General features: G+C 42.0%; 1 protein-coding gene across 7 annotated transcripts; it reads left to right on the top strand.

Annotated features, from left to right (window-relative positions):
- The first annotated feature begins 2,140 nt into the window (after nt 1–2,140).
- Nucleotides 2,141–87,894, top strand: ARNT2 (aryl hydrocarbon receptor nuclear translocator 2). Of its 7 annotated transcripts, XM_015873076.3 has the most exons (21): nt 2,262–2,376; nt 14,887–14,983; nt 18,459–18,570; nt 23,096–23,143; nt 25,999–26,043; nt 28,663–28,876; nt 30,459–30,672; nt 47,188–47,290; nt 49,538–49,603; nt 50,026–50,111; nt 57,947–58,023; nt 59,824–59,958; nt 60,620–60,694; nt 65,051–65,202; nt 72,015–72,087; nt 72,228–72,351; nt 75,751–75,850; nt 76,470–76,608; nt 78,330–78,495; nt 80,756–80,892; nt 83,187–87,686. In XM_015873076.3, the coding sequence occupies exons 3-21, from the start codon at nt 18,461–18,463 to the stop codon at nt 83,283–83,285; spliced, it is 2,163 nt and encodes a 720-aa protein (XP_015728562.1). In that variant the 5' UTR covers nt 2,262–2,376; nt 14,887–14,983; nt 18,459–18,460; the 3' UTR covers nt 83,286–87,686. The 7 variants fall into 7 exon arrangements, with proteins under 7 accessions (XP_015728560.1, XP_015728564.1, XP_085371531.1 ...); XM_015873074.3 differs by lacking the exon at nt 14,887–14,983 and having other exon boundaries at nt 2,141–2,376; nt 83,187–87,894; XM_085515404.1 differs by lacking the exon at nt 14,887–14,983 and having other exon boundaries at nt 2,160–2,376; nt 75,754–75,850.
- Nucleotides 87,895–103,448: the final 15,554 nt, after the last annotated feature.

A 103,448-nucleotide genomic window follows, 5' to 3' on the forward strand; every position in this document is an offset into this window, starting at 1 on the left:
ATGCTGAGCACTAGTATCAGTGATAATAGGCCTCTAAATTGGAAACGATCATTACAAAGACACCAACCAGACTCTTTCTCTAGTACATAATAACAAGACTGAGATAAAAATTGCTTTTCCTAATTCATTCACTTTCCTGTTGCTACACATCCTGTCAACATTTGTTTGTAATTATATTAATATGGTAAATGAAACACCCTGTTGTGCCTCACAAAGAGTAAATCTCTCATATTGCTGTATGTATATCTTTTCACTTGGTACTGATAATGTGTTGTTTAACCTCTCACTGAGTATAAGGGTATATAGATCAGTGCTGTCCTTGCTTTAAGGAACCCCATCCCCTAGGAATTATGCTTCAACCAGCATAACTGGGAATGATCAGGTGCAGTACCTAGTTTATTTCACAATGTACTTCCTACCCATTCTTAGTGTCACAGGGAAAGTAAACACAGACCATGCATTTCCACCATTACTAGAACATACTTTAATGGCAGTGATGATTTCTTTCATCAGTTACCACTGTAACAGATCTCAGCACAGATATGGAAGGGCTCAGGAGGACATAGCAAGGAAATTGTTCATTCCAGATAAGTAGAGGACAGTTCAATTCATTTATGGATTGTTTCTAAAAGACTTTACTAAAACTACCTGTTAAGATAGAGAAGATGGGGAGGAGGGAGAATCAATCTCGTTTCTGAATCTAAGTGAACAAAGAATTGCACGTGAAGCTGAACAGAGTGAGTAACAAAGCTCACACCAAACCCAAAGGAAAAGAAGAAAGAGCCTTATTTTGCATAATTATGTCTGAATTGCACTAAATTTGACAGAACACGTTCCATTATAAGCCCTAAGGTCTTATTTAGGTGGAGCAAAACATCAGATATACTGGCTGCAGCATGCTCTTTCTGGGCTAATCTAAAGCCTCATGGGACAGCACGCGAGGGGATGGCACGCACAGTTGAATAGCTTTGGTTTAAATTCAGTTGTTGTTTGGCTTATTCGATACGTGTGTTGAAAGCCATGCCAGCACTCTGTCAGATCTCTCTATGTTTGTTTCTTCTGGGTTGGCTTTCTTATCTCTAAGATAGAAATGAAATAGAAGATGTTAATGTTACTCTGTTAAGAGAGTGGTAAGGTCTAAAATGACAGTAACAGAGTCCTGTGTGAATGAAAGCGAGTTGTATTTACAGAATTGCTGATACCAACATGGGCTGATATTATCAGCATAAACACCTGAAAACTCAGGAATTAAGAATGCCAGTAGAGCATCCCCAGTTCAACAGCATGAGGAGGCACTAAAGCAGCCAGATGTTAGAAAAACAGCTCAACATCTCATAGGCAAAAAAGAAATGAATTAAAGATAAAGTAAACTCCCTACATAAGCAGGAGCAATTTAATGCCATTCTGATAAAATTAATCTACGAGAAACGAGTGTACAGAGTTTCCATGCTTTCTCCATCTTTCTGTGAATTTACATCCTAATGGCTGCACTGTTTCGGGTTATTTATTGATCAAAGTATGGGAATGATGTGCAATTTTTTTGCCTCGAGTGGTTCCATTAACTTTAGCTGCTTGGGGCCACCAAGCACAGCCAAGCGAAGCCGCTTAACAATTAACAAACCTCACCGTGCTCCAAGGGCGTGAAAGAGCCAAGAGCCATTGCAATACAGGTTTGTTCTTTTAGTAGTATGGCTTATATGCTACATGTGACTGCCGCAGTTGTCACATGGGCTGCTCCCACCAAATCGTGCAGCTTGTTAATTAGAATTATAGAATTGCTTGAGTTGGAAGGGACCCTCAAAGGTCATCTGCATTGAATAGGGGATGACTTGGCACAGCTGTAATTAATAGATATATGGGAGGAGAGTGGTCTGAGTTCCTTGATTGTTTTATTCTATTTAAGAGCCTCAAGCATTGGGAGGTCAGGTTGGATATAGAAGGTTCAGCACCAGCCACAACAGCGCCTGGGCCGCGGGTTCGAACCCCGAGGTGGGCGGCAGCTCCAGCGGCGGATCCCGACTCGCTCACCCCGGGCTTCGTCCGCCCAGCAGCCGGGGGTCCCGCTCTGGTTCCTGCGGGTCCGATCCCAGCGCACATGTGCGGCCGCCCGGCACATGCTCACTGAGCGCGGCGCATGAGCAGAGGCAGCACGGGGCCATCGGACATCTTGGGCCGCCCCGCACCGAGCGGGGAACGCCGCCACCGCCGGGCACCGGGGCGGGAGCAGCCCGGCAGCCTCCGCTCCTCCCGCCTCCCCCGCCCCGGCTGCCGCCCCCGCCTCCCCCGCTCCGCTCAGAGCATCCCTCCTCCCCATTGCGTTTGGCTTAATTCCGCCCAGAGACAAGATGGCAACGCCGGCGGCGGTAAATCCTCCCGGTGAGTAGCGCTGCTGCCGGTTCGTCCCGTGTGTCCCGGCCCCGTCCGCCCGTCGTCCCGTGAGGCTGAGCAGCTCGGGGGGGTCCCTGCTATAAACATCGGCCCCATCCATCCATCCATCCATCCTGGGCTACGGGTGTCGGCACTCGGAGGTGCAGGTGGTTGTGGCTGCGTTTGCCAATAGGTGTAATAACGGTGTTGGGTTTGTTGTTTGTTTGTTAATAACTTAAGAAGGGAAGGAACTTACTCCAGTTTTCTCTATGCTGGGGAAGGCGGTGGGTCTCTGTGCAGTGCCATAGTGGATATTACAGTGATGCACTTTGACCAGCTCAGCGTTGGGTTGCTTGGTGTCCAGTATTAAACACAGTGGGACAGCAGGGCTTGCACTGAGCTCAGCACCAATGAGCGCTTTCATCAGTGGGTCCAGTTTTATGTCTTTAATTTTCATTGTACTTCCTGGTCAGTTTCAGCTCTGATCGCAAATGGTGCGTGTGAGCGAATGCCACCTAACACTGAAATGTTGTCCTTGTAGCTTTCACCTCCAACCTGAACACGGTGACACACACAGCTGGTGTATTTCAACCTGAGACAGTGAAGGAAGCAGGAGCAATCACAATCAGATTGAGTTTTCGTTATTGAGTTGTATGTATTAAATGAAAGTCAGTATTTAATAATGGGTAATTAAATGAGTTTTATTTAGCTTCCAGGTTGCCATGTTGGGCACAATAACAGAAATACGCGTGGACGTGGTACCAGTCAGCAAGTGGTTTGGAGTAGCTGAAGCTTGGTTTCTTCCTATCTGCTCCTGCTAAGCTGTGCACAATAACAGCCCCAGCCATGTGGAGGTCTGTGCTCAAACCACTGGGTTTGGTAAATCTGGCAGCTCTTTGGCACCAGCCTCTTTCCCCTGTTCCTGCCCACCTGCAGCTTTAGGCTCCAGAGCTGTGGTTGTATAAGGGGTATATGTGCACCTTGAAGAGCAGCCTCCGAGTGGGGCTTTGGGGTCGTTCCTCTGTGACCCAGGGAATGCTCATGTTGTGAATTTAGGGATAGGAAATAGGAGCACCTGGTGTGTTGGCAATATGTATTGCGTTCCTCAGGCTCTTTCTTCAGCATAGATTCTGGACTAGCTGTGAAGCAGTACAGAGCAGCAGAATCAAAAGCTTTGCTGAGAGAATTTGAAGGCTGCCGTTTTCTTCCTGGGCCAGATCCTCAGTTGGAGTCAGATGAAAGCAGCCCTATTAGTATTGGTGAAGCTACGCTGCCTTATGCCAGCTGACTTCCTGATCCACGATGTTAGGGGAGCACAATAGAGAGATTAACTTGTTAAGCATCTTTAATGATGATTAGAAATTACAATATGATTAAATTTTTATTAAGCAATTGTCTGGGGTTCTAATAACATTTGGTAATTTAGGCAGGACATTAACCTACAGCTACCACAATACAAATACGTGTGGCATTAGTCATATCCTAAGTAGTGGAATGGGGATTATCAGATGCAGAAAGCTGGGTGTTCTGTGCTTCTGAGCATGAAAGTCCTTCCATGTGGTACCTCCTGATGCAGTGTGCTGTTATGCACAGCAGATTTGTCCATTTTTTCCCCTGATTTTCTTGCATGAAAGGGTTTGAGTAGCAAAAACTCATGGAAGTTGGAGAAACTTGCAACCAATCCTTGTTAGGGCTTATGGGAATTGCAGTGATAGGAATGGGATGGTGACAGAGATATGGCCACCCCTGCTAATGGGTGTTTGGTGAAGGGGCTCATCCAGTGCTGCAGTGGGACATTGCACTGATCAAAGTGAGGGGCTCTGAATGATCTCCTGTGTAGCTCTTGTATGCTTGACCTTAGGAGTAGGATCTGCTTGGAAGTACTTGGTTCATTTGTCATAATTCATGTGACTAACAGAACACAATACAGGTGTGTGGGAAGCTCATCTGCATTGGCACAAAGCATCAGAGTTAATTTATTTCCTCTTGAAATAAGATTGGCATATTAAGTGGTTTTTAAGAACAAAAAAAATTGTGGGGGTGTAACAAGCATTTCATAAATTACTGCTTGCGGCAGAGAAACTTAATGCCACATCTGTTTGAAATACATGTATTTTTGGGATGCAAACTTGTCTGTTAACTGTTGTTACTTTGAGGTCAAATTCTGCTTAACTTGCAGTGAAGTAGATGATGTGGTGATTCTTGTATTAGTTTGTTTGGGATGAAAACATGGAACTCATAATGAAAGCAATGTTTTATTTTCCGTATTTGTTGGTCTTGGGTGAAAAGTTCCTTTTCGTTCTCAGAATATCCAACTGGAATGGGAAACAGAGTGTGGTTTGTCTCCACCTGTAACTCAGGTATTCAACGCAGAGCCTGGAAGCTGTAGCATTTTACTGCAACAGTAGTAGCAGCTTTGCCCTTCATTTACTGTATAGACTATGCAATAAACTCCAAAATCAATTCTGCAGCATCCAATGTGTTCTACTGATGGTGATTATTACAGGCTTTAATGTTTCTGGGATGCAGAAAAGTAGTCTTATTTCTAGGATAATGCTAAAACAAAGATCTCAGCTCAACGCTCATTAAATAGTGGGATCCATAAACTACTGATCCTTTCCTTCTCTTATTTTCATATCTTTCCGTCAGCAGAATTTGCCCCTCTTTCATTCAAAGTGTATTGTGAGATTATAGTTCCTATTGAGTTGTACCATGAGAGTATCCTGACCTTCAGGACTGTGTGCAGAGCAGCAAGTTGTATCGAAGAAATGCAATTTCTTGATACTTCTTATCATCTACAAGATAAGAAGCATTTCATTTCAAAGTATCTCTTCTATCACAGAGTATTTATTTAAAATTTGCCTGTGCAGCTTATGGTGAGCTTCAAATATTTTTTTCCAAATAGAATAATGTTTGTCCATGCCTCTTAATAAAAATGCACAACAAAACAGGCAGTGCTGGTGCCTGTAATACCATATGGTTTTGCTCTTTTTTTTTTTCCTTTCCAGTATGAAAAATTGCTGTAGAGATTATGTAGGAAAGGCAAAAAGCAGCCATTTCAAAACAATCAAGGCAAATAACACCTTTGAGTTAGTGATTATTGTTATTAAGAGGACAGAAATGGGGCTGTCATTATGAAGATGAATGCAGAGATTATGCTTAAATGGCTTGTGAAGATCAGATGTGTGTGTAGTTTAGGGTAATTTTTTTAGACTTACTGCTTCATAACTGACAAATAAGAATGGGAGTGCGTTAATTCAGTGCTAACTGAAGAAAGTGTAGTGCTATTAAAACTTGCAATAGAAAATGGAAAGTGGGGGGCCTTGAGTTTAAGACCCCAGGGGGGATTTAGATCTGCCTGTAGCAAGGTCTCATTGGGTGGCCAGAAGAGAGAGATTTGGAAAGCAAATATAGAGGTATGTCCTCAGCCATTCAGTAGGGCAGGCTGTGCAAAAGAAGAGATTTGTTGGCCCAAACAGGCTGTAATTCTGAAATTCCTGAAATCTTGGGTCACTATACAAACAGTTGGCACTTGTTTGTTCTTGCCAACAATGCTGCTTTTGTGCCAGTGTAAAGCTTTTCTTCTCACTCCATGTGTATCGAGCACTCTGTTTAAGGAAGAAGAGAAAGTTGTGTAAGGCTGCTTTTGTACATTTTAGCTTCTAATTCAAAGTGGATGCATACTGTAGGCAAACTTTAAAAATAAGGAATAATAATAATAATAAGATAATAATTCACCATCTACTACTAGAAAAACCAAAGCCATAAAGCAAATTGATCTTGGTAGGCAGGTGTCTAAATTAATCTTTGAGTACAGAGGGTGTACTTTTGGTCAATGGAATGAAAAGCATTGCCATGTTTAGTTAGCGTGTTCTTGGAAGATCTTCAGGCGTCAACTTGATATTCTTATACCTGCTTGAGTTTTCTTGCTTTTCAAGTCTGCTGTTGTCCATTGGTGAAGTAAATTCCCATGGACCGGATTTGTGCTTCGTGGCTACTCCTAAGAGTCACAAAACATCATTGGGTATCAGCCAGCGTTGGCCTTGCAGATGATGAGTTACAAGCTTCGTAACTCAAAAGCCAAGCACAGAATGCCGTTTTTTTCAGAAGAGTTGTTTGAAACTTTCAGTGCTCACCATTTCTAATGGGTTTGTGCAGAACAATTGTGAAATTAATAAAGTATCTTTTGTATGTCCTGGTATTACTGTTTACATGGGTTAATGGCCATGGTCCTGAAGCGGGTAATGGATCAGAAGCCTCAGCTGTAATTTCCCTTTTTGTACCCAAAGCCATCTGAACACGGAGAACTCTTTTGTTTTGGATGCTCTACATTTTGAGCAGTGTTTCTTGATTTTCTGTTTCTTCTCCTTGTCAGCTGATATTTCCATTTACCACGTTTCTATCCTCTGGTTTCCATTCAGTGTCTCACTTCGCATTGGCTCCTCAAAGGCTGTTGTTAAGATGTATAAGCATCCTGCAATTGTACTGCTGCTTCCCTCTAGTCTATCAACAACTTATGAGTTCAGCCTTTACAATCTATAGGTAGCACCTGAGCTCCGTAAGGAAAAGCTGTTCTTTTTCTAAGTAGCAGTTGCATTGCCTTTCACATAATGGAGCAGATATTTTAAGGTATAATCAATTGGCTCAAATTAGGACCGTCTGTTGGTTTACTGCTTCCCTACGTGTCTATATGTTGCTGTTTTGTTCAGGGACAGTTCCTAACATTAATTTTAAATGTTTGCATTTGGGGCTGCTGCTGTTTTTTCTCATCTGAATGTCAGTTGCATTTGACAAATAGAATAACAAAGTAAGCAATTTTTTTTTTCTCTAATCAACGAAAAATGGTGTTGAATTGCTTAATTACTGGCTTTGCGAGCGTACAGATGGGAAGGCTTTTCAGGTAAGTTGCTGGTACAAAATGCCTGAAATGGGTAGTAATTAACAACTGGCTCTTCATTGGTATGTTAATTATGCTGCCATTTGTCCTGGTGCCTGTCCTTGCGTTCTCTTCCTGGCAAACACAGAATGTATCAGAACAGTTTGACTCTCAGATATATGCAAATATTTTATGGGAAGCTACGTGCCAGTAAATCACTGAGGTGCGAGGAACAAAAACACTGCAGGATTGTATTCCTCAGAGGTAAAAGAAATGTTCTTCGTTACGTTTCCAGTAATAATCCAGAACTCAGTTCTTATACTGTATGTGCTCTGTGCTTTCTGTAATGAGTGGTGATTTGACTGGAAGAAAACAGGGCTGCCTAATGAAAACTTCCCTGTATTGTTAATGGGATTTTCAGCAGCCTTTGCAATGTGATGGCCAGACATTGGAGGTATCTAAAGGTTTTTGTGTTCCCGAGATAAATATTCTTTTGCTAATTTGTCTTGTGGATGTTTTCATATAAAAAAGGGTGACGTTTAATTTGCTGGGCAGTCGGCTTTGTGGGAATAGGAATTGCTGCATTGAACATTTGGAGTGTGCATTTACATTGTTGAATTTAAAGTAAATGAGCCATCGCTAGGAAAAATACAGGAGCATTTTCAAGCTCTTATATAAAGACTGGAAAACAAGAATGCTTTCTGAATATGTGGGTACAGTCAAAAGGTGTACTGCAAGTGCAAATAATTACTCTTCAGCCTGCATTGACTATGAGGCACAGCTTGGATGGAAGAGGTCTGACTGTGTCCACCTCCGCTGTACCAGTGCCCAGCGTAGGGCTGGGTTTGGCTATGTCTGACAATAACCATTAGCATTTGAGGTGCTGAGGGCAGGTTACCCTCTCAGTCATCGTGGTGGTGATTTCCTACCTAGAAAGCAGTGGGCTGTAGCATTAAAAATGAATATAGTAGTCTCCAGAAGTCTCCTGTTAAAGAATAAAATTGCAGCAGAGAATTTTCTTCCTTCATTGTAGCTGATGGCATTGTAAGTTATGTAGTTTTATGGCAGTCTTTTGTTGTTCTTGTAGGTTAGTCAAGCTTGAGAGCTGGTTCTTGAATGAGAGCAGTTTTTGCTTTTATTTTTTCTAAATGAGATGGAGTGGTTTTGTACTCGCTGTGAAGCTGCGCTCTCTGAGATGTAGTAGTAGATTAAATATGTTTTGTTGGCCTTTAGCTCAACAAACGAGCAAACATCAGAAAAAGTGCTTGCTGACTCCAGACTTAATTCTTACTCTTTTTTCTCTGTCCTGCTACATCCACTTCAGCCCTTTAGTTCTGAACTGGGAATGGAACTGAGGCTTAGGATTTTAACATCATAGTGAAAGGTGCCAATCTGAATTCCTTTTACAATGTTCCTGTGGCCCTGAGATAAACATTCAAGCCATCATATACTCTAAACATACAAAGTTGCTTTCTCCAAAGTTTTTCTTGTTAATTTGTATTTCTCACTTCGGTTTCCATTCATGTTTTAAAGAAGGAGGCCACGTAAATATACCGAGGCAGCTTTTGAGGTTAGGCAGCTGTAGGTTGACACTGTAAAAGGAAACCTTAATTCTGTGGTACAGTAATCCAATTAGAAGTAGATAGGTGGTTTTACTGTTGGCATTTTGGTTGGATAGAATCAGTTGGAGATCTGTGGGTGGGAAGAAGATTTACATGAAGTTCATGCTGAATTATGTTTTGCTTGAGGAAAACTATTCATTACTTGCAGAGCTGGCATGTGCTTTTTTTAATTCCTTCTCCTAAGTGTTATCTGATGACTGCGATGAAAAGGTTGATATATCACTGAGGAATTGGTTCTGCCTCATCTATTGATGACGTGCAAAACCTCTCCTGCCTTTGGCCTAATACAACAAGATACATGAAGAACACCAGACGTTGCCTTACCCTGGGAGGGCCATGCCTATGGGAAGTGCTTTGGGATGTGCAGGGTGATGGCCCCATCTTGGGATGGGATGCTTGGAGGTCAGTAACATCTCAGTGTTAGACTCTGCATCTCCACCTGTACCCCCTGATGGGATTGTTTTTTCAAGATGGTCTTCAGGACAAAATGTTCTTTCATCCTTGTTCAATTTAAATGTCTGTGGCGATTATGAATAAGAATTTCAAAGGCCAATAAATTCTTACCATGCAGGGAAGTTCTTGGCTGTTAGAAGCTGCCTGCATTTTTCAGTTTTATTGCTGGCTGGCTGCCTCCTGTCTGAGAGCTGACTGAGAGAAGGCAGACATGTCTGCAAGCTCTAGGCAGGGGTCAGGTCTACTCCAGCTTTCCTGCTTAGCCTCCGATAAGTCCTTTGACATCCCTGTGCCTGCTAATAGCCATCTGACTTCTTCCTGTTATCCTGGGTACCATTTGCCTGTCTTGCTTATAGGATCGTGCATTCTGGGGTGCTTTCTTCATTGCATTACAAGATCATTATGAAATAATGTGTTAGTGTAAGAGGGTGGAGTGCCCATCCTGCATCAAGTTTTTCCCCTGTAGTTATGCACTAATTGATAATGTTTTAATAGCAGACTTCTACTGCAAACATGTTTATGTTGGTCAAGCAAAGAATTTATCTCCTTTTGGGAAGAAAGGAGGTAAAAAGCCATTTGTGTGTGTGTTTATATGTATGTATATAAGTGTGTGTATGTTTTGCTCCTTGGAAATGGCAGATATTATTTATTTTAAGCACATAAATAATTATTAACTGGTGTTTTTAGCATATTGTGGGTATGGTGTTGGGATAATTTTTCTGTAGTGTCTTAGAAAATTAAAGACATGAGCATTGACATACAAGCATAGACATGACATTGCTAAACTACCAGTGATCCACCTGACTGTACAATCTTAATATAGGCTGTACAGTTTATTTCTTGCTCTCTTAACTGATGATCGCTTAGTCTGCCTTTGAAAATGTATTGGTTTGTTCCCAGCCAGATATAATTTCAGTTAAGACTGAGAGAAAAATATTGATTGGCTCATGAGCGCAAAGATATAAAACCATGTGAAAAAGGCAGTTTCACTGTGAAAATTATGCGTCATTTTTCAGGTGTTCGGTGTTTGCTTGGGAGCTGAATTTAAAACACAGGAAAATGCATTATAGAGGGGCATGTGGTTAGTAGGTTAACTTATCATAGTCTTTAAATCAAGTTAATGAGCTCTCTCTGGAAGTAAATATGCTTTCAGAAATCATGATTCTTCCTGGCATTGCAGCGTAATGATAAGCTGTTTGAGGTGGGTTTTTCTTTTGGTGGAAGCACTGGGCTGTTAGCAGTTGTTTGCTTTCTTCCGTAGAGCTCCTCATGCAGTTGGAACATGACTGCCAAGTTTGGCATGCAGAGTAATTGTATATGTCCTTTGTACTTGTCTGTGCTGCTCTTCTGTCAGCAAATATGGAAGTTAAAATTTAGTTTGGTCAATATTTGTAGACAAATACTCAGCTTGTTTTTTGACAAACATCCAGTTTGTTTGTACTGAGACTTTTTTTCTTTCCAGTGTCATTCTTCAGTTCCGTGTTTGATGTATCCACAGAACTGTCTGTATGCTTTTGGGAGCAAGTGGCTTGTAATGGATGTCAAATCATGTTTAATATAAATAAGAGGACATGGGGGGGGAGGGAGGGGGGGGGTTTATTGTTATATATTTTCATTTGTATTGTATTTTGTAATGGTGAAAAGCAATAAGGCCACAGCCTTCAGAGCTGGTTGCTTCCCAAAGCAGAGCTAATGTGACTGAAGCAAAGTATAAGGTTCAGTATTATGAAAGCTGTTCAATAAATAGCTCTTTGTGAAGAAGTTAAGCAGATACAAGTGTTCCAAAAGTTATGACAAATTCTTGGTGTGTGGTAAAAGTAAATGGACACTAAGGAATCTTAAGCAGCCAAACATAGCAGTGTTTTGTATTGACTACATGCCTATCAAGATTGCCCTTATGCCATATTGTCGGTGTGTTCTATCTGGAGCATGCGTGGGAATGAAAAATTACAGAATATAAAACAAAAATTGCAAACACAGCTACTCTTGAGTTTCCCAAAGCCTGTGGGCTTGTATTGTTTTTGGTTTCTTTTGTTGTTGCTGTTTGCGGATGTGAAAGATATAATGCTTGAAATTGCCTAAAAGGCAGAATGTTCTAAACAGTGTAATTAACGATCCTGGGGCAGTGAAGAGCAGGAAAATCATTAAGACCCTTATTTGTAATTTACTTGACATTTCTCTTTTATGGAACTAATCTTCAAAGACAAGAGTAGCTGCTGCTGCAGGTTGGTATGTCAGAGAATGGAAGATTCAGATGTTCTCAAGGCTGTCCTCTGCTGTCGTCTTCTGTTTCTAGATGGAAAAAGATAGGAGGCGATAAACAGAAAACCTCACTTGAATAGAATCATAGAATAGTTTGGGTTGGAAGGGATCTTTAACATTTTTACCTATTGGAGGTTTAGTAAGGAGTAAAATAAATTTAATATTTTAATATGCCGGGTTCAGGCTGTGTTTTTATAATGGGGTTTGCTTCAAGAAGGCAAGCAATGCCTTAGAAATTGTGAGGAAGAGGAGGAATGGGAAGCCACACTATTCTTAGTTGTGATGCAGTGGTGTTCCTTTTAAAGTATTTCACATGAATGTTCTTCTTCTTGCTAATAAACTGGGATGTGGAAATACCTGGAAGACCAATTAATTATCGTAACATCAAATAAGCATCGTTTGCTTGTTGATCAAGCAGAACTGAAGTCATTAGTGCTATCAATAAAATATTGTTTAATGAAAACAAGAGAATTCTGATTACCCAACAGTGCCCAAGGACACTGTAAATATACTGATAATTAAGTGCTTGCTAACACGAGTTGTTGTTCTGAATAAAATGTAGAATTAACATACCCTTTTGAGTCACACATCAGAAAAATCTTTGTAATAAATAATAAAGGCATTTGAAGGACACGAGTAACTAATATGGAGTAATTTAAATCAGAGTGGGCTACATTTTGGTTTTTTAGTTGGACTGTGTTGTTCCGAGGCTTTCCACACTTATCACACTGGGTGTTTGTGCAGGCTGGTCTGCATCCCAAAGGCCTCAATACCTAAAGGTCTTGCCAAAGTTCTTTCAGCTTCAATCAAAAGTTGTAGGCATAAATACTGCCTTGATTGCTCAAGAAATTGGGCAGTTGACTTTAACTGCAGATAATTTAATAGATGATATGGACAGGAATCAAGTAAAGTTGACTCTGAAATCACACAAAATGGATTTCCTTGAAATTCTGTTTTCTTGCCTATACCATTAGAATTGTTTGAGTGGTAATTTCAAAACCGCTTCTTCAAACTGAAGTTGAGCTTTTACATGAATTAAATTGATTTGAGTTCAAATTCTAAACCAACTAATGCTGGAAGACAAATGGCTGGATAGGCAGTAAGAAGCCAGTCTTTCTATTAGGAGAGAATTAGTTTTTAAGTAATCTGAGGCTGATTGAATAAAAATGAAATCTCAGATGATAACATAGCAACTGCTCAATACTTTACCTCTGCATGCCTTGTTATTGTTATTTATTTCTCATAAAGCCATTGCATAGGAATTCAATGAAGTACATTGTCTACATATAGCCTTCTGACTTCTTACCAAGCCCTTTTAACTGAATAGTGGGATCTTCTGGGGCAGCACCGTGTGCAGGCGTTTGCTAATTCAGTGTGGTTGTGCCATCAGCTTCTCTTGCAGCTTCCACTTCACCTCCTGGTGTTTCATCAGTTGAAACACAGCAAGTATTTTGTTTGAAAAAGGAGAAAAAAATGTATGTGAATTTCTAATGGAGAGCCAACCAAAACAAGCAACGCGAAACACAGTTGTTAAACAATGAATTAATGGACTGAGCGTGATCTATCTCAGATAAAACTGAAGGGAAGTCATAGCACTTAATTATTTTTTCATCTTGTTTGTTTGCCCAGGCTGGGTGTATGCTTCATCAGTGACTGGGGGTTCACTAGCCGGTTAGCTTTGGCTGCTCTGCTACACAAAATGAGCCATAGGTTGTATTTGCTAGGTCTGACACGGTAAGGAAAAATCCCAGAAAATAACTTTGAACGTTACCTTCTGTTTCTTGCATACAACTTATAACTGTGCAGTTATTTTTGGCAAATACCAAATGTCAGAGAAGGAGGGAGGATCACCATTCATTTTAAATTGAAGTGATGCGTTATGTGGGAGGCCTAATTTTTTTGTAACGCAGAATCGTTTAATTAGCACTTCTGCCACGTGTCACTAACATCAACTGAAATAATATCAATAAAACTGGGGCAGATTAAGGCAGAGTAAAGCGATGAATTGTTTTATTGGTGCATGATTGTTTAGGTAGCGGCCTAAGACCAGTGAGAGTCAGATTCAAACAGCGTGAATGATACTATGGCTGTTGACTGCAGTTGTACTGTGACCCTTCAAGCAAGCTGAGCTTCTGCCTCTTCTGTTTTAATAAGTCTTGAATTCCATCAGCCTCTTTTAATTTATTGGGGGGTGGGTGGGAAGGTGTGGAAGTTTACCAGGATTTGTCAGCAAGGTTGGATTTGCTGGAGCATGAGGAATAGTTCATCTAAGCCAGATATTGGATAGAACAAGGGATAACAAGGAATTATGAGTGAGAAATCGAAAAACAGATAGGGGAAAATACATGGGAATATGTGAGAAGGTGAATTGGTGTCTTGCAGTTTGTCAGGAAGGTGGGAGGAATGAAGAAGGTACCCATCCCCTCTTCCCCCAAACTAGATGAATGCTAAAAGAAACAGAGCCAAATGATTCCCCTGAAGCAGAGCCAGATGTTACTGGTCATGGTCTATTTTTATTTTTCTTGTCTGCATCTTGCCTCCTTTTGCACATCCTCGTGGTGCTGGACTGCAAGGTGTGCAGAAGGGGTCCTTTGTACAGAGAGGTCAGGGCTTCCCCAGTGAATCCCTATGGGCACAGCAACCAAGTGCAGAGGCACCACAAACAATTTCAGCCCTATGGCTTTACCTGCTTCTCCCCCAGTCTACTGGTGGGACATATTAGATGTCTGATAGAATTGCTGCATTGCCCTGATAGCTGTTAATGTCTTTTTTGGGGTCATGGCAAAGATGGTGGTCTTTGATCATTAGTTGGGGCATCTGTTGTATGGTTTCTGACCATCTCTGCTGATCAGCTGGTCCCCCAAAATGATTGGTTTAACTGCATCATTTTTCCCCTTAGTATTCACATGTGATGCAGAAGGATGAGAAATCTCTGATTTAAAACCTTAAAAAAGGAACGTTTCTTTGATAACAACTCACTGTACCCTAATTTTTCCTCAAGATTATGAGGGGTCCTCTCCCTCCCCCCCCCCCCCCCCCCCCCTCAAAATACAGAGCGTCTCACTAGAGGGAAAATTGTTAAATTAAGCAAAATGTATATGTTAATCCTAAAAGCTCTTCCTATGTAAGTAACTGGTTCCAGAACCTAAATGGTTAAAGTAGAAAATGTTAGTAATTTTGCTGCAAATAAATTGATCAGTATGCAAGACGGTTGTCACTGGCTGAATCATGGTCCACAGTTAAGGTAAACAGATCTGTGATGACATTTTCTGAGCAGAATACCAATGCTGCTACATTTCTTCCCAGAGGTTTCTGACACTTCTTATATGCGGATAAAATCCGTCACCAAGAAGGTGTTGCTCGCAGGAAAGAAAGAACATCTTTGAAAGAGTCTTCTCTAAAGGTGGGATTTATTGTATTTCCTGATTTATTTGCTGTGAGAATTGTGTTAAGGAACATAGAAGGGGATATTTTTGCTTTCCTGCTTACTCTCTCAGTGCAGCAGATCTTTTTGATTTGGAATCTATTTTAAGTCACTGGCAGTGAAATGCAATAAAACAGTATTTAGCAGAGTTATCGAGAGGAATGTAAATACTGTAATCTTTATGGTCTCTGAAAGAGATCTCTCATTTTATAATCTCTGTGGTTAGCATGCGAATGTGATGACTAAATATACAGTTAGGTTTTAGCATAGGTGTTTCTGTGAATTTTTTTTGGCTATGTAATGGCTTCATGTGTTCATTGCCATATTCTAAAGAGATACGATTTGGTTTATTCTGGAATGTCTCTCTGCTAGGCAGAAATCTCCCTCTGCAATTGAATGCAATCAGAACCTCTTTGCTGACATGCAGTGAACTCCTGAATGACTTCAGAGTATGGAAAATACAGTATCCGAAGAAGGTTTTGAAATCTGTTCTCTCAGAACATATAAAATGTCTGTGGATGTTGCTATTGAAGGGAGAGGGTACATGCACAATTCTGTATTTAGCCTTAGATCTGTGTTTCTTTTGTGGTAATTGATGTCTCTGTAATTCTATGGATTAGCAGGTGGAAATCTGTTATGTTTATATAAGTAGAATCTCATCAGTTTAATCAGGTACCAATATCTGCCTTTAATCCTGTTTATTACACTAAATACCAGAGGATAGAAGAACCCCGTGAGGAGCAGAGCATGCTCAGTGCTATCTGACATGTCAGAGCAATCTGGAGCTGGTCCTTAAAGTTAATATCAGAGATCCTAAGTCTGCTGAAGTGGGTAGCAGCTCCTTTAGGCTGGGAACTTGAAGTTTGGCTTGAAGAGCCTTGGTTTGATAATCTCAAACTTGAGAGGAAGGTCCAGACGGACCCAGCTGTTATCCCCTCCAGTGCTGTTCATTGTTGAGGTTTGCACTGAGCCACTTCTCGTCTTTTGCTATGTGAGGTGTGTGCTAATTGCTACAGCTCGGTCTCTATGACAGTTTGGGATGAGCTTGGAGTTTCTTGGTGCTATATTTTATCTGCTTATTTTTAACGTACGCTTTCCTTTTTTTGTTTCCCAAGGAAAAAAAATAAATAAATCCATAAATAATTTTGGAGTGGTAAATGTGCAGCACTGGAGAAAAGTGTGATATCAAGGCTTGACGTGTTCTGCAGTGTATTTATCTCTGGAGGGAAAGAGAAGGACTAATGCTGCTTTTACAGTGCATGCTGATGCTGCCTCTAGGTTAGCATGGCTCCTCAAGTCTCTGCAGGGTGGATGTGAGGAGCAGAGCCAGGTACCAGGTAGGGCAGTAATGAAGTGAGGCCTTGTAGGTTGTCTGCTCTGTAGCTGGAATAATATCCACTGAAGTGTGTTCCGGTGAGTTCTATTTTAATAGCATTTCTGTGTTCTTTGGCAGAGCTGTAGATCACTTTCTAACTTTGACATGAAATACTGTGTATATTTCTCAGTGGAAAAGCGATGTTCGTTCAAGTCTAAGAGACATCTTTTAGATGATTTTTTTAGAGTATTGCTGTGACAGTTACTGATGATTTTTCTTGAACATTCAGTGTGATATTATTTTACATTCTCGTTTTAGTTTTGGGTACAGTAGACACTGTTTGTCTTATTCCTGTTGGCAGGAGGAAGGTCCACTTGAGAAGGTCCAATCTCAGAAAGAGAACAGCTTGTTTCCTAATGTCCATTGCTGCTGAAGCAATTCTGTGGGCATCAGAATCAACATCTGTGTGGACTTGGGCCTGGGACATAATCCTTTTATTGATTTATATCTAGTTGTTTATTGATGTGATTATTGTTTATCCTGCATAGAACCTGGTTCTGCAATGCTGGGTCAATCACCTGCCTGAGTAATCAGGGACCTGTGGATAGAGGTTTACTCACCTATTCTGGATGCGTATGCATAGGATGGTGCTTCCTTTCTGTTTTATTGCTTAATGAAGTTACCTTCAACAATATCTCTTACTTCTAGAACTCTAAGAGGAGACAAATCCTGCCTTTCTCTTGGTTTGCGTCAGTTTTGTTTTATGCTTAAGCAAAATGAAGGTACAAGAATTTCTCATCCCAATTACAAATACAGGATTAGTTTCACTCTTAAAATGCCACTCAGTTGATTCTTCTTGGTGATTGATGCCGAAATGTGGTTCTAAGTGACAGGGACACTTTGCAGGTAGATTTATGGCATTTTTACCATCTGTTTTAACAAATGAGTCAGCAGAGTGTTTCAAAACGACCTTCGATTGTATTCGTGAAATTTGAGTTTGAATGCTTCAAGTGAATTATCGACATTAAAATGCTATGGTACTTCTTCCCCGAAAATAGTTTGACCAGTTGTTTAGATGCTCATGCTTTCATTTATATGGAAATATGTTAATGTACGTTAATGCAGTGTTTCCATGTACCAGAAGCCTTAGAGACAGCAGGGCTCTGTGGTATGGTAATGTAAGCAGAGGTCTCTTTGTCCTTGCATGCTTTTTTGAATAACATTGGATGGGTATTTTGCTGTTGTTTTTTTGTTTCAAAAGGAGTTAATAAAAGTAAATGCACCAGAAGAAATTCATGAAATCACTGAACAGATGAAATGTTATTATTTGAAATGCATAATGCTGCATAATGGATTTATATATATAATGTGTGGCAGAAATGAAGTGCTCTCCAAACATAATGAAAGAAACATGGATTCCTGCTTCCATAATTGAAGTTCTGTTGTACTTATCTGTTGGGAAGAATGGCAGGATTTTTGAGCAGCATTGCTTTCCATTAGCAGATATATTTATCTGTAGCTCTGGATGCCCAGCCAAGTTTGGGGTTTTTTTTGTTAAATCAAGTTGGAAGGAAGATGCATTTTCCTTCATGATAATTAAATGTTGTGACTGTAGATTTTTACCTTCAAAATGAGTGTAGTTTATCTGCATTTAAAAAGTTTTAATTGCTGGCATGCTTTGCAAGAGTTGTGCAGAGATAAAATGTGCTTAATCCATGGAACAAGAGAAAAGGATATAAATACGTTATAGTCCATTTATCTTTTTTAAACTGTAATGTGCTGTTACTAATAGGTTGTAAAAATACTCGCTATTAGTGGTCTGATGGTGTCAGGTGTGCTGTTGTTATTTCTCAGGTCAAAGATTTGATGTTGAGGTTCTCATTAAGTTGGGGTTGTATCATGGAGTCATAGAGTGGCTTGGGTTGACCTCAGAGATCATCTGGTTCCAAACCCCAGCGGTGTACAGGGCTGCCAACCACAATATCTGGCACCAGATCAGGCTGCCCATCTCCCAGTGGGAGAGCATTTATTTCTTTTAGAGGAGAAAAGCTTTTCTCCACTTTTATCACCTCCGTTGTCTCCTTGGGGGTGGTGGATTAAATGTTTTTCTCTCTCTCTTTCCCTTCTTCTGTCTTACAGAAATGGCATCTGATATTCCTGGCTCTGTGGCCTTGCCAGTGGCACCGATGGCGAGCGGACAAGTGAGAATGGCAGGATCCATGCCTTCCAGAGGGGGAAAGCGACGCTCTGGGTAAGGCACATCTTCAGGTCTGAAACTGGGAATATCCATCTGTATGCATGTTTGTTATGTAATGTTGGTGTAGGTAACTGTCTTAGGGCATTAGTCACTGGTGTTCTGTTTTTCTCTTCAACGTATCTGCTCTTCCTGCAAGATCAAACTTGCTGATAAGGGCACTGTTTGTTGTTTTGCACACTTCAAAAGATTTTCGGATTTGGCAAAGCATCCAGAAGCAGAATTTGGATCCTGTGGCTGTTTTTCATGTAACGATCGCACGTTGCCTACGTCTGTTTAATCTCAAAAAGAATTTGTCATGTGAATAAAGGTAGCAGGATTTGTTCTTGCTTGTGCATGCCGACTTAATCCAGCTTCATCTGAAAGCTGGACCTGGAATATCTAAAATAGATGCTTTCTGTTGAGAGTGATTTCTTTATAGTTCCTGGTACATGGAAAGCTTAAGCAGCCTCTCTGTACGATGTTTGTGGTCTGTGACATTCTGAGTCTCAATGGAACTGCAGCAGAGTCTCTCCTGCTTGGGGAGAAGGTACCTAAATCAAGTTGAGCTCCTCACATAGATGAGTGTCCTGCTAAAGGAAAATATCTGCTTTTTCCAAACGTAAAAGTTGATGTGATGTAACCAATAGCTTTTCCACATCAGGTTGTTCTGTGGCAACTCATAGAGTCATAGTAATCCATATTAGGAGAAAGGTATCTGAAGAGCTTCCTTTGGACGGGGCAGTTGTTCCCCTTTGAGGGTGGTTCCATGTGCTGAGCCAGTCGTGTAAGATTGCTTGGAAAAATGACCTGAAAGCTGTTTTTGTCAGACATTGCATTTATAATTGAGAAACATTTTAGTGACAAAGCCTGTTCAAACGTGCCCTCAGAAGAAGAAATAGAGCATTAACAACTTTACATTGCTACATAGCATGTATAACCTCTTGTGCTTTTGAGTTGAAGGATACTTGATCTCTTTCTTTTTGATCATAAGCCACAACATGTATGTACACCGGTTTGCAAACTGTGGTTGCCAAGGATTGGTGCTGCTGACTGTGAAATCTTCTGATGATGCTAGGTACTGATTTGATAATTAATTGAAGGCTGTACTTTAAACACTGCATTTTAAATACCATCAATCTATTTGCAAGGAAGGGGAGTGAGGGAGGATGGGAGAGACATAAAATCAAATGACTTGAAAGGTATTTAATATGCAAATTCGGTGAATAAGATAGTATAGATTTGCAGCTACATCCAGTCTGTGCTGTTTCATCTGTGTGCCGTGGCTCTAAACCAGCAGCAGCCCTTTTTCAAGCCTGAGCCAAGGGTGCATTTTCTTTCCTTTGCTGTGCAGTATTCAGGCCTGGAGGGAAAGAATGCCTGCTGTGTCTGGTGCCTTGTAGCGTCTCTTTGAACAAAGTTGCAGCTAACACTTGGTCCTTTCATTACTGCCCTGGTGGTACATCTTTGTGCACCTAAATCCTTGGGCATTTTAGAAACGAGTGCTTTGTGTCGGGCATAAAGGAATATAGCTCTGAACTCAGGAGTCTTTTCTAGCTTCAGTTATCTCTGAAAATTGTTTCTTTTCTCATAATTGCTGAGGCAAGCTGGCAGAATAATTGCTGCATGGACTTGAATGTAGATCAGTTTGAGCTCATTGGCTACCCAGGAGGTGTTTCTGCGGTGCAGCCATTCAGCTTCATTGACAGCTCGGAAAAATATTTTTCCTTTCTACAGATTATACCGAGTGCTTCATAGAAAAAAAGTGAGAGCCTAGTAGTGTGTAAGGTAACACGTCGCTGTGATCAATAACTTCCTCACATAAGGTAGTTTTCCTTTAGGCTTTGCTGTAATGGAGGGCTGGGGGCTTTTTCTGCAGTCAGGGAGGACTGAGGTCTTGTGTTTTTATAGTCACATTGGTTCTGTTCCATTCCATCACACACTCCTGTCTTTAATGCAGAACTGGGAGATATGAGCAGGTCTCCCCCCAACCCCATACTGTGGGAGGGGCTGCACCACCCCCAGCTCTCCTCTCTGCCCCTTCTCATGCTGAACACACTCAGCATTGCTTGGGAAATATATTTTAATACGTACCTCATACATCAGCATCAGTTCCTTTCAGACTGATGTAAACGGTGTGAAAAAGGAAAACGGGATTTATACTCTTCAAAACAATAAGAGTGCAGTGCAGCTCTTTGTTTAAAGCCTCTTTTTAATGGGAATTTTAAATGAATATAAGATACTCTTTCAGTACCTTCTGAAATGATATCATTCCTCTTCTTTGAGGCTGCTAATGTGCAGTATATTCTATCTGAACAGAAGATTTTATATGCCCGGGTAGGGGACTTTGTTGGAATATTATTATGGTGTGTTTTGCTGTGTTCAGCTAAAGGTTGCAGCCGATTCCGTATCTTTCACTTTGCCTTACTATAAAGCAGATGCAGTGATTCAGTTTAGGAGCTGAAATCACTGGATTTAAACCTAAGGTTTATTTCATGTTGCACACCCAAATTTGTTAACAGGAATGGGACAGGGCACACCTCCAGTTTCACAAACATTGACATTTTTATGAACTTGGTGTGGCGACAGAGAAATTCACCTCCCAGCACTCAGCTGAAGTATTTCATTGGAAGCCAAGAAAACACCAAGGCATATGATCCTAGTGCATTGGAGCAGAAGAAAGAGGGAATACAAAATGAATGCATTCCAGTTGAATCTGAGGAAGGGTCCTGGTGTAGCACAGGGCATGTGACTGGCCGCTGGGGGTCGGTGTTGTTCTGCACAACGCTGCTGTGAGGTCACAGTCAAGGGAAGTGATTTACAGGCTGGATTTGGTGATAATTGGGTGAGCAAAAATGCAATTTCTTGTGAAAATGATGATTGCATCAAACTTAACCAAATTAAAGATGTATTTCTTCTTAAGACTCCTTTGGGAAAATGGTTTTCTCTCTGTTTCCTCTAGCAATGAATAACCACTATTGCCATCTGGAAAATATTACTCTGCCTTTTCTCGTACCGTTTCCAATTCCTTTACATATTTGCTGCTTGTGTCCTGATTGAACGTAGGTTGCTGTGAGTCAGATGCATCTATAATAGACCAGTCTGTCTTTGGTATCGAAATAAGGAAGCAAGGCTGTACTGTCTAGCAGCAGCACATACTGCTGTAAGTTCATTTAATTATGGAGAGTTCTTACACCGTTGTTCCCACACTCTGAGCATGCAAATATTAATTTTTAATTTGAAACGTCTTCTTAATATTGAGATAAATATCATTGCTGCTTTGCAGGGTTTTGCCTTTCATATGGCATACCTATTGTTCATGTGAGGTGGTAGAGATGTTGAATTGGTGATTATATCAGATTTATTATATTGAAATGTTAGAAAATGTGGAATGTGAAGAAACCCAACCAAACCCTTTGTAAAACAAAGCTATGATTTCCCATGTACATGAATCACTTTTAAGTGGCTGCTCAAGCCTCCGTCACACTAACATACTTCCTCATTAAGATTAATACACCAATACAATAATTGTATCTGAAAATTTCACGTTGGCTTGATTCTTAGTCTGATGTAATGCCAAAGTCACCTCTGTTATTAATGGGATATCTGTTTGTCTGCCTCTTAGAGGTGTAAAATGCTTGGAAACGTTACTATTTTTACAGAATTGGTAGCAACTTAACATCAACAGGAAGGAGAGAATCACGCTGCCTGACATAGAGTAATATAGTTGGCTAATTTAGGAGGTTAATCTGCCCAGTCTCACTGTGTTATAAGCAAGGAAAGGTTCCTGCTTTTTGTGGCTCCCCAGAGCAGCCCAGCTGGATGGCTGGGATTTGGCCCAAGGAACAGCTCGTCTCTTCTGTTGACTTAAGGAGGTCTTGGATCTGAAGCAGGTAAGTTAGGTAGGCCCACAGGTCACTTCAGTGTGGCCTGGATGAGGAGTACTACAATGTAATCACCGTCTGCATGCAGGCTCGTAATTCATGTGAAATGATTGGCAGTATAGCACAGGGCTAAACAATGCACCACAGTTAAATCAGTAGAGACAAAGTATGTGATCTTCTCAGCAGAGAGGCTGGGAGTTTGTTCTGCTCTACCTCTGATATAATCATCTTTAGAATGGGGCAAAACCAGCCTGCATCTGCAGAGCTTTATATTCTTCAGGCAGAATTTTAGTTCTCTTGCACAGAGTCAGTACAGACTTTTGTTGGCTTCTGTCAGGCCTAAGAAAAAGTTCTTATGACCACTACACGGGAGCTGTGCTTGTCTAACATTTCCTATTATTTGTTCATGTGGGCAGTGCAGGTTTTTGAAGAGCAGAGTGAGGGTTTATTTGTTGTTTGTTTGTTAACCTGTGTTAGTCGTGTTCATGGCTCCATCCCAAGCTACTTTTGGAGGCATCTGGAGAGTGAGACTGGAATCTACTGACATTAACACCTCCAATTAAAATACAAAGTAAACAAGACTGAGAACTGCTGGCTTGAATGTGCACATCACCATTGCCAATTTCATGGTTACATATTTGGAAATCTTCCTTTTACAGAATGGATTTCGATGATGAAGATGGGGAGGGACCCAGCAAATTTTCAAGGTGAGCCTTTATAAAGAGTTGGCCAAATAGTTGACTCTTTCAGTGGAGGAAGACAGCTGTTTCACTACTGCTATTCTAAAGTCTGTTGGTGACTTCTTCAGCCCATAGCCACTCAACTTGTCTTAAATTCTAGTTAGTTTTTTACCTGCTTCCTTTGCGGATTAGGCATACTGGCAGAAATGTGCTTAGTGTAGCTGTTGGCTTGCAAAGCTGACTGTATGTTTGTGTCATAATTTCATCTGCAGCTAAAAACTGCTATTTTTCTTGTTTGGTATAGCTTAGTATTTCAGCTGCTATAAATGAACTTTGGTTATTTGACATTGCTGAAGTTGTCTTTCTGCCACTGAAAATGAGTCTTATTTTGAACTCAGTTCTGATGTTAACTACTTGTTAAGACCATACGACAGATCCTCGAGGCATGGATAGTGTTATAGTTAACGTGGAATATTTTATGCTAGAAATGAAAACAAGCATTAAAGCATCATTGCCATTTTTCACTTTTCCTTTTGTTCTGATCACACTATCTGCATTTTTTTTCATTAGAAACCAAGTGGCTACTCTTGGAATAGGTGCTTTGAGGCCTACAGATAACTACTGATCACTCAAATTGTAATTACAACTAGATAGCCGCAGACATATTCAAACACAGCTGTCACTGTAGGGTTTTAACATTATCATCCTAGCCAGTCTGAAAGAAAAGTGTGCTGAAGATGTGCTGTAGCACCATAACATAACCTTGTAGATGGGGCCAGCAGCAGTCATATTCAGCTGTTATCATTTACTGAATGCATGTTCCAGTCTGTGGTACTAAAACTGATGGTCTGAGGGCTAGTCCTAACACCTTCTGGAGGGTGCCTGCTGATGGTATAAGATTTGTGACTAATTAGGCCTAATTTACGCCTGCAGAATGTCAGGGTTTCTACACACAGCGCTACACACTTTCCTGGCTCCACCGTGGCTTCAGCCTTTGAAAATCTGGGGGGGACAGACAGTATTTCTGTAATTGTTTTTGGAGCAGTACGATGTGCTTTGCTACATCTCTGCTTTTAGATACTAGATCAAAATGTGATTTTTAGATCCGAAACGCTGTAGAAATCCCAGATGGTTCTACTTTTGGAGAGAGTACAGAAGAACAGTGCAGAGGTGGAGTACCATGGGAAGCACACACTCAGAGAGGTCAGATGTGGGGCTGGAAGGGAGAAAAGAGTAGTAAAGACAGCAGCATCTTGAGCATCCAGCCAGATAAGGATGATCAGGCAAACCCCAAGCTAGGGCAGCTCTGTAGATAGCGGTGTTAGCATGGTGCTCCTTGTGGGTTAACACAGCTTGCTTCTCAGAGAGCTCCCAGCCAGCTCAGGTATTTGCATGGCTTGTCACGGGCACATGAAGACGCATGTACTTCTCACCTGATGGCATATGGTGTTTCCTCATTGAATCTGTCTTTTTGTTTAAACTTTGTAGAGCACAGTATGTTCTCTGGGCAGATTTAAGTGGAAGAAAGTGATGTTTTCACTTGAATGTTTTGAGGGTGCTACTGCTGAATGTAGAAAGGAGTGCAGCTCAGGTCTCACTTAAGCTTTTGCATGAGAGCACGAGTGAGTTTTAATGAGGAAGGAAAATAAGTCTCATAGAAGATTTTGAATGTTTTGACTGCTTAAAATTACTTTCAACTCATTTATGAAGAGAAAAGAAAAATTATTAGTATTTTAGAACAGAAAAGATGCTTTCTTACACCATCTTTACTTATCAGGTAATATGTGGAAGCTCCATAGGCTCTCTTTAGTAGTAAGTTACATAGTTTTAGAAAGACTTAATTCTAATACAAAATCTGACTTTGCTGTTGAGCCATAATACTCTCAGTTCTAGAAAAGCTATTTGCTTATTTTGTTTTATTTCTGTTTTTTCAAAAACCGACATTTTCTGTTTTGTAATGAGAGTTTTGACTTCTCCAAAGGTGTTTTTCAAGGTGCAAAAACGTGTCTTTTTGTAACTGCTTTAGCAAAATTGATTTCAAAGGCTTTTATGCTTTTCATAGGTCAGGGAAATGAGGAACATGTTGTTTTTTTTTTAGTGGAAAGTTGCATTGCTGCCTGTCTCCAGGTCAGAAAGAATGAAAGTTTAATCACATGGGGCTGAAGTCCCATGGATCTGGATGTCCTCCATAAAGTTGGCATTGATTTGCTGCAAGTATCTGTTTGGGCATCAGACTTGTGTTAATTGAGAAAGGAATAAGGTGTCTGCTTACTTTTAGGGATCTCAGCCAGTTATAATTTCACTTCTATTTACCCAGCAGTTTCATGCCTGCCCAGCTTTTGCCAGTCTTTCCAACGAGTGGTACAGTGTAGATACCTACCAGAGCTTCTTTTCTGAAGGCATCTCTGTATAATGCGTTGCACTTCAGTGTGTGTCTCTCTGCCCTGCCATGTTATCTGTAGACCATCAGTGCCCTCTGCTGAGTTGTGGTTGCAATCTGGAAAAGATAACGCTCTTCCACTTCCAACATAGCAATGAATATTTCATGGGCTGCTGTTGATAGAAGCTCAGTGGTGCTTTCTGTAATGGTGCTGGTTGTGAAGTTTCCCAGGCAATGAGTGTATGTTAGTGTTTGCATAAATACAATGAAATGTATCTTCAGCTGTTTTTTAAATGTACAAAGGAAGTTTTTGAATTGGCATGGCTTGGAAGTTCCATTAAACTCTGTTGTTTCTTTGCTTTATCATTTTCATGCCCTCATTTTTCTTGCTGGTTTTTTTTTGGTAGTAGTTTGCAGTTGTGAATCTCTTTGCTTTCTGCTGCGTGTTGACTTTATTAAGTGTATAACCCTTGTGAACTTACTTACTGTCTTTTGTTTATAGGTATGATGGTGATCAAATATCTGGTGATAAGGAAAAGTTTGCAAGGTAGGCATGTTCCTGAGGGGTCTCCTGCTGACAGAAAAGAAGGGAATGATCATATCCAAAACATCTCAGTATGTGTCTTAGATTAGAGAGCTGGTTATTTTGTTTCTAGGTGGGAAGATGATCAAAGTACTCCTGACACAGAAAGGATAGCCAGGTACAAAGAAAGAAAATAATTATTTCCTCCCAATTTTGTTTTCTATGATGCCCTTCAGACTGATCAGAAGTAGGAAGGGTTGGCTGGTCTAGACATTCTTGAAGTCAGAAGCACAAACCTCGGACCTAGGTGGGTTTGAATCAGCTCCCACAATCTCTCAGAATGTAATGTTCCTCCAAAACCTCCCTGCAAAAACAAGGTTAGAAGTTGCAGGATTAGGACATCATATTAGGACAACATATGTGCACATGTTTACGAATGCCAGGGTTCCATGGGCAGGCCCTTCTGGAAAAGGAGCACAATCTGTCTTTTAGGAGTTGAAGTTTGAGCTGGTTTCAGGAAACTGTCAGTTTTGTTTGGTTGATCCCTTTCAAAGCCAATTGGTTAACGTGCTGTTGCTTTTTATGATCATAAATAAAATGGACCATTGAATATTCTTATTTTTCTTCTTTTTCTTTTGCTGTGTGTTTACACTTTACAGTAGTTGTGTATAATGATTAAGAGTATCAAGATAATTTAGTGGGAGATTAGGGGAAATACATATGTAAATGTGAAATACGTGTTAAATATTTGTGTTTTTTGTCTCTTTTGTCTCTCAGTTACCATTTCTGTGAAAATGCTGAACTTAGATCAAGCTTTCATTACGTAAAAATGCATTTTTCTTCCTTCTGTCTGTATTTATCTGCATATATATGCTGAGTTGTACACACGTGCTCATATGTACACACACACTGTCACGCTGGATGTTCTGCTTTTGTGTGCAGTCTGGCTCTCACAGGCTCTGTTCTCTCCCACAGATGTACAGACCGTGCAAAGGCTGCATATCAGCCCTTTGGAGTGGAAAGTTTCACTATTAAGTTATAATAAATAGCTCAATCAGTAGTGACCTTATCCAAAGGACTGCATGTAATTTACTAAAACACAGTGGCTTCTCACTGCAGGTGGACGTTCCTTGATTTCATGAGTATGGGTGTAGTAGTATAGGCATCAGTAGGAATAGTAACTGCATGTAGCCCTAACACATAGCATTTCTAGATACACTGCCTCTTGTGTGTAACACCTGTATGTGCAGGAAGGAGGATACATGCGGTGATGTAGGGCAAGCCCATGCACTCCTTTATTTCAGAAAGCAGCATACTACAACTTGGATTTTTCTTCTCATTTTAAGAAAAGGCTTTACTATTAAACCTATTGCAAAATGTGCCAAACCTTTCATGATCTTCATAACATTCGGTTTCAAAACATGCTGGTATTTCTTTTAAAGTTGTGTTGTTATACTGATCAGTACTGGTGGACTCTCCATGTTATCACCTTTCACATCTTGTTGGATCAGCCAGCGATCCCACAAGAAAATGCCAAGCAGAGCTCATTGAAATCAGTGGAAGATGCTGCTTTGACATCTGAAGCATCACATACCTGTTGTATACTTGTATTTAGCTGCCATCTGACAGGTACAGTATATGAAAAATAAGTGCTAGGCACTGGAGTATTCTAGGTCTCTTTAGACCATCTCTCACAGTTATATGTGCTGATGATCAGACAGTGGTGGTTTGCAGTAAGAGAAAACTGAACTCTGAGATCTTCGCTCCTGGCAGGCTTTGGTGACTGTCAGCTTTGAGAATTGTCAGAGTTGGCTCACCAGCTCAGTCATATGTTTTCTATAAAGGATGAGAACATGGAGCTCAGCCCTTAGCGGGGCAGCATTGAGTGCTGTCACTGTTACTTCCCTGCTGTGTTAGTTTGTTCTTGTCATCAATTCTGACCTATGTCTGATGAGCCAGATGTTTACTTGCTGTCTTATGTATTTATTTTATGTATGTACTTATTTATTTAATGTAGTGTTGCACTGTATTTGGTCCCAGTCCTACAGTCTGATCCTGCAATATCTCCCTGCAAGCGCGAGGCCTTGTACTGGGAGGCTGGACTTGGCACATAGCATTAGAGGACATGGAGATCTTTGTCATTAAGTGGGTGTTTTCAGCCAGGACACAGGGTTGTTTTTTTTTCCCTTCATGGTGAGGCACAATACAGTCGCTAGTGAGAGCTTTCCTCTAAAGGAGGCCTCCTATAAGCATAGCCAGCACCTTGAGCAGGGACTGGATGGTGTGTGGTGCATCACTCCTTCAGCAAATTTGGGTCTTTGGCAGGAGTTGGCAAGTGTAGCTCATATCTTTGTACTTCCATTATTTGTCTTCAAGCCAGAAGAAACTAAACATGTTAAGAGATTAAGGCCAGAAACAAGCAGTGTGGAAATTTGAGTTCTTTCCACTGCTATAGGCAAGTCATCCTTCTGTGGCTTGAATTATCTTGCTATAAACTGAGAGATAACAGTGCTCAGCTTTGTAAAGCACTTCACTCTCCTGACTTGATAACTACAAAACAAATGCAAAGTATCTCTTACCTCCATTTGGAAATCTCACGCTGATTATGTCTGCTTTTCTGTTGGTGTTTCTCTGAATGATCAGGGAGAATCATAGTGAAATTGAGAGACGCAGAAGAAATAAGATGACGCAGTACATCACGGAGCTGTCTGACATGGTGCCCACTTGTAGCGCGTTGGCTCGTAAGCCCGACAAGCTGACAATCCTTCGGATGGCTGTTTCACACATGAAATCAATGAGGGGCACTGGGAACAAATCTACTGATGGAGCTTACAAGCCATCGTTTCTTACAGAACAGGTAGATCTTTTCACTAATGTCTGTTCTGGTTTGTGCTTGTTTAGGTTCTAGACAGCTGAACCGGGCTGCAATGAATCCCATCTGTAACATCTGGGGTACTTCACTGGTTGCATTTTTAGTGCAGGAGGGAAGGTGCATCCAGTTCTTGAAGAAAAACTGTGTTTGACTGAATGCACTGGAAATTCCTACCGTCTTCACTGTTTGTGAAGTCCTGTGGGTGTAATGCACATTTTTGTGGTCTGAACAATTTAAGTACTTACACATGTAAGTTATGGCTAGAGGCAAAGCTTTTTTTCTCTTAGAGAAACAGCAGCTGCTGCTGACTTCTCAGTATTCATATCTCTACTTGTTTTGGCTTTCCTAAAGCGTGATTCTGGAGGTGCTGTGCCATTCAGCTGCTTTTTGGTAGGGACACTTTGCTTACTTAACACTGCAGCTTGTTTTTTGAGCCTTGCAGAATGACATAATTTATTTTAAGCTTTGTTAATAATACAGTCAAAGCGGGTCTCATTATCCTCTGTATAGTGCAACAGTGAGTTTTTTACTTAGTAAGATGTTCAGAATTGGTTTGCTTTCTTTCTGGTGAAAAAGTTAAAGCCAGCAGTAATCTTCATTCTGTGAAGTATTTCTTGAGATGGGTTATTCATTCTTTGGGGCCTTAGTAGAATTCATCAGGTTATATATAGGTTATACCTTACCAGGTAGTATCTGCCACTTGCTCTCTGTCTTACCTGAATTGGGGTGTGGATTGTCCAAAGCTCTGTCTCGGTTCCAGATGCAGTAACTGGTTGCTCTGTCTTACCGAGTCCTTTCATTCACTGTAGCCACCAAGCAAGAGCTGTGAAGCTTGTTTTCTGTGAATTGGGGTAATAGTTGTCATCTTGTCACATGAGAAGTTTTCAAGCTCTGTTAACCTAGGGTAGCGTGTCCACATGATGCATGCAAACAGCTGTTGGTATATGCAGTTCAGGCTATTGGGTGTCCAGTCCAAGTAAGTGTCTGAAAGCAAAGTACAGGTTGGAAAAGGAAAGCAAGAAATACTTCCTTGTGCTCAAACATCCTAATGGGAGAGGAGGCTGGGGATTCCCATCCTTGTCCATGTTACAGTTTCTGTCTCTCATCCAGTGACTGTTTAATTTACAAACAGAGCTTATCCTGAGGGGGGGAAAAACTCCACAAAAATGGAGAAAAGGGCTTGTCCATGTCTTTCCAATTAAATTACCCAGGACATGTAATTAAAAGATGAAGTTGCCATATGAGTTACAACTTTTCATTTCCTCAATACTCTTAAATAAATTTTAAATGCTAGATACCAATCATGCAACATACAGCAAGTTTTACTTAATTTTCCTTAAGTGATGAAAGACGATAAAGGAAAACAAAATCTTGTTTGTTACTAAGGTCAATTTATGTCTTGATGCAAACTTGAATGTGCTATTATTACAACACTACAAAGAAAGCTTCTCCCAGTGTTTTGATCATCTACTAAAGTCACTAAAAAATAGTATTCTTTGGCACTGGCAGATGTGTTATTTAATTCTCTTTTCATGCTGTCCTTCTAATCAAATCTCTTCTTTGGAAGGAACTGAAACATCTTATCCTGGAGGCTGCAGATGGGTTCCTGTTTGTGGTTGCAGCTGAGACTGGGAGAGTCATCTACGTCTCGGACTCAGTGACTCCCGTGCTCAACCAGCCGCAGTCCGAATGGTTTGGCAGCACGTTATATGAACAGGTTCACCCAGATGATGTGGAAAAGCTACGGGAGCAGCTGTGTACATCTGAAAACTCTATGACAGGTCAGATATGTCCAAAGTGTGGTTCATTGTATTACGGATCCCTGCTGAGGTTTTCTGGCACTCAAACAACTGTTTTACAAATCTCTTAAAAATTGAGTTCACTGAGATTATAATGCCTTTTTCTTGAAGGCATTGAAGTAATGTAAGTCATCTTTTGTATTACTGCATTTTGTTTGACTTGAGTCAAATCACTTTCGTGTAGCTCTACCTTCAGACTTCTGGCTTGGGTAGGTTTGGAAACTGAATTGTTTACAGGCATCGTCTGGAAATCTAGATTGTTTTCCCTTCATCCTCTGTGAACTTGTGACTTCTTTACAAGTATGTATTTCTTTATGACAGTGTTTATTTTGAAGGCAAAAATCATCCTTGAGACTTTTCCATTTTCATAAAAGCTCCTTGTGGTTTGCTAACGGGAATCCTGGAAAAAAAAATCCGGTGTTTGGCAGCTGAAAATCTGGTGTGGATTTTAAACAAGAGTTGTGCTCCTGTAGCAGTGGCGTAAGTTAGCTGCAGTTGACAATGTGTTATTTAACACAGAAAACTAAATCATGCTTGTAGTATAATTCTGGCTTTTACAGTTATTCATGCTTGAGGCTGCCAATAGTGAACTATCCTGTCTTTAATTGAATATGCATATGTCAGAGCTATCAGAAGTAACTAAATCTATTTTAACTCAAAATTGGGAAGGGGAAAGCTCAGCGTCCCTTTTTATTCTTCCATGTAATGTGTTTATAGCTAAAAAACAAAAGAAAACAACAACTGCAACTAGGAGAACATTACACGTAACCAAATCCTGATCAATATTAAAGGCACATAATTTCTCCTTGCTTTAGTAGTTCAGACTTCTGACCTGGTTTGCTGGAAGTTTTGTTGTGTTTCATAACTCAAAGGACAGTGAACCAGTTTTGAGTGAACCTGCACACTGTTTACAGCTTCCATGTTAAAACAGCGCCAAATTCATGGTTTCCTGTGGTTTGAATATGATGTGGTTTTGGCAGAGCGTTCCTCTATTCATATTGAAAACTCAAAGCAAAATTCTCTGGTAAAAATCCAGATGGATCAAAACCAAAAAAATGATTAGGGGAACCTGTGCAGAACAAAACAGCTGAGTTCTGTACCACCTTAAAATGTGTATGTGAGATTTGCAGAAGAACACAGTCACTGTTTTTACTATGTAGTGTGTAACTCATTATAATGCACGTAGCATTTTCCTAGAGAAGTGCTTACTTAAGAACCTAGTTGAACACTTGCATTTAGACTTCCAGAACTGCTCTGATGGTTATTGGGCTTAACTTGCACGAACTAGAGCAGGGCTAGACAAATGCTGAGCAGTTCTGAAAGTCCAAGTCTGTGTTTCTTTCATTTTTCTTTTCTTTTTACTCTGAGCTCGTCTTCAGCCACTGGAAAGGGAAGTTCAAATAATGGTATTTGTAGGGCTAAATCCTTTTTTTCCTGTCTGAGTCTTTTGGAGTTGTCAGATTGCCACAGAAGTCTCATAAATCAACAGCACAAGGGCAGCAAACGTTTTCCCCAGTGCGAGAGAAAAAGCCAGTTTAGAGCCAGGGTGGCCAGCTTAACTGCAGTCTTAAAGGTGTGAAGTCCAGCTGGGTGTAGAAGAATGCTTTTTAGGGATTGGTATGTGTAACTACAGCAAGTGAGTGAGTAATCCGCAGCATAGTAGAGTCCCAGCAAGCAAGTGCAGGTAAGAACAGTTCACAATTTGTCTTAACTGTACATTGTGCAAGTGTTCCTGTGCAAAGTTACTGTAGTTGCTTGTGCACTGCAATTCTTGACCCTTGGAAGTATCATTAAATAAGAGCAGTGCTTCTCTTTATGGACTGTTAGCTAAGCATCAGTTTTGTTTTAAATAGCATGCAGTAGGATGTTAGGAGCATCACTCACTCCTTGAGATGCCTTTTTGAGAGCGAGGTCATTCCAGAGTCTGTTCAACCAGTTCTGCTTTCCTTCCTGTGACACAAGCCATAACAGCATTGTAACAGATAGGAATAAATTGTAGTGGACAGAAATAATGAGTGCTTTAGTGATTTTTTTAGAAGCAAGTCAAGTAGGCAAATGCACTTCCTCCAAGTCAGTGTTCACCAAACAGCTTGGGCAGCCCGAAGTCTCTCTAGGCTTTCAAAAGTTATGTTTCATGAAGAACAAAGGCCAATGCAGACTTGAAGGAGCTGTAAACTACAAGGCAGAGAGCCATAAGTTTTATTTCTTTCTTTATTTACTTGTTTATTTTCCTTCCCAAAGTGGAGTTCACCACAGGCAGCAGGAAAACCACATTGTTTAGTGGCCTCTGGCAGTTGAATACAGGGGCTACTTAAAAGAAGGGATTTTCAGGTGAAAGAGTAATGAAGTGCTAAGATTTTTAATTTTACTCTCTTCCTCACCTTCTCAGGGTCTGTTTTCTCAACACAGTGTCCTTCCTCCTTGAGCTCTCAGACTGAGGAAGTAACGACAACGTGTTGATGAAGGAGAGCCTTCATTTGCACCGGATCAGAGCAGTGTCCTCTGATTGTATTTGTTATCAGCTCTGATAATTATCAGTGCATTTCTGGAGTTTTCCCAGCACCTCCTAGCAATCATGTCATGCATAAGATGCTCCAGACCCCAAGAACTTGTGAGGCTGCCATTGCCAGAGGGAAGAGAGAGAAAAGCTGATGGAGAAAGCAGTTTTTCTCTCACATTTCTACCCTCGGGAATGAGACTGGGACTGTGGTTGCATGAGCGTCTCTTTGGCAGACGTACCAGCTTATGCAATGCTCACCTCATTTCACCCACTAATATTTTGGTGTTTGCCATGACTCACTGTAGTACCAGATAAAGAGGCCGATCCAGCTGAAAGCTAACCTAAGCAAAAAAAAAACCAACCCCTTGTTTGTAGTTGAGAGCTCTTTGGCTTGCCTTATCATGGGGTTGTTTGAACTCTGTGCTAGCACAAAGGAGAAGCAGGGAATAGTTTTGGATCAGGAGAGGACAGGACTTCAGGAGCAGTAAAAGCCTATGCCAAACTGAAGTGGCTGTTTAACTGTGGAGTTAAAACCATGATGTGTTTGTGGAGTTAATTGCTTTCTCTATTTTTAACGTTCAGGATATGCAGAAGGATGGATAGTTTCTATTCCATTTTATTCCCGTGGAGATTTTATTCCCTGGAAATGGAACAATTGTCTGCTTGTTTATTGTACATTAATTGCTAACACATTGGAGCAATGGGAAAGCTGAACTGTGGTGTGTGTGTATGGTTTGAAATGCTCTAGAAAAGACAGCAGCTGAGACTTGACAGCAACAAATGGTCTTCCCAGGAAGCTTGTTTGTATTATGGATGTGATTAATCAGAATGGTGTAGATATTCCAAGTAATAATGTATTTTCCCTTTTTGTTCCTGGAAACCTGCAGCTGGGAAGAGCAAATCACATTAAATATACACAAGATAAAAACAGCAGTAGGATTCCTTCACAAAGGCATCTTTGTTCTCAGGGTGCACTGATGATGAAACTGATGGATGCTGGGGTAAGGATGCAGGTTCAGGACCAAAGGTTGTGAACTGAGTGAGTAATACATGGCATAGTAGAGTCTCAGTGCAAGCAGGAGCCTCTAAACTGCTCCAAAAACAAGTCTCCGATGGTGTGGAACACAGAACTTAAAGTAGTAAGAAAGACAATTTCTGAAAAATACCTCCATTATATTTATTCCCCCAAAACTGACTGAGGAAATACTGCAGAAGGCCTGCTCGGGATGCTGACGTTCAGCAGTCTTTGCAAACTGCGTAGCAAAAGGGTGCTGAAACTGTGTACCTGTGACAGTGAAAACCAAAACCTCCACAGCTTTCATTTTCAAGTGACTTAAAAGTGAGTAAGTCAGTTCAGTTGCTAATTGAAAAAGATTGAGGTTACTTCTGGGCAGGACTTGTATGCCAAGTTTAGTCTTGGCATGATATTTCATTGCTGTAATTTATAAGTACTAAAAAGTAGAGTTTTACGATGGAAATGGTGAGTGACCACAGAAAAAGTTGAGCTGATAGGTATTATTTTAGAAGAAAAGACCGTTGTGTGACACTTCGCAATGATTCATGAGTACCATGGAAGCATGAGTCCAAATTAGTTGAACAGAGGATTGGATTGAGGGACCTGTCTCTAGAACCTTCAAGTAATGCCTAGTCTCCTAGTGGTGGTTTCAGCAAATGCAGTTTTCTGTCCGGCTGCAGAGCTTGTTACTAAGCCCAGTTTGTATGTAGAGCCACAGAAACCTAATGGTGTAGTTAGGAGTCAAATTGTCTGTAAAAGAAAACAAGAGAAAAACAGTGTTTAACTCAAAAGAGGGCAGTGCCAGAGACCAGTGGAGAAGCAAAGCGAAGAGCACTGAACAGATGGGAAATGCTCAATAAATGGTAAATAACCATATGGGAGACAAGATTAGGGATAACTTCTCTCTACAACAGATGCATTTCCTGAAATTCAGCACAGGATTTTTTGTGCTCTGGGTTGTTTTGTACCTCCATGTCAAGCTTCCTAATCTGATTTCAACTCGGTCTTTCATGAGATTTCTTTCCATGCACACTGGTAGCCTATGAATGCAAACATGGCTTTGATGCATAGACAATATTTGGAACTCCCACTCAAATTAATGAAAATCCAGATGAGACAAAGAAGAGTTGGATGAAATCCTTACTTGGCTTTGCGTGCAAAATTCTTTCAAGGGATTCAAAAATTCACTTGAAGCATGCCCAGAAACTCAGCTCTGGCAGACAGAATGCCATTATGCCTTAAATGTCATTATCAGCAGTGACAGTAAAACTCATGATTAATGAGAAAGTAATGCGTTATCAAAACATATGATGACTGGGATGGCTTCTGCAACGTGTAAGCAAACCAAAGAGCTTCTCCAAATCTGTTTTGGAAAATTAGGTCCACCTGTTAATTTAAAAGTTGTCTATCTATAGAGGGATCAGTGCCCAAAATTGTATACCAAAAAATAAACTCCGTGTTCTGACAGATTTTCCCTGTCATCTTTCTGTGCTTTGTGGAAATTTAGAGACTTGCCAAAAATGGATGTTTTTCCAACCGGAGCTGTTAACACTCCTTGAAAAAGGGAAAAAAAACCCTTTTTGTTCAGATAAGTGTGTCCTCATTGAGACACTTGACAAAAATGAAGAGTGGTAGTAAAACTTGTTTGGGAATTTATTCTTTGGGCTTTGCTTCTGAAGAGATTTATGCATCAGAAGGGCACTCTGTGTGTAGAGGGCTGTTTCAACTGGCAGCATTTTATTTACTTATTTATTTTTACTTCTGTGATTTCTCTTAAGTGCGTGAACTCTAAACAACCATCTGCCTCTGAAACGTGCCCAGCCCAGCAGTTTAGGAAGGCAAAGTACAGAGAATTAAAACCAGATCTCAGTACTTCCAATGTTAACATCTTAGCACAGCATGACTGACCTAGTAAGACCGCAAGCCTCTGGACAGGTAGGGAATGAGCTGTATTATTTTCACGTGTCTCTTATTCTGGGATAAAACAGTGGTTCCACCTTCAGATGTTTTCACTTAATGTCCTTGAAATGTAACAACCAGCAGGGGGAAGAGAAATGGCCATCGAGTAAATAACATACACGACAGCAGATAGGTGGAAGAGGAGAAGTTTCCATGTACATGGCGTGAGATGTCCTGAAGTTGTTTTTCTCTGCAGGGCTGCTTGAACTTTGATGATCCACGTTTTATGGGATTTTCCACCCGCACACCCACACCCCCACACACCCACTTTATTCCATGGAAGGGTGGAAGCCTGAGAGGGCTGTGCCAGAATTACTGCGCCTGCAGGGGTAGGAAACAGAAATTTGGGGGAAAAAATCTCTCATGTTGTCTATCTGCTTTTTCAGTATGTGAGTTCTTGGAATGTACCACCATGGTCATGTATAGAATGTATGACTGATTCACATGAACTGAATATTTTGCATTTGAGACTGGTTTTACTGTAGAAAAGGATAATTCTGGCTACAATTGTGCTCATTGCAGGCAGCTACCAAATTTCCACGTGATACCTGTTTTTCAGTGGAGTTGTGTGGTCCCACCGGCATTGCAGAGAATGAAGAGGATGTTTCAGATGTAAGACTTTCCATCCATGCCAGCCCACTGCTGTGCCATTTTTCCACAGAAAAACATCTGCTCGCAGCTTTGTGGACTGTTTGCTCTGGTAGCAAGAGGGTCAGAGTGCCAGCCAGTGATGGCACTGGAACTTGGTCAGTGTCATGCACAGGAATGAATGGATTTGGGGCTTTAGTCTTTAGTTCATCTGATGTTTGCATATGGGATGAAGGAAATTACTGTTTGCTTCCCCGTTCCCAAACTGATAGCAGGCAAATGACTTAGTATGGTAGATGCTTAGGAGCAGGAAACAAGCACGCTGTGCATGTATGGCATGTACATCTTGAATATTCCATGGATGTGGCTACAAGTGATGCCCAGTGCCTCTTGTATTTCCAGCTTCTCTTCTGTTGATATTTGATTTGATTTACTACAGTTTGCCAGCTTAGTGGGTAAATGAAGTTTGTCTGTACCTGTAAACGTGATGACACCCATAAGGAAGACAAGGAAAGTTTTAAACATCCTGTGCGTAACGGTAGTTGTGTGAAACTTTATGTTTCCTTTCCAATGGATTGCCATGTTCTTTAATTGAAGTGAATGGAACAAATCCTTCCTTCATTTATGGCTGTGAGCAGTGCCTGTGGTCATGTGGTCTTATAGGGGTAAAGCTGGAATTTGTTGGTTTTTTTGTGTGTGTGTGTTGATCATGTAATAAGGAAAGAACTTCAAGGGCCCTTTGTACCCTTTGACACAGTGGACAGTACCACAGCAATGGAAGAACCAAGTCAGCACTCAAAAATAGTTACTTTCATATGATTGTATTTTAAATGTATGGTACATTTAATCTCACGAACTTATTCCAAGAGCATTTTGTTTTGCTTTGGTCTCTGGGGCTGTTTCAGGGGGGAAGAAAAGAAATCCCAAATGCTGGGAGAAGCCAGCTATGCATAGAACAGTTCGTAAAGCAACTCCTACACAAACACAGTGACCCAGTGGTCTCCCTGCTGCTGAGGCACTGAGATTGGATGGATAGTGCTGGAGGAAAGACTGGTAATAGTAAATTGGATTTTTTTAATGACTTTGCTAATTTTAGTGGTCATTTAAAGCAGTCAGTGCCTGTTTCTACTATACAAATAAGGACTAGTATTCCAAGATAGACTTATTACACCTGAATAGCAGTAGGAAATACTTTTAGGGTTGATTTTCAGGTGCTCGGGCATGCATGTCCAAATGGGTTTTGTGGTTTTTATTTCTCTGTAGTCCTCACCATGAGTTTCTCGCTTGAAAACTGCCATGTACTTAGGTCTGTTATCACAGATGTTTGACCGGATCATTTTCAGTTGCTGGGTTTTAAGGTTTTTGGTTTCCTTTTGAATGTTCAAATATTTATTCAGCCTGCTCTGTTTTGTTATGATGAAATACATGGATTTAGCGATATTTCTGCTTTTGAAAAGACAAGTGTTTTACAAGAATCTTGCCAAAACCTTCTTTGGTTAGCACGTTGCCACCAATGCAATCTGAGCATGTCTCTTGCAGCCCACTGTAAGGCTTGGATGCCTCAGTGGACGCTCGCCATGTGCTGGAAGAGTACGGTACTGTCCTTAACATTTGCCCTATGGAGAACCAGCTTTTCCTTCAGTCTAATTTGTCTGCTGTGCTAATGCAATGCACTACAATATTTTATTGTTGTGTGATGAGTCCTAGCTCATCATGTATCTCCTTAATGGACAAATCCATCATATACCGCTGACTTGTGGAACTCCCCATAACCTAAGTTTATGACTAGATGATACTAATTTTTTACTAATACAGCACATATTCCAGTTATTTTACTTTGCTAATGAAGTACAAGTCATTCAGAATGCAAGAAGCTGAAGCTGTTTTGGCAGTGTATTTCAGTAGGGCTTTCTGCTGAGCATTCAAATGAAACAAATTGTTTAATTTAGAAGCTACTTACAAGCTTTATGCATTTATTTATTGTGCAGCTGTGAATGGTAAAATAATAAATTATGTTGTTAGAGTTAGTTTGGATGCCTCTGCTAATGGTTGGAGTAACTGGTTGTGGGGTTTTTGATTCTTTTTCTAGCTGTAGAAAGTCTGCTCTGTCATTTGGGGAGTTTTGTATCTTGGCTCATTGGCAGGCCTAAGCATGATGATTTTCTCCATTTCCTTCAAATATATTTGATAGCTGTCAAAGAAGTGTTGGTGCAGCTGCCCAGCTCATGGAGCTATGAGCTTGGTGATACTTGTCTAAAAGTACCTACAAAGATCAGAGCACAGCTGTTTAAAACCATTCCCAACCCTATAACAACATAAGGACTCTGCTAAGCAAGTTTAAAAAGACAGTACAAGGATGGAAATCGGAGAATCACCATCCCAGTTTACAGGGAAGGTACTGGAAATAGGGATGTTTGAGGGACAGCTCACACATCTGTATGGCCTTGCAGAAGCCATTCTGTTTTGCACACTGAATGTTTCCCATACATAAGTGTTGTCAAGAGTTCCAGATGCACTTAGTCATTAAAATGCTTTTGCACTTCTTATAACTTAACCTTCAACATGTGCTTTGAATTATTAGCTTGTTTTGTTTTGTTTTTCTCCGGTTTTTCCAGGTCCATCAACAGGGAAACTGCATGTGATCTCTAACACTGTCCCTTCAAATAGTCCCTTAAAATTAATTCAACAACGTGGCTTGAAAAGCCCACATAGATTCCTTTTTAATTTGATTAAGAGGATGCATAATTTGTCCAAGACTATGGAGAATTACATGATGCAGACTGCTTAGTCAGGCACAGCAGAGACCTTTTGGCCTTGTGAGCTTTTATAAGAACAAGTTGTATTAGGCAAACAGCTGTGTAATGTGAGGTGTTTCTTATTAAAAAGTGAGGGGTGGGAGGAAACAGGGGGGGCAGGGAGAAGGCTTTTCAAAGTCCCTTGGCCTGGTCAGTGTCTCCAGTTAGTAAGTAGGAGACAGATGGATTTGTAAAAATAGCTACATTTCAATTGCATTACTACTACTACTTATTTTTTTCTTTGACTTTGATTGCTGCTGATTGGATCTGTTCTTCATTCTATTGTAAGAATGTCATAATTTGACTCTAATGCTTATACAACGCCTTTAGCAATTAGATGATGTAAACCTTAATACCGCTAGAGAGGCTCAAATAGCCCTCCTGAGAAGCTGGGCCAGTGAGAAAAATGAGCTTTGATGGTTTATAAATATATGTGGAACATTATCCGTCATTAAGGGGTAGGTAGTTCAGGAATTTTTTCATGAGTGCAGAGGGAAAAATAGAGCAATAGAGAGCATTTCCTGCTTCTAAATAGCATCATGAACATGGAGTATTTGATATAAGTGAAATATACTTTCCTTATTTAGGTAATTCATTTCAAAATGCATACTGCTACACCAAGAGGTTATCTGGATATATCTGGATATAAAACCAGATAAGTCAGCCACCCAGCCTGTAGTCTTCTATTGGAAATGTGGCCATGTACATTTCATGTTTAAGCTGATTTTGCCCTGATCAGCACGTAGTCATTGTGAGATGTTATGGAATTTTGGAGTCGCTGTAGATTATGTAATTGAGAATTACCTACAGCTACAGTGTGTTGAGAACTCATATTGCTTATGTGAGCTCAGGCCCTGCACTTTCTGCTGCTGGCTGACTGCAGGCAAGTGGAAATGTTCTCTTGCACTTCAGTTTTTTTCATCTTTAACAGGAACGAAAGCACAGATGTCCTTTGGAATTCACTTTGTCAGCTAACAAGAAGTACGTGCTCACAGCCAGTTACTCATTCTGTATATTGGTGTATTTATTTGGTGTATTAGTGATGTTTTATAATGTAGTTGGACAAAGAGTGTGATCTGATGCTGCTTCCTGCTGTGCCTGTGAGAGCAGTGAAGCACATGGCTGTGAAAGCTGAAGCAGCCTCCTAATAACTGTGTGGAAGGCACTGTTGTCTTCAGAGCAAGTGCAACAACTGCATTTTATCCTTGCCCATCCCACAAGCTGTTTGGTTGATACAAGTGCAGGATAATGACAGCTGGGAAGCCCTGTGTGGTCCCTGACTTTGATCCAGGCTGTGTAGGGCTGGCTGATTTATCACTTTATGTGGTGTTCTCAAGGGATGCTGGTATATCATCATCCCTGTGGTTCTGTTCTTCTAGATGTCTGTGGTTATTCTGCATGGCATACTGTGCAGGCTTGCCCACACAGCTCTGTTGAGCCTCATTCCAGCTGAATGCCTACACATGATCTCCAAATGTGCCCTATTTTCCATGTTAAATGTCAGATGGGACAAAAGACCTGCAGCTTGTTCCTCTGCATCTCCAACTACAAGACTCCACACGCTCCTTTTCTGTGTACTTGGGGATTTTCAAGAGCTGGAATCACTGCTGTCGTGGTTGTGCCTCATTTGGCTTTGCCCAGTACACTCTTGTTCCACAGTCCTGTCTGCACTATGCTTCCCCGTGCCCTGTTCCACCTCTCTGCCAGTCCTACTGGAGACATGAGTGGAGACTGGAACCAGCACATATTTCCTCCATCCACCTCTGCCTCCTGCTCTCATGTAAAACCTGATGATTAAAGCTGCTTCGCATTGAGCCTGTTGGATGCCTGGAGATCCCAGCAGAAGTTGCACCAGGGCAGGAAGTCCAGTTCAGCAGAAGAGTGAGAAATAGCAGTGCTGGTGTACAGTTGTGCAGGTAGGGTGAAGTCTCCTGTCATCAGTTCCCATCACCTGCACAGTCAGACCAGCTGGGTCCACCCAGACCCTCACCTGCTTTCAATGTGTGAACTTAAACAGTACTTATAATGCATAAATCTGAAGTATGAAAGAGGAGAGCCTCCAGTCTGCTATGAACTCATCTGTTCTGTGTCATTACAATCCTGGCAGCAGTTCCACGTGGCTGTGCTGCATCTGGTTCAGGAGAAAGTGAGTGTGCTGGGGAATGGCTCTGCCTGCAGGCCAGGGTTGTTTGTGGCAGGGCGTTTTGGTGAGTGAGTTAAGCATCACGAGTTAGAAACGTTTTGTAAAAACAACCTCATCAAGCTCTTTATTCTAGAACCGCGCATTCTTTGTGGCTTCTCTGTGTATTTTAAAAGCTGTGAAGAATTCGTGTTTCTGTCACAAGTTTAAAAGGTGATTAAAGCGAATATGAAGTAGTAGCGTTAAAATGAACACCAGGTTAGCAGGCACTGCCTGTGAGATGCCTCTGATGTGAGTGAGAGGAATGCTGTGAGCGTTGTCCCTATCTATGTGTCGAGATGCTGGAGGGATGCTCCCTTCTTGGAGGGTACTTGGGTGACCAGCAGTGAATGTCTGAGCTGTGGCATTTCCTCTCAATCTCTGCATATTGTTTTATTTGTATGTTGTGAGCCTCCTCTGGTTTTTATGAACATGATTTCCTGGAGGGAGAGCCACTTTTGATTCTAACGTATGCTTAGGTCATCTGTGATTTTATTTTTTTATGTTGAGATCCACAGGGTAGAAGCTTATTTATTAAACTTAATAGAGCTTAAAACACTTGCTGAGACGCATTAGATATGAAATACAATTGTATCCCTTACCATTATAATGGTATAAATTCTTAAAGCTTTTCTTCTTTTAATTGTTGAATTAATACAGAATAGTTGGTTTGCTCTGTCATGTGCTTACCGAGAGTAATTTTATATAAATAGCTCAATTTTAGGCTGTCTCAGCTTCTTAATGAAAGCATTTTGTTTAGATTGTTTTCAAGAAGAGTTCTTCCAGCTGGTGCCTCACTTGGTGTAATGCTGAGTGTTGAGCAGTAGTTGGTGAATATGCGCAAACTGCTAACAGAGAGGAGGAGTTGATCTTCTGGACCTTGATTACTTGTCCAAAGCAGTGGCCAGCATCTCGTATCTGTTAATTTGCAAGGTTGGGTTTCTGGTTGGGCTTCAGCAGCTGGTAGATTTAGTCAAGAGCTCATCTCTGCTGCTGCTTTCTGGAATCTTCACGTACTGATAGACAGCATCAACGCAGAATGAATCTTTCATTTTCTGACATTTCAGCTTACATTTGTATCTGTGTTCAGAAGCCTCAATACTTTGACCATCAGTTTTCTTTTGTTTGTAGTAATTTCCTCTTGTTTTCCTGTCTCCCTGTCTTGCTTTTTCCGTTTTCATAGCAAGATAAAGATGTTTTCAGTTTTTGTAAGGATTTTTTTGGTGCAGTATTCCTGTGTTCTGTTTGTCTTCCCTGAGTAGCCTGCGGAGTATTTTTGATGAGCACAAAGGTACCTTTTGTTATTTTGTCCAAACCAAACTTAGTTTATCCTTCATTTTATTTTGCCTGGAATGAAGCGTGCAGACAATCCAGTGGCATAGATTCATTATGAAATGTCTTTGTCCTGCAAAGAGCAAGTTGGATGCTCTTACAGCGTGAGTTTGCTGGCTTGCTGAAGGCTGTTGTGTTGAGGGCAAGGTGAGACTCCTTACATTAGTTCAGATTACTATGAGACTCTATGCAAGACATCAGTCTATGCAAGAGTCTGTCTACTCTCATGAGTTAGAGTAAGATGGAAAATTGTATTGTGAACTTTACCAACTGTTTTCCTTGTGTGCATGATGCCAAAATATTTGAAGGTAAATGCTTGTAGCTTTTTGTTGCAGAAGAGGGATATTTCTTTACTGCAAACTCCAGCCCTGGAGCTGGATACCATACGATCGTTTTTGAGGTAGATGTTTACAAAGCTACTTGTGCAGAACTCATTTGCAGAAGAATACTCTCACATAACAGGCCTTTCTTTCTAATTACAGGCTGTGGGATTCTTAGGAACTAAAAATCCAGCAGGGAAAGCATTTGTGATAGAATTAGGTGTAGATGTTTGTGGAGCTTTGATTCCACCAAAAAAAAAAAGAAGAATTGAAAGACTAATAGAGAACAGACTGTGTTTGATAATCAGGCTATGAAGCCTAGCATGCAGTGCTTATCCATGAAGGAACAAATTTCCAGCAGGCTGGTGCTATTGTATAAAGATGGATTTGAGCCAGACTCCCAGATTTGAAGCCCCATGAACTCCAGTAGGCCCAGACCTGTCCTTGGCTTAGGTTCATCTCAACCACTGCAAGCACAGAAAAGATATTTGAACATTCACAGTAGCAAGTGAAGGTCCAAAAGGAGGAAAATACATCTGTGATCTATTGACTGTTTGCACATATGAGGGCTGTGTTACTACTAATTTGAGCATTGGTCCTCTTGATGGCTTTTAGAGCGTCTTTAGAAACACTGCAACACAACAGAAAGAGAATGTTCCAGGCATGCATCCTCCCTCACTGTTTGCATTGTTTGCTGGCTGTTCTCTCCAGTGGGAGAGCTTAGCTTTATTTGACTTCTCTAATTTTACCCCAATAATTAATCTCTTGCACTGTGTCCTCAGCTATGTTGCCCCCTCTTACAGCCCTTTCCTGTTGTAGCAGAGGACATCAGCTCCTTGGGTTACATTATGTGTTCTTGCTCAGCAGGCAACTGGAGTATTACAGGTTTAAGCAGCACTGCCATCAGTGTGGTCTCTGATGGATAATTTCAATAAATGGTCAATTATATCCAGACTAACTCAATTTACGTGTTGGTTTTATAAGCTTGTGGTCGTTTATTTGCTTTCACTTTTGCAGCAGAGTAAACTGTTTTTCTCTAAAGTGTGCAGCTGCTGTAATAAGATGGCAGTGTCAGACACTCATCTTGCTCTCGCTGTGTCTGAGGGCTGTCACTGAAGCTGGAGAGGGGAGAAGTTTAATGTGGAAGAGAACTACGTGCAATTACCCATTTATGTGGAGCTCGCTGGGGGATTCAGCTGCGGGTGGCAGTGAATTGCATTTCCCTTTTAAAATTGCTCCACTTTAGAAGAAGAAAGGAGGCAAAAAGTGCACATGTGCACTGTTCAGTTAGAGGAAGTTGTCAGAGCATCCTGAAATATTTCTTACAAGACTATAATTACCAACTTTTATATCAGATGTGCATTGTGCAGGTGTCCTGTGGAGAAACTTAAGTGAGTATTTATCACCGAGGAGGCAGCACTTGTGTAGAAGATCAGGAGCACGCAGATAGGACTGTTTCATGGCTCTGTGACAGAGCTATCATTGCAGTGTACCTTGAACCAACCTGCATATGTGGAATGAAGGAATGGAGTGTAGGATCCACTGCGTGAGCAGCTGCCGTGTGTTGTTGGTGATACTAAAGCAGGTAGAAGGTGATTTTCTAACTCTGTGCTGGCAGAAGGGGAGCCCTGTTCACACAGTCAGGTGTGGAGTGGCTGAGGAGCCTTGGGAGAAGACGTGGCTGTGCTTTGAGACCAGGCCTTGTTGTGCTGTTGCAGCTGCAGTCTGAGGTGGTTCCTTTTTCCCAAACCAGCACTTACCTGTGGTACGTAGCCATGCTGGTTACAAACTCATATCAGTCTCATAGCAAGTTGTTGCTCTGTTTCGTCTCCTACATAACGCTCTACACACCTGATGTCCTTGGTATTGATAACTTGAAGCTGTGATGGAGCTGGGAGCTGTGTAACAACATGCTTAGGAGATGCCTCTTCTCCCAGGGATGCAGGCTGCTTTGAGCTGAACCAAAGGCTTTGTTCTTCATCTATTCAGCTACAGTTCTCCATGTTTTTAAGGGAATTTGGGCATTAACTTCTGATGATATATGTCACAAATTGTCTGTTCTTTATGAGTATGTCAGCTGGCTATGTATTGTTACAGAACGCATGGATGGCAGACTATTGAAACAAGCTGCTGAGATAACTGTGTCATACCTATGTACCAAACACTTCTCTGACTCATACCCACACCCCCACCATCCCCTGCAGTGATTTTGTAAGCCAGTGCAAGATTTAGACCACTATTTGTTATCTGGTACATATTTCTAAGACATTGCCAAACGAAGTTGAGTTTTAAAACTATGATAATCTTGTTGGAGGCTGCTCTCTTGCCAGAGCAGTTTCTTGTCAGCAGTTTTAAGCTTAGCAGCCACATAGTTCTGAAATGTATTTACAATACATTCCCATTAGCTGTTTGGGTTGCATTTTCTTTACTGCTTTTTGACTATTAGTATCACATTTAAGAATTTGTTTTAGAATGAAGAGAAAACAAAGTGCACAGAAAACAGCTCTTCTTTGGTTACGTGCATCGCAAATTTAATGTGTTTAATGAGAAAAACACTTTCAGTGGTTTGCCTTGGCTTGCACGCTCACGGACAGCACATATACTGATCTTTAGGCTGCTTTATAGGGACTTGAGTCCCCTTCTTGGGTAGAGGTGAATATTCAGTTAAAGTAATTCTGCTGTGTGTATGGTTGGCAGTAGAGTTATTTCAGAACTGATTTTTTGGACAGAGACTTTTAAGTAAATGGGATAAGGAAGACTTTGACTGTATTCTGTATGATTTCTCCATCTTAGCACAGAGAGGGGTATCTTGCTATAAATTTGCCTATTGTTCTATCTTAGTTAAGGTTTGAAAGCTGGTGGCTGTGATTTAGTTGTCTAGCAGCTGTTTCAGTGCGTTTCTCTTGACCACTGTAATTGTTGTGGCTTTATCCAGCCCTGAAGCATTGTGGAACTGGGACAGTGATTCATTTCTTGTCCATTTCTAGTCCATGTTAGTACCATGTAAGATTATGTGTTCATCTGTTAATAATTGAGCTGTAGCCGCAGAAGTCTGTCAGCTCTGTAGAGACATGCGGTAGGAAACTGGGTGATACTCAGACACTGCTGCTGCTGATCTAAAGCTTTCTGTAATAACCACTGCTTTCTGCGTTGTCAGGAGAGTGCAAAAATTAAGCTATGATACTGCTGCATGTGCTACCTTTGTTTTTATTCTGGTAAGGACCTTCTCTAAGTTAGTAGCATCGACCCAACTTTGCCCCCATCTGTCCTCTTCTTATTGCTATGTCTATCTGTGAGGGGAAATCCTTGATCTTAGCTATTCCTCACTGTCATTATAGCCCTGAATCTCTGAGGTGTTGTTACAATGGGTTCAGGATAGACATGAAAGCACAGTGAAGGAAAAGCAGCAGCCAGGAGATGGTGTATGTTGCTTTATCTGCAGATCTGGGAAGGACTGAAGCGAGCAGCTCAAGTGAAAAAGCTGTTCTTGCTGTCATCATCTTCCCTGTCTCCAGATATTTGACCCTGCCTTAACAGTTGATCTTGGGTTAGTCAGGGGAAAATAAATAAATAATGAAATTATGACTCAGCTTCACTGAGACCATTGGTTAAGCCAGCACGTAACAGATGTGAGACAAGAAATGAGCTTTTTGGTTGGCTTTTTTTTTCCCCTCTATATAGGCTAATGGCATTAAGTTTATGAGTGTATTGTCATCTTCTTTTGTACTAAATGGGTTTAAATCTATTTTAAACATTATAACATTATATTTTAAACATTAAACATCACTTATTTTTGCTGGCTTTTCTAGGACGAATCCTGGACTTGAAGACTGGAACAGTAAAGAAAGAGGGTCAGCAGTCCTCAATGAGAATGTGCATGGGATCAAGGCGCTCTTTCATTTGCAGAATGAGGTATGTATATATACCTGGTATTTCTGTTGTGATATTCTCAGATTACAGACTTTGAGTATTTTGTTACTCTCTTCTGACCTTGTTTGAAGACTGAAGCTGTAGTGACATACTCCCATTAAGCATTTCCAGAATGCTTACTTTTGTAACTCTAGTAAAACTGAAACTTGTTTTCCTTTATGATTAATGGCAAAGCAATACCTCATTTGTGTTGCAGTTATTTTTTTTTCAGTGTGGGATGTTGTATACTATCTCCAGAGACCCTCATGACAACTTCACCCCTGGCATGTAAGCAGTTGTCTCTTCAGGTCAAAGTATTTGAATCAGTACTTTGGGAACAGAGCTTTTGCAAGTGTAATGAAAGCCCAACTCTGTGTGTTTTTCTTCAACAAACCAATAATATTAAAAGAATCTTGAAGACAAACAGGAATTCAGCTGCAAATTTGCCAGCTATGGAAGAATTAACCTAAGCCTGGTATGAATTAACTGGAAGTCGGCTAGTTGATTCTAGATACATGAGTAATTGTTGAAGGGTTTTTATTTTGCAATTTTCCACCTTCTCCTGCGTTGCCTGGGCTTCCTGAGAGGTCTGCCTGCTCAATGGTTCTGACTTCTTCTGTGCAAACAGGATTAGTCTCTGTGGTTAGAGGGGGAGGTCCATGGTTGCATATACAGCCTATATCCGATATATATGCTGGGAACAATTGGTGCACAATTTGTTATGGAGCAAGACATGCAAAACAAAATATTTGACACATTACTACAGATACGTGTGCTTCTGTTAATTGTGGTGGATGTTCTGTCCATCGTGCAAGGAGGCTGAATGTAGGGCATTTGAAAGGGGTTTGTATACTTCATGCCTTCAGGATAAGGTGCTAAAAATGTAGCTCCTCTTATGTTCGCTGTTCTTGAACTGCGCAAAGGATTCCTATGCTTTAGATTTCATAGTGATACATGCAGGCCAATAGCAATAATTTTAAGTCAATAATGAGCGTTGGAGGATGCAGTAAAATTGTGTATTTCAATGGAAGTGTTCATCAGACAAGGAGAATGTGTCAAGATGAAAGGAAAAAGACAATGATCAATAATCTAGAGAGGGATTCTCACACCAGCTTTTCTTAGTTCTATGCAGTGCGTGAGGTTATAATCTGCAGGAATTGCAGCTGTATATGACTTTGAAATTCTGAATCCAGCATCGTGCACATATCCTCACTCATAATGTTAATGGTGAATTTGTTTTTTTATACTATAGCTTGTTAGGAAACAAAATATGGTGGCTTCAGACAAAGATTTCTTTAGAGACGTTAAGCCTTATATATGCTACTCAGTGAGCATCTTTTCTTCTCTAACGAGGAGACAGATATAAAAGTTGGGCCTAATGTCCTATTTACTGCTGTTCCCCAGCTTTTAAAACAACAATTAAAACTGCAGTTATTTCTTCACAGGTCCAGTGCATGAGGGTAATTGTAGACATTCCAGTATCCCCCTTGTTTTTAAATTCTGAATCTTACTTTAATTATTCATTCTTTCTCATTGGCAGTGACTGGTAAACATAAAAACAGAAGTTTAAAAAAGAAACAATGAAAAAAAAGAACTTGTTGGAAGAATGATCGTCAAATAATGTGAACTTTCCTTGTGTTTACTTCTTTTATTGCTATTGTTCATCACGTCAACCGAGAATGAACTGTTTTCATCTTTCAGGCTATTTACTGAGCTTCAAATGGATTGTAAAATTATGCTGTTAGGCATAGTTAGAAATACCACAAAACACACCAGAACAAATGTCCGTTCTGGCAAAGATCAGAGTAATGTCTAAAAATTATAGCTGGTGTGCAGCAGTTGTAATGCTCTGTCCAGGGAAGCTACTGACACACTGAGATCATTTTGTGTGGGTATAATGTGTGGGCCTCACTTGTTTAGTTTTCACCCCTGTTTTCTGGTAACTGGAAGCGTATCTATTTTTTAGCCACTCTTGGAATTCTTATTGCTAATAGCCCTTAGATTTGGAGGGCTGGAAGGGAATCTTTCTCTATTGTTTTTCATAAAATCATGAAAATATTTGTACTGCACCCAAGGAACTCGGGCTGCAAAAGGAGCAAGTTCTGAGAAAACATGTATGTGGGACTTCCAGTCAGAAATAAACATCCATAATTGTATGCTTTCATATACTAATAAAGATCTTTAAATAGTTGAGATGAAAATACATTTTTACTCCTTTTTGAGTTCTTTCAAATACTTTTTTACATTTAGGTGTGGAAATGCTCCTCTGGATCACTTACCTCTGAACAGAATAACCACCATGAGGAAAAGATACAGGTATTTAATTTACTGCAGTGGTCTAAGTACTCTCATTTTTCCACTAGCGTAATGCTTAGAGTACAGCCTGGAAAAACTTGCATTAGCATACAGTGCAAAGTAGCCCAGGATCACAGGGATGAGAACTGAGTACTCACTTGAGCTGTGGTGGTCACTTGGTCTTGCAGAAGTTGTGAGCAAGTGACTCAACTATTTCTCTTAACCTGTTCCATTTCTGAAATAAGCTTCATTATGTTTCAATGAGAAGTACTGTGGAAAGGAGGTGAAACGTGAATAGTGTTGTAATACAGCACTTTAGGGTCATAGTAGGATGTTTCTAACACAGCTAATGGTTATCAGTAAATCACTAATAATAGCATAAAAGCATAAAGCTATTCTGCATGTCAGTTAACATGGTATGTTTGTATTCCCTTTTCATTTAGGAATGGCCTGGGTCCAGTAAAAGAAGGTGAAGCACAGTATGCTGTTGTCCATTGCACTGGCTACATCAAGGCTTGGCCACCAGCAGGTGTGTATCTCGTGGGCAGAGTGTAATGTGCATCTTCAGGGACTTGGGAACCTGGATCAGGATCCCTTTTCTGGTACAGAGCCAGGCTTAATTTCTATAAGGGTACTTTCTATCTGATCTTGATAAGCTTTTGATATCAAGAATTCAGCAGTTGTTCTGCACTCAGAATCCCCCAATTAATTCCCTGCGAACCCCTTCTCAGTTTCATTGCCACAGAGAGAGGTAGAAGAGTTGTCAGTAATGTGGGATTGCAGCAACTGAAGCCGAAAGATTTCAGTCTGATAGCCAACATAAAAATGGTCTCATTTTAAGCAGGTAAACCCAAAGCACTGATACACCCAGAAAAGAACAACTTACAGTTAAGTACCAAGTTGCAAGAACCTGTGTATGAAAATGTGTAATGTCAATTTAGATGCAGAGATCTTCACTTCAAAGTAGTGGTTTTAGTGGAGAACGTTCAGCCATTGTGATAAGTTCTTTTTTGAGGATATTTTTCTGGGAAATGTCTTGATATTTTTCTTTGTACTGGAGTTTACCTATTACTCAATATTGCATATGGGAATATTTGCATTTGAAAAATTCCAAGGGGAAGCAATGGAGCTCATCTAGACATCATCATGAACTGGGCTGGCTGACCTTGGCATTTGCAGAAGTTGAAGAGGACTGTTTCAACATAACAGCACCTGACATGAATCAAACCTTGAGTCGTCCTGCCCTTTTGTGGTTGTATACCACAATCATAAATCACATTTAATGAGAAATTTTGAATGCTAAAAGTGGTTTGTACTGTGTCTGCACGCTGGTGTACAGTTATCAGAATATGGGTGTGAACCTCATGTTTATTTCCTGCTGAATTGTGGTGTTGAGTTATATAATCAGTTAACATTGTTTATAATCTCTCAAACTAGTACACATGTACATACAGACATTTTCAATAGCACAGAGCTGAAGCTTTTGAAATTTTTGGTAACTTTTGCCCTTAAGAATAGGTCTAATTTATATCCCATGTGACTTGTGCTTCTGAAACAGTACAGACAGTGAACACATCCCCTCTTATTACTGATAGGGTTTCACTGTGCTGTAGAAATCAAAATGTTTCAACTTCATTTCAGTTGCAAAAGAGCGAATAGAACAATGTGTGTCAATTGCTCTACAAAAATGAAACTGTTTTCTGTTGATAATTCCAAGGGTGAGAAAATTCAGCGATGATATACGAGATGTGTCTTCAGAAAGGTGTGGGTCAAATTAGATCTCTTGCAGCTCCTCACTTAACGCATGTTAAAACTTGCTGCAGGGTATAAGCTCCTTAGAGACCTGACGCTTCTGGGGTAGGTGGTGTTTTGCTCTACTCCAGCTCATCCAGAGTCAGACTGCTGTCTCATGCCTAGCAAGCTTTTCAATTCTTGGTCTTCATTAATTTATAGGAAGATTAAGGTAGTGTATTCTTCACATAAAATCTTCTTGCCTTGTGTCTCTGTCTCTCCAGTGTTCTGGGACCGGGACAAGGAAGTCGTCTCTTGTTAGCTTTGACTTTGCCCAGATAAACCAGCCTTCCAATCGCTGCTCTCACTGTGCATTTTCTTTTCTTTATCCATCTGTTTTAGCTTCACTTTTCAAGATGTAGGTTATCAGAACTACAGAGACTTGTTCCAGGTGATACTGTAATGATACATCATGAAAATGCTACTTCCTGTCCTGAGAGGCAAAGTATGATATCTTCTGTTTCTCTTCTGTATGGTGGCATCCTAAACCACCTAATATATATATATATATTAGGCTGCCTTCCCCTCAGTTCTTGTCAACTGAGTCTTTGTAACAAAAACAGCTTTGAATCTTTTGATTCAACAGTGTGAAGTTTCATCCCATTACTATTGCTGTAGTTTGTGACAGTTATTAGTCCCAAGTGCACGCTTATGCATTTAGTAATGTTGGGTTTCATCCCATTTTTATTACTGCACTCCTCAAAATCACATGGTGATCCCCATATGATATCCCACTGCTCCTCCACAAAGTCAGTGCCTCCAAACAATCCAAAGGGATGTTTTAGCTTTTAGCCTTACGTGGAATTTCAGTGGTGTTTTCTATTAACATCCAAATTGTTACTCATCATAGTCATGCCTGTGTCTTTTTTCAGGGCATGTAGTACAGAATTGAGACATCTTTCATGAGTGTTTATTTGTCCTCATACCCTCACAAGCCTTCCCCATTTTGTTTTGGTGATTTTCTTATAACCATTGTCTTTCGGAGCTGAATGAGAATATCCAAAGGCTGAATTGGCTTCCAGTATGTTTGGGTAAATCAGTGGCAACATTACTACATTTTGTTCCCATTTCCAGAGGTAATTCAACCATAATGTGCGAAGCAAATGAAATAACTGCACAAGTAATTTAATTTGCTAAAGCTTTTCCTACTCTGTAATAAAATTACTTTTGTTCAAGCCAGGTAGCAAGTAGTAAGCCCCTGGCCTTTGCATCATCTCTGCATTCTTGGGCATAAATGGTTTTGTGCCATGTCTCAGCTGGTTATAAACAGCCATGGAGTGGATAATTTTCATTTATTTTTCAATTGCCAAGTAGATGCTTCAGTGTAAACTCTTTACCTTGTTCTTTCAGAGCATGCAATGTGGCACGTGCATTATGCAACTGATAGACAACATTTATCATATACTTTCGTGAGCACAGTAACAAATATTTTGCAAATACACTTAATCTGCACTTAATTTAACACCTGTTTTTTTTTCCTCTTTCTGGGCTGTATTGCATTGTTCATTGTTGATGTGCCCTATACTCTGTGTATCACAGTGAGTACTGATGCAGAGATACCAAGGCAAGAACTGTCCTGTGGTCACTGTTAGTGTTATTTATCCCACATTTTCCCCTTTTTTCTCACTTTTGTGGAGCAGCAGGACTCATTCACTCATTAGTAAACTGCCTCTTTTTCAGTGTGGGAGAGGTGGGAGAAAAACCATCATGCCTCATCCTCCACCTAGAAGAGAGCAGGGATCATGCAGGACCTATGGGCAGCACCTACTTTAGGCCTTTCCTAGCCAAGCAGACCGAGTGCTCCAGGCTGTGCTTTATCTTTCTGTCTGTTTATCTTTTAGCTGTTCTGAGAGTCTTGCCTCTGGGTGAGTGAGCCACAGAGAGAAGACAGAAATGGTTGGAGCATGGGTCTGTTCGGGCTGGGTGCATTACTGGTTTCATCACTGTCTTTCATTTTGCTTGTGACAGAAGGGTAAAGCAAAGTTCACGTACAAAACCCACCATAAATATTATGTATTTTCTCATAAATTACATCTTGACCTTATGTGGACTCTGCATCAAGTAAGCTTTGTGTGGAAGTAGTCGAATATTCCAGATTCCAACTGATATGTTGTTAATTTATTATGTGTAGTGTGTATTAGAATAAGTAATGACAGTGCAGTGTTGGATTATTTTGAAGGAGCTTAAAAGACCTCTTGTTTGAAACTGGCTGCATCCCAACTCCAGCCTTTGTCCCTCTGTTTCCCATGCTAGAAGGCTGTGTGATTCTTAGCCCAGGGAGTGCTTCAAGCTCCTGACCAGTCATAAAGCTGAGAAATGCTGACCTTTTCCTGATCATTCAGTTTTAAACTTAAGCAAGCACTAACTTCATTTTTTCCCCCAGAGCGTCTTATTCCTGAAGGGAAATGAACCTTATGTGGTCTATATGATATTTTCCTAATAGTTTGTTTTCATGCTGTAACAATTGATGGAAAATATTTGGTGGAGAGAGAAGATACAGTCTGTTGAGTTGTCGCTCCTTTTCTGTAAATCAAAAACAGGACCCGCAGGAAGAAAACATTGTGAAGAAAAGGCTTAGATAGATCCTTGGTTCAAAAACTTCAAATAAAAAGTCCCAGAATAGTGTTGAATTCAAATAATGTTGAAATCTTCTTTTTTTTCTTCATTCGTTTTTTATCTTAAAAAAAGAAACATTTTGGTCTTCCAAGTCAGACTTACGGTAACGTCTAAACCACAGCATGCCAAAGCTGTTAGGTTATTCGAAAGTTTTGGCAGAATCTGGACGTTTATGCAGAAGTGCTCCCTCCTCCAATGCAAAAACAAAATACTTGCTTGAGTATTCTTTGCACTTCTGTCATTTCTAAAGCTCTGTTTAAAGAAAGAAAACAACTCAGCCTTCGTTGGGATTTTTCATAAAATCCATCTTTGGTATACAGTAAGTATTCACAGTCTCCAGTGAAAACAGCAGTGCTGTTCTGTGCATGGATGTATAACTGCAGCTGTAATGATGGAGATGGGCATTTACAGGGGACTGGTAGTGATCATGGAACACTTATTTACGTCCTTCTAAATACTCAGAAATAGTTTATTTTTTACTGTAGTAAAGTGAAACCACAAATCCACTAACACAGTTCTGTGTCTCAAAGAAAGTGTGGGGCAGAAGGATGGAGAAAGAAGGCAGAAAATGAAGCTGTTCTATCATTAGAGCCAATTGGAAGCTCAATGGGAAAACTAAAAAGTTCCTTATTTCCATGCAAACACACGCCATTACCCTGTGGGAAACTGCTGGCATACAGGACACTTAGAAATTAAATAGAACCTCTAACGGCACAGTGTTCTATTTGTGATGCTCAATTGCAGGCTTAGCTTTGCAAAATGTTGATATTAATTTGAGCAAGCGTAGCACTCTATTTATTATTCAAGAGAAGCATATATTTGGTGTTGAGAAATAAAGCCTCTGTCAGAGTTGCGTATAAAGAACGTGAATAACTGATGTATGTTTATTTTGTTGATACCTCCAAAAGGTCAGTGTTGTGGCTGTTCTCCTGCAGGCTTTTGAAATGGTTTTTGGAGATTCTGATGGTGCTTGGTGAACCTAAGGAGCAACATTATGTTGTGTTAAAAGATAGAGAAACTGGTATTAAGTGCAAAGCACGTGTATTTGACTGTCCTCATTGGAGTATGCTCGGTAGGAGGTGCACTAAAGCAAATGTGAATCTCTTCTAGAAAGCATCGCTGTACAGAAGCACACACATAGTTGAATCTTCGTGGTTATCTGCAACAGAGTAAAGAAAGTAATTTTCATCTATAGAGCGCTATCAATAATGGCATCTGCACTTCAAACAAGTGAATAATCTTTTTGGCATATCTTTGCCATAGGCAATTTTAGGGCAGGAATAGTAATTCACTGGGTCATGTATCAATAAATTCCAGGCAGATTGTTTGTTGTTTTTTTTTTTTTGGCATAGTGTGTATTGTTGGATAAAGCAAATAAACCTTCCAGTGTGCTGTATGGACCAAATGTAATCTAATATTGTAAAAAATAATAATAAAAACACAACAAAAGGTAAAATTTAGATCAACCATTTCCTTTGCCAATGCTGGAGTTCCATCAGAAGTGGCGTTGCTTAGCTAGGTTTAATTTTGGAGATTGTTTATGTTGCTTTCAGTTTATTTGGGCAGTGGTGAGCCTGTCCAGAGTTCCTAAAAAGGAAAGTGTTGTTGAGAGCTGCAGAAAAATGATTATGCAAAGTGGAAGCCATCCAGCTGAGTATCTTTGCTGTCCTTCGCAATAAATACACTGTGTGCAGCTAAAGAAATGATTGAAAAAAAAAACCAAGTCAGGAAAACAGTTCAAAATTGTCCTCTCCAAATGGAAAACTCCACTTAAGGGAAGGTCTTTGGGTTAAGATTGTCCAACCAGAATGCCTAAAATTGTTTCCTTAAGAGCTCTTGTAGGGTCCTGTGTTGAAGAAGCCTACTTGTCAGTAAGCAGCCACCCAGAAAACCCTCTGAAAGGGGAGAGCCTGGAGGCTGTCTGTGCTACCTGTGAAGCCAGGGCATGAGTCTGTGCTTGCTTCAGGCACTGGCTTTTAGGTTATTTCATGGGGCTGGCCATTGGGTCTTCACGTTTGCCCTGGTGCAGGGTTTAGGCCCAAGGCACCTCCCAGAGGGATGCAGTCCCTGCTGCAGGCATCCAGCCAGTGTCTGGCCTTCCCCGGTTTGCTTTCTTTGTGCGGGTTGTTTTTGTACTCTGCTGCAGCCCTTACACATCAAAGTCAGTGTCCTCATGCTGCTGCCTAAACCACTGTATCATTTCATTCGTCCTGCTCTTGGTTCACCCCTTTGTTCGCAGCTTTTTAAGATGAAACACGACTGCGTTCTCAGTTGTCCATTTTATACCTATTTAAAATGAAAATTGGTCATGTGGAGGAGTTTGCTTTGAGGTTCAGTAGCTCAGCCCTCCCTACCCACCACATGTGTGTGAGCAGATAGCCACTTGTCTGCCAGAATTTTGTCTGAAGTAGACACAGTTCTTAGTTGATGTTCCGTGCTGCTTTTTCAGGGTAATCTTCCCTCTTTTCCTTAAGACGCTGCCAAGTTTAATTCCTTTGCAGAGTTGAGCTGTCACTAGCTAATTACTGGGCCTTTTTGTTGAAGAAATAACTCTGTAAGCACAGCAAGGAAGAAAAGCAAAATACTTCTGCAATATATCTCCGAACTGCAGCTTTATGTCAGTGGTCTTTGCTCTCAGATACATAAACGACTGTCTCAGAGCGTGGGACTTGTCTGTGTTTGGAGTCTTTTCTGTAGTTTGCCTAATGTGTAAAGAAAAGAGAAGGAACATGGAGCTGTATGATACATTGAAATGTTGCTTTGGGATTTAACTGATGGAAGTGCTTGAAACTGCAGATTGCCCTGATTTCAAGGGTGTTCTGCATCCAGATGAGGTAAAAGGCTTCAAGTGGAAGGTGTGGTTCCATAGAGTGGCCTGTATCCTATACCACAATGGGAACTGAGAAATACTAGTAGATAAGGCTGAATTACTTTGGTACAAAATCCTTAATTCAGTGACTACTTCAGTTCATTTACCAGCAGTTACAGACATTTTTCAGAGGTATCACATTAAAAAGTTCCATCCTTTTCATAGTCCAGAGGTTGAACCTATGTGAGGAACCTATATATCTTGAGAATAAAGTGGTGCTTGTTTCATAATTGGCTTTGCAATTAATTCCATTGATGCCTAAAGTGCATCTTAAATGATTCACTGCCTGTTGTGACTGAATTCCTTGAAAAGCCTTGTGAAAGAGCTCACAAAATAAGTCAGCAGTGTCACCATTGGAAGATGTTTTGCAAATCCTCCATAGCAAACTGGTATCTCAAAACTTAAGTTGGGAAATAGCCTTACAAAGGCTTAGCCAGCTTGTGAGTAAACAGAGCTAGTCTCAGTGTTCCCATTTGTGAAACACCGAGATGGAAAACAGCACACATGCATGTTCTGAAGTTTTTCCTGTGTTTATAGTAGTTACTCCTGTTACACAACTGAAACATGCACTGTTAGCAATGCATCCGCATTTTTTCGGTCTTTCTACGTAATGACCCAGATTTAGTCTATTATAGAGAAAAGTAAAACCGTGTGTTAAATGTTAGCATGAAGCTTGTGTGCCTTGTTTTTAAGGCTGATGATAATAGATTATTCACCAAGAAAACTGAGCGTAGTGTGCAGTGACTGAGCATATTAAGGGACAGCATGATTCCAGTAATGTGCTGTAGAGCAGTTCTTATGGAAATGTTGTTGCCTATCTCATGTCATGGAGTTTTGGTCTCTGTTTTGTCTTCAGCATACAAAATTGCTTCAGTACTTGCTATGCGTGCATATGAAGTGTGTAGGATCAAGCACAGCTTTGAGGGAACATCTGTTCTGAACCAAGTGATAATGCCTGAATCCTAGAGAAGACAATCACATTGTTTTGTATGATGTAGAACAGCTAAAATAGTATGGAACCAGGCCAGCAGCTTCTCTGCTCATCCTCATTTCTTAATTGTAACAGTATTTGTTGTTGTTTGCTTTAGGAATGACTATACCAGAAGAAGATGCTGATGTGGGACAAGGTAGTAAATACTGCCTCGTGGCAATAGGAAGGCTTCAGGTAATGCTGGTCTTTTTTTATGTGAAGTACTTCAGAAAACATAATCAGTGTTGTGGTTTGGTACCTCCAAAACATAACGTGCCTTGATGTCTGTGTGTGCAGTCAGTGGTTTGCTTAGAACGCGCTGACTGAACAAGCTGAACATTTGAATTTGGTATATTTGTGTGTCTCACCCAACAACTGCAAGAAAGATGCTCCTGGAATGTGAGTCCATCTTGACCTGAGTGCATGGGGATGGGATATTTTAGATGGTAAAGAGCATGGGAGCACATGCTGTAATGACTAAAGTGGCTCCCAAAGACAGTGGTGTGCTCCGTGCTGTTCTTTGGGCTGTTCTCTCTCTCTGGCTAATCGATTACTTGAAGAGAGATGATTGCAGGAGTTGGTTTGAGAGTGATAAAGCAGTAGAGAGGCACTTCATGGATATTAGATTTTTTTTCTCAGCTTGTGTCATTTTGTGCATTCATATGCATTCATGATCCCAGCCAAGAGAACTGAGAATAAAATTTTACCTCTTTTTATTCAGACTGTTGCAATTGATGTATTATGTTTTCTTCTTTAGTCTGTTGCTATAAGAGTTCTGAGCTGGAGATGGAGTAGTTGCAGTGAATCTCTTTCACCACAGCAGGAAAGCAAGCTTTTATCTTAGCAGTACAGGGATTGTGCCGTGAGTGTATATGTTTGGGCTTCTTATGTGATCTCTTGTAGGCCTGCACTCATTGCCATCTGCTACGATGGCATCACTCCTTCTTAGAAGGTAGAATGACCCTTCCATAGAGCACAGGTACCAAACCTGTCTTATTTGGGCTGACCAGCCTGCAGACTGCTGGAAGTGTTAGCACTTCTTCAGTATGTCTCCATTGTGATGGCAGACCTATGAAATTATTGCATGAAGTTAATCATACTTTTATAATCAGGGGTAATATAGGACACTAATGAAGTGGAGTAAGTTATGGGGATTTGTATGTTAGAGCTGCCTAGAAAATTGTATTAGTAACGTTGAGTGTCAAAACATCTGTTATGTTAGAGAAACCAGTGGGAATATGTGAGGGAGGGGAGGAGGAGGTTCTGGAGATGGCTTTAATTGCAGAGAAGTCAAGGTGCAGAAATTATAAACTCTGCTCTGTAAGAGTAAATAGAAATCTTGCATACAGTTGAATGGCAAAGCTGCTTCAAGACAGTAAAAAAAAAAAGGTTTTTTCTTCCTTTGGTTTTGGGGCCTTGTTAGTCCTGTTGACTTTAAAAGTTCTAAGAAAAACAGCGGTCTTATCTGTAGTCCCAGCACAAAAAATAAGGTATAAAGAGGCCTGGTTTCTGGTGAGGTTTGTTTCACCTGACTGTAAGTTGAGTGTTTGGTCTGAGCTGGTCCTGCTGGATGCATTTACAGGTGATGAGTTGGCCTCTTCTATGGAGTGGCCTTCCTATCCTAAAATGGCAGGCTCAAATTGTCCTCTGGGAGGTTCTCATTTTTCATTGACAAGGGCAGGAACCAAGAAGCCTGACTTCAGGGTGGTCCTACAAAGCGATCTGAATTCAATCTTACTTTTGTCCTCCCTTATTGGGAACTTCTGATGTATCTGTTTTCCTGCTGTGCTGTTGAGCCTAGCAAAGCGCCATGGGATGAGGTAACTGCACTGCAAACTAGCATTAACGGCAGGTCTCTGTCATGTATCCGTGCTGTCGTTTTATTTACAGCTTTCCACAGTAGTCAGTAATCTGCCAACAGATTTTGTTCTTCAGCAGAAGAAATGTGAGGTAGGTCTTTGGTGGACTAAATGTTGTGGACTTGGTTGGTCGTAGGTAACCAGCTCTCCGGTGTGCATGGACATGAATGGCATGTCGGTCCCAACTGAGTTCTTGTCAAGGCACAACTCTGATGGAGTCATCACCTTTGTCGACCCCAGATGCATCAGCGTCATTGGCTACCAGCCCCAGGTCAGTGAGCCCTGTCATTGCTGAGATGCATTAGAGCTAATGAGGAGAATCCTGTTTGCACATTAAAATCGACATTAGCAAAACATGGAACATTTGTAGCTAACAACCTGTATGCCATGAACTAAATGCTCTTCATTTTTCTATGCTGACCGTGCTTCACTAAAATCTAGTTTTCCCCTTTGTTCAGAGGGTTGTCTTTTCATTCGTTTGAGATCCAATTAAAATCCTAACAGCAAGATGCTTTAAATCTTGCAGGGCAAATACATTCTGTGACAGAAAGTTAACAGAGCTTGGAGGGAGTTTTAGTCCTGTAATTCTTCTGCCCATTTCTTGAATCGGAAGGAGAGATCATTTATGGCATTATTTTCCTTTAGACTGACATCTGCTCCTCTCAGTTGGAGTCTGTTCATGGAACTGAGCAGAATAACAAATGAATTTCTGACTACTGTGACCCTCCCTCAGATAACTCTCTGTGCTTCTACTTTGTGTTGCTACAAACCTTCCTCTATGTTCATCTTTGATTAGCTGAGTAGTCCTGTTGAGGATGATGGATCCAGTGTCTGCCGGGGTTACTTACAGATCCGTGCATGGGGTTGTGTTGCAGTTCGGGTGTTTTACACAATTTTGTTCTATTTTTTACACCGTTTTTGTTTTATTCTAGGATCTTCTGGGGAAAGACATCTTAGAATTCTGCCATCCTGAAGATCAAAGTCATTTGAGAGAGAGTTTCCAGCAGGTACTGCATCCTCTTCCTTCTCTTCTGCCATTTATTTTCTAACCACTGTGTTATTCAGAGAAATAGCTTTTATTTTACATTCTGAGGTATTTTTTTCCATTATCCGGGAGGAGGAGTGACAAAATAGAAGACAATCTGTTGATAAACAGTTAGCTGAGTAAACAGTAGTTCAAGCTGCAGCATCTGTAGGCTCTGTTTTCAGAAACAAATCACCCGCCCTGCCTTCCTGTGGGTGTGATGGTGCAGCTAAACCTACATGGCTGCTTGCTGCCATCAGGAGTCAGGTCCCACTCCTTGTTTCTGCCATCCCTGACCTCCCCACCCTTCCTACTGTGCTGATGCTATCACAGATGGACTTGCCTGGTGATGTAGCGAAAGGGCTGCTTGATTTTGCATAGGGTGAGCTTTCAGATGGCTCAGCTCCCTGAGCTCGTTGCCTGATGGCACCAGTGGCAGAAGAAAAGCAGCGAAAACACATACACTGTGATTCAGTAAAACCCAGATGATTGATTCCACTAATTCATCCAAGAGACAGTGACAGAACACTGCTAGATAATAACATGTCCAACATCCGTCTGTGATTGTCTGAGTGCAGCCTGGGGCTCAGGAAGGCTGAATAATGTTCTGGTTAAAGGCTCAGTCCTCACTGTGCTTGCTGAGAATGCACCAGGCCACAAGGGCTGCTGCTGTATCCTGAAGTCAGTTCCTGGGGACGTTGCTGTCACAGCTCAGCGTTAGGCATGTGCGTAAGTAGTGACTTGCTGCATCAGGGATTTGTGTGATTTTCAAGGTCATGCAGTAAGGCAGCAGGAAAAAAAAACACAAATTAGAAGTGAAAGTTCCTCTTCACTCAACCCTTGTCCAATCTGTGAAAATACCATAGTGTTTCTTTAGCAGGCCATTCCTCTTTCTGTATATTTTTGTTCAGTACGGTAGCGGTGTGATCAGGGCTGTTATTTCAATCGTAGAATAAAAGACTGATGTAAACAGTTCAGCTATGCACCAGGTGGTTTTTATTTCTAAAGAATGTAAAAAAAAGTGATGGTTAAACATTAGCTTGGAATCTCTTTTGTGCTATTTTATTTGTGTGCACTGTTGGAAGACAGTTCATGATTTTCCCACCAGCGATCTCAATGCTTTATATATTATTACAGAATTAATGTTTGCTTTATTCATACTTCAGGACAATAGATCACTGCAGTTTATTTTATTATTGTTAGTTTGGCCTTAGAAGTCTTTTCATTAAAAAGGTAACTGATTTCCAATAAACCGTTCTTTGTTTTTTTCCTCCCCCAAACCCTCTAAAACTTGATATTTTTAATTTGCTGGCAGTGCCAGAACCAGGTCGGTGCTTAACAGAGGTGGGGAGGAGGGAGGGATGGGTATGCAGGTTTTGGTCAATTGCCAGCGTCCATCTCAAACGCTTTACTTCCTTGGGAAGATAAGTTCATTCATCAGGGTGGGAAAATCAGGCCAGAATGAGATATTCTCAAGGCCAAGATCAACAAATAGAGTTCAGTATCAAAGGATCCAGAATACAGCTATTTGATATCCAGTAGGATGCTATTCAGATTGGACGCTTACACAAGGTCTGTTGTGTTTTCTATTACCACACCCAGGGTAAAAAAAAATGTCTTGATTAAGGAATGTTGCACACTGAACTCCAACTATTTAATGCCTTATGAGTCATTATTGTGAATTTTTTTGCCTTATGAGTCATTATTCTGAATTTTTCTGGGCAATACTAATAGTTTTTGCACCTTTTTTTCCTTTTTTCTGTATTCTTTCCATTGAGTCCTGTAGCCAATCGATCAGCGTGAAATGACAAAAACAGAATTGCAGCACATTTCCTAACCTAATTGCTTGTTGGTGGAGACACAGCGTAAATACCGGGTTTCTTCTAAGATAATTACTTGTAGGAAATACAGTGAGAATCCACAAGACGTGGCATTTATTTGCATCAGGCCTCTTTTCTCCTTGGCTGAGACCTGGTAGAGGTAGCTTGGTGGAAAGGTAATAAAGAACAAACAGAGAGATCCCAGGTTAGAACCAGCCAAATTGTTTTAAACCATATAAGCTTTCTTCTCACCTATAGCCAGGATTATTTGATAACTAACCTACACAGTGTAGTTATAGTGCCGGTGTGCAGGCTTTGTTTCAAGCACGCTTCTTCAGCTGGATGCTCAGCACAGAGAAAGAGCAGTCCAGGCCTCAGAGTCTGGAGCTGGAACATTTGTTTCTAGGGTTGCCAGGGCCTTGGACCTCATTGCTCTTGTTGAGACAAGCTGCTATTGCATCATTTTCACTGCCACCGGTGCCTTTGGTTTTATCCATCAGACTGGGAGACTGATGGTGAAATTTTGCACCTGATTCCCAACTTTTGACTTCAGTGAAACTTCATCTACCAAAGGCAGAGCTGGAAACGATCAGTGCCAGATATCCGACTTCAGACTTCTTATAAGCAAGTATGCTGTCCAAACAAAGAATTAGCTGTTCATTTTTATTCATTAATGCTTTTTAAATGGGCAGTGGCTTATTGCTCGCTCCATTCAAATGCGAGCTCATCATTTCTTCTTGTGAAAACAAGAAGCAATTGTTTCTTGTTAGTAGTTTGCCATCCTATTTTTATTCTGTTTTGGTGTATACACATGGATGCTTTTCTCCTGATTCATTATGTGGCCTGTTTCTTTTCAAATTCAGATTTTGGATTTCCTCAAGAACTGTCTTTGTGATGTGTGAGATCTGACTAACTGTATAATTATTAAAACTATTTCTAGTGGATATTCTTGTTTATTGATCAGCTTTAATTTACTTCTTTTGGAATGGTCTGTTTTAACTTCAGGTATCACAGACGTAATCTTCAAGGCTCATTTCACCAAAGCACCGCAACATGTACTTAACCATAAGTATGTGGTAAATTCACTTATATTCAATTATGCCCTGAAGAGCAGTTTAATTTAGCACATGCTTAATTCCCACTACATCTGAAGCTCATCACACTGCTGAGTGTTTTGCTGAATTAGAGACAAACCTCTTTTGTCTTTTTCTCATCTGTGGTTATATCTTTATTTACCTGTTTCTGTCCAACATAATTGCTGGCTTCTGTGCATCCTTTGCAAGTTCTCATTCCCTGCTGTTCAACACTCCTGCAAGATCTTGCTGGGTCTGTTCTGCACTGAAAAATTCATCTACACATCAAAAAGGTCATGAGTATCTCCACTTCTTATTTTTTTTGCCTTTCTCATCAATTTTTCTCTAATTAGTTATCTTTCTCCATTCAATTATTTCCCTATTCTTTTTCTTCTGTCCTTCTAATTACCCTTCTCTAACAGTTTTTCTTCATTCAGGTTTATCACTTCTTGACAAAACGTAGTCAAGTTCTTCATCCTTTCTCCTATCTTCGTTTGCCTTATCTTGGGCAATTTAAAAATTGTTTTTAAATACTGCTGTTTCATTTGTTGGGAAAAATAAGGCGTAAAGGGAACTTGTCAGCATTTGGGCAGGAAAGCTTATTATAAGGAAACAAGTGTACAAGATAACGATGATTTTTTTTTAAGGCATTTGCTATCGTTAGGAAGAGGCAGTGAGCAGAAGCGATAAGGGAACAGATGCTTAGCAGAGCCATAGCTAGGCTGAAAGGGAAGTTCTATAGGCTTTCTTTGGATAGTCTTTCTTAAAAATAGCTTATGGCTCCTGCTAGCTCTGTGTCTTCGAGTCTGCATAATGCATCTGTTCTTGTGCTTCATGGGCAGGGCATATCTTAAAACTTCTTCTGCCATGGAGTTAACAAGTGGTTGCTTTGACTGGGAGTTTATTTTCTGAGTAATCCTGTTACTTAGTGCAACAGTGAAATACACATGAAATCCACAGGGAAATACAAATCAGAATCCCTATGGACAGACTTTGATAGGTAGAGGTGCTCTCTATGTAATATTCAGAGTGTTTCGGGATTGGGTATTAATCATCTGAAGACAGATTTGTGCTTGTAATGTGTTTGGGGAAGGAAAAAAAAAACCTAAGATAGTCACATACAGTGTCTATAAATAGAAAAAAGAAAATATTACTTAAGTATTTTCCTAATGTAGTGCGATTTATTATGTCACACGTATGAATTGATAGTCAAGCAGAAAAGCAGACAGGCAACCTCATAAAATGTGTTTTCTTCTGGACTTCTGTTTCAGGTATGGTTTTTATTCATGGCATACATATATATTTAAAATGTACCTCAGAATTGTCCTACTGTGTCCATAGCTTTCTGTAATTTAAGTTCAGGACACTCTGGTTTCTGCTGCTTACTATTCATTTGCACAGCAGATAGCTATTTCCTTTTATTAACCTTTCCAAATGGTTTTGCAGGTTGTGAAACTGAAAGGTCAGGTCCTGTCTGTGATGTACCGTTTTCGTACCAAAAACCGGGAGTGGATGCTGATCAGAACCAGCAGCTTCACCTTTCAGAATCCTTACTCCGACGAGATTGAATACATCATCTGCACCAACACTAATGTAAAGTATGTGCCTTTCCAGGTGCTCATGTATGTACTTCGGAAAGAAGTGAAGCTTTGCTTTTTGCTGTTAGCAGTGTGTAAATGCATGTTCGGGTTTTTATGTTACTAGCCACGTTTTGTTTCTCTGTAGCAATCTGTAACAGAGCTTTTCTGCATTGCCAGATCCTGCAGCCTGGCTGCTTCTCTCGTTATCCTGCAGTGCTTCCAAGGCCTGGCTGCACTGGGAGAATCCTCACTTATCTGTGATGTCATTAGACAGGCCCCTTGATCTCAGGCCAGGCTGCTCTAAGCTAGCACAGAGCTTCCAGCAGCAGACTAGCTGTCATGAATGATGTTGGAGAAAGGTTAGCCTGATTGCTAAGCCAAAGAGAAAATTATATGTGTGTGTTAATAAGTGTCACACAAGAAAACAAGACTTCTGCTTCTCGTTCATTGTGATCATACTATTACATCTTCCTGGGTATCTTCTTGAGCTCTGCTTGCTCTTGCAGCCTACAAAAGCTGGCAGCATCATTTCCTAGTAGGCCAGAGTGGGAAGGGCTACTCCTCTACTGTTAAGATCTGGTGGAATATCCCCAAGTATGGGGATAGATCCGACCCCTTGTATAAAAAGGGGAATGTAATCATCATGTTTTTGAAGAAATACTTTCAAAAATCAGTCATTGGACTGTTCAGGAGGAGGTTGGCTTAGTGGGCGTCTCATTCTGTAGCTGATAGAACTGCTTCTAAGGAAGAGTCTTGCTAGGAGTATAGCAGGGGTTTGTCATTGTTTAACTGAGCAGAGCAGAGTTTGAAGCCTCCTGAGTTCTGAGCCAGTAACTGCAGAAGCTAATCTGGACTTGATAGAGCTGTCGCTTTTGTAGTTGTTTTGTGTTGTTTTTTCTTTTTTTTTTTTGTCTTTTTATAAATATTTCCTCTTTCCAATGTAAATGTAATCTGTTTCTAAAACAAAATCTACTTCTGGTCTGACCAGAGGGTTTTTTGGGGGGGCGTGTGTGTTTTTCTTTTTTTGCCAAGTGTTTTAACGTATTGAGGAAATTATTAGCTTTAAAATCTCAACCTGTTAGACTGTATAATGGAAATGCTGAATGAGCAGTCTACTAGTGGAGATGCATGCTGAGAATTCTACTTGGAAAACCAAAGCCCTGGGGCACTGGCATTTGATCTTAGAAATCTCATAAGTGTCTCTGCGTGCTGCTGAAGAAAGGTATTTGGATGTGACACATACCTGGCCTAGAAGAGCTGTCCTTTCAGCATCTTGAAACCCATCATTAGAATCAGTTCGCTTAGATCTTTTGTGCTTTAATAGTTGGATTTTAAACAACCAAATAGTTCATTAAAAACAAGTGTCCTGAAATGAGGGCTTTTCATCTCCCTGTCTGCACTGATATTTCTATGTCTGTCTTGCCCCATATTTCTTTTCAAAATTATCTGTGTTTGCAAAACAGGCTGGCAAAGTACCTTCTAGTAACTGCTGCAGTCTGTCCTAGGATGGCTTAATTGTACTTTGTTCCCAGGAGTCCACAGCTCAAAACATGTAACTGCAGACTGCATTGTGTTTACTCTGGGAATGCCTTTTTCTGAGAGTCCTCTATACTGTTCAGCTTGGCATTGCAGCACTTGCTGAGATGAATAGGGTTGTGCCAGATTTTGGCTCCTGTTATATTTCTTTTGCTGGGTCTGAATAACAACCCAGCAATGCTGCCCTAATATGGAAGTTGCCTGCTGCTACTTTGACAGTGGATGTTCCTTCTTTTCTGTCGTGTTGAAAATGTTCTGGTCCTATGGCAAGATACAGCCCATTATATGTCTGCTTTTGAATGGTAGAAGGGAATGCATTATTCAAACTGTTTTCTGTTTTTCTCCCTGTGCTCTCACACTGCTCAGACAGTTGTCCAAAGAGAACTCACTGTATTGAGGTGCAGTTCCAGCCCATTTGGGGATATATTTGTGCTTTTGCACATTTGGGGTCGTGTTTTGACTTTCGATTTCCTAGATGCCTTCAGGAATTATGTGGTGTAGTAACTGCTGCTTTTTACCTCCTTGTTCAGCTCTTTCTCAGGCTGGTGATTCAGTGGTTTGTAGCCATCCAGACATGTCAGTGGCTGCAGCCATTGCAACAGATCCAGCAAAATGCTTCACCTGGAGACCAGGCGCTGCTGCCTTCCACTGCACAGCTGTAAGCAGCTACACATGGAGGCATTTTATCTCACTGTGATAATGTAGCCAGCTCCACAAAATACAGATTTAAGGGAGCAAAAATTCAACAAGCAATTTAAAAAAAGGCGATGTACACAGCAAATCTAGGTTTAAATAGCTTTTTAACTGAAGATAATTAAAGCCACAGTGCATACATCTCGCTTTCTCTCCATTCATGGCATAGCTCTCATTTTCTGTTGGTCAGTGAGCCGTGTTTTCCCAACAGACTGCAGAGGGCAGTGGTGGTTCCAGTTGTGGAGGGATCTGTTGATTATTGTTTGTTTGGTTTGGTTTTGCTTTTTCTCTTTATTCCCTTTTTCTACTCTAAGGGTTTTCCTGTGGAGCTTCAAACGCTCAGCTTTCCAAATCTGCTTTTGGTGCAGAGAATTTTGGGAGATGAGGTTCAAATGTTCACTTCGTTCCTTGCAGGAAAAAAAAAGAGACAAAAAACTTCTCTCAGTTTCACTTGGGTACAGTCATCCAAGAGAAACTTCCTGGAGAAATGAAGCATTTAATGTTTAGCATTTGTGCTGCATTGGGCTGAAAAGAAGAGTCACCCATCCAACCACATCTTCCTGCGCATTTGGGGCTGTTTGATTCCCAGAAAGAAATAACAGTTGGGATTCATGTTTATCTAACAGAAAGTACATAGAACAGCGTTTGAATGAAAGAATCCGTCGTGGTGACAATAGAAGTCTTCAAAAAAACACAGAAATCAGATATTTTTCTGACCTTTATGGAAGTACTGATGTTCTAATTTTTGCCAGCCCTGGAGCCCCGTGTTCCTTTGCATGCATTTATGAATCCTCCAGATGCCCTGAGTCTCCAGGTTTTCATCTCAAAGCCAGCTGGCTCAGGTCGCCTCTGGAGGCAGCCTGCAGGATGAATCAGCTGTGCCTGGGGAGAGCTGCTCCCTGGTTCTGATTTTCCTGGGCCAAAATGCTGATGAGATCAGTTCTGTCTTTGGTAGGGGTGGTGAAGGCTTCCCCTGATCCATGTGCTGTCTGTGGGCTGCCTGATCCATCATAACGTGTAAGATGGGCCCTTTCACAGCAGTGACTTTGAAACTAGAGAGACACAGAGAAAAGAGTTTGAAGAGTTTCTGGAGGAAGACTATATGAGGGCAGTTGCAAGACTTGTATTACTGCCTTTTTGTCCAAAGCAGGGAAATGTATGTGCCTATATTATATAAAAATGGCGTGGTAAGGATACTGTATTGTATCTATATAGATAGTATTAAATTTAAAGTCCTAATCCTTTCTATTACTTTGATGCCTGAGAAAGGAACAGATATGTTCCATGTTTATATGGAGAAATTAATTCAGCTGAAATCCTCTCCAGTGTCCAAAGGAACTATTTCAGAATATTTTCTTCTCCTACAAATCGAAACAAAATTGAGTTAATTGTCAAAAAGCTTCAGCTTTGCAGAGAGATTTCTTGCTCAAGCCACTCACTGCCCTGGTTTCATACTGGACAAAGGGGTGAGCCTGGAATTCTGCAGTGTGGGCTGTAATTGTTGACTTAGGCAATACCTTACTTGCTGTGTTGGGTGTCACGTAGAGCCCAGAACTTTCTCTTCCTTTCAGGTGTAAAACCGAAATAGAAACCAAGGGCTGTTTGGGTTTTGGATTCAAAGTCCAAAGGTTATGGAATCACAGAGTCATAGAATTGTCAGAAGGCGGTTCCATAACACTACTGATTGATATCACCTGACAGGAACAAGCTGGTACCCCATGGCTGAAGGGATGTGTGTGTGCTGCCATTCAGTCAGCAGGGCTGGTTGGGTGGCAGCACCTGACATGCCCACAGCAGCAATCTTCAGATCTCCCTGGTCACAGAATGACCCGGGTTGGAAGGGACCTCAAGGATCATGTAGTTCCAACCCCCTGCCTGGCAGGGCCACCAAACATACACCTTTACTAGATCAGGTTGCCCAGGGCCCCGTCCAACCTGGTCCTGAACACCTCCAAGGACGGGGCATCCACAACCTCCCTGGGCAGATGCTCCTTTCAGGCTTCAGACATTATTCAGACTATCTACACAATAGCAGCAAAGGTGCTAACCTGGCTTTGCATTCCAGTCTGAATTAGATTCAGCATAGCTTACACAGAGCTTGGGGAGAAAATCTTAGGTGTTTGGTGTTTATAGGGAGTAGATTTAGTAGGTTGTTCACTGAGTTCAGTGCTGTTAACACAATGTGATATCTGTAATGTATAGCATGAGTATGATATGAATAAGTATCAGAGAAGATAGAGAAGGGCAAAGGAGCACTGAGTTAGAGGACTGCCTACAAAACAAATAACTGGTAAGCACGCTGTTTGGTTTGGCTCATTTGTATGGATATAGCTGAATCAAGAAAACATGCTTTCTACGGAACAGAAGAGACCTAATGTGCTGTTTATTGACACACGCACCAAGGCATTGGTAGTAAAAACAAATGAAAGAGTGTAATTAGCTTTCACGTTAACAACAGGATTTAATGGGTGTTTATTGTCCACAGGGCGGTATTTAGAAAAACTTCCCCATAGATTTACCATGATTAAATTACCTCCCATAGTTCTGCTGGAAGAATATGCATTTTTTTTTGCTTGTAGAACAAAGAATTGCTTTACATTCCAGAGGTAATTTTTTTTAGGGATTCTCTATTGGCTGTAGCAATGTGGAGGATCCATGTTTCTTTGGTGACCTGGAGGAATGACCTGTTTGCTTGTTACACATGGTACAAAAGTGATTCTGTCTGCCATGTACTCTACATAGTAATGCTAGCAGAATGTGTTAGGCCATTAGTTAGGTGACTTTTTCTTCAGCAAGAAGTCAGAAGCGTACAGAACTGCATCCACTGTCGTGTATCATTTGCAGCTGTCAAGCTCATGAATCCAGCTCCGGTCTTAACCCTCATCTCTGAGCTTTAGCCTCATTTTGAAGGGTTTGTATTTCCTTTGGTAAGTAGGCAAAGGGCGTCATAGGTACGGTGTGCATCCCTTAAGCTGGGTGTAATCCTGCTGCTTGTGACCAAGTGACAGCAGGTGTTAATGGAACGTGCAAAGCATTCAGGTAATTTCTCTGTAGAAAGAAAATTAATCAGTGTAATCCACAAAAGACAAAACATTTGGTCGCAAAATATTCCAGTTCTACTTCTGTGCCACTAAAACCTTTAATCAAAGTGCTCTGCAGGGGTTCAGATATTCTTCCTTGGGAAAAACCAAATCGCATTTTTTGAGGGACCGTTCCAGCATTTTCAAAGTCAACGGAGTGCCAGAAGTCGAGTGTTGTGTCCTGTGTTATCAAACAGTTCTAGAGTTCATTAGGAGAATGCTGAGAATGGGGTTTGAATCGCAGCAGGGTGCTCTGCTGCAGCTCTCACACTACAGTCCCAGCTGGGCCCTGGGCCACACGTGGGTTTGAGGTCTGAATTTGTCTTTTCCAGACTTAAAAAGCGAGTGGATAAAAGGGTTCAGAATATCACCGTGCTGGGTACATGACAGCTATATAAAAGATGCTTATATTTTTATAAATAATATTTGTGAATGTAGAATGTGACTGTGTCTGAGTGATGGGTAGTAGCGTATTTACATTCTGTGTGTAGAATATAGAATGTGAATGTGTCTGAGTGATCACCACCTGCTTGTTGTCCCTTCATCCGTCACCTGTTATTTCTTGTGACTTCCAATGATTTTCTCTGTTGGTACTGGCTAATTGTTGTAGTTAAGAACAGTGCCTGATGCTAAAGACAAATCAAGTGCATTTCGAGCATCTGCAGATGCTGACGTTCTTTGTTCTGGCGTACAGCCCCTAAAGTTTATTGGCTCTGGCAGTTTCTTCTGAAGTATTTTTCTATTACTGCTGCACATTTAATTTTTCCTAAGTTCGTATAATTGGATTAAAGCTATTACTGCCACCGATTCTTTTCTCCTTTGAACAATGGACATTTTTCTGTTTGATCAGCTTTAGCAGAAGCCTTGTGCTTTCTGTAGCATTTGTCAACACAGATTTATTGTAGGTAATGACTTCATTTACATAGTAGTACAAATTTATTTCCTGGTGTTCACTTCCTTAAAAGATTTCCGAAATGAGATGGGATCCTTAGGAGAGTAGAACCGAAGAATATTGAAGAGGTTTCATTACAGAGAAGGATTTACATTCAGTTCTAACTCAACAGATTGTTCCATGTGCCGTTCAGACAGAGCTCTGATCTTCTGATCACTATTTTCTTACTAACTGGTGTAATTCTGCATTGGTGTTTTTGGAGTTTTCCTGTTTACTGCAGCAGGATCAGGGAGGAGGTTTGACATATTCATCCTTAACATGAGGAAGATGTTTGTGATGTGTTAAAAGTGAATCCTTAAGTCCTGTATAAAGAGGTTGTATTCTATCCTCCATTATTTACCTACCCATATTTCTGTGCTATTACAGAAAAACTCTTAATGTACTGTTTTGCATTCCCATGGTGCAAGTGTTCTCAGTGCAAAAGCTTTAAGAGCAGATGAATCTCACAGGAAATAACTTAATAAATACCTGAGAGACGTTTCTCTTGGTATAGAATAGGAGGCCATGGCTGTACCTTTTTCTGTATCTGAACTGTTTTTTGTAACAACATCATTTTGTTTTCTTTACAGGCAGCTCCAACAGCAGCAAGCAGAACTTGAAGTACATCAAAGAGATGGGCTGTCATCCTATGATTTATCTCAGGTGAAGTTTCTCAGTAGTTTTTATAGCCTCTCATCTTTTACAATGTAAAGCACTGGCAGATATCAGCCAAGTGACCATCTCTGAACTCCTTTGTGTGACACATGTTGGAGGGAATTACCTTCCTCTGTGCATCTCAACAGGTGCCTGTTCCAAGTATATCAGCGAACGTTCATGAAGGTGGGAAGTCTGTGGAAAAGCCGGATGCCATCTTCTCCCAGGAGCGAGATCCTCGATTTGCTGAGATGTTTGCTGGAATAACTGCTTGTAAGTGGTGTTTAATTTTTCATGCTGTTTGTAGTTTGGTTACATAATGTGGAGCCATATGAGAATGTTCTGCATGGCAAAGAAATTTCCAACAAGGTCAGTGTGCAGCGTATTGCCAGAATTTGTCTTCAGTTGGTGCTTCCCCCAGAGGTGATGAGGGGTAAAACTCAAGGAGTAACAACAACTGTTGTGTGTCCAGAGTTACTTATTGCCATTCATTTAACAAAGGGATCGTAAATATTGTTCATAGATACTAAACATTCAGAGCAGAACTTTCAGTTTCCAAGTATGTAGTTTCTTTCTGAGACAGCAGATGTGAGTTCACCTCTCTAAATAGACACTAATCAAGATGGTTACCAAGCAGTCCTAAGCCTTCAATTTTTCATCATATCAGAAGCTTTTACTTTGATATTTTGCATTGACAGACATCTCAGAAATAGTTATGTTCTTCTGTATTTCATATAAATTACTTTGAGGACTGACTGCTCACAAAGTGCCTCAATAAAGGATTTCCCAGCCCTGTTCCAAGAGGTGGCAGCTGACTTGTCAGCTTGGCAGACATTCCTCAAGCTCAACTCAGCTTATGTTGCCTGTTACCCTGACAGGCAGAAGTCACTGAGAAGACTGACAGCTGAAGGGGTCATCTGAAATGTATGTGTAGGAAACAAGGCTCATTATTTCCACTGCTCATGGAAGAACTTGTTAATAGTTTATTGTTCTTAACTGGCCTCGCCGAAAAATAGAAGTTTTTACATTTGTTTCAAATAAATCAATGTGCGAGTGTCGTGCAGCACATGAAGGAGACAACCCACGGGGTTTGGCTCCAGGGGTTGTTGGGAGATGACCTCACTGTGTTGGTTCCTTGTGTCTTTCATGGCCTTTTCTAACAGAGAAGGCAGTAGAGCTGCAGGATAGCTCTGGTAGTCTGTCCTCCTCTTGCTGGGACTTACTCTGTTATTCCTGTTCATCCTTTTCTATCTACTCTAACAGTGAAGTCTACAGCTGAGGCCATAAAAGGGGTCCATTAGAAGGTAGCAGGATTCTAACCTTAAACACTAAAATATGTTTTCCCAAGTGAGAACATTCTGCTTTTTGGCTGCCTCATTGGCTCTTTCTCAAGCAACTCTCAACTGTGGGGAGGGGTTGGGGTTAAGGGTGCAGCAAGCTGTGAGGTAGCTGAGAGGTTGTGTTCTTGGAAATGCCATTTCTCTTTTTATTCTCATCAATTTACAGGGTATGCTTTTTTTGGTACACTCACCCTGTCTGAATTTCTCCTGGGAGCTGTGATCAAGGTCTTCTCTGAATGATAAAAAGAAATGGTTCTCAGTCGGAGATGAGATAGGCTTTCCAAAACCAATATTGACAGATCTGTGCGCTGCTTGCAAGACTTTTTCATTATGTTGATATCAGATCTCGTGCTCTGCTATGTACTGTAAAAATACAGGTTTGACATACAGGGATTGTTGGATAATGATGTGCAGTGGCAACGTGTAATTAAAAACTGAGGTGGAAAGAGGAGGACTGGCTTCACCTTCATACAGGTGCATTGAGGTGCAGTTCTGACAGAGGTGTTCATTCTACAGGCAGAAACACTTTGTCCCACTGCCAGAAGAGTAATGGCTGGCCGGTAAAGGGACCTCAGTGCAGGGAGGGAAGTTAGAAAGAAATCGGAATAAGGATACAGGTAAAGCATCAAAACAAAGTAGATATATGGTGTTGTGTTGTAAGGGCAGCAAAGTAGTGTGTCAAATCATGAATGGGAATATTCTTAAAGCTGATTTAGCTGCTTGCAATTAAGTTCAGCTGCTCTCTTTGTCTTGGCTTCATCCTGCAGCATGGACCCACTAGCTGCTATGGTAACTTTTCTCCACTTGAGGAATTTGAGTTCATTGAGGGCATTCTCAGTATTGCTGTTGAGACAATTTCAAATGGCTAAAATAGCTGCAGAATTTTGGCTTGGTCTGTTCCGGCTCTGAGAGGTTGGTATCCCAGCAAAGAGTGGCCTTACAAAATGAGAGATCTCAAGCAAGAATTACACTGCTGAAAAAAAAGCACAAAGGCAAAATCATCTCCCCTTCTTCTTGGGGGTGTCCTTACCCCAGCCCATTCTCAATTGGTCCCTCCTACCACGTGCACAACTTTCTCTAGCCCTTCTTCTCATTTCACACTGCTGTTTTTATATCAGAGTGCAGGTTTGCAGCCCAGACTTGCTGTCTGTGCTGAGCAAGTTGTAGCCAGTGAGGAGTTCCTACAATTTCCTATGCTGAAGAGGAAAAGGAATGCCTGCTTGCCTCAGTAGCGTACGTAGTCCTTCTCTGAGGTTCTTGTGAGGTAATTTGAGGTGAATTCTTTATCTGGGAAGGAGATATTAGATACTTGTTAAGAAAATAAGATAATAAAAACTTAGATAACAGTGAAGAGGTGGTGTGTGTTGGAGATCCTTGATGAAACAAGCTCACAAGATCTCTAAAAGCTAAAGAAAGCTAAAAAACTACTTGTACTGCTTGTGGGTTGTGTGGGCCTTGTGTGTCCAGGAGGGCACTGTGAGTGGGAGACTGGAAAGAGCAAAGGGGAAGCTGAGGAGGCAGACTTGATTTCTCGGCCTGTCAGAGGTGTGTAACAACAGGTGATTGCAAAGCCATCTGTGAGCTGTGGGTGTTTTGCACTTGAAGATAGTAAGGGAAAATGGGGGAAGTGATTAAGGGGTGGTGAAGCAGAGCTTTCAATTATTTTAAGAGAAGTAAATAGTAGTGAGGTTTCCCTGGGATTTAGAATAATTCAATGCAAGAAGATTAAATTAAAGGGACTGAATGGCATTGTTGTCTAATTCAACTAGAGATTGATCTCCAGTTGCCACATTAAGAGCGGGCTATAAAAGTTAATGGCATCTCCATGTGTGTATTACTCACTATGCTACTCTGTCTTTCCACACCGCCACAATGCCTGCACTGTATTTCTTGGCTCCCCCAAGCCACACATAGAACCCTTGGCTGGATGGGGCAGGGATTCTCTGACACAATTCCTTGGTGCATTTAACACTGGTGCTACCTCCGTACAAACAGGCTGCAAGATCTGGAGCAGCTTCCAGTGGGCACCACGAAGGTCTGGACTGTGTGGCTACAGGGCATGTAGCAGTGTCATGTTCCATGCAAACAATAGCATTAATGAGGTACATCCTGGGGAAGGGCTGTGAAGTACACACAAGCCAGCTGTGCCTCTGATTTCATATTGAATTGTCATACAGCTCTTTTGTGTCATAATGTGTTCCACAGGGCTTTTTAATAAAAGTTTGAGAAGGGAAGAGCAATCCCTGCTGTGTGTATATGTTGCTATTCTCTTTAAATAATTTTTCTCGTCCCTTAAATATTTCTTTTTCTTTCGTTTGCTTTTCTTTTATAGCAGATAAAAAAATGATGGCCTCAGCATCCACAGCAGGAAACCAGCAGCTGTATTCACAGGGAAGCCCATTTCAGCCAGGACATTCAGGAAAGAGTTTCAGGTACTGTAGTCCAGATCCTGAGCACATCAACTAATGACTGAGTGCAAGCTGTTTCCTTCGGTTTGGTGGAAACCACACTAACCTATAGCAAAAGGGCTTTCTTTGCATGTATGAACTTACATTCTGGTAACCTATGCTCCTACATGGTGTCTCTGCATCTGTGCTAGGCTTACAAGCAGATTTGGTTCACCCTGATAAAAATAGTGGCTGGTAAGTAGGTAGTTGTTGCTGTGATGGTGTCATTGGTAAAAGCTAAGAACCAGTAACAAATCTGAAAGTCAAATAAATCTGGGGGGTGATGGGTCAGGCTCACATGTCTGTCTGATGAATATTCACCCAACCAAGGAAGGTGCAGATTTACCCAGAGCTGCCTTGTGCTGCTTGTCAAAGGCTTTATTTGTCAATAATCCAGCCTAGTGGGCTCCACTATTAAAGGGAACAGAAAGTATGTTTAGAATGCCATTATGCTTGATAGTTCTGTAATGTTTTAAGTCGTTTTTCATTAATACAGAATGAACAGTTCTAATGTGATCTTGGATCTAAAAATTTCAATATCTGTAATACTATCTGTACACTGAGAGAGTATCCTACAAGCTGGGAACTGTTTCTGTTTCTTTAGTTCATCTGTGGTACATGTGCCTGGTGTGAACGACATCCAGTCTTCTTCATCAACAGGCCAGAATCTGACCCAGATATCTCGCCAGCTGAATCAGAGTCAGGTTGCCTGGACAGGAAATCGCCCACCATTTCCAGGACAGGTATCAGTCAAAGCTGTTCTGTTTCCATAGTCATGAAAGATTTGCAGGGTGTGAATTCAGAGCAGAGGGCACTGAATCCATTGCCCTTCCCATGAGAACTGCCCAAAGCTACTCACACTGTTATGCATGCTGGAGGAGACAGCACTTCTTTCCATGAGATGCCCCCCATCCCAGCAGCATCAGGGTTTCATTAGCCCAGAAATCACCTCTTGTTCTTGTTAACAAGAAGAAAGTGTTTCAAAACAAAGAATAATGTGAAATAATCGTGTTCTGTCCATCATTAATGCTGTTCTTAATCACCAACTTTCCACTGTTTGGTAGGCTAGAATGGTATCTTAGGCTGGATGCTAAATAGCTTTTGAGTAACTGAGTTACCTTCACGGTGAACACATTGATGTTGCTCAACCCTCACTGTGCCATGGTTATTCTGTCACACCTGTACAGTCAGGTACATTTGTAAGGCTGGCACTTTGTTGAATAACGTGGAGGATTCTATAAATGACGTTAAAAGATGACTCATCCCTCTTTCTGTCCATGTCAACAGAGTTTATGTGTGAGCATGAGGAAATTGGAATTTATTCATTGTAAATAAAGAGTTTAGCCTTACAGAAGTAACACATGCTCTCATTGTCATTGTAAAAGCCTTCAGAAATGGACGATGTCTTAGGCTGGAACTGAGCTGAAGAATTAACAGCATCTCCATCGTGTTATAGGCCTGTTGGGGTCTTTCTTCCTCCCCAAGGTTCCTTGTGTTTATCTCAGAGAATCTTCACTTGGGCACATTGATTGCCAGTAACAGCTCACATCACTAAAGCATCTAGAGATGTAATCACCTTTAATTTCTATTTGTGGAACTGGCTAGGCAGTGTGTTTTTCTTGGAACTTCTGCATTTGTTCATAATGCAGGAGATGGGAAATAGTTTATGAGCAGATTTTATCTGTAGTGTTACATGTTGTTGTAGCACATGGTTTTGGATGACACGCTTCACCTCCCTTAGTCTCAGTGTACATCTCAAAGCAGTTTTGCAATGTTTAATCATTTGTATAACATTCTTGGAGATCCTATGATGAAACCATTATGTAGGTGAAAATGACAGCAAGTTGTTTTTTAATGCCCTTGAGTTAATTTGGCTGCCCACTTAAATCCAAGCTGGACTGTTTATTCCCAACTCCCGGGGATAGTGATTCACATTACCTCCCAAAATATTTTACAAGGCAAAATAACTTTGTTCCCTGTACTCCTTAGGCTGAGAGAGAAAGCAGATCAGTAGCTTCTATGGCCAATTTTCCCCAAGCACTGGTGACTGTAACCATCTAAAAACTCTATATAATATTCTACAAGACAGAAAGATAGCTGTGATTTTCCTGTGGCACAGGAAAATCAAAACACATGGCAACTAATTCTTCACAGCTCCTGAGTTTGAGATTATTCCTTGTAATAGAGGTGAAGGAAATCTTGTTTTTACCAGTAGCTTTCTTATAAACTTCGTGTAAGTTAATAAGCAGGAGAGCCATAAATGTTGATTTATAGCTTCTTGTGTTCCTTATGCAGCAATATGTTGGCTTTGACAGAAATGAAACATGGCTGAGATGGGGATAAAGTGCATGTTCTTATCTGCCGGATTTCTTTAGTTTATACTGTGTATTATTAAAAACATGTGTCTGTTGAGATGCTCCTCAGCAACAAAAATCACTCCTTTCTTTTGCTCCCTGTTCCTCAGCAAATTCCGTCTCAGTCTGGCAAGGCTCAGTCATCTCCCTTTGGGATTGGAACAAGTCACACCTACCCAGCAGATCCATCATCATACAGCCCACTTTCCAGCCCTGCCACCTCTTCTCCAAGTGGAAATGCCTACTCCAGCTTAGCAAACCGAAGTGCAGGGTTTGGTAAGTTTTGAATGAAGTAGCACAGAAATGCACATAAAAATGAAACAGCATCAATTGCATTTAAAATCCTTCAGCTTTTTCTTTTTGGTGCTTCAGTTTGGAAGCTTGGGGTGTGAAAGGGTTCTGCTCTCATTCTGTGCACAGCAGTCTGCAATAACCTGTTCCTCCTGTGATGCATCCTCTACATCCAGCAGACTTGAGAATGTTGTGATATTTTGTAATAAGAAGTTATATCTTTTACCCCTGTGTCATGAAAGATTGATGAGTTGCCTGCATCACTAATACATGTCTTCCCAAACTGTAGCCAGAAGGTTCAGTCCCTGCATCTGTTGATAACACTTAAATGACATGATCAGTTTTTCCGCTTGTCTGACTGCACAGTGTTATCCCCCTGTCTGAGGATGGCTTGCTATTATTTGGCTTGGGACAGGATTTTTCTGTACCCACACTGCTGTTAGCCTGATCAGATAAAGTGCCATGTTGGGAAATGGTTTTCCTTTTCTCAGTCAGTGGCTTTCAGAATATGACCCTTTGGTGAAGATTTTTGGAGTCCAGCAATAAGAATCAAGAGTAAAGAAATTAAAGATTCATCAGTGAACATGCTCAGGGTCCATGAAGGATGCTGCTGGCTGATAGTAGCCTGTAATTCCAGAAAGCTTAGGTAGCATCATGCTAATGTGTGCAGTTTTTCACTTCTGTCTTGAGATTGGTGGGAGCAGCTCCATTGCGGATCAGCCTCCCTGAGTTCAGACCTGTGCTGCATTGCTTGGAATAAGTACAGTGAAATGGAGCTTTTCCCGCAGAGCTTATTCATGACTCCATTTTCATTTCCATTAGGCTTTGTACATTTGTTTATGAGACAGCCTCGCGTTTCAGTCCTAAGCTACTTGGCAGGAACCCTTTCACCTAATGAGAAACATTTCCTGACCTACATCAGTTTGGATGCTATTAATAACAGCCTTCACAAAGACGAATGTCTTCAACCTCTGGCTTGCAGTCACTGTGTTGCTGAAAAGGAGCATCATTTGCCTCACTGACTTAATTTCAGCTTATTCTTCTGAGAAAACAAATGTCACAGTTTTCTTTCAAAGGGTTACTTAGATGGATTTTGTTTTAGCCCATAAAATGAATGTAGGATTTCTGAGTCAGCTGAATTATTGCGTAGTAATGCCAGTAAGGAAGAGCTGGAATTATCTACTTCGGTTGTGATAGAAATACATCACTGCAGCCTGTATACCATGCTGTAAAATGTTCATTTTGTCTGTTTTGCTTGGCTTAGCTTGTAGTCAAAAGGATTGAAGCACTGATTATGTGATAATCATTGATTTGACTTTATAGAATCTGATTATCAGAGACCTGACATAACATGGTGCATGGAAGTTTGGTATCCTTGGAGAAGGTGCTGATAATCTGGGACAAGCTTGGTTCTCTGCAGCGTGGGGAAGACAGGCAAAAACAGTAGGAATAGCTATTAAAAAGTAAAAAAGAAGAGGAGGGAAAAGTGTTAGCCTCTCAGGAAGCTTTCTAGCATGCTAAATCTTAGAAGGAGGTATTCAAAGTAATTAAACCTATCAAAAAATGTATAACTTTGGGGGCCAGTTTGTAGAAATATAGGGCAAAATGAATTCAGCTTAAGTGTGAGCTGTGACTGCTTAACAGTGTATGTGGAATAGATGACTGAATTAATGTGTGTGGCATCATATTTTTTTTCTGGCAGGTTATTTGGAAGAAATCCATCTCCCTGAAGACATCATTTTAAATGTATTTACCATAAAACCTCGCTGTTCTTATTACATTCTCTGGAATTTACATGGCCTTAGTCTTTAAAAGAAATTAGCAGCATAATAACACGATAATAATTGGCTATAAGCTACATGTTAAATAAATCATTTTGCAGCTGTAATATTGGCAGACAAGGCAGTGTAGCTAACAGCACTCCACATTTAATACAGCAGTGTCTGCATTTAATACAGCAGAGCTGTTGCCTGCTGATCTTACTGTTCTTACATCCACATACAAGATCTGAAAGTGTGCTGCTCAGATGAGAACTGTACACCCACTGCTGCAGAAAGGATTAGGCTTTTAAAGAGGTATTTGGATGCTGCTGTTAGTTTATTTTTTTAAGTGAAATGGCAAATGAATGGCACTCAGGGTCTTTTTCAGGGGGTCGTTTGCAAACATATGTGTAGGTGGATGAAGTCTCCAAAGCAGCTTTTCAAAGGACTGCTCTCTGACTTCTGCCTTTCCTTTCTTCTTCCAGCTGAAGGCGGTCAGAGCAGCAGCCAGTTCCAGGGGAGGCCGTCTGAAGTCTGGTCCCAGTGGCAGAGCCAGCATCACAACCAGCAGAGTGGAGACCAGCACTCACACCCGCAGCCCAGCCAGACCGAGGTGTTCCAGGTGAGCAGAGCCCAGCAAGCCCTGAGTCCTGTTACTTCTGGTTCAAATAACTGTGGTTGTCAATGAGCTGGGGTGCTTGCGGGGCTTAGAGCAGTTACATGTTACTGTGTGCTGCTGTGGGTTTGCATTGCTCATGTTCCTGCTGTTAGCTGGAACTGACTGCTGTCTGACAAATAAAACTGTTTTTCTGCTTTCTTTTTAAGTTGTTACAACACTGGATTTCCTGTACCTGGGGCATGTGTATTTTGCAGAGAAGCCATGGAATGGTTCCAGTGTTTTACCTTGTTGCTGACCTCTAAAATCCCAGTCAAGTCCAATTAGACTTAATTTTAATTCCCCTTGATAGTTCAAGCAGGAAAGGAGTCTGATATTGCATAGATAGTGTCCAGGAAGCTTTTGAAGCTAAATCCAGTCAGAGATCAGATAGGTGGCAAATAATCCTCTTCATCTACCTAATTTTGTAATCAAGTAAAATTTTGGACCATCACTTACAGGTGGAGTGAGTCTTTATAAGTTAACTCATAAGTTCTTGTCCTTGTATAACATGCTTTTAATTTAAATGAAGACAGTTTGCAACAAAACAATGGTTGTAAATACAGAAAAGACAGCTCAAGCCCCGAGTCAGGTTTTGATGTGGGGCACCCGATTATCTTTTGAACAGTAAATTTCCCTGCAAGACCGGGCTCGCGCTCAGTTGCTCTCAGGAACTCTGCAGAAGAGGCATTAGCCTGAAAATGTTCCTGTGTGAAAGCAACAGTTCATTCACACAAACAAATAACATCACCTAGAATAGCTGTCTGCGTGCCATATGGCCCAGGCAAGGTAAATCTGTTGTATCTCTCCCTAAGCAAAGTTGAATCATTTTGCATGTACTTTAACCTAAAAGCATCTTCAGGGTAATTTCACTGAGCTGATGGCAGCAGAATTCAATGGCCTACAGAGACACAGGGCTCCCTCCAGGCGCTGTCTTGCTTGTGTCTAAAACAAATGCTGTGTCCCAGCAAATATTTTAGGAAATTATGGGAAAGGAGCGCCAAGGATTAAATGGGAAAAAGGAAGAATTGGACTCACTTGAAAGGCCTCCAAGAAGCTGCTTGTGCTGTTTGTGCCTGAAGCCAGCCCTGGGTTAGGTGGACGTGAGGAGAAAGGCAAACTCAGAAGAGGAGCCATCCTGCTAGTCTTGAACTGAGGAGATGTTGCCTCAAAGGCCCCAGCAGCAGAAATGTCTTGAAAGGGATGTGAGTTTAAACAGGTGGGGGCAGATAGAGCTTCCATTTGTTTGGGGAGGAATGTGGGGAGAGAGAAAGGCTGAGCCTGGCAGCTTCCAAGCTGCCAGTTCTGCCCACTGCCTTGTTCTCCACCGCTGGTAACAATGCTACCGAGAGCTTGGATGGATTTTAATCTTCCCTGTTTTGGGGGTGACTGCTCAGTGCACAGCTACTCTCAGCAGTTATTCCTTCACAGAGCAGATCCTGTGTGTTTTCTCTGTTTGCTCTTTGGGTTTTGTTTCATTGTAAGGATAATGATCCATCCACGGCAAAACTTGGCTTTACTGTAAGAGCTTATTATTGTTAGGACTGACAGGAAAAGCAAGTGTAAACTCTTAGTTTTCTCAGCAAGCGATGTCTTTTCCCCGTGGCTTCAGTCTCCAGCTGAGAGGAAAGGTTTAGTGTTTTTGAAGCCTCCTGCAGGGAGCTCACTTGGCTCACGACACGTGGGAGCAATTACCATGAAATCCCATTTCTTCTCAGAAGTTTCCACCATTCTCTGCCACTGAAAGTGTGTGAAGGCTGCTTGTCAGACAGGGTGGGTGTCCAGGCTTCGGTGTCCCTCAGAGCAGCAGTACATTCACTTATAGAATGTGTGTTCCCACCACCGTGCTGACATAGCAGGAATTCTTGTCGGTAGGGTGCAGGAGCATCAGAGATATTAAATACTTCTCATCTAGTGCTGCCCTCAGTGAAGCTGGAGAGTTTCCTTCTCTCTGTGTGTAACTGCCCATTACAATGGGAATTGTTTCAGCCTGTGAGGGGTATTATGGGACAGCTCAGCTGTGGTTTACTCAGAGGAGCAAGCTAAAGCTGATGTCCCACATCCTGTTAGGAAAGCTCTGGCAAAACATAAGCAGCACATAAACCTTAGCCCAGTACCCTGCACAGGTCCGTTCTCTCCTTATTTACGTAACCTTTTGCCTTTTCTGGTTTTACAGAATGAAAGAATGAACGGGAAACGGTTTGTGTCTGGATAACATGTTAGAAAGTGACACATCACTTTGATTTTTCCTTATCATGCAGGACATGCTGCCAATGCCGGGGGATCCAACGCAGGGAACTGGCAACTACAACATAGAAGATTTTGCTGATCTGGGCATGTTTCCACCGTTTTCTGAATAGCTTGTGAAGCAGAAATTGAAGCTCATCTTCAAGGCCATTTCAGTATATTTTTGGCTCTGCTTTTTCTGTGTTGCATTTCTGTAGAAGCTACTAAAACCAGAAGATGCATTTCTCGTATTTCAGATAGTGGTGTAGGGCTTTGCTCTCTCCTCCACAGGCTGCGTTAGTACTGACAGAGGAGCTCCAGCTCTTGGTAGTGTTCATTGACAGCTCCGTTATATCTTATTTTATTGTCATCTACCTCAGAGATGAAAAACTTTGTTTGATTTAGGATAAAAAAAGCCCACATATCTCTGAGTCTTAAATATTTGAATGTGAATGATATCTAATATTTCCTTTGAATGGTAATTTTTAAATAGATAATGCAGTAACAAAGACTAACAGAGAAAAGGTAAGGTGATGTGTTGTTACAGTGCCTACCACTCAATTTCGATGCCTTGCTTTAAGCTTAGGTTTCTGGAAGCAGACAGAATATTCTGTTTTCTTTCATTCTTGTAGTTTTTTGTTCACTTTAAATGTGAGATTAAGCAACGTAATGTAGGCCTCTCTCACCAGAAGATTCAACTCCACCTTTTCTAACTTAAACTTGAATGTGTGTACATTTTGGTACTTTATGTATATCTTGTGATGTATGAAGTGATTTCCTGTATCGGTTTCTTTTGCCTTTTAATAGGGTCTATTCTGGAGTGAGAAGTACGAAGGCTGGCAATATGTGGAGGCTTTAGATACTGCAGGAGTCTCCATCACTTCACATAGTGTTCTTAGTTTTAATTCAGGTGGTTCTCTACTCAGAACAAGCATTTACTCACATAAGCTATTAGTCTGTTTTTGCACTGAATTGAGGCCTATGTAACTCTACATGTTTCTCACTGGCTGCTTTAATTTTGATTGTTCTTGCTTTCCCAAAATTACTGCCTCATAAAAATGACTGTAAACCCATCAAGATTACGGTTCCTATACTAGCTGCATTTCCTTTCTGTGAAGTACTTTTTATACTGTGAAGTCCCACATTTTAGCAGTGCAAGGTGGTGGCCTATTATAGTTCAAGCTCATTTGCTGCAAGCAGTGAGATGGTTTTGTAGCGTTCACTTTTTTAGAGTTGGTAATGGATAGCAGTTGGACTCTTGTCCACTGTATACACAGTGATAACTTGAATTTTTGCTTGGATTCCCAAGCAGCCGTTTCTGTTAAACCCCATTAACCCTTTTCTGTTAAATATTGGGTTTTTACCTTACAAGGTGTTTCGATTACTGGCTATTCTGAATGCTGTGTGTTTTTCCACAGAGGTAAGTTCATCAGCCTTCATTCACAGCTGGTCATCTACCATATCCGTTCATCAGAAATGTGGTAGCAAGTTTATTTGTTACCTCATGCATATGATGAGTTACAAGAGGTTGATTTTGGATGCTCAGCCTTTTTATTCATTTCTTTTGGGGCAGGAGAAGGAATTACTCAGAAAGTAGGAGGGGCCTAAAGTTCCTGCATGCAGGTTTTGGGCAACATTTGAGGTTGGAAAGGTGAAAGCCAGCCTTTGGAAAGGAGTAGGGGGAGCTTCCCGGAGCCTTTGCATATTCAGGAGCTATCATGGACCTTGAAACAGGAACCCCCATCTAGATTGCAATATCTACAGCCCCGCGTCTAGATCCTTATGTGCACAGCAATTCATATACTTCGCAGCACTACAGTCTAGCTTCTTCTAGCTCCTCTTCAGTCATGGGTTATGTTCCGATGGGAAGGACCATGTACATCACTGTAGTCTATATTGCCAGGATAACATCTTGGAAAAGCAGGCAGGCCCCTGTCCTGCAGTTTGCCCTGGCGTCTTGCTGTAAGGCAGTGCAGGCTGCCGGGCCAGCAGTGGCACAGTGACCACGGGGTGTTTTTCTACCTGGCTTTGCTTCCCCAGCCCTCAGGCAGAACAGCACATAGTTTTCAGTATCCAGGAAGAACTTTTTCTACTTTTTCTCTTGCCAAGTCCGGGACCAATGTCTTATCCTACTTGCAAGTGGGGCTAGAGACACTTTTTTTGTTAGGAAGTTTTTTAATGTATCTAGATGCAGTACTGCAGAGGCCTCAGATCCCCTGGTCTGTACTTGCCTCACCAAAATCACACTGAAAACAAACAATAAATCATCTCTCTACTCTCCCACAGGTAGGGAAAGAACCTTCTTAGGTGAGCAAGCCATGCACTTAACGCACAATTCATTTGAATACATGAATGTTAACCCTCCTGGAGCCTTCTCCCTTTCCATTCATGCTGCTCAAGAGGACTGCTCACTGAATCACATAAACACAGCTCTGCTGTCCTCAGAGAGAAATGCACTATCCAAGATGCCTTGGTGCAGAGCAGGCTGGGGGGAGGCAGGGTCAGCATCCGCACACTTTGGTAGGGAGCAGCTGTATATAGAATCTGATTGTGAGGGAGAGAGCAGCAGATGAGCAGTTTCTATCTCTGTGCAGAAGATGTTGAAGATTTCATGCGTTTCAGTTCTTTGAGAATTTTTAAAAACCATTAATCTGCAAAGTGAAAAATGAATCAAAAAACTGCTGTAGCTCTGTTTTATTTTACCTGACAGGCTGTTCTAAGCGTATTTATAATTTCTTGTGAATTCAGTCTGAAAATAAGATGTATGCAGTTGTCTTTATCCTAATATCAGCAGTGATGACTTCATCCTAGAATCACAGAATGGTTTGGGTTGGAAGGGACCTCAAATATCACTGAGCCCCAACCTCCCTGCCATGGGTTGGGAGCCCCCAGCAGACCTGTGTTGGGGCATCTCTGTTCTCCGAAATAGGAATTTATTCCTCACATCTAATCCACATTTTCCCTTTTTTAATGTAAAGCCATTCCCCCTTGTCCTATCTCACAGAATGACTGTGCAGTTCAAAATGCACCGTTAGCAGAATTTCAAGCACTTTTTGTTTAATTTTATCTGCTGTTCTTCTTTTTACCATACAGTGACATGCCAATGCACCTGAAGCATCAGGGCATGAGCAGCTGCTTCTCATCTGGTAGCCGCTCACCTTCCTGTTCAGGAGTGAGGGTGGCTGCTCCATTAAGGGACAGTGAGGGTGGCTACAGGTTGGGGCTTTCCCTGCAAGCCGTGGTCATTTGTTCTTCTGCTTTCTTCTTCTTTCTTCCCTTCCTTACCACTGCATTCCCATAGCTCCTTGCCACACATACAGGGGGAGGTGTGGGCAGCCCTTCCTGGTGAGAAGGGAGCTTAGCGAGCTTCAGGTTGAGCAGCTCTGTGCTTCTAGCCAAGTGACCGAGCAGGTTCAGCATCTGCAGTGTCAATGTTAGCTGCTCTGCAAAGCCCCATCCCAGCTCTTGTGGCAGAACGCGCCGCGCAGGCTGAGCTGTGCTGCATCTTTTTGTCACGTGTTTGGCTGCTGAAACAACTTCCTTTATAGTATAGCTGGCGTTGTAAAGTGCATTCGGAATGCTGACGTCCTTACTATGTGCCATTGGTGTAAGTTTGCTGGTGCTTTTCTCTAGAATTTCACAGGTGGTGGATTTCTTGTTTCTTCTTTGTGTTCATTGCTAAGCTGCAAATAATCAAGCTGTGATTTCTGATCAAACTGTGCTGCAGACACAGTGTTTCTCAAAACCTGATGTTTGAACTGTCTGTAATGTCTGGGTGAGCTGTTTCCACGGGTGGGCATGCAGACCGAGACTCGAGATGCTGAAATATGTACATTCCTTGGTTTGAACAAGCCGTCCTGTTTAACGAGAGGGACTCCGTCACATTCCTTGTTACAAGCACTACTGGCAGTACTTACGGTTATGCTTTAACCAGGCAGTTCCATTTGTAGCTTTGTTGCCTTTCTTTCTGTTGTTGGGAGTACAGTATGAAACTGTAAATACTTCTTGCAGTACTGCCTTTTTAACTCTTACTTACTTTTTGGCACAGTGTTAAATAGTGTCGGATTGACCCAATTGCTATGACATATATTTTTATACATAGGTGTACTCTTTCCTCGAGAATAACAGCCATTTTGTCATCAATGCCTTACCAGCGTCATACTGCTGTTGCTCTTTGTTTGCAAGGTATCGGGTGGACTAATTTCTAGTTGAGATATTTTCCCTTCTTTCTGGCAGTGCTCATTTGGGATCCAGGTGATTTTTGCCAGTCCCATTGTTTTTTTGCAGTCGTGACCTGTGAGAAGAGGAGGATGTGAGCTTTGTGTTCTTCCTGTTAATGGAGCGAATGGAAGGTGATGGCATCTAATTGTCTATAGAAGGTCGGTCTTTTCTTGCTCTAAGCCAGAGTGCGTTTCATGGGACTGATGGCTGTGGGCACTGATTACTTTGTGTAGATTAATGGTCTTTAAAAAAATAAAATAAAATAAAAAAAACTAAGCAAAAAAAAAAAAAAAAGAGAAAGAAACCTCCAAAAATGGACTTCTGTCGTTGTTAGGCACTTGGTTACTTATATGTTTAAACTCTTCATATTGATGTGAAGTTGTGCCGTGGATAAAGTGTATTTTGTACTTCTGAATGTTCTATATTTATGACTAACAAGTACAGAATCAGTTGTGTGTACGTATAACTAATAACTGCCTTTTTAAATTTCATTAAAATAAAAAGGTCACGAGCTGTTGTTAATTCCTGTCTTTCTGTGAACTAGTACAATGTGCTGTTGGGAATCATGGAGTGGGAAGTAACACTGAATGATGCCAACAATCAGGCACTGGTCTATTCTTTGCAATCCATTTCTATGCTGCACGGGTTGGATGGGAAGGTCCCTTTTATCTTCTTCATTCATACAGAGGCTGTCCAGTGGGAGAGGAATGTTAGTTTGAGACATCAACTTTGGAAAGAAGTTCCATTAAAGCGTTAATTAAGAGCCCTGTTCTGCTGATGGCGCTGAGGTGTGTGATTTGGGATCTGTATTGCAGAGGGCTTCATTAGAGCACAGTTGGTTTAGAATTGATTCATAGTCTGTGGCCATTTTTGTTCTCTCTCTCGGGTGACAGCACAGTGCTTTCTTTGTCCACCTTTTGGTCTCATTATTCAAAGTAGAAAAACACTTGCATCCTTCCCACAGACATCCTGGTGACCTTTCCAGACTTTCTTATGTAAAGTGCATTTGCCTTTCCCAGTGGTTTGTCATTGTATTTATCCTGTATTTCTTTGTCTGCTTTGATACATTCTGAGCAGGATTTACCTTGCTAATAAATCCAAAAAGCTGATGTCTGGACCACCGCAGGGAGCTGAAGATGCTCCAGGGCATGCATTCCTGCTGCAGGGTAGGTGGTGTTTTCACAGCCCACTTGCCATCTTAAAGGCTTGTTGGGGACCTTGTGCAGCCCCATCTGCTCTGCAGGGCTCTGCTGGGTAAGTGCTCGTCTCTAGGAGACAGATTGGTCTGTGATGCTGAGGACAGAAATGCTGGGGGTTTGTTTGTTATTGTGGCAGTTGTTTGGTGCTTTTTGTTGAATTTTGGTGGGCTTTTAGTTACTTTCGGAAGGATGTTATGAAACTAGAAAGGAGCACACAAAACAGAGCTGGTGGATGGACACCAGGTAGGGCAGGGCTGGGTTGTGTTAGGATCCTTCCTAGCAGTCTTCTCGGATAGATGGCCTTTAACCTGCGCTCCCAGGCACTCAACCCAGTGTACTTCTAGGCAACAGGGTAACAACTGGCTGTGGAGTTGCTGGAGAGTGTTAGTTTTGGTGTGGAATCTGGGTTTGGAGATGCAGATATGGAAGGGAGCCAGATGTGCAGTGATAACTGCAATAGGTCTGCATGGTGGGACACAATCCACATGTAAAGGCTGGCATGCAGGAAAGAAATACAGTTGATGTATCCCAACACTTGCCGCATTTGGCTCTGTAGTCTGGCATTAATGACTCATAATAACAGCTTAAGTCTTCATTATGATGATAGAAATATATTTTTTCTTAATTTTTCCATGGGATCTAATTCTTAGCCACATTTCCATCAATATATCATTGTAGTTCAGGATGTATTACTCATTTAATTTTCCCAGTTTCTCTCCAGGTTGGATATAACAGGGAGTTCTTCCATTCTTTTTCACCAAAGTTTGGCAGATTCCTGCTTGGCAATCCTTGGCAGCATCTTGTCTTCAAGTATCTTGTTCTGTCCCACGTAAAATGAAATAACTTGAGCTGCATTAATGGATTTGGGATCACGTCCAAAGGTTGCTGGGGCATCTTTTCATTAGCTCTGGGAAAAAAAATAAATTATCTTCTAATTATAGATTGGCACTAAATACTAATATACAAAATGTGTCATTTGGGACCCAGCTGAAAATAATGTCATCTGAGTGGTCACACATGGAAGATGCACATGCAGCAGTGCTTAAGTGCAATTACCACAGCTCTTGCAGATGAAATTTAACAGCTGTACACACATTACTGCCAATACATCCACGAGGGCACGGCTCTGAGGGACAGAAGAGGACCCCAGAGGCTGGATATTAGGAAGAATTTATTCTCAGAGCAGTGCTGCGTTGGCGCAGGCTGCCCAGGGGGGTGGTGGAGTCATCATCTCTTGGAGGTGTTTCAGGAGCTTGGGGATGTGGCGCTGGGGTTGGATTTGGGTGATCATTGTGGCCTTTTCCAACCTTTATGATTCTGTGATAACATGGAGAGCTTCATGAGGCACCCCAGGCTGGGCTCTGGGCATGGGGAAAGATGGAAGCTATGCAGCCTTATATCCAGAAGGGTACGGCTTTGTCAAGGCTTTGAGGAGCTGGTAGTTTGTGGATTTCAATTACTGATGTGTTCAGCTGTCTGTTAAAAAATGGGTTTGCTGTTGTTGGAAAGAAAATAGGTTTTCATTGAAATGAATTAAATTCCCATGAAACATTTAATTATTGAGAACCTATAAAGTGTTTAAAACAGTGCAGTTCCTACAAGACATACTGGTGCCCACTGCACAGAGATGCTTAATCTAAAGGGGTTTGGAACTGAAGGTTATTTAGATTCTTAACATACTTTTAGTGACCCCCGTGATTTAAGGTCAGAGACCTCAGCGGGGAGTTGTCACTTTAATCATTTTAGTTCTAAAGATTCATCAAAATTGATGCAAATTGACCTAAATTTCCAGATCTTGCTGAGGGAGCGGGGTTCTGCACTAAGCTACCAGGGCTGACCTGGATATATTGCCTGGTAATGAAATGCTGTAACAAACCCACGGAAGCAAGTGTCAGTTATATAAATAAGGCCAGTAAGAGGCGAAAGCCCTAATTGGGTAAATGGTGATACAGATCACCTACAGATACACAACACCTCAGTGCAGTCTGAACGCCCACTCTGCTCCAGCAGCAAATTTCCTTTGACAGATCTGTGACCCCCTCCCCCCCAGTTTTCCCTATGCACAACTGTGTCACTGCAGGGTGGGAGGGCGCGTTTGTGCACCAGTGTTATTAAGGTGTCAAGAGAAATGCACCCTTCTAAAATCAACCAAGGCTTTGGTATTAAGAAAGAACTTCATTAGAGAGATGGGAATATCAGAGAGCAGGTCCCCCTTTTTCTCTCATCTTTGTGCCTTTTGCCATCAGGATGCTTCACAGCCATATAAAACTATGGAGCTGAGCTCCCAGCAACAAGTCCTTTAATAACTCTTTTAAACTTGGGTTAAAGGTACCCTGAAGGCTCACATTTCTTTGCTGTTAAGGTCTGCTATCCAGAAGAGAGCAATCTAATTGTCTATAGAAGGCGCCCAAACCCTGATGTGGTCACCAGCCCGAGTCAGTGAGAGGCCCTCCCCAGCAAATGGAACGTACGTGGCCATGAGACTCTGCAGCCATTTCCACGTGCAGCAGCGCAGCCTTTTCCCATGTCCTGAGGAAGCCCCAGCAATGCTCACCAACACACTGCCCAGTCAGGTTTCATGCTGCCCTGCCGTTCCCACACCCATCCTCCTTTGCAGACATTTGACTTCCAAAGTGCAGAGCAGTTCTCTGGTAGGACTCCAGGTGTTGACAAAAATCCCCTCGAGCTGCTGACAAAACCCCAGAGATGCAGTCTGTCAGCAAGGCAGTTCCCTCAGCTTTGCAAGCAGCTTTTCCTTCTTATTACAGCCTCTGAGAAACTGAAATCAGGAAAAAAGGAACCAGAGTGAAGAAACAAAATAGCTGTTGCCTGATTTGAGATGTTTTTTTTTGCTGGAGGATCTCTGGTTTTCCACCGATAAAACCTTTATTAATGCAGTGACCGGATGTAACAACATTGGGAGAAGTAAACAGGGGTGTTTAATGGGTGAGATCACAGTTAGACTATCAGCTACAATATCTCCCCATAGGATTTTTTCTATCCTTGTCTCTCAGAAGAAGGATTGGTTTGCATGCATTTTCTGGGTTAAATGGAAAGTCTACTTGGTAATCTCAATGCAAAAGTGTCCCAAATGGAGTGCCTGAGTCCAACTGCCATAGCAGGGGCTGCACTGCTAAGAAGAGGCTGTAGAGTGAGCCTTAATTCAGTATAAATGTCAGTTTTGTTTTATTTTTAACTGAGCTAGAGCCAATCATTTCATGGTATTTATAATCCCACAGCCACACAGTCTTCTACACAAAGGTATTGTATGATCCCTTCCTTGGCTTATTGGGAATCTGTGGGTTTCTGTCCTGAATGTTCATAGGCTAGAAGAGAAGTTCCTTGTTTTCTTTTTCACTGCACTAAGGATGCAGAAAGCTGATGTGGTCTTACCAAGAAGGCTCAACTTCCTTCACTGCTGGGCGAAGTGAGCGATGGCAGTGCTGCACTTGCAGGTGCTCTCAGTTCTGAGCAGACCGACTTCCATCCAATGCATTGCTTCTGATACAGACTGGCTAACACAAACCCATGGGTGGTGAAGGTAGGAAAAGGTGTTTTTCGTGGTGTTTTTGATGCTGTGTACATCAGGATCCTAGTCCTTTCCTGCCCCAGGATTAATGCATTGATCCCCAACATCACGTGGCTGCAAGGAGGCGATCGTTACCGCTTCTCGTTAGCAATGGGGACATATGCAGGCACGTGGGTTAAATGGCTCTGAGCAGCAAAGCAAATCACTGGTGACCCAAAATTACAACGTGGGAGTTCCTGACTCCTTGGCCATGCTCGTTCCACGAGACCACACTGCCTCCTGAGAAAATGTTTGCATGGTATCTGGCCAGCTGTGTAAACACATCCAGAGACAGCCATACAAATGCTGAGCTGCTCCCACTATGCAAGTCATATTCTATTTTGTTTGCAAGCACAAATCCTAAATCCTTCCTCTGAAATGGATATTTTTGCAAGCGAAGCATTGGGAAATGAAGAAGAGCGGAATAATTGCAGATGACGTTGATGTTCGGGGCTGCAGGTGACACAGTGAGGCTCATTTCCCTTCAGACATTGAACCTCTGTCTCTGTGCCGGGGCTGAAGGGCTGGTACTTCTCAATTCTGAGGTTTCCTCAGCGGTCAGGGTGCCTCTCCTGAGCCTGGCAATGTGCTGCTGTAAGAATCGGAGCTATGAGCCCAACTCCTAAAAAACGATGAGGTCTGGGCACCATCAATACGTAGTTTCATCACTTTCTTCTGTTGTAGGAAGACGAGACTCTCCTGGAGCAGGATGTGTCCAGCCGCCAAACAAAAGATATTTCTACTTTTTTTTTTCTTTAATTATTTCCCTTTCTCTTGGCCATGAGTGGGCACCGCCTTCACTCCAGCTTCATGGAATGAGTGCAGTTTGTCACTGTGAGCAGCACAGCTCAGGGCTGCTGTCTGCGCAGTTGCTCCATCATTTCAGTGATCCCATCGCATTGTGCTCTGTTTCATCCCGAGCTGCTGAAAGCTTTATCCCCAGGAGGAGGCTGTTGCAGCGTGTTCCAGCGCTCTGCCTCGCTCTGAAGCACACGCATCATGTTGTGTCTGTGGTGTTTATCAGCAGCGTTCTCTCTCTCTTTGTTCCTCTCCAGCAGCTACACGCACAGCTGGGCTCTCCGGAGGAGCTCCGCGCTCTGTTTGCGCTGCTGTGCGTGAAATAGAAGTGCTCACCCTCTGTGCCTCCTACAGCTTTCCCAAAGGGTTCCTCAGGGTCCGCAGAGATCTTTTGCAGTGTGGATTTGAGTGAAAGCGATACTGAGCCCAGCGCTGCAAAGCGCACAGCTGTCAGGTCAGGCTGCTGCTCTGCTTTAGTGGGGATGTACGGGGATGGGGGGACAGGGATGGGGGGGAGGATTTGGGGGAGGCCTGGCTTAGGGCAGGCCTTCAGCAGGTGTTCAGGTATCCATGAGAACGGTTTGCAGCAGGCTGAAAGCAGCTTTTCAGGGCTACAAGTGATGGCATTGGATGAGAAAGCGTTTTGTTTAAACGGGAGTTTCTTCAAAGCATGATTTGGGGGGATTGAAAGGAAAAAAAAAAAAAAAAAAAAGCCTTTCTAGAGCTTGAATTTGCTCCATAGAGCAGAGCACTGAAAAACTAATGAGAGCCAGATGGCCCGGCCTGTCCCAGGAACGGGAAAGGGAAGAAAAGCCAAACTCAGCATCACAGGAAGCTGCAGCCGGGGAGCTGGGAAGGGCAGCAGCCTGCACAGGGAGCACAGGGACCAGCACTGACCAGAGCAGCTCCAGAGATGGGCTGCTGCCAGGGTTTGCCCAGGAAGGCAGGGAGGAAGGTGAAGAGACTTCAAGGCATGCAGGTCTTTGGTGCACACAGCTGAGCCAGGAGCCTGGCCTGAGGGTTTGCTGATGCAAAAGCTGTGTAGGAGTGCAGGGTCCTTCTTGGATGGAGGCTGCAGTGAGCAGCTGAGCTGTGCCGAGTTTCACAGCTGTGTTGTGCAATGGTCAAAGCCAATCCCAGTTCCACCACTCTTTGCATGGGAGTTACGTGTTCCTTGATGGAAATATACAAGCATGGCAGAAATGAGTCTGACGCACTTCCTAGAGGGGCAGGAGCACTGTACAAGTGAGTGTGTAGGCACGGACATGGGTTTGAAATAGGGCAGTGTGGGTGTGTAAATGTGTAAGTGCACACGAGAAGAACACATGGGCTGGGAAATACCCACACGTATGGGGTGTGGTGGGTGAGGGGTGTGTGCTGCCCTCTGCCTGGGCTCCTCTGCCAAAGCCAGGTGGAGGAAAGTGGTGTGGAAGCTGAGCCAGACAGGTCTGCCTCCGTTTCACCCAGACAATACAGAAATTTGGAGGCCTGAAGCCTTTTTGCATGTGCCTTCCACTTGAGCTGCGTCCTGCAAGCCTTGGTAAAGCCATGCTGCTGGAAGAGCAGGAGGATCTAATAGACCCTAAATCAAAACTCCTCTCTTTGCCTTGTATTTTCCTAGGAAAGGCGCTTGAACTGATGCTTGGATTTCATGTGAACATCTTTTTAAGCCTTTGAGGACACTGCCAAGAGCCACAGAACAATGAAATAACTCCGCAGTGCCAGTATTGCAGTTATTCATTGAAAACTGGAGCGAACGGTTCCCTTAGCAGTAAGGATCAGACTTGCTGCCAGTAAAGCACGAGAAGTGTTGCTCAGCAGCCAGCACAGGACTGAATCTCAGACAGCCCAGGTTCAGCCCTTTGCAGAACTGGGTTTTCTCATATTTGCTGCTGCCCCTCCGGGCATTCAGAGCATCCTCTATGTCCAGAATGTGGGATTGGGATGGGGCCGGGCAGGCTGCACGGATGCAATGATCCCAAAGGCATGTGGCCCCCGCAATGCTGGCTAAATGGGAAGAGCGAAGTCCCTTAGCGTGGGGCTGCTGATGGGGCAGGCCCTGTGCTGAGTTCAATCACAAAGTCTTTGTGGCCAGGACTGTTTTCATTTTAGTGGCTGTGCCCAGAATAACAGGAGCAGGATGTCAGTGGGAGCCCCCAGAGCTGCTGCAGCACAAGTGCTCATCAGCCACTAACAGATAATGTTTCCTGTCTCCAGCTTGTAAGGCAGCACTGTGACCCAAGCGGATAGAAGCCTTCCTCTCTCTCTCCACAGCTGCGGTCTCCAGCTCAGGCAGGTGGAACGGGGCAGTGCTGCCCGCTTCTCCATCAGCTCTGGATGTTCTCCAGATGCTGCTGGGGAGACCTGATGGCTCCTGAGGAGGAAATCAAGGCACCCACAGAGGCTCAGAGGAGTGACTGCTGGCTCCCCTCCCTCAGGAAAGCAGTGCTGTCAATGGCTCTGCCCAGAGGCAATGCCTGGACGTGGGCCAGGCCTGGGAGAGATGGCCGGGCTGGGCAGACAGGAGAACCAGGAGGAAGGAAATGAATGAAGTCAGCCCTGTGATCTGCACCAGATGTGTGCTCCTGCTTCTCTGCGAGCTCATTACCACTGACCAAGCGGTGCCCTGTGTGCCACCACAGCTGCTGGGGGGCAGCCAGGCACAGCACGGGTCTGCCTGTCCACAGAGCTCCCATCCGGCACAATGAGCAGCCGAGTAAGGCAGAAACCTCACTGCTGGGGCAGCCGTGGTGCAACATCAGAGCATGGTGACTTGTACTGACCAGTGGCTGATATGATGCTGACACCAAAAATATTGGGTGGGTAGCAACTTCAGGAAACATTTGTACTATCAGGATATAAATTCACAGGTTTTAAAAGGGTACATCCACCAGGGAGGAGCTGCTTAAGGCAGCCTGCTGGTGGGACAACCAAAGCAGAGCTCTGTGGCAGCCAGGCCCTGTCCTCATGGGCTTAATGGTGGTTAGGTTTGTCCCTATGCACCCAGCTGTGGAAGATCTGGGATCACTGCAGCTCCAGTCTGGGCTGTGTGTGAGGAAGAAGGAGGTGAGATGGGCTGTGGCAGCTGCTGACGCCTGCAGATGAGGTGAAGTAGTCGGGGCTCGGCCTTTCCACCTCTTGTGGTAGCACTGGTTTGCTTGACAAAGTAGCAGCTGGAAGGAGAGCAGCTGCTGAGTAGGAGGTCAAAGGAGAAAGACAAGAGGAGGAAAGACCACTGCAAGGATGCTCGTTCAGCCAAGCCAGCTGCAGAGCTCTCATGGGTTTTGTTGTTGTTTAATAGATTTTTATACTAACAGACAATTAAAGTGATCTCTTTCTTTCTTCCTTCCTTTTTTTTCTTCCTTTCTTTCTGTCTTTCTTTCTTCCAGTCTTTTATGTTTCTCTAGTAATGAGTCATTTCCTGGGGGTGGAAGGGAAGCAGCATTTCTTCCCAAAGCTTCAGAACAGTGTTTTGGCATTTGGGTTGTGGGTTTTTACTTCATTTGCTTGCCTGCTTGCTCTCAGTGAAGCACCTACATCAAAACAGGCATGGAAGAATAAAAAGCCACGCATGGATAACCCCTGAACTCTACTCTTTGCCCACCGGAATGGGTGTCCATATAGCAGGCGGCCCAAGGCAGTGCACAAGGTAAGGGGTGATGGCTGCCATAGCAGCAGATGGCCCTCCCACCATATTCACCCACAGATTCTGATGCTTTTTCCAGCTCCTGCACGTCACTGGTGTCGGTGCCTGTCTGCTCTGCAGCACACTGACCTTTTGTCTGCTTTGCACATGGAAACTGGTGGTGGTTTCAGTTTAGTAAGCCGCATGCCTTGGGGCTGTAGTGGATGTAGGGCGAAGCTGGCTGTTGTCCCCAAAGCTTACGTGTTAGTAAGTGCTGTCAGTCTGGGGAAGCCCAGTGTGAAGCAGTGGAGAATCTGAATCTTTTTTTGCTACAAAGCTGTAAGTAAAAAGTGCTTGTTAGAGCGTCAGCTAATAAAAAATGGTCATGCAATCAAGCTAATTTGCTAGAGATTAGAGCCTAATTAAAACCAAAGACGTGAGAGGGCTGCTAGCCTCAGTGCTAAGCACACACACAGAACAACACACGCTGACAACCAAGAGAAGCACACTGGCTTTTTGGCAACAAGCAGCAGCAAAGCACCTTGAAGGAGAAGCCTCTCCTTCCCAAAGCTTCCGGCTCCAACTTCACTCCAACCTGTTTTGCCTGTGGGTTGGGATGGGCAAAGCACTGGTGGAACAACAGCAAAAACTTCCATTGACATCAGTGGGTCCTGGACTCATCTCATGGCCTGTTTTGTTTGTTTGTTATGCATTTCCTGTACTGCTCGGCTTCCAGAATGAATTATGTGTAGTTTCTCAATGGAAAAAGAAGAAAACATATACTTTCAGAGTTACTGCTTGTGTGTCACGCAGGAAATACTTGTCTTGGTTGAACCCTGGTGTAATTAAGCTGGAAATCAGAGTAAGTGCAGTCATTTCAGATCCAAAGAGGCTTGTTTCACTGCCATATGTAGCTGGTTGTTTTCCTCAAGTGTTATGCCAGCCACTGGCTGGGGGAAGGAAAACATTTAAAGGGCCATCATTGACCCAATGGACCTGGCAGGAAATCCCAAAGGGCGTGCAGGGTGTGCACAAAGAGCACGAGCTCGTGTCCCCGGCTCTGTTTGCTCATCTCTTCCATCATGATGTGGGTGCTCACCGGGACCCTCGGACCTACATGAGGTTCTGTGGAGCCAAGTGCTAACCCTTGGAAGTCAATAGGCACATGGCCAACATCAGGCGCTTGTAAAAGGCAGCCACTGTAATGAAAACAGCTTCACTTATTCACAGCAGCTTGGGTTAACCCATTCCCAGCTAAACTGGGAAAGGACAATAGATTCGCGTATTAAAACATAAGGAAGCAGGGAGTAGCGGTGACTAATTTCCTTCAGATCACGTCATGTAGGTCATCATCATCATCACAGGTCGCCTGTTTTGCTGACCAGCCCTTAGGTAGATACTCATAGAGCAGCTGTTATTTGCTGTTGTGAATTGTGGTTTTCTGCCCGGCAGCAAGTCCAATTTCCAGGGAAATCGGGAAGCCAACTCCTATCTACGCAAAAGATGAGCTGTGTTTCCTGCAACTTTATGCTTCTAATGTTACCAGTTGAGTAACAGCCGGACACAACCGTGTCTTCTATAAGGAAATACGCCAACAATTGTTGCCTAGAAGGGAATAAAAAGTACTTTTGCTGTTAAAAGTCTTGAATGACTTGAAGCTGCAATAACAGTCCTGTCCAATCAAAGCTTACACTTCTCAACAACAGGATGCACTGCTCTGTTTAAGCAAGGAATAACATTGTTTTAGTCAGTACACATGCTTTGCTTCCTGTTGGGAGTATTGCACAAAGAAAAAACCACCCTAATTTATTGCGTATCAAATAACAAAACAGTGCATATTTCCAGATTTGATATACAGGGATGTTTTCTAATAGCATTTGTGTGTAAAGGAAATAGAAGCTGGTGTGATCTGTTTATTTAGCTGTATGAGCTACAGCAAAATTAAGCAGAGTGCCCTCTGAATAAGAGACTGTGTTGCTGTTAGTACTAGCAGAGCCACGTTGAGGGTCTCGATGCTCCTGACTTATGGTCAGAAAAGTTTACTGTCAGAAAATATTCATTCTGGTGGTACAAGACCTTTCTTTGTCCTTCAGTCTCCTCTGTTGCTTAGATGCCAATTACTGGGAGCAATGGCAAGATTTAGCCTAAGGACTTCTGCATTTGCCCCCTGCTAATGATGTGCTGGGATCCTGTCATCTGCCAACACACAAGCAGGGCAGCAGTAACTCTGATGCCTGTCACTGCTTCCTTCCTTCCTTCCTTACTCCTGTCTTGGGAAGTCCGTTCCTCCATGTCAGGCTGTGCTAATGAACAAGAACAGATTCTGAGCTCTGTGTCTCACAGGGAAAGCACCAGCTGGGCTGACACCAGTGGAGCCACTCGGCCTTGACCCTGCCTGAAGATGATCCACATCCACCTCCAGGTAAATGCCCCGGGGCTTCAAGCCCTGCTGCAATCATCATTCCGATTATCCCTGCACTTCAGTATGGGGTGTCTGTCATAGCCTGACAGCAGTGCCTGGTGCACTGCACAGCCCTCGTGCAGGCCCTGCGATGGTGCTGGAGGTGTGAGAGAGTTAAGGCTGGAGACAACTTTTGGCCTTGCAGATGTAAGTCAAGGTTGTGCTGTTGTCTCAGTTTGTATATGTAACCTTGTAACTGTGTGTCCCTATGTCTGCAAAGGGATTTTAAGCACTGAACTGTCTTTATTTGGAGACTGAGAGTTTCATTTATCCTGTGAAGACAGACTGAATGCCTCTTGCCTGGAGACAGGGGATGCTGTGCCATCATCTAACCCAGGTTTCCTTCTTCATGTAAATCAGGAGCTTCCCTTCAGTCCAGTGGAGTCAGCATTAAACTCACGGCCAGGCCAGACCATGCTTGTCTCAGCACAGAGGGTGTTCCTGTGTCCAAAGTAGTGAACGCATAGGGAAAAAAGTCTAAAACGTCTCAGGGACAACCACATCCTTGAGCTTCACCTTTATCCTCTTTGCCACCTGAATTAATTCCCCAAGCACTTCAGCTCAAGCTGTGTTCAGCTCCTTTATCACTTACAGCCCTTTTCCGTCCGTTTATCCTTTGACCAGATCTCGCACTGACTGACCTGGATTCACTCATTTCTGTGCAGATCAGCCAAGACTCCCAGGCTGCAGAAGTGGGTCACTGTGCATAGCATACACGGTCATAGCAGAGGTGTCCTTCCCTCCCTCCGAGCAGTGATGCCTTCCTGCTACCACTTGAAGCTGCCTTTCCACCTCCTGAACCGTGTCTGGCTTCTGCAGGCGGAATGCTGGTAAGCAGTGCAAGGAAAGTGAGGTAAAAGGGACTGGCTTTGTTGGAAAACTTCAGCCCTGAAGAAAATGCAGCAGCTTGCGGCTCCCCAGCCAGGGGGTGCTGCCAAACGGATGCACTGCAGCGAGCGCTGACAAGAAACAAATGTATCTGAGATGGAGAAATAATCTTTCTGTTAAAGCTTACCGCAAACAAAGCTGCAAATGTTGCCATTGGTGTGGAAGCTTGAGCCGTGACAGAGTGGATTTTCCATCCCTCAATAAACCTGATTTCGGCCAAAACTGTGAAGCAGAAGGCTTTCTGCTTAAAAGCAAACAAACAGAAGCCAAAGATCTCCCTTTTAAGTCTGCTTTCTTTTTGGACGAGGCTAAAATTATGCTTAGAATTGTATTTATTGCTGTTCTGAAGGGACCCAGTCCAGAAAAACAGGAAAGCAGCTTGGTGCATGTGGACAGCTTTACTCATTTCATGGAACTGTGGAACCGATTCGAGTCAGCACTTGAAGTTCAGAATGAAAACTCATCCGATTTCTAGAAGAAACAAAAACTCCGTCCCATTTCAGTACAATTAAAGGAGTGCACTGAACTATAACCCATTCCCTTTTGGAAATGTAGGCAGTAATGGTAACCTTTGAGAACAGACACCTCCCAGGCTGGATACTTGGAAATGAACAGCATAATTCAGGTAATGACATTCGCTGTAAAGCCAAGGAACCCACTGCATCGTGTTACTCCCGTGCTGCACTTTGACACTGTTCCCTAGAGCAAGCTGCAAGTATTTTTATTAGTACAGTGTGAATGACTCAACCCCACAGGGTTTTTTCCTTCAGTCCCTGTGAGACCAAGGGGCAGGAAGAGGAAAACTCTGTGTTTCACATGGAAAGTTTTCCAGCGTCCTTGTGAAACTTGTCAGACTTTCCTCCTATGATTTCCAACTCCGCAGCACTCCTGCTGCAGGCTGGTGAGGGCTGAGTACATGTGGAAGTGATGGCTAATGTGTCGAGCTACACACTGCTCCAGGTCCACCTATCCCTCATTGGAGCCAAGGCAGCCCGGCATATGCTTTGGGTTTTATCTTCTGCGCAGCCCTCTAATCCTTCCTCAGGAAATTACCGTGTAGTTTATCTGTACCTCGGCATTAAGCTTTAAAACCTCAAGATTTGAACTGCCCCTTTACTGCTTTTCTTTCTTATATATGTAGCTGTTGTAACCTCATTAACTATTTAGCATCCTGTCCAGTGATCACCATGAGCTCAGCTCAGCAAGATCTCAGGGTGGGAACACCCAAAGAAAAATATCAATGGTCTCCTTATCTGATACATTTTGGTTAGCAGAGATTTAAAAGAATCAGTAACAGGCCCTTAATGAGAAATGCTTGGCAAGAAGATATGAAATAACTACTAAGCTGGTTTAGAGCTATTTCCTTTTTCATTCGTTCTGCCTTATCTAAATGCATCTTAACATTAATCTGCTGTCGTACTAACTTGGACTGTTTTGCTTCTGGGTTTAGCATCCACATCTCTTGTTATTTAATTTCACTGCTTGTAGTTCACCAGTAAATTAAGAGTGTCTGTTGAACTGTGCACCCATCCTCCTGCAACCCAAGTGATCAGCGGCAGATCTCTACAAAAACCCCCAGTCTATAATGATCTATTATTGAGTGAAATATTTTATCCCTTTAGGAAAATGTGTTTGCTTCTGTGGGACACTGTTCGCCATTCAGGGGTGAAGGGCTGACTTGAGGTGTAAGGTTGGGCCATGGCTGACATTTTGCTACACAGCAATGCCCTTGTGGCACCCATGGCCAAGCTAAGGGCTGCCCAAGACCACCTCAGCCATCCCAGCTGGCCTACAGCCATGGCAGTGCACATCATCCATAGAAAAGAAGGGGTCTGAAAATAGGAACATTCCGTGCTTCCTAAAAAGGCAGCTGGCCCAAGCACATCCCTGAACTCAGCGCTGTATTTGTTTGCAACTCTGCAGGTGCCCAGTGTGTTGAATGTATTCAGAGCAGAGAAATGCAACCTGATAAGGACAACTGTGATGTTTTGCACTTTGGTAGGAATAATCAACTGCAAAGAAATGGGGTGAAGAGCCAACAGGGTGAGCAGCAGTAGTGCTGGGGAGGTGTGGAGGTTAGAGGGGGTTGCCGGCTCAATGGGAGCCAGCAGTATCATGCAGCTCTTATAAAAAAAAAAAAAAAAATGGGGAAAAAAAAAAAGCCAAAGTCATACTGAGATGGATCAGTGAAAGTTCAGTCTATAAGCTGTGAGATCATCCTATTGCTCTACTCAGCATGCATTAGGCTACAGCTGAGGGACCTCATCCAGCCTGGGGCCAGGCACTTGAGGACAGTTGTGGGTCACCTTTAGAGAAGAAAAGGAATAATTGAGAAACAGAACTTTTGAAGGAATGTTGAAGGAACTGCTTGAGCTGGAAGAAATGGCTGAGAAGAGACAAGGATAAGGATGCAGGCAGCTGCTGTGAAGAGGATAACAAGCTATTCCTAATGATGATGTAGGTAGGAAAGGGAGCTTAAGGTGGGCTTAAATGACAGAACCACAGAGTTCAGAAATTAAGAAAAAGGACAGCATGGTGAAAGAACAGGTCCCCGGTGGAATAGGCTGCCTGGTACTGCCTCACCAGAAGTGCTACTGAAGAGGTTAAAAAGCCTTTTTAAGGAACAGCGTGGGTCTGCCTTCAAGCAGGACAGGGACACTTCCTAACACACTTCCTAAAAGGTCACTCCATTCTTTTTTATGCTTCTGTGCTTGGATTAAATGGTTTTTTTTCTGTGTGTCCATGTGAGGAACAAAGCCAGGATGTGCCTTTTCTCCTGCCTCTACTGTTCTTTCCACAGAGAGGAGCATCTCAGGCAGTTTCCCCTCTTTCCTCCAGATGCATTCACCTAGTGCACCTGGTCTCTGCAGCCCCCCAGCAGCTCCACCAAAGAGGGAATGTATATGGTATGGATACAAAGACTGTCTTCACTTGAATGACAGCTGGAAAGGTTCATATGCTTCAATTAAACACTGCTGATTTGTTACAGACAGCAGCATGCATAAGCCTGAATGTATTTTGCTATTCCAATTACTTGACTGGCACTCATGAGTGGGAACCTGAGCTTTATTTCCGCTGACCCTGAAAACCCCCTGGAGGTTTATGATGAAATGAAGCAGACGTTTTCTGGTGATAACTGGAAAATGAAGACACAACGACCACTCATTCTAATTTTCTCGGGAAACAAAGTGAGATATCATCAGAGCTTCCATATTGCTGCAGGGGAATTTGGAGGGTCTCTATTTTTATTCCCTCACCACACACGGATTTGGCAATGCTATGCAGATACAGAGGCCGAGATTGTGCACCCCACAGCCCCTCCCCTAAACATGTACACACACATAAACCAGATGAACAGCAATTCTGGCTCATGCTGATAAATCAGATCATCTTAATAGGTGAGTTGTTGTAATGAATGGATGTTTATGCTTTGGTCACACTAGTGACTCTGCGCTATAGTAGATGTACACAAATCAGCTTTTAATTGGTAGTTTGATTACTGGTCTAGACACAGTGGCACAGAGCTCTGTCTCTGTC

This window comes from Coturnix japonica, chromosome 14 (genome assembly GCF_054131305.1).
Source record: "Coturnix japonica strain WE chromosome 14, WE-NBRP24, whole genome shotgun sequence".
NCBI lineage: Eukaryota > Metazoa > Chordata > Aves > Galliformes > Phasianidae > Coturnix > Coturnix japonica.

Coding starts and splice junctions, on each gene's coding strand:
- ARNT2 (XM_015873074.3), top strand. CDS start 2,346: ATGGCAACGCCGGCGGCGGTAAATCCTCCCG. Junction 18,571..23,095: donor GGGGGAAAGCGACGCTCTGG/GTAAGGCACATC, acceptor TTCCTTTTACAG/AATGGATTTCGATGATGAAG. Junction 58,024..59,823: donor TGGCAATAGGAAGGCTTCAG/GTAATGCTGGTC, acceptor GGTTGGTCGTAG/GTAACCAGCTCTCCGGTGTG.